The following is a 143,722-nucleotide window of genomic DNA, read 5'->3' on the forward strand; positions in this document are numbered from 1 at the left end:
GCAGAAGCGACAGTGGGCTCTGTCTTCTCACATGGGATCTGGGAACAGGGGGACAAGACCGGTTCCCCCCCCCAGAGGCTTGGACGAGAAAGAGCCCCCTCCGCAGGAGCCGAGGATGAGTGGCCGCGGAAAGCACGCCTGTGATCAGTCAGGGAGGCAGGCGAGTTATTAGCTTAGCCCTGAACCTCCTCCTTAATGCAGCCCGGTGGCCATGCTTAACAGAGCCTGGCCGCGGTGACAGGCCTGGGACCTGCGTGAGGAAATCCAATTGAAATGCAGCGGAGAGGAACAAAAGCGGCAAACAGATGCTCCAGCTCCCAGATGCACTCGTTTCACCTGAATACGAGTGTGTGTGTTGGTGGCGGGGGCGGCTGGTCTCTTAAATGTAATGATTTCCCTGCTTCTCCCCGTATAGACATTGTCAGGTTCAATGATAGCCACCCCTGCTCGTTTGGTCAAACTTTCAGTAATCTCTTTAAAATAAGAGGATGTCAAAATCATAATGGCCAATAAGGGAATTCAGAGCATTTGTTTTATCTATCGAGTTTTACTAAACTATTGCAGCTAAGTCATACACTCTGAAACTCCAGTCTCATAGCAATTGAACGTTATCTCTAAACAAAACTGCCCAGGTGAAATTCCAGCAGTTGGTGTCATTGCTAGATTATAATGTTACCACAGTGGTAAAATATTCGATTCTGTTCTGATTAGTCTGTTTTTTCAGCCGCATCTGGTTACTAACTAGGGGAGTTGGTGTTGATAGAGGTGCGATCACGGTGCAGGCTGAGACTGCCGCTGGCGTTCAAGCTTTACAAAATCAGATAATTAGATTTGAAGGAGAGTTGGGTTTTCTGAACCACGGCAACGTGTCATGTACATTAGGAAGTGTTCTCCTTTATGTCAACACGATTCTGGTTTCCTCTAATGGGCTTTATAAGAGGAGAGAGACCATCTCACTATGTTGACTCTTCTTTAAAAAAAAATCAATACTCTCAAGAGATTTTAAGTAAATCTAGTGTAGTACAGCAGTACGCTCCTAAGAAGATAAACATACGTACAAGATTTTTTAAAGTGAATTAATGCATGCCATGCTGAGACCAGATCTTATCCCAAATCCACAGTGCTGCTCTGCGTCTAAAGCAAAGAGCAGCTGCAGAGTGTTTTCTCTGGTATTTCTCTGCAGAGTATTTTCACTTCATTTTGTATTGGTGGGTTTTAATCTGGTACATTTTGGGGGTCACCGAATTCATATTTGCTTTAGAATGATCAATTATATCATCCCACAAAGGAGAAAAGGGCTTGAGCTGTCATTCTGGGCTGAAATTTTATTGAAGATATTTGTGAAGAAGGGTGATCTTGAGGAATGCAAGCTTTTAACATCTAAGAACAGCAGCAAAAATAAATTAATCAGGAATCCACCCCTAATTTACACAGGAATCACTTAAAAGGTGGGGTAAAATGGTTCAGTAAATTATGGATTTACAAATAAACTTGGTTCTGGGGCCTTGGAAAAATACCTTCATTGGAATATAGATCTATTTTTCCTAAAAACAATTTTTTTCTTCAACTTCAGAGAGACAGGACATAAAACGACCCCCCACCCCATATTAAAATCCCACTCCTGTGTGCCGTCGGGAGTCTGTGGCGGTGGTTCACGGGACTCGCCTGCTGGCCACAAACTCAGGGCTGGGGCTTGGCTAGTGTTTCTCTAAGTCGCTCCCGTGAATTCTACGCTTTCAGCACCTAAGGTTGATGATCCCCATCTTCTCGCCGTCATAAACAGTTAGGGCGGTTTAGCAAGAGGTAAATCACCCTCACGCTGGGTCGAGCTATTGTTCTTTTCAAACAAAGGACAAAGCTTATTTCTACATCAATTTTAGACATTGTCTGTTGGAAGAGAATAAACTTTGCTTTTCTTTTGGGCTCAGGCGAAATGAATCTGCAACCTATTTTCTTCATTTGAAACACCATTTTTTTTTTTAAAGTTTGTGGAGTAATAATGGAGAATTTCTATGCATGATGGGTCACTCTAATCTCAAAACATGCACCGATTTTTAAGGATCGCACAGTAGAAAAAGTCAACTATTCTTTTGATGGTTAGACCCAGCTCCTGGATCTGAAACGTCCTGCCCTGAGTTGAGGAGGATATTTTTTTGCTCCTAAATAAGCACAGTGATTTGGGGAAGGAAATGGCAACCCACTCCAGTGTTCTTGCCTGGAAAGTCCCAGGGACCGGGGAGCCTGATAGGCTGGGGTCTCTGGGGTCGCACAGGGTTGGACACGACTGAGCGACTTAGCAGCGGCAGGAGCAGGACAGTGATAACACAGTAGAGAGGCAGTAAGAACATTACAAGTTCATCCGGCAATACCTGCATCCAAACAAAACTGTCTTCTCTGGAAAAATATTTTATTAAAGAAAATACAAATTATTTTTTTGTCTCACCCATCCAAATCTCAGTTTGGTTCTTTCCTAAATATATTCCTTTTGAGATTCAAGAAGCAGGCACCTCATTTTTGAATACCGGGCCATTGATGCTGAGAGCTAAAGTTGGAGCTTTAAAAAAGTTAAAGCTTAAAGTTAAAGTTAAAGCTACTTGATACGCTGCGCCTGTGCCGTGAGGCACACCCTAAACACAGCATCAGTGCAACACTGACGTGCACTGGCTGCTTTGTTAGGTCCTTTGAAAATGGAATAAGGCCAGGAGTCTAGCAACAAAATAACAAAATGCTTAGAGATGATTTTACAGTTTTAATACAGAATGTCTGGGGCCTAGGAACAATTGTGGGAGTTGGGGGCCAGCCATCAGCCAAGTAATACAAATATGTGGCGATGGGGAATACGTTGCATCCTAAGAAAATTACCAAAAATAGCAAAGGAAAATTACCTGTGATTCAATAAACGGCTCTAACCTTCCCAGACCTCCACTGGTCTCCCCCAGCCACCTCCCACCCACACGCACACCGACTTTCTGCTGTTCCGTTTAGCATTAGCATGCCTTACGGGCACAACCAGCTCCATGAACGGGTGGGGTGCAGCCCCACCGCCCTGCCCCGGCCCCAACCACACAGACTCAGCCAGGCACACGGCCCAAATCCCGCCTTTTCACACCTTTGATTTAAGCGTCTCTATTCTTGTCAAATTGCCAACATCCACTGGATCATGGAAAAAGCAAGAGAGTTCCAGTAAAACATCTATTTCTGCTTTATTGACTATGCCAAAGCCTTTGACTGTGTGGATCACAATAAACTGTGGAAAATTCTTCAAGAGATGGGAATACCACACCACCTGATCTGCCTCTTGAGAAATCTGTATGCAGGTCAGGAAGCAACAGTTAGAACTGGACATGGAACAACAGGCTGGTTCCAAATAGGAAAAGGAGTTCATCAAGGCTGTATATTGTCACCCTGTTTATTTAACTTCTATGCAGAGTACATCATGAGAAACGCTGGGCTGGAAGAAACACAAACTGGAATCAAGATTGCCAGGAGAAATATCAATAACCTCAGATATGCAGATGACACCACCCTTATGGCAGAAAGTGAAGAGGAACTCAAAAGCCTCTTGATGAAAGTGAAAGTGGAGAGTGAAAAAGTTGGCTTTAAGCTCAACATTCACAAAATGAAGATCATGGCATCCGGTCCCATCACTTCATGGGAAGTAGATGGGGAAACAGTGGAAACAGTGTCAGACTTTATTTTCCTGGGCTCCAAAATCACTGCAGATGGTGACTGCAGCCATGAAATTAAAAGTCGCTTACTCCTTGGAAGAAAAGTTATGACCAACCTAGATAGCATATTCAAAAGCAGAGACATTACTTTGCCAACAAAGGTTCGTCTAGTCAAGGTTATGGTTTTTCCTGTGGTCATGTATGGATGTGAGAGTTGGACTGTGAAGAAGGCTGAGTGCCGAAGAATTGATGCTTTTGAACTGTGGTGTTGGAGAAGACTCTTGAGAGTCCCTTGGACAGCAAGGAGATCCAACCAGTCCATTCTGAAGGAGATCAGCCCTGGGATTTCTTTGGAAGGAATGATGCTAAAGCTGAAACTCCAGTACTTTGGCCACCTCATGCGAAGAGTTGACTCATTGGAAAAGACTCTGATGCTGGGAGGGATTGGGGGCAGGAGGAGAAGGGGACGACAGAGGATGAGATGGCTGGATGGCATCACTGACTCGATGGACGTGAGTCTGAGTGAACTCCGGGAGTTGGTGATGGACAAGGAGGCCTGGCATGCTGCGATTCATGGGGTCGCAAAGAGTCGGACACGACTGAGCGACTGATCTGATCTGATTCTTGTCAGACGGCGAGGCAGAAGGGCGTTTGCGGCCGAACCCGCCATCTCTCTGGGTGCTGCCCACACCTGTATCCCTGGACCCACGTGTCGTGGGCGTCCCCCTGCAGGGCAGCGAGCCGCGTGCCCAGCCCACTCACGCAGGGGCTGGGACACTGCATGCCCCATGCCTCCTCCCCAGCCTGCTATCCTCAAGGAGCCAGCGCGGAGGCTGGCTTGAGAGTAGCAGCAGCGCTCTGTCCTGGGGCCGCTTCCAGCCGAAGTGGGCGAGTCTGCCTTGCAAACACGCCTGGAGTGGCCCGAGCCTCCTGGGTTCTGCTGTTCCTCTCAGTCTTGGTTTCCTCGAATAAAAAGCAAACAAGAGATTGTTGCATTATACCCTGCAAGGACTCAGTAGCAACACGCGCTCACTCGTTCAGCCATCATGGATTGACTGCATCCCGGGTAGCGCTAGGAAGCCCGCCAGGTGTGGGACGAGGGTGCAGGGAGCTGCCAGCCCCAGTCACCGGCTCAGCCAGAGATGCCAACTGACTGCTCATCAGCTGCCACTGGGGTCACCTCACCCTGACTGGGGGTCCCAGCGGCTTCTGGAGGGGGTGCTACCCTAACAGATCCAAGGGGGAGCGGCCGCAGAATATCACGGTTAGCAATAGTGATTGTCTCTCATGTTCGCCACTTCATTTTGTTCTTGTAATTCTCCAGAGAGGTAAGCAGGGCAGGCATTGATTTCTCTTGAAAATAAAACAAAAAGCAGCATGAACAGAACAGGCTGGCCACTGGGGTGGTCATGAGCCTCTAGAGTGTGCCTCCCACGGGAGCCAAGTCCGGGAGGCCTGGCCCTCCAGGGGGCCCCTCCAGTTACCCCGGCCGAGTCTCCCCGGCTAGATGGTGCTCCAGCTGGAGCACAGGAGCTGTGACCTGTGACCAAGACAATCCCACCAGAGAAGGCCACCTGCTTCTGAGGGGGTCCGGGGAGGACTAGGACCTCCGTGTCCGACGGACGCCCCCAGGACCCGAGGGCCACCTCTGTAGCCTCCACCGCCCACCTCTCCCCGCCCCTCGGCCTTCCCCACCCTGAGTGCGTGTGCAGGCAAACCCTTCTCCTTCCCCATCTCCTCCACGCGTATGCACACACACACACACGCACACTGGCACACACACACTCATACACACATGTGCACACACGCACACATGTGCACACGCACACGCGTGCACACATGTACACACAGGCACACACGTGCACACATGCACACACGCATGTGCACACACACGCGCACGCACCCACATGCGCTGCTGCCGTTCACCCTCCTCCCTGCCTCTGGAGGTGACTCTCAGCCCCTTGCCGTCACCCCCCCAGCGTCCCCAGCAGTGGTCCCTGAGAGCTGCAATGTCGCCCAGAATCCCAGCCACCAGGCCTCCAGGGAACTCCCCTAGAGAGACATTTCTATCTTGTGTTTTTTTCTTTAGAGTTTCTCAACCGCTCTGACGTTTTTGTTTCCATGTATGTCGTGGTGAAATACTCTTCATCAACAAATCTTTCTATATTATGACCTACTTCCTCTCTGCTTCTTTATGGTTCTCTGCCTTTCCCAAAGTTTCTGTGATGAAGATGTCTGGCTTTCATAACCGTGAGCAAAAGTTTAAAAATTTCAAAGTATTCCCACTCAGGAAGATTAAAAAACCCTGACTCTTCTCTGAGTAGTAGAACTACGGGTGACTTTTTCTTTAGTCCATCTATTTCCAAATTATCTAGAGTTCAATATAAATCGCACTGAAAATATACGAAGGTATAATAAAGATATAAAAATGGGAAACAAAGGCTGTATTACATCAAAACATGTCTGTCTGCACGACCACCAGTTTACTTCACGCCCTGTAGACCTACCACGAGGCATGTTCCAGAGTTGAAAGGGAAGAGACAGACAGACAGACAGAAGTTATGGTCGAATCGTGGCCCCACACCATTAACCGACAGAGATTGGAACTGCTCGCGTGCGATTAGAACTTCCCAGACGCTCCTCACTTTTCATCTTCTTGTAAAAGCCTGGGAATTTACTGCTGAGCCTGTGTCCTGCGGAGAAAATTACTTCTCCGGGAGGACCTGCTTGCACAAGCGTAAAATCCCCAGCACTCCCTGGACAGTGAGGCGGCCAGCGCAGACTCAGAGGTGCTGATCTGGTCCTTTCAAGTTATCTGCTCCAGACAACTTTGGGCACAGACCTCCCAGCACGCCGCCGGCTTGAAATCTGTGTCCCTTACCAGCCTCCAGTGTGTTACCCAGGACCCCGTCCACGAAGCAGGCCTCCCTGGGGGCTGCGGGGACGCAATGATGGCCGGCATGGGCTCCCTGGGGGCGTGTCATCTCTTGGGGGGCCGCACAGAGAGGCTCCCACCCGTGGTCTGGGGGAAGGCCGGTCCGGCAGAGGGAACAGCAGGTCCAGAGCTCAGAGGAAGAGGGCAGCCCGGGGCTCGGGGCTGGGGGGTCCAGGTGAGCCATGGAGGGCTGGAAAGGCTGGAATTCAATTCTAAGTCTGATGAGAAGCTGTTTGGAAGCTGTCAGAGAAGGAATGATGGCATCTGATTTTTTTTAATCAAAAAAAATATTTTTTCATTTCTTACTTATTTTTTTTTTAGTGATCCCTCTCACTAAGAGGCCTAAGTCAAGGTGGTCCCAGGTAGGTTACCGAGGCTAGGGAGACTGAGGTGCAGAGCTCAGAGCAACAGGCCCTGGTTCTCATGAGATACTGCAAAGGGTGCATGCCAAGTCACTTCAGTGTCCGACTCTGTGTGACCCCACGGACTGCAACCCTTCAAGACCCTCTGTCCTTGGGATTCTCCAGGCAAGAATGCTGGAGCAGGTTGCCACTTCCTCCTCCAGGGGATCTTCCCCACCCAGGAATCGAACCCGCATCTTATATCTCCTGCATTGGCAGGTGGATTCTGTACCACAAGCACCACCTGGGGAGCCCGTATAAAGTCCCTGGGGAGCCTTTAAAGTACGCTTGCACGCAGGCCCAAGCCCAGGTGGGGGTATCCTGGCTTGAGGCACCGGCATCGTATTTGAAAGCTTCCCAGTGACTCTTGTGTGAGTCCAGGTGGAGAGGGCGGCCAGAAGTGAGCAGAGTCATGCTGCTCCCCGCCACCCCCCGCAAACGTGAGTCATCCCGTGAACAGGAGGCAGCTCAGCACAGGATGTCCAGTCTTCCACACGGAGCCCAGACACACGCCCCTCTTAATCAAGCACTCAAGAGAATTACTCAGAAACCTTACCATACAAACATACTGATCAGTGTCGGGCTTCGGGAGTGGGCAGCTTCCAGAAGGCAGCCCTGGTCTCTCTCCCCCTGCCTGAGTGCCCCATCTTCTTTCTCTCTTCCTCCTCCCGTACTTTCCTCCTGGCCCTGATCACCACCCTGTACCCACTGTCCTCCACGGGCCTCCTGGACACTCACCCCAGGCACCTGGGACACCTGGGCAGCCAGCCACCCTGGAGGCTTCGGGCTGCAGAGATCAGCTCCAAGGGGAAGGTCTGGATGAAAAGTAGGACCTGCTGAAAGGCTGCAGCCTGGCACCATGTCTTGCTTGCTGCAAATGTACGCACTTCACTGCCCTGAAAAGCGGTCTAGCAGTTCCATAAAGGTTCAACCTGAAGCTACTGTGCTGTGCTTAATCGCTCAACCATGTCCGACTCTTTGCGACCCCACGGACTGTGGCCCACCAGGCTCCTCTCTCCATGGGGATTCTCCAGGCAAGAATACGGAAGTGGGTTGCCCTGCCCTCCTCCAGGGGATCTTCCCAACCGAACAATGGAAGTCATGTCTCCCGCATCACAGGCGGATTCTTTACTGTCTGAGCCACCAGGGACACCCTGAAGCTATGGTCCAGGGATTCCACTCCTAGATACATACCCAAGAGAGAGAAAAACATATATTCACACAGAAACTTGGACATCAATAGCAGCATTATTCATAATCCTGATGTCCATCAACTGATGCGTGGATAAACAAAATGGGGTGTAAAAGGCTTCATCCCTAAGAAGAGTGGAATTCTGATCCAGCAACACCTTGGATGAGCCTTGAAGACACCTGCAAAGTGCAGGAAGTTGGTCACAGAAGCCCACATGCTGTAGGACCCCATTTACATGAAATGCACAGAACAGGAAAATATAGACAGAAAGGAGGGGAGAGACTGTCCTGGGGTTGGGGGTAGGGAGGAGCAGAGGGTGACTCCCCATGGGTACAGTTCTTCTGGGGGGGAAGTGTGTTCTAAAACTGACCGATCGTTCTAAAATATAACATCAAAACATAAAAGTATGTTCTAAAATTGACCACGGTGATTGGTCACCCAGCTCATCAGATACACTCAAAACTACTGAATCGTATGGTTTAAACCGGTGAACCGCATGGTGTGTGAATTTTATCTCAATAAAGCTGTTAGAAATAAGATGTGTGCTGCAACAACAGAAACCTACAAAGACTGAACAGAACATATATTTTAAAGGTCGTGAGGGCCCTAAGAAAGTGTTACCTGGAAGACTGCAGTCAGGGCAGCCCTATGTTACAGAGAGACAGGACCCGCCCCCTCCAAGCACGTCTTCCTTGCTTGCAGGAGGGTCGGAACCACAGCATGCCCTTGGATGGGCACCTTATGAATTCCTCCCCTTTCCCTGTTTAGTCTGACGGTGCCTCTTCCTTCTCAGCATGAGAATGTTTCTATCCTCGGCTGGCTCATTTCCATGCCACCACACCCAGGCACTGGCAGGAGTTCTAGTCCTTTCTGTGGAGAAGATCAGGGCTTTGGGTTTTAAAGGCCCTCCTCCAGGGTCCAGAGTCAACTCCAGTCCACTGACAGCCCAGCCACCACCTGCCCCACCCAAGAGGAACCCAGAACTGGGTGAGTCCCCTCTGTCCTAGATGAAACCCCGCAGCTTTTCAGGGTATCTCCCTCTAAATGTCACTCACCCCTCCACCCCTGCAGGCACTTTTCAAGTCCATGCCCACAGGAAAGTTTTCCCAAATTGCTCCAACAGCTTCCTGGTCTCCATCGGTGCCTCCTCTCCAAGCCCTCCTGGAGCAAGGGTTTCTGGACCTCCCACAGTGTCTTCACAGGTTCTTGACCACCAGGCCCCTCCTCAGTTCAGTTCAGTTCAGTCATGTCTCAGTCATGTCTGACTCTTTGTGACCCCATGGACCGCAGCATGCCAGGCCTCCCTGTCCAAAAGCAACTCCCGGAGTTTACTAAAACTCATGACCATTGAGTCAATGATGCCATCCAACCATCTCATCCTCTGTTGTCCCGTTCTCCTGCTTCAATCTTTCCCAGCATCAGGGCCTTTTCAAATGAGTCAACTCTTCACATCAGGTGGCTGAAGTATTGGAGTTTCAGCTTCAGCATCAGTCCTTCCAATGAACACTCAGCCCCCGCCATGGCCCTTCTGAGAGTTTTGAGGGAGCCAGAGCCCCTTCTCAGGACCTCACATCATGCCCCTGAAGAGGGGGCCGCTCAGATGGTCACCCCCTGCCCTCAAGGTCATCACTGGTCTCAGCCCAGGGATGATGGGTTTGGCCTTATACTCCAGGGCCCATCATGACCCCTGGCCAGGCCGGCCACCTTGCTCTCATGTATTTGTGGCCCCTCTTTGGTCCCCGACAAGCAACGGTGCCTCAGTGAGGCCCTTTGAAAAGCCTGACCTCCTCATGCTCAGTCTGGGGGTCTGGAAATGCTCATTTACTCCGACAGTGTTCACTCCGGGCCCCGGGCTGTGCTTGAGGTGCGGTGGGACAGCCCCCACCCACTGGGTGAGCTGACCCTGGATGCAGCACCCAGGGTCCCATGCGCCCCTGGGAAGCAAGGGGTCCTGGGTGGGGGGTGGCTGGGGCCGCAGCTTCTGGAAGCACAGGAAGGTGCCCTTGAGAAAGACTGGAGGGGCAACATCAGGGCAAGGGCCCAGTGGGTGCAGAGGTGGGGATGGAGCAGGAGCGGTTGGGAGCCGGGCCTGGGGCACGGGAGTCTGGAGAGGGCAGGCTGAGGAGTGGTGGGTGGGATGGGGGGGGTGGGATGGGAGGTGGGTCCCCGGGGTCTGCATGCAGCCTCTAGGGGGAGGGTCCCCCAGAGGACTTGACCTCCCCTCCCCACTCACACATGCATCCTCTCTCTGTCCCTGACCACCCCCTGGTGGAGGGAACTGGCTCCTCACCCAGCAGATGGCCAGAGTGGGCGCCTGCGCAGATGAGCTCCCCCCTCTTTCCTTCCTGGACCGTCTCTGGGCACCTTACGCATCCCGCTGAGCAGGTGCAGGGGCTCCGTCAGCCGCCAGCCTGTTTAGGTCGAGGGTATTGTCACGTTCTCTACTTTGGCTGCAGGGTTCTGACCCGGGGAGGTCCAATCAAATCCAGAAAGTTACAGCGCAGGGTCGGCTTCCAATACATAGAACAGCAGAGTTCATGCCTCCATCGTGACCACTGGCTGTTAAAATGAATGTAAATGTATTTCTTTTATTGCAGAAATTCAGGGAGCAGTGTTCTTAAATTAAAAATGATCCGCTCACACGAGGGTGTGAACTAGCGGTTGACACATTTCTCTGGAGCCGTCATGCACTTTATTTCTATTTAAAGTTAGCAAATGCAAACCAGGGTGGAATGACATATTCGGAAAACTGCAGAAACCCGTTTCTAGTACAGCGTCTGTATACCCCTCTCACACACACTCATCTCCAAACACACAGGGGCCCCTAGGAAATAGAAATGCATTTTGCTTGCAAATTCCTGGTTTGTTTAAAGTTCAAAGTTGATTGACACATGCTTTCAGTTAATGAAGGTAATTACAAAGAATAACAATTCCAAACAGACCTGTTCAGTGTTAACAGTCTCGTCCTGCCACGAAGATTACATCGAGGCCCGTCAGACACACAGGGTTTTTTTTGCCACCAATCTTGCGGACACATGTGTGCAAGACAAGAAACAGATTAATAAGCGTCAACACTTTCTTCTAAACACTTGCTGAAAAGAATAAAAGCTGCCGGCTCTGATGGAAATGATACCACGGTAGATGTTTCTCCATCTGGCCTCCAAACACCAGCCCCGCAGGCCTCTCAGGAAGGACAGGAGTGCTCATCAACCTCTGTGCTGCTCACCGTCAACAGGGTGGAGAAGCCACGCAGACCCACTCTCACCAGGACTGTCTTGCCTGAGACTTTGGACTTGTTGCCCTGCTTTTACTACAAATCTCTACTGGACCATTTGGAGAAGAAACAGCCCAAACAGAAGGTTTATTTCTGCTCCAAATGGTTAGTACTTGTTGAGTATCTATTATCTGGTAAAGACCCATCCGGATAAAACTCAGGGGGCCTTGGGGAGGACTGACCAGGTATTCAGAGATAAAGCATGACTCCAGCCTTTGGGAAATGTGGATACATATGGAAAAGGTCTGTGGTTACAATCACACTGCCAGGCGGCTGTAGCTCTAACTTCAAACACCAGGATTATAAAAGAAGGTTCCACTACATTTAGTTTTATCCTGCAAACATGCCGGGTAAATGAATATTACCCCTAACACACCACAGAGTGGATTTTCCACTGGACTGTTTCACTGCCTCATATAAATAGCAGGTAAAATGAAAAGGGATGGACGAAGTATTGAAACAATCACATTGTATACAGCATGAACTTTGTTACTATATCGTAATTGTGGGGCCTTTTACTCTAAAGCTGGTTAGGATTTAGGGTCATGTTTGTTATAGCAAAGGGGGCATCGCATTGTAGCCAGTCATCGGCCTGATCTCAGCGCGCTCGTGAGTGAACCGGGACTGTTTGCTTTTCTGTGACACGGGGTGTTACAAGGCCTGGCTGACGCGCCAGATGATGGCAAAATAAATAAACAGCACACGCATGACAAAAAAGGTCCCCAGTCATGTTGCTCTCAGGAACCTGCATTTTTACGTTTAAAAACAAAGACAAGCCTCTTGGTCTATATTTAGAAGTCAAAAACGGTCTATTTAAAAATGAATTTTTTTCCCAAGGAAAATACATTTCTGTGATCCCGTTTTAATGAGGGAGTGGGTTTACAGGTCTCTCAACGTCTCTTAGAAAAAAAGCACCCTCTGGTTCTGTGCGGAAGAGCCTCAGGGCCATGTGGAGGCTTGAGGTGCCTTCAGAAATGTCCTATTTCAATAGCACAAAACTCAACTGGCAAGAATTTCTTCCAAAGGGTTTTGATTCCTTGGTTTTGCCCATATTCTGCAACTGCTCTAGAAGGACTGAAGCTCTACACGTCTCTAAATGATCTGAGTACTGTTTCTATCACTCACTTGGAGATTTCTTATTAAGACATATTTAGATGCTATCATGGACCTAACATTCCAGGTTCCTATGCAATATAGTTTTTCCAGTGGTCATGTATGGATGTGAGAGCTGGACCATAAAGAAGGCTGGGACCGAAGAATTGATGCTTTTGAACTGTGGTGTTGGAGAGGACTCTTGAGAGTCCCTTGGACTGCAAGGAGATCCAACCAGTCAATTTAAAGGAAATCAACCCTGAATGTTCATTGGAAGGACCAATGCTGAAGTTCCAATACTTTGGCCAACTGATGCAAAGAGCTGACTCATTGGAAAAGATCCTAATGCTGAGAAAGATTGAAAGCAGGAGGAGAAGGAGGCAAGAGAGGATAAGATGGTTGGATGGAATCACCGACTCAATGGACATGAGTTTGCGAAAACTCTGGGAGACAGTGAAGGACAGGGAAGCCTGGCATTCTGCAGTCCACAGAGGCCCAGTGAGTCAGACACGACTTAGCAACTGAACAGCAATAAGATGTGATCATAACAAACAACATGAAATCGTCTCATTCATTTCTGACTTCAAAGTTTCAACTCATAATGAACCTGTCTGCATGACAGGCTGTAACCCTGAACCCACGCTGACCAGGGAGCTGTATTTTGTATTTCAGAAGCATGATGACCTACTCACATTTGGTATATAATGTCATTTCTGCTGGTAGCAGGCGAAAAGCTAAGTGATCACACAAACCTGTACTGTATCGATCAGTTATAAGAGGAAAGAAAACCCCGGGAGAAGTCTTGGTGTGTCTCCTCCACATGTTAACAGGACAATGGGAACTAACCGTTTTGAGAAAAGGATTGAAAAATCAGCGCAATGATGTCTCAAAACACTTGTAATGTCATCTTTCACCTTCAGGCCAGCCTTTAGTGCATGCTGATGGTCCTGAGCAGAGAGATCACTAGCTAGTAATTTGTCATTAAAACCTTACAAGCACTGTATTTCAACACGTCCAAGATGCCGCGGTAAGATGCCTCACAATTCTGTGATCCACTGAGAAAGAACAAAATCTGGTGGTTAAATTGGGTCGTGCTTCCAACTGTCTGAGACATCTGACCCCACAGATGTGAAAATGTTAAGACCTGTGCATCTTAGAACCTATGAAATGCAACACCTCTAAACGCATCATGCAAAACACGGTCAGGCCTCTGTCTCTGTCTGAAGTGAAACTATCGCCCGTGCGCTCACCTGACTGGCCATCCTTGCCTCGTGAACCTGTCTGTCCTCTGACTTTCTCGTCCTTCCGTTCAGACCCTCGGGACTTCTCACCTTCTGCTTCACAGCGGTGTCAAAGTGCTTGCTCTTTCGATCAGTGTAGACCACAAGAAAGGGGAATGCCCTGAAGGGGCCCCAGGGCAGGGTGAGCAGCACTGCAAGGAGGGGAGAGGTCAGGAGAGTCTCTGGGGGACTGGGCCTGGGCAGAGGGTGGGAGGGAGCAGGGAGCTGGGCAGACCCTAGAGTGGGGTTGCAGGAAGCAGGTGGTGGGCAGAGTCGATGACGAACCCGTCAGTCTCACGCTGGCACCATGGGCTGGAACGCTGGCTGGAGCCAGGCTGTGGCGTAGAACCCCCACAGAGCTTTGGCTTGGATTCCATGGGTGAGAGACAGGGAGACCTAATAGATGAGAAACTGGAAAATCTGGAAAGAGAACATGCAGGGGCACGAGACCTGCTCCCTGGGAGAGAGAGCTGCTCCCTGGGGGGCTGGCACATGCCCTCTGGGAGTCCTGGCTCTGCTGTCTGACCAGAGGGCCCCTAGGCGGGCAGGCACCAGTTATCTGAAAGTTACCTGGAGGAAGTGTGGGTTTATGGGTGACTTCCCAGGTCCCAGCACTTGATTCTACAAATACTTCCTCATAATCCGTGTTTTATTTCATTGCATTTAACTTAATTCTTTTCATTTTTTTGGCTGAGCCATGATGTATGCGGCATCTTCCCTGACGGGGAATTGAAGCTGTGCCCCTGCATTGGGAGCACAGAGTCTTAATCACTGGACCGCCAGCAGAGTTCATGCCCAGAACCTTAAACTCAGGATCTTGAGAAAGATAAGTGAAAGTCAAAGTCTCAGTCGTGTCTGACTCTTTGCGACCCCATGGACTATACAGTCCATGGGATTCTCCAGGCCAGAATACTGGAGTGGGTAGCCGTTCCCTTCTCCAGGGGATCTTCCCAACCCAGGGATTGAACCAGAGTCTCCCACATTGCAGGTGGATTCTTTACCAGCTGAGCCACCAGGGAAGCCCAGTTTTCTAGAAAACAGTAGAAGTGAGGATCGGTTTTCTGGAAAACAGTGTTAGAGCAAATGAGCACTGGCTGTCACAGGGCTGCCTGCTCCCTGTGGCCTCATGGCTTAAATGAGATTCCGTGAGGTCTGAACTTGAACCTTGTAGTGATTCAAGTCAATTCAAAATTTTCTAGAGTGACATCTTAATGTTTAGCTGTGCTTAGACTGCTGCTGCTACTGCTGGTAAGTCGCTTCAGTCGTGTCCAACTCTTAGCGACCCCAGGGACTGCAGCCCACCAGGCTCCTCCGTCCATGGGATCTTCCAGGCAAGAGTACTGGAGTGGGGTGCCATTGCCTTCTGCGTGCTTAGACTGACCCGAGGCAAAATGCGGGAAAGGGAAAGCTTGTCGCCATGTCCCCACCCGCAGCACTGCTTCTGGGCGGCTGAGGGTCTCCTTCTGTCTGGTGGGCGGCGTCCTCAGGGCTCGGACCTGGTCCACAGCCCCTGCACGGGAACAAGAGGGCTCGTCTTTGAAACCAGACGAGTCTCACGACATGCAGCAAAGCTCCTCAACTTCTAGAAGCTTCCATGTCCCCATCCGGCAAGGTTAACTGACATAGCCTGACACCACCTGGGTGCCTTCCAGCTCCCAAGACTCACAATAGTGAAGAAACAAGAGCCAGATAAGAACGAGAACTAGATGGGGACTTCCCTGTGGCCCAGAGGTTAGGAGTCTGCACTTCCATTGCAGGGGGTATGCAGGTTCTATCCCTGCTGGGGCAACCAAGTTTCCACCGTGTGGCCAAAAAATAAAACTAAAAAAAAAAAAAAGAAATGAATCCTGGTTAGCTAATGAAGAATACAATGCTTTGTCCACTTTAAAATGCTTATGTTTCTAAAGGGCTTTTACAAATATTGAATTATTTTATTATTATTTTTTAAATTTTATTTTATTTTTAAACTTTACAATATTGTATTGGTTTTGCCAAATATCGAAATGAATCTGCCACAGGTATACATGTGTTCCCCATCCTGAACCCTCCTCCCTCCTCCCTCCCCATACCATCCCTCTGGGTCGTCCCATTGCACCAGCCCCAAGCATCCAGTATCGTGCATCGAACCTGGAATATTGAATTATTTTAAAGACTTACCTAAGTGGTCTGCGAAAATTGGAAGCATTTCTGCCCATCTTGAAATGTATAAGATGGAAGGTGAAAACCTTCCCTCACCACCCCCACAGTCCCTGACTCTGCAGCGTAGGAAGAAAATCCATTATTATTTATGCATCATTTCTCATCCGATGTCCCACGGTGTGGTCGGCACAATAGACTCCTGCAGTCCAGTGGGCAGGCTTCCAGGCCTCTTCAGCACAGGGCAGGTGGGCTTGTCTCTCCGTATTCACAGGCTCCCAGCGCCCTTCGCACTCGCGGAGAGCTGCCTCTCCCGCTTGTGGACACGAGCAATACCTTATCCTATTCTGCTCATCCACACGCTCACTTCCTCATTGAACAGTGTATCAAGCACCTGTGACGTATATTTAGGTTGTCTGTGATGGTTACTATTATGATGAATCCTTACCTTGATATGTGTAGTCTTGTGTACTGGTGTGTGATTATTTCTAGAGACTAGATTCTCCAAAATGGAACTTCCAGCTTTAAATGTGCATGCCTTCTGAACTTTGAGAGGTACTGACAAATTGCCCCCACAAAAAGGAGACATCAGTTCATACTCCCACCAGCAGTTTCCTTATCTGATAGGTTAAAAAAAAAATTACCTAATCTGTCCTTCTGTGGTCACTAGTGGAAATGAGATTTTTTTCCCCTTCATGCTAATGATTCACTTCTATGAATTTTCAAGTCCTTGACCCATTTTCTAGAAGCTTTTTTAAAAATTTACTTCTATTTATTTATTTTAAAATTAATTTAGTTTTACTTAGTTTAAATTTTACATTTATCTATTTCTAAATTTTATTTACTTTTTTAAATTTTGGCCATGCTGGGTCTTCCTTATGTCATGAAGGCTTAGCTGCCCCACAGCATGTGGGATCTTAACCCCCCAACCAGGGGTTGAACCCGTGTCCCCTGTATCGAAAGGCAGATTCTTTAAAAAACAAAAAAACTTTTTATTTTGTATTGGAAAATAGCTGATTAACAATCTTATAATATTTTCAGGTGAACAGTGAAGGGATTCAGTCATACATATACATGGATCCATTCTCCCCCAAATTCCCCTCCCATCCGGGCTGCCACCTAACACTGAGCAGAGTTCCCTGTTGGAAGGCGAATCCTTAAGCACTGGACCGCCAGGCAGGTCCTTCTAGGAGTTTTAAGGGGCTGCCAGTCTTCTCGACAGCAAGCTGGTGCAGAAGCGGCGAGCCTCTCTGTGTCACCGTGAAGGCATTGCCCGTGCACGCTTAAGGCGACCCAGGTACAGCACGCAGCTCCAGAAAAGTGGGGAGGCATTTTACCCACCTCGGCTTCTCTCATTCGGACAGAAGTCACCTTGCAGATGTTCTGAAGTCCCAACCTGCGCACGTTGCTGCCAGCAGTCTTGGAGTCGAGGATGGAAACAGACAAAAAGTCTGGGTACGTGGGTCAGTTTCTTCTCTTGGACCTGCCCAGCGGTCACATCAGGTGGTCGTGACTCTTTATCAATGCCGTCATGATAACTAACAGTTACTGGGTCTCTGAGCCCCCAATCTGAAGCATCTTCGCCCCCTCTTGAGCACCACCCCCGCCTACCCAGTTTTTCTCCATGGCACTTCCCATCTGGACGTCTGTTCCCGCTTCCTTGCTTGTTTCTGTCTGTCTCACGGCCGTGTGAGCCCCATCGAAGATGCTTGGATCAGAATAGAACCCCATGACTGTAAAAGAGCTCCTTTGTAAATTATCTCATCTGATCTCTCCAACAACCGTATGATGGACGTATTACTATCATCTCCAGTTCGCAGAAGAGGAAAACTAATCCAGAATCGATTCAGGAACCCGGTTAAGTTTGTGTAGCTGGTACCGGGGAGGGCCTGAGAGTCCAACATGCTGCTGCTTCTAAAGAGAAGTGAAACTAAAGCTCCCCAACGCCCCCCTCAACACCCACCACAGCCCAAATGCTAATTAGTAGAAATGCAGCCATTTCCAAAGGGGCTATGAGATGGCTCTAAAGCTAGGATTTACTTGTTAAGAACTTTTTGATTTCCACGTATCTACATACTCAACCCTGCGTATTTAACTAGCTCCCAGAAGTGACGATTTAGACACTAGTCTACTGGGGAAAAGGGGGCCACTCAGTCCAGTGCTGAGAGCTTCTCTGGTGGCTCAGACGGTAAAGAGTCTGCCTGCGATGCGGGAGACCCGGGTTCAATCCCTGGGTCGGGAAGATCCCCTGGAGAAAGAAATGACACCTCACTCCAGTATTCCTGCCTGGTGATTCCCGTGGACAGAGGAGCCTGATGGGCTCCAGTCCACGGTGTTGCTAAAGAGTTGGATATGATTGAGTGGCTCACACACACACACACACAGAGTCCAGAGTTGATCTTCTTTGCTAACTCACAGGAAGCAGAGAGCAGTTTCATTCCTTTTTTTTTTTTAATCATATTGTGCTGGACTCTTTTTTTTTCTTTTTTTGGCCTCATTGTGTGGCATGTGGGATCTTAGCTCCCTGACCAAGGATCAAACCCTCACCCCCTGCATTGGAAGCATGAGACCTTAACCCCTGGGCCACTGGAGAATTCCTCATCCCTTTCTGACATACAGCTTTCAGAGCAATCAGCATTTTGTGGGCATTCAACAAATATGTGTGGAAAGGAATGTTGTTCCTGGTGGAACTGCGCATCACAATGAAAACCTTAATTTCAAACTAGCACAGGGCGAGTCTCCCTCAGTAAACTGGACTTTCACGCTAGTGCCTCCTGGGGCTCACGCTCACAGATTCTGATTTCACGGGCCTGGGGTGCCACTCGGCCCCTGGGATTTATAAAATCTCCCAGGGGTTCAGAGGACAAACAGGGAGGAGAAGCCCTGAATGACAGCCCCTCTGACGACGACTGTACACCCATTGGAAGGTAATGTTTGGGCAAAACTACGCACTGAACAGAGTTCTTCCAGAATCACCCAATCTGCAGGCCCCTGCGAAGAAACTAGACCAAACCAGCCCAGAAGGGATGATGCGAGCAGCTCTCCTCAACATGAAGGAACCCCCAGACCTAAGGGGCTTGTGAGCTCAGGAACCCTTCTGTTTTACTCTTTTCATTTTTAATTGGAGGATAACTGCTTTGCAACATTGGCTCGATGTCTCGCTCCAGGGAGACTACTTTGCCTTTTTGGAAGCCTGGGGTCTTCTGCTGTCGTGTAGAAGCTGCTCTGTAGGAGCTGCTTCATGTTTTGATGAGTTTTTGATGTGTTTGTGGGAAGGCAAGCGATCTCCCCGTCTTACTCCTCCACCACCTTCTTTTGCTCTCTGCGAGGCATCCTTTTGTTTTTCTAGAGCAGGAATCTGCAGACGTTTTACGGCCCGAGAGGGACTGTTTTCAGCTTCTCAGCAATGACATACCCACCCCAGGACAGCCCCAAATCTGCCCAGACCATGTGGACAGGAAAGTGCGGCATGTCCCAGTAGAACTCTATCCATGGACATTAAAACGTGAATTCCACGCAACTCTCACAACACAGAATACTATTTTGATTTTTTCCAACCATTTAAAAATGCAAACCCATCCTCAGCAAGGAGGTCAGACAAGAACATGCAGGGAGGCCTCACCTGGCCGCCGTTCGGAATCCCCTGCTGTAGAAGAACACAGTCAGAAACGAACACAGGAAGCATCGAAGCTGCAGATCAGGGATCATCCCACACAAGACTCAATGGGGAACAGGCTGCGCCCATCCCCTCCTCCATCCCCGCCCTCCCGGGACGTCCCAGCTACACGCCTTCCCAAACTGTAGGCAGCTGTGAGACGCTGGGGTATCTTGGGTGGGCTTGCTTTTAGTCCTGTTCTTACTGGGGAAATTTCAGGCTGCAGGAGAGGCGGGCCCTCAGGACCGGGTGGCTCAAACCGAAGCTTTAATAACTCAGTCCCAGAGCCCACAGCTGCTCTACCTGGAGGCGGGTTTTACTGTCCTTGGGTCATAAAAATACCAGCTCCAGGTCCCCACGGGAATGGTTTATAGTTGATTTACACAAAAACAGGCCTATTAAATACGAGCCCCAAAGATTTGGGGAGCTTGGAGCATGAAAACTGGAGGCAGATGAAGTGAGTCCCACTCTGGGGGGCCCTCCCCCCAGGGGGACGCCCAGAGGGGCGCTGGCCACGGAGGCTGGGAGGGGAGGCTGCGGGCAGAAACTGCGTGCTCACCTGGCTTCGGAAGCAAATCGGTCTCACTTATTCGTCGGTGCAAGGGGCCAGGCTTCATGCATAACACACAGCCCTGGGCAAGAGAAACAATGAAGTGCGAAATAACTCCCTTTGGAGAATTTTCAAAAAAAAAATAGGATTGTGGAGAAGAGAGAGGTGTTTATTGTGGACAAAACAGAGAACCACAGCTGTATGGATGGACCCAGAAATTATCCTACTAAGTGAAGTGAGTCAGACAGAGGAAGGCCAACATCGTGAGATAACACTCATATGTGGAATCTTAGAATTACACAAATGAACTTATTTACAAAACAGAGACAGACACAAACACAGAAAACAAACTTATGCTTACCAAAGGGGAAACGTATGGGGAAGGACAAGTTAGGAGCTGGGGATTAATAGATACATACTATTATATATAATGCAGAAGGAAATGGCAACCCACTCCAGTGTTCTTGCCTGGAGAATCCCAGGGACAGTGGAGCCTGGTGGGCTGCCGTCTCTGGGGTCGCACAGAGTCGGACACGACTGAAGCGACTTAGCAATAAGTATATATATAATAGATGAGCCACAAGGGCCTGCTGTGTAGCATAGGGAACTCTACTCCATATTCTGTAATAACGTAGACGGGGAAAGAACTTGAAAAAGAACAGATGTACGTACATGTATGACTAAATCACTTTGCTACACACCTGAAATTCATACAACATTGTTAATCAATTGTACTGCACTGTGAGAGAAAACTTTAAGAAATAATGATAAGAAGCATTTTCCTTAAAAAGGAAAAAGAGGGAGAGAGAATCCACTTGGACATGGATTCTTCCTGTCTTTGGGGAAGAAAAGAAGATCAAGGAGACAGAGGAGGGCGGGGTAAGGAGCCGTGAAGGAGAAAAACCCAGGAGGCGGCCTTTGCACGGAGGGTCTCTCGGGGCCTGCAGGGGCGGCCCCTGGGGTACAGCCCAGTGCGGCTTCTGCTCCCTGCAACCCCAGCCCCCAGCAGGCTCTGCCACGTGGCCATTGTAAACATGTTTTATGAGCCACGCTGCTGGCTGCAGCCTCGCCTTCCCCAGAACAAAGACCAGTGTCCAACGGCCGCGACGGCGAGCTGACCGGCCTGACCCTCACCTCGCTGATGGGCTTCGCATACGAAAGCTCAGCGGGTTGGATAGGCAGGGCCTGGAGTCCATTTCTGTAGCAACACTGATGCTTTTCCCAGGCTCATGGGAGAGTTTTCCAATTACACACACAAAAATGAAACCCGCAGACCCAACAGCACTGAAGAGAGGCCCCAGAACACTTGCTGGAACACCAAAAGCTGCTTCTCATTAAAGCAGAGCCTTAGTGGGAACGTCTAACTGGAGAACGTAGGGGAGAAGGTAGATGCCGAGAGCTCCGTAGAAATAATTCTACGTGAGAAAAAGCAGAGCTGTCTGCTGAAGCCCCTTTGCTGACCTGGTCCAAACCCCGGCTTCCCCACTGTCCTGATCACAGTGATTCAAATGTCCTCGATCGCGCTGACTTCTCAAGAGTAGTCAAAAAGGTGACCGAATATTTTTAGCATTTCATGAAAGAAAGTGAAAGTGTTAGTCACTCAGCCTCAGCTGACTCTTTGCAACCCCATGGACTGTAGCCCACCAGGCTCCTCTGTCCGTGGGGATTCTCCAGGCAAAAATACCGCAGCGGGCGACAGGTTGCCATGCCCTCCTCCGAGGGATCTTCCCAATCCAGGGATCGAACCCGGGTCTCCTAATTGCAGGCAGATTCTTCACCATCTGAGCCACCAGGGTGAGTCTAATCCCAGGTCAGGGTCTCCACTCCTTGTTTCAGGGGGAAGATGGCCCCAATTTCATTGTTTTTCTTTCTTCAGTCTGTGAATCAAGTTTTATTAGTAGTAGTATTGTTATTATTATTACTTTGGCCCCACCCTGCAGCTTGTGGGATCTTAGTTCCCCAACCAGGGATCGAACCCAGGCCCTCAGCAGTGAAAGCACCAAGTCCTAACCACTGGACCACCAGGGAATTCTCTGGATCAAAACTGTTCAAACATTAGCTAGATTCTTGGGTGAATACAGAAATCACGTTTTGTTTGGGGGAGGGGGCAGAAGGTTAACAGTGAGTCATGAGGATGGTTGAGGGGAGTGCAAACGTGCACACGAAGCCCGGAGTTTAACTTGGGGATCGGATGTGAGGCGTAAGAAAAACAAGAGCTCAAGTTGTTTTTATTTTTTTTATTTTATTTTTTTTTCTGTTTCAGTTCTCATTTTTCCCTTTTATTTTTTTTTTATAATTTTATTTTATTTTTAAACTTTACATAATTGTATTAATTTTGCCAAATATCAAAATGAATCCGCCACAGGTATACATGTGTTCCCCATCCTGAACCCTCCTCCCTCCTCCCTCCCCATTCCATCCCTCTGGGTCATCCCAGTGCACCAGCCCCAAGCATCCGGTATAGTGCATCGAACCTGGACTGGCAACTCGTTTCATACATGATATTTTACATGTTTCAATGCCATTCTCCCAAATCTGCCCACCCTCTCCCTCTCTCTCAGAGTCCATAAGACTGTTCTATACATCAGTGTCTCTTTTGCTGTCTCGTACACAGGGTTCTCATTTTTCACCATACAAATTTTTGTAATGAAAATACATACCAAGTATTCTATTTCTTCATCATATTTTCTCATCCTCCTTGTGGTTAGCCAAAGTAATGTTTCTTATTCTGGCTAGTGAGTTCTGAATGATGATATAAGTCACTTGCAGAGAGACACAGAGAAAGGTACACTCAGTTCTCGTTCTGTCTTTCCCTGTTGCAGCAACTGAGGTAGCCAACATGGTCCTGAAGTTACCATATAAGGTGCTTGAATTGCTGTCAGCTCGGATCCCTGGGTCTAAAAACAGAATCCCTTGCTGAGATCTCTGTAGATTGCTTGTCACTGATGTATGACCTATTCAACCCTAAGGCATAGTTCATACTCTTAAAACATGAAATCAACTTTTTAGAGACAGAATAAATTGTAAAGGTCCTCCTTCACTGGAAAAGAGGTTAATTCCATTGCTAAATTACTAAGCAGTGTACAATGAGAGATCCTTGATTATAGGGAGTACTATGTAGGCAGTTATGAGTAATGCAATAGGTATAGTTATTCTGTTGAAGTTTCTTCTTAAAAAATATTAACATGTTATATTTATCTAATTATCTAACAAAACTCAAAAGTACCAAGTTTGACTATACTCAGCAAACTTTATGGCTTTAAATTCTATGTACTAAAATCTGCTGATGACTGTATGCAGAATTTTCACTTACCAAATCTGTAAATTGCAGTTTTATTCAAATAAGACCTTGGACAATCTTCAGAGTAATAGATTTACTTTAAAGATGACTATATATCATCTTGCTGCTGCTGCTGCTAAGTCACTTCAGTCATGTCCGACTCTGTGCGATCCCATAGACGGCAGCCCACCAGGCTCCGCCGACCCAGGGATTCTCCAGGCAAGAACACTGGAGTGGGTTGCCATGTCCTTCTCCAGTGCATGAAAGTGAAAAGTGAAAGTGAAGTTGCTCAGTCGTCTCCGACTCTTCGCGACCCCATGGACTGCAGTCTACCAGGCTCCTCTGTCCATGGGATTTTCCAGGCAAGAGTACTGGAGTGGGTTGCCATTGCCTTCTCCAATATCAAGTTGTTTTTAATTGACTTTGAAGACAGACAGATCCACGTTCAAGTCCTGTTTCTACCACTTGGCTGTGTAGCCTGGAGCGAGTTACTCACAGTTTTCCTTGCCTGTCTCCTCACCTATGAATTCACAGTAACAGTATCTTCTGTGTGTGAGGGTGAAATGAGACCGTGCACTCGAAGCCCCGAGGACAGCACCTGACAGCTGCCCAGCTGGTGTCGCTCATTTGTTCAGTCATGTCAGACTCTTTGCGACCCCATGGACTGCAGCACGCCAGGCCTCCCTGTCCTTCACGATTTCCCAGCATGTCCATCAAGTCGGTGATGCCATCCAACCATCTCATTCTCTGTCGTCCCCTTCTCCTCTTGCCTTCAATCTTTCCCAGCATCAGGGTCTTTTCCAATGAGTTGGCTCTTTGCATCAGGTGGCCAACGTATTGGAGCTTCAGCTTCAGCACCAGTCCTTCCAATAAATATTCAGGGTTGATCTCCTTTAGGATGGACTGGTTGGCTCTCCTTGCTGTCCAAACAAGTGATGTGCAGTGGCATGGCATGGTGATGTCTCAATAAACAAGAGCTCCCAGGATTGCAGCATCATCAGGGACATTTTCTTCTCAGACTCCATCACCATCTGCGTCTCTGCATTCCCACTTATTTACTCAGTTCTCTGGAAAACCCATGCAGATGCTAAATAGCAGGAAAACATTCCCTGGCTTCCATTCCAGCTGAACAGACTCAAGGATAAAAACTTCCTGGAATTCCCCCACTGGTTTTAACATCTCTGGATGTCTCTTTCCAACTGTCTCCTTCTACTTTATTTCACCAGGAAAAAGATGAGGCTCTATCAGCATCCTCGGTGGAGACCAGCTCCCACGTGTGCACAGCAATCAGACTCAAAGGGCCCTGGGAAAGTGAGCCAGAACCCCCCACGGGGCGCGTGTGCACACACACGGCGTCCATAAAATACAGCACCTGAGTCATTTCTGCTGGCCTCGAGGTATAAAGAATGGATATAAAATGCCACAGGAGAACTTTTTGAGAGTGTTTGGAGATATTTCTTTTTACAATATTAAGAACAAAAAGATGTTGACATTTTTTACTGCTCCTTTCATCTTTAGTTATTTTGAAGTCAGAGCTTCAAGTCCAAGACCAAGGAGCCAGGAGGGCAGGTTCACCTAGGCCTGTGAGATGCTGCCATCTAGTGGCCGCTGTGAGCACTACAGCGGGAGGCTGACTGCCCTTTTGTCCATCGGTTCAGTTCAGCTCAGTTGCTCAATCGTGTCTGACTTTTTGCGACCCCATGGATCGCAGCACGCCAGGCTTCCCTGTCCATCACCACCTCCAGTTTACTCAAAGTCATGTCCATTGAGTCGGTGATGCCATCCAACCATCTCATTCTCTGTCGTCCCCTTATCCCGCCTTCAATCTTTCCCAGCACCAGGGTCTTTTCCAAGAGTCAGTTCCTTTCATCAGGTGGCCAACGTATTGGGAGTTTCAGCTTCAGCATCAGTCCTTACAATTAACATTCCAATAATATTCAGGACTGATCTTCTTTAGTATGGTCTGGTTTGGTCTCCTGCTGTCCAAGGGACTCTCAAGAGTCTTCTCCGACACCACGGTTCAAAAGCATCAATTCTTCAGCGCTCAGCTTTCTTTATAGTCCAACTCTCACATCCATCAAGGTCTAGGTTATTTGGCAAACCTGTGACCTGCGCTTCACCAGTACTGCCACTAACTGTATGGACTCCTCGGGCCTCGAGTGAATCTTCAGTTTCCTTGGTAGGGATAGGACAAATGAGCCATAATGTAACTCTGAGACTGTTTAGGTTGAGGGTGAAGGGTGAAGGGCTTTTCTAGCATGTTTGTTTTGGATGCATGTTTGAGCAGAAAGAAAATCCAGCCTTTATTTATTTATTTGCCCCACCTCATAGCATATGGCTTTTTCTTTTTTTCTTCTTTTCTTTCTTTCTTTTTCACGGCATATGGCTATCCCAGTGGCAAATAGTGGTAAAGAGACCACTTGCAATGCAGGAGACGCAGGAAATATGGGTTCGATCCCTGGAGTGGGAAGATCCCCTGGAGGAGAGCATGGCAACCCATTCCAGTATTCTTGCCGGGAAAATCTCACGGACAGAGGAGTCTGGTGGGCCACGGTCCACGGGTCACAAGGAGTCGGACACAACTGAGGTGACTGAGCACCCAGTCACGGCACATGGGGTCCATGTTCCCAGACCAGCTATTGAACCAATGAGCCCTGCATTGAACCGCTGGACCAGCAGGGAAGTCCCAGAAAACCCAGGCTTTTACTCTATAAACATTGAACGTAGAAGCACAGATCCGCTCTTCTGAGATCTGAGAGGCAGGTGCACTCTGTGAGTTCTGTGACTTTGCAGGAAGAGCCACGCAAATCCTGAAGATGCATCTATCTGTGTGATCAACAGGGCACAGATGACTGGCTCCACACCTGGACAGCCCACCGGGAGCGCTTCACCTGGTTCCCACAGCAGCCCCGCCAGCTCTGCTCCACTCTCCCAGCGGCTCGTGTGGCTGCGGTCACACGGCCACGAGGTGAGGACTCAGAACTGGGGGTCCATTCCCCCAGAGGCAGACACCCCTGCATCCCGTGGGCTGCCGGGTCTCAGCTGCAGAGAGTGCCGTCACGTCACAGCTACACAACACACGTCCGGGAACGGCAGAACGAGTGGGTGAGCGAGCCATCTAGCAGAAGACGCCCGGCTCACCAGTGTCCGTGTGACCCTTCCTCCCGAGTCACGAAACGAGATGGCATTTTTGGTCTCCTTTGCAGTGAATGCGACCAGCAACCAAATTCTGGCCAGTGGAAGCACTATGTCCGGGCCTGGCCAACGAAAACCTCCCCTCCTTTTCTCTCCCCTCTGCAGGCTGAAAGGAGGGGGCTCCGAGAACCTAAAGGAGGGTGGGGTGGGACCCCTGAGTGGCTGCGTGAAGCAGAGTCCTGCCCCCCCACTAGACTGCAAGAGGGTGAGAAATCACGGGGCCTGTAGTGTGGGCCCCACAACCCGAGGGCTGTCTGTTAGCATTGAGTCCACCAGACCAATGAGACTCCACGGCAGTCCTTTTGAAGTCATAAACCCTGCCTTTTCTGTACAAGAAAGACATCCTACGTTGCTGTCATTTTAAGTTAAGCCTCCCATGACTGAATAAAGAACTCAAGCTTTATGCTTATAATTAATTCACAGCCTCATGGGAGAGTCTTTATTAAATCAGAGAAACTTAAAGGGAGTTGATTCTCTCTTTCTTCTTCTGAGGTTTTCACTGAATGAACCCAAAGGAGAAAGTGTATTCTCTGAGGTGGCATGAACAGCTGAAGCTTCCATCCACATTTAAGGCCGCCCAAGAGCTCGGTGCGTTGCATGAACTCACCGTCCGCGTCTCCCTGCAGACCCAGGCCTCCGACTCTGACTCAGCTGCGTGAGCCACACTCGACCTCTCTGATGACACACCAACCCACAGGATGGGGGCGAGGGGACAAAGCCCAGGGCTGGGTGGCCGTGTGCACGCTGACGGAGCCCACACACACCTGCGGTGGGCGCCCTCTAGGTCACCGTGGAAACGCAGGCACGCATGGGACAGGGCGCTGGCTTACAGCACAGCCACTCCGGAACACGCCTGCACAGCGGGGCGTGCGCTTGCCCGCTCACCTCCCTGGAAGCTTTCAGGGCTTCTACTGATACGTCTTCCCCTTTCTAATTGTTCTGATAAGGAAGCAGCTCCTGCTCAATGCGGGTTACCCGCCTCTAATCTCGGGTCATCTGCCTACAGGGGCCCTCGTCTTGGATTAGAGTCAAAATGCAGCTGAGAGGAGAAACCTCGTGGAGAAAGACTATGTCCATTAACGCACGGGCTCCTGAAATTCAAATACAATACCGCCGTTTGACATTTGACAAGACTATCCTAACAGCTATCTGAGAAAACAGACAGCTGAGGATGGTTCGGCAATTTTGTGCGAAAAGAAAAGTGAAGGAGGATCTGCCTGATTAAAACCAACAGGACACTCCACTTTTGTTTCTGGTTCTTTGTTTCTCTTTTTCGCCACTGAAGACAGAGCGCTGATAGACTGTGGACTCCACGTCTGCGATGTCTGATGCTTCTTCCTGGTTCTTTAAAAACAGGAGAGGGACTTTGCTGGTGGTCCAGGATTCGGTGCTTTCACTGCTGGGGCCTGGGTTCCATCCCTGGTGGGGAACTAAGAGCCCACAGGCCAGGAGAAGCGGCCAAAGAAATAAAGAATAAGTAAAACAGGCGTACACGAAGATGGGCTGTTAAAGGGAGCGTGAAAGAGGCAGCTTTGGAGATGCGGCACCGACAGCCGGCTGCTCCTGAATTCAGCCTCCCCACTACCGCACATGCCAGACCCCTTCCTGGGCAGCTCCCTGTGTTTGCCCGTGGAAGAAGGTCTGAACCTGCTGGCTTCCTGCTCACCTTATCGGGAAACTACATTTGCCTTCCCTCAGCTAATTCCTTTCCATTTCCAGCCCACTTTGCTGTTGAGTCGCCCAGTCGTGTCTGACTGTTTTCAACCCCATGAGCTGCAGCACGCCAGGCCTCCCTGTCCTTCACCATCTCTCAAAGTTTGTCTCAGTTCATGCTCATTGCATCGGTAATGCCATCAAGTCATCTCATCCTCTAACACCCTCTTCTTCTGCCCTCAATCTTTCCCAGCATCAGGGACTTTTCCAGTGAGTCAGCTATTCACGTCAGATCACCAGTCCACTTAGATTCAAAAGCGTACATGATTCTATCAGACGTACAAAATGACTTGTTCCACCATCATCCTGACGCTTCGTTTGTGATAGCAAAAGATGGAAACAACCCAAATGTCAATTTATGAGGAATTTGTTAGCTCAATTTTGGCTCAAACAGAGGACTTCTATGCAGCCATAAAATGGAATCAGGAAGCTCTTTGCGAACTGATTTTGAGATGATTTCCAGGATCCTGTTACATGAACAAAGTTGAGTGTCAACAGAATGCACCAATTGATTTAAAAAAGAGAAAAATTAAAACATGCATGGATTTGCTTGTAAATGCATAACATATCTACAGGAGGACCCATAAGAAACTGAGAATCTGGGTGACTGGGGTATAGGGTGGGAAGAGGGCTTTTTAATCAGATGTTATTTGGTGCCTTTTGGACTTGGAACCTGGTGAGTGAGTTGCTTCATCAGAAAATAAATTAGATTTAACACCTTCATTGGTGATAGAGTAAGAGGTGTTGTCCAGGGACTGAACACAGCGATTGCACAGACACGGCCCCCACCCACCAGGAGCCTGAGACAGAATCAACTCTTAGTGACAGGAGGGGTCCCAAGAGCCCCCCACCACCAAGAGGAGGCTCAGGGCAGGTCAGGGGGGTGCCCCGGGTCACGCGGCCTCCGGGCCCGGAATGCTGACCTCTGACCTCTGTCCTGCGGTCCCTCTGGACTCATGGGTGTCCACGTGCCATGAATTAGCCCAGGTCCATTTTCTTTCCGTGACGACCCGACCTGTTCCGCTTCGTCCTCCTAAAGGAAAGCAGCCCACGGGTGTGCGTGCGAGCAGGAAGCGGGTTCCTCTCCGCGGGAGTGAGAGGAGACGAGGCTTCCCGTCCGAGACGCCGGATCTGCGCCGCCAGAGCTGAAGGCCCCGCAGCCGGGAGAGCCTGCACGAGGGCGTCCCGGGCGCCTCCCGGGGGCTCGGGGACCCCGCGGCTCGCTTCCCGCAGCGCCCCTGCCGCCCTCAGGCCTCGGGGAAGATCTAAACTAATCAGGATTTTTATTCCACCCTGCATCATCGCGGGGAGGAGCTCCTCAGAGTGAGAAATGGGCTATTAACTGTTTACAATACACGCGGCCGCGCGCTTGGGCTCTCCTGACCGGTCAGTCTCGGCCCGCGCCCCTCACATCCCCGGGCCCGAGCCGAAGAAGACCTGCTGTGTGCTCCGAACGAAGACACTTGGGTGGTGTCTTTAAAAAGCACTTAACAGGAAAGGATTCGTGAAATATAAAATAGTAAATGAGAAAGGCAGCATGCTGCCAAAACCTCGTGTGTATAAGAAGACCGGCGTTATTATTCACCACGTTTCAGAGCAGTTGTTATTTCTGTGCAGTAAGGACGACAGGTGATATTTATTTTCTTTACTGCCTCGATTTATCTTACATTTTTACAAAAGACCTTCTTATATTATCATGATCAGACCAGAAAAAACTCGATCCTTAGAAAAATGTAGGTGAGATGTGGGGGCCATAAAGTTTAGCAAGAAGTTCAGCAGCTCCAGGAGGCTGAATCCAAAATACTCCACTTGCTAGAGCCCTGCTCCCTTGCAGGTGAGGGTCCCTGTGCTGTGGGCATTCTCATGAGGACTCGGTCTGCGGCGGGGACTCCTGGGCAGCTGTGGTCAGCGGCTCCCCCACACCCTGTCCCCTGGAGGTGGGGATGGTGGCCGGCCTGGCCCTCTGGACGGACCAAGACCCGCTGGGGGGCCGGTAAGAGGACAACCCTGATGGGTGGTGAACGGCACGTCGACACAGCCTCTTATCCTGTCTTTGCTGACCACTGTCCCAATCTGCTTTTCTGTCCTCCTCTTCCTCTCCTCTGCAGATCCCAGTGCTGGGGTCGAGGGGCCTCTGCTGGTTCCCGGGACTCTCAGCAGAGCTGGGCAGCCCCGAGCCCCAGCAGCTCCTGGACATCCCACCCGCACCAGTTGGGACCCTGGAGCAAGCACCGCAGACCCCAGTGCGGGAGGAACTTCCAAGCTGGCAGCTGGGGGGAGGCCCTGTCTAGGCGCTGTGGAGGGTGGAGTGCGAGGAGGCCACCAGGAAGAAGCAGGAAGTGTGGGGAGGGAAGAGGCGGAATGGGACAAAAGTTTGAAAAGCTTAGACTTTTCTGTGGACGTTGGCCTCTGCTTATTTACCCTTCCTCCTCTGTTGTCCCCTTCTCCTCCCGCCCTCAATCTTTCCCAGCATCAGGGTCTTTTCCAATGAGTCAGTTATTCGCATCAGGTGGCCAAAGGATCGGAGTTTCTGCTTCAGCATCAGTCCTTCCAGTGAATATTCAGGACTGATTTCCTTTAGGATGGACTGGTTGGATCTCCTTGCAGTCCAAGGGACTCTCAGGAGTCTTCTCCAACACCACAGTTCAAAAGCATCAATTCTTTGGCTATAAAGCATCAATTCTTGGACTATAAAGAAAGCTGAAAGTGGAAGAATTTACCCTTCGCTTCTGTACAAAACTTGACAATTTAATAATTATTGTTGTTCTACTGTTGGGTATATGTTCATGAACTTACAAGTAGAAAACAAAATTGTTGAGACTTGAAGGACTAATCCATAGAAAACTGTGTATAGTAAAAATTAAAGTTTTTTTTTTTAATTAAAAAAAAAAAACTCGACAATTTAGAAACACCTGGATTCTATCAAATAAGCTAGAACAAAATGAAGTCCCGTGCTGGCCATCTGTCTTTTCACTCTAGTGCTTCGCCCAGTTTCTGATTTTGGGGGTGTGCCCTGCTGTGATCACACTGCCTGGGGACACAGAAGCCAGCAGCGGGCACTTCCCTGGTGCCCAGTGGCTAAGACCCCACTCTCCCGAGGCAGTTCAGGTTCGATCCCTGATCACGGAACTGGATCCTGCAGGCCCCAACCAAGACCGGAGATCCCGCGTGCCGCAACTAAGACCCAAATTAATCAATCAAATTATTGATTGAGCGGCCAAATTAATCAATATTTTAAAAAAAAGGCAGCAGCAGCCAGCGATCGCTGAGAGGCTGTCATTTCTGACCCTGGGAAGCTGGAGGGGGCACCTCCTGAAGAACAGCATCAGAGCCGGGAAGGGTCTGGCGGGCACCCCAGGCCCCACCAGGACCGGCACTGGTTCCCCAAAAGCTGCCTCATGACCTGGGGCCCTGCCTTTTCTCTACACAAATCTGTTCTGAAGTCAGCTTTATAGACCAAGAGGCGAAGGCAAACCCCGGAGTTCTCGGGTTCCCTGGTGCACGCTTTCACGGAAGGGCGTCCCTGCAAAGGCCTCTTCCCCACACGCTTCTGTGATGCTGTGCGCTCACGGCTCAGGGGACAATCCAGGAGCCAAGTCTCTTTGCATAAACCACTGCAGCTCTAAAGGAGACCATTCCTGCTGGAGGATTTAGAAAATACCCCGGGAGTCAAGCATCCATTACGTCACAGCGTGAGCATGTTCCGACGGCTATTACCGGGATTATGCTTGGGGGCCGGCAGATTAAAGGGTGTCAGCCCCAATACTTCACGTTCCGCTCAAGAGAAAGGCAAGGAAACCAGCCGCTGCGACGGCAGGCTCCTACCTGCTGAGCCAACTACAGGAGCATTACTGTGCTTAGTCTCCAGCCGTCTGTGATGAGACACAAAGCAAAACAAAACAAAGGGAATGGAAACACTCGCTGTTTCTGTTACAGAAACCAGTGAACTTTCTGATAATTGCCTGTGTACTTTGCAGGCAAAGAGACTAACCCAGAAAACGCTAAGCATATGTACAATAGACGTGAACCTTCGGAAGGGCTCATGTGTTTCTGGCCGATCACGCGACCGACAAGGTCCAAGTGTATCCAGGTGTCTCCAGACGCATGGTAACTTCGCTCCCTGACAGTGTTTCTTGGAAATGTCACGTGAACTTTAATTAGACTTGACATTTTGTATGTATTTTCCCGCAGTATTTTCTGAGTCTTGGTATATAAATATGTGAATCCTCGACCACTCTTCATGCCAAAGGAGCAGTGTGTTTGCAAGGGCCATGTGACCAAGCTTTTAGACCCAGGTGGGAATAATTGCTATAAACCTGAAAACGCCCTTACAATGATCTAAAGCAAATGTGTGGGATAGCATTGCTCCTAGCGCTGGGACAAGGAAAAAGGGCCGGGGACAGGTTCGCGCCTCAAGAGACAGTGGGGTGGGGGGTCAGGGCGACTCCTGCAACACACGGGGCGGTGGAGGCTCCCCCGGCCGCCCAGAGCCGGGAGCTCAGCTCGTCCCCACCAGCCGAGTGCCGGCCACTCAGTCACCTGCCAGGAGCTGGTGGAAGCCGTGCTCATGTGAATCAGCCTGGGAGTGCCACTCGGGAGGCCTGCACCCCCACAGCGCTGGGCCCCAGCACCTCTGCTCTGACCTGGAGTTCTTGAAGCCAGGCCTGGAGCGGTCACGGCCTGCTGCGTGGCCCTGGGTCACAGCCCCTGGGTCTGGTCTGGAACTGGATTCAGAACCGTCCGCGGCCCCACAGGCTGGGTCTAGAGACTCACAGGGCAGGCCTTCCACAGCCCATGTTTACAGACATAAATCCCACTCCTCCCTCCATGCACCCATGAGACAGGCTGCTCTAGGAGCCACGGAGGTGGGGATCTGGGGGTGACGCTGGGCAATGCTGATTCCCCACGGCCCACAGCCCTCGGTGGGAACCCACCTGGAAAGTAGCAATGCGGTGGGGGCTGAAGTCTGGCACCTGCAGTGAAATCTGCATGTGTCTATGTGTGAGTGTCTCTGTGTGTGCATGTGTGTGTGCTCGTGTGTGCACGTGTGTGTGCGTGTGCACCCATGTGTGCATGCATGTGTGCGCGCTCGTGTGTGCACGTGTGTGTGCGCTCGTGTGTGTGCCTGCATGTGTGCGTGGGCAGGATGCGGCGGTAAGACTCATCTCCCGGTCTGACGGCCTGGGCCCCGAGACTCCCCTCATCCCTGCGCCTCCTGCAAGCAGACGTGAGGGCCTCTGCACCCCCCAGGGCTGCGTGGTGGGGGTCTCTCCCCAACCCCACGCCCCTCCTTCCTCTGCAGATTGCCCTTCCTCTTACTGACCACACTTACCTCTCCCACCCACCCTGGGCTCACCCCCATCCCAAGTCCCCAGGCCCCTCGCTGCCCTGGGACTTGCTCAGCCTCAGCACTTCCTGGGTTCTCTGCTCACAGCTCCCCCCAAGCGAGGCCTCCCTTACCCACCTGGCATGGAACACAAGCCCACCCTCACCACCCTGGCACCTTCCACCCTCGTCAGTCGACTTGATTTTCTCCCCAGCACTGTCATTATCTGACACAACACATACAGGTCTGTGACATTAAATGTGCAACCCTTTATACAAAACAGCTGCCTGGGACGAAGTTAAGAGCTCACATACATTTTACATGTATTCAATCATATTTTAAAAAGCTTATCAGTTTCAGCTTCTAAAATTACACATATGTATTTTATAATCCCATTCAGTATTTAAATGTTAATAGGGTCAAAAGTGGAGAAGGCAATGGCACCCCACTCCAGTACTCTCGCCTGGAAAATCCCATGGACGGAGGAGCCTGGTGGGCTGCAGTCCATGGGGTCACTAAGAGTCGGACATGACTGAGCAACTTCACTTTGACTTTTCACTTTCATGCATTGGAGAAGGAAATGGCACCCCACTCCAGTGTTCTTGCCTGGAGAATCCCAGGGACGGCGGAGCCTGGTGGGCTGCCGTCTATGGGGTCACACAGAGTCGGACACGACTGAAGTGACTTAGCAGCAGTAGCAGTAGGGTCAAAAGCTTTGGGCTAAAATCAAGTGTTATTCAGAATGATCTATGATCTATGATCTATATTAGCACTGAGAATGGAATGGTCAGTTTCAGACGGTTTCTGGTGCTTCAACTACATTAGAAATATTAATATACTCAAAAGGATGTACACCGCTGGTGTGTTGATTTATACTCTTGTTCTGTGCTAGTGAAATAGAAAACCCACAAAGGAATGGCTGCCTCCTGACTCTGTGAACCAGGAGTGGACGTGTGAAGGAGCTGATCAGGTGCCACCCCGCATTTGGCCTTCGTGTGGATTTGCGCCCTCAGCCAGGGAGATCCAGGCTGGGTGGCATCAAGAGTCCCTGGGCGGGGACCAGAGGGGGGTCCCGGCCAACTTGCTGGAAGAGACCCTGACGCTGGGAAAGACTGAAGGCGGGAGAAGGGGATGACGGAGGATGAGATGGTTGGATGGCATCACTGACTTGATGGACATGAGTTTGAGTAAGCTCTGGGAGTTGGTGATGGACAGGGAAGCCTGGTGTGCTGTAGTTCACGGGGTCGCAGAGAGTCGGACATGACTGAGTGACCGAGAAATGACAATGGACATTCCCACCCCGTGCCTCTGGGCATCAGGGCTCAGGGGTTAATAGTTTTTAAAATCTCCCCGGGTGGTGCTGCCATGTTTCAGCCCCCCTCGGTGGTCCAGAGCAGAATGTCTGGATCCAGACCACTTGTGTTCATCATTTTCCAGCTCTGTGACTTTGGGCAAGTCACTCAACCTTTCCGTGCTTCACTTTTCTCAACTTTGAGAGACAGATGACAATAGCTAACTTGCAAGGCTGTTGTGAGGATTCAGTGAGATAATGGATGAGTAGTAAGCGCTGAGCATCGCTTTTCCATTTATGAAGTCGGGCACAACTCTCGAGTCACCAGAACATTGTGTCCACATCTAGCGGGAGCTGCTCGGGAACATCCGTGCCAGAGAACAAAGCCTCTTCTCTCCTGAACAACAAAAAAACATGCCCCCTGACTTGGGTCCTGATTTATTCCAGCCACCTCTTGGCTCCGGGCCATCGGACATCCCTGTTCCTCCTCTGCCCAAACACGATGGGTCTCCTTAGGTCCAAAGTCTTGTGGAAGCTGTTAACGCTTTATGCATCGTGACTGCCACTCTGTTATCTAAACATGAGGTCAAGAGCAAGGCCGTCGGAGGACACAGCTCCAGCCACCGAAACAGAGGGGCAGAGCCAGCGCTCAGCTCTCATTGATCTCCATGGTGGTAGCAGAACCAGCCCGTTCTGCTCATGTGCAACACTCTGCTTGGAGGCCAGTTTTGTAGAGCCCCCAATGGCATACTGGGAAATGAAATGGAAGTATCAAGAACAGTAATACATCTTCCGAGAGTTACGGACGTCTACCCTGTCTACCTCTCTTAGCCTGAACCCGAGCTGTCGCCCACATGAAATTCCTTTCTAAATCAGAGGTAAACTTTGTATCATCAAATACCACTCACAGCCACATCAGTCCAACCTGAGCCCACCTTTCTCTCTTGATCCGAGCTCCCGGACCCCACAGCTCACACAGGGACCAGCATGGCCCTCCCGTATTCTCGCCCCAGTGGCGTCTCACAGGAAGAGGTGACGGGGCCGCAGCTCGCTCTGCAGATCTGTAGGGGCCATGCTTCAGGGAGGCCCTGCTCCCAGGGTGGCAGGGAGCTGGGGGCCGCTGGGGGTGCACAGGGGGCAGATGGTCCCCACGAGTGCACCCACCGGGAGCACTAGTCCAGGTGGGCTTGGTGCAGCCTGTAGGGGCAGAGAGAAGCCCCACGCAGATCCCTGGGACCCCGCTCCCACCAGCCCCTCCTGTCTGCGGGCCAGTGAGCAGCCGCACAGAGTGCTTAACCAGCGACCTCTGCCCTTAGGGCTGTCTGTCTGCAATTAACATGCATCTTCCTGGAAGTTTGGATGAAACCAAGGGCCTAACTTTTACTTTGGAGAATACAGTATATTTTTATAATAAAATTATTAAAGGAAATTGCATTCTATCTCTTTCTTCTATTCAATATTAAAATGTTGAGCCATTTGGGGAGCTGTAGATATGTGCACCAGCAGACAGGTTCAAGAAAGTCCGTGTCGTCATTACCATAATAACCAAAGCTGGGGAATAAGCCGTCTGCCCCGGGGACAGGCTGCGGGGCGTGGTGGAATGCGGAGCCAGCTGTGCACAGGCTCTGCAGCAGCGGGGCACTTGTTTTAGGTCATGAATCGGTAATACTCTGCCAGGTGGTCTGGACTGGCGGGGTCAGAGCCTCTGTCAAGCCCCTCTCATCCTCCTCCTACAAGCAGCCTGTACGTGCGGGTCCCCGGGGGGCAGCGGTGGTACAAGAGCTAAACAGCCCACCTTCACAGCACTTTCCCGAGGCTGTACATCACTTCTGCTATTGTCCTCTTGGCCTAAGTCAGCCAGACGACCACAGCCGTGGCAGGAAATTCACCCAGCCTCAGGGGGAAGGCATTGAAAGGTTACAGGCCCAAGGGTATGGGACCCAGGGTGGGAGTGGGGTGGTCAATTCACCCACACACGTATAAGCTGTGATATGGGCACATGGTGGAATACTATACAGCAGTGAAAAGGAGTGACCAGCTGCTGGTCACAAACATAACCATGAGCAGAAGCCAGACTCTCAAGAGCTCACAGGTGCAGCTCCATCCGCGTGAGGTCAAACCGTCATCATGAAGGGCAGTGTCACAAGTCGGGTGGTGCTCACCTCTTGGGGGCAATGACAGGAGGTCTCTGGTATTCTGTTTATCTAGGTCATGGCTACACTGATGTCTTCCCATGGTGAAAATCCTTGCAGGACACATGACCTGTGCATTTTATGTATTTGTCATGCTTCAATTAAAAAGTCCATTTGAAGAAAACTGAGCTTGCCAGGGAGTATGTCTCACCAAGTGCGGATAGAAAATGAGAAGACATTTAAACCTGACGGTACCCAGAATGGGCTGAGACCGTGAGACGCTAACTTCCCTCTGTTTCAGCCATGAGGTGTGGGGAAACTGCCACGGCAGCCAGGACGAGCAAGCCCACCTTCCTGCACTGTCTCCTCTGTTTCCTACTCCAGGAAGCGGTACCCACCCCACCTGCTGCCTGGGCCCAACACCTGGACTCCAGTCTTCTCCCTCTGTTCCCTACGTCCTCCCTTCACAAGGTCACCACATCTGGTCCATTTGCCCCCCTGAACATTTCTAGGACCCACTCACTGTCCAGCTGACAGTGAGTGACCCTGGCCCAGGCGTCCTGCCGACCACCCCCCCGGCCATCCCACCCCACGCCCTGTCCCCCACACGGAGGGATGCTCCTAGAGCCCACGTTTGAGATCCTTTCCCGGCTTAACCGCGCAAGGGCCAGGCGGTGGGGCCAGGTCTCTCCTGATGTCCTGATGGCCCGTGAGCCGCCCACCCCAGGCCTCGCCCGTCCCGCCTGGCCACGCCCCAGGCCCCTCCTCCCGTCCCGCCTGGCCACGCCCCCAGGCCACGCCTCCTGCAGTCGCCCTCGCGCAGTTCCTGCAGCTGCTTTCGCTCCGCCCAGACTGGCCCAACAGCCCGCCGTATTCCAGGTCAGACCTCGCACGTCTCAACCTGTGGGTGGGGGGCCTGCGGGCCGGCCCGTCCGGGCACCGGCCACTGCGCCTCACCGCTGCAGTGACCCACCGTCCCCTCCCAAAGGCCCAAGGCCGCTGTCTCCCGACGTCTCGAGGCCCGGCCCGCCCGTCACCAGCGCTCAGGGAACAAGATGGAGAGACTTCCACATCTGAGGGCCGGGCAGGACCGGACGAGCTGCAGAGGAGGAGGGAGGTTCCCGTGTCACCAACCCGAGGCCAGGCGCACGGCCCCGCGCGCCCTGCGCAGACTGAGCTCCGTGAGGCTGGCGGCGGGGGTGAGCCACATGTGACTGGGCGTCATTCTGGAGGCAGCTCTTGAGTGGAGGAGCCAGGAGATAAGCTCAGAGATTAGGAGAGTCTCTTGGAGGCTGATGTGGGGCAGAGCAGGCAGGAGCCCGGGAGTGATGGGGACCCAGGAGTGAAGGGGATTGATGGGGGCCCAGGAGTGACACAGACCCGGGAGTGATGAGGGCCCGGGATCGACAGGCACCCAGGAGTGACGCAGACCCGGGAGTGACACGGACCTGGGAGTGACGGGGAACCGGGAGTGACAGGGAGTGATGGGGGCCTGAGAGTGACAGGGACCCAGGAGTGACGGGGACCTGGGAGTGATGGGGAGTGACGGGGGACCCCGGAGTGACAAGGGCCCTGGAATGACAGGGGCCTGGGAGTGACGGGGACCCCGAGGGAGCACAGCGGAGGGGCAGGTGGGGTCTCTGTGGAGAACGGGCGGTGGGACTAGTGTCTGGCCCGTGGGGCCAGGATAAGCAGGGCGGCAGAGCGGGGCTGGCTCTGACACTGGACAGTGACTGTCCACACGAGGCAGGGCCTTCCCGAGGGCAACCTGGTGGGCACAGGACGGGGTCTCATGACTGGTGATGGGAAAGTTGGACACTGACATTATGGACAGGAGCGAGACCACAGACCCAGAAGTGACTTTTCACAGGCATCCATTTATTATAACACATCTCATCAGCGTACATGATTCCAACAGAAAATATACTTACCAAAGTTGGTTTAAATATTGTGTAACAATCCCGAGTATAAATATATGTACATACAAAATTTTACAAAGACACTAAAAGGTTTCTGACCAATGAAGTCCTGAGTTTAGAAAGCAGAAAGTAAGGATTAAATACTGAACATCAAGATTAAAAACTACCACATTAATACTGTAGGATGTTCCTCCAAGAGGAACAACCTTCAGGAGAGGTCCTTGTCTGTACACCTGCTCTTCCTAAAACCTGACAGCAAAGAGCCACTTGGCAGAGCACTATGACAAATGCATATGGACCCTCAGAGTGAAAACAAGCTCAAATGCCAAAAAGAAAAGAAAAAAGAAAACAAAAGCACATTTTTTACACTGCACCGTTTTAAAGCACCTGAAAACACATGGTTCATTAGCGTCATAAATAAGAACCAGTCACTGTGAGAATAAGTCTGCCCCTGCACCAACTCCCACAGCCGTACCGGGCACACAGCACGTCTGCACGTGTGGGGGACAAGGGGGAAATCTGGTTACTCAAAATAATTCTTGCCCAAGACCTGCTCGACCTCACTCCCGCCAGGTCACTGGGTATCTCTTCAACTTACACACATTTCTGCAGCCGAAAATGTCAAAAGATCTCCTTGAGGGACGAGCCCCAAACTGCAATATTACCTCTATTTCCTGATTGTAAATAAAGGTTTTTTTAAGTTCAGAGATATAATAAAGGTCTTAAATCTTCATCAAATCATGTACAAACTCCCTATGCCTTCATCAGACAAGAGTTATCAAGGGAAGACCTGGCCTCTGATTCCCCAACCCCATCCAATAGTTGAATTAATATTCAATGGGTTTGAAGTTACATTCACACAGCCCCTAACACGAAACCCCTGGCAGATAGAAGTGAGCCGGCATGCCAGCAAACCAGGTTATTAATATAAATTATACTATATTAGGAAGCTGCTCATAATTTGCAAAGAAACAGGAAACTGTGTCCTGAACACACCGTTCAAAATGGCAACCAGTTAATCTTCCAAGAAAAGGGCTGTCGATTCAAGAAGGCAGGTTAAGCTTGCCCTGGTTAGACTTGCTATGGCAGCTTCACCATAAAACTCATCGTAGTTATCTATTTGCAAGGGAGTGAAGATACAGGCATGAAGGTGTCTACTTACAGGAAATAACTTCTCAGTCACCACAGTCCCCATAAGAACCATTACACATAGACTAGTGAGCCAGCCCGAGACCGCACACTCCTGTTAAAGATGAACATCGACATTTCCAGGCAACGGACAAGGACCACTCACTTGGTTTTGAATTCCAATTCTATCCGATTGCCACGAAACTCTGACATGGTCAGTACCTGTCTTACATCGTCTGCAGGGAATTGCGGCTGCACACTCAGGCATCTGAAATCAGCGTCCACACCCAACAGGAGGCCGCCCACAGACTGGCCGGCTCTGGAGCAGGCTTACTGCTCTCTGGCAGGAGGAGATCCCTCCCCGGTGCCCTCCCGGGTGGGAAACACACCCTGCTCTGAGCCCCCCGGGGCCGGGCCCGGGAGCTCGTACACCCGCTTGGGCACTCCTCGGGTCCTCTGGGGGCCGGGCCTGTCTGACCCGGGCTGCTCTTGTCCTGCTGCTCTGGGACCCTGATCACAAGTTTCCCAGGGCCCCCACAAACCAGGTCCTTCTTCAAATTCAAAACCCAAGAGCAGTGAGGTGGCGCAGGACTCCAGCTCCCGGTGGCTGGCTTGGGCTCTGCTGTCCTCAGGGCACCCGCCCCGGTTGCCGTGGAGACCCCGGGCAGAGCTGCAGAGACGCTGCACACAGTCCTGGAGGAGGGCCATGTCCCCGCAGTGCCCTGTGCAAGGAGAGGGGAGAGGTGGTCACCTCGCCATCCCTCCCCAGGGGGTGTGACCCGAGACGTCTACGCCAAAGTGACCCCTTGGGACAACTCCAGACAACGTAAGGGCATTCAGTGCATCTGTCAGATAAGCAACTTGTTCTTCAGGATCTCATAGTGTAGGCAGAGGAACTCACAGATGGTAAGTGGGAATTCAATCATACCAGTTCCTACAGGTCATTAATGCCAACAAGGGGCACTGATGAGGCCTCAGTGAGAGAATCAAACCAGAAATGAGAAGATGCCTGAGATTCCTCCAACTGTCAAGTCCTGATTAACTGCAAATTCCATTTGCTCTACATACCTCTCAGTGCAGAAATAATAATTTGAATAGTTTGCTCTAAGTCACATTTTAACTTGAAGAATTCTTGGGCAAGATTGATCATCTTCTTCAAATCTTCATATTCAGGATTTTCTTCTTGTACTTGAGTTCTGAAGCTTTTCTGCATAAAAAAGTTCATAGTTTAAAAAATATATAATAGGTTACATGGAGGAAAGGCTCAGTCAAAATAATTTTAATTGCCAGAATTTTACCTTCAAAATGACAGTGAGTTTAAATTTCAAGGCCAAAATATGATATGAACAATTACAATATTCAAAAGAAACAAAAAGTTTTAAATAATTTAAAAATAAAGTCCAATTTCCTATTTTATGAAAATGAAATAAAACAACAGTACCTACCATTTACTACCCAATATCATAAAAGATAAATTTGTTTAATTTTTAAGAGCTCAACTTTATATCTCCTGCTTATTTTAACAGACATTTTCAAGCTATAGAAATTCTGATTCCATACTTAGTTCATATTTTTCTATTTACCTGTGACATGAGTAAAATGACTTGTCTCATTTGCCTGTATCTTAAAATCTTTGTGCATACTGATTAAACATAATTTTTTAGCCTACAGTGATTATTCAAGCAAAAGCTGACAGCAGCAGAAAGAAACAGGCACGACACATCAATACGCTCAGTTTCTACACACGATTCCATCCATCATTAAGCCTAACAAGTTAGACACCAAGAAGATGCCTGAGAGCTCCTGCACCTGATTCCAGTAAACGAGAGGAGTCACCGGCGAGTGACAGAAACCAAAGCACATCCGTGCCAGAGCCCAGTGAGATGAAAGATACACTCCACAAAACCAAACACAAAGACAATTAAGAGCTTCTCTTACTGTTTTCCATTCAGCGAAGAGGTTTCCGAGGGATTCGATCAGTCCCAGGGCATTAGCTTTCATCTGTTTGGTAACCTACAGAGAATGTTAAAATATTTTATTATACAAATAACTGTTTAGAAGTATAAAAATCCTGGCATTCTATGGGATCTGCCAGGGAGAAGAGTTTTCGTCCAGTAGTCACGAGGTTGGGGCTCAGTTACTGAGACTACAAGTAAGTAGCCAGAGTGTCCAAGTCACAGAAGTGGATTTTCTTTCTAAATAAGTTGCACTCTGGTCCCACATTAAATGTGGATAGCTGAGTCTTCCTGGTCCAGTGGTTAAGCGTCCACCTTGCCATGCAGGGGACACTGGTTCGATCCCTGGTCCGGGAGGATCCCACATGCTGCGGAGCAACTAGGCTTGTGTACCGCAACTGCTGAGCCCCGGCTCTAGCACCTGGGAGCCGCAGCTGCTGAAGCCACTCACCTAGACCCTGTGCTCTGCAACCAGAAGCCACGCGCGGCAACGAAGAGTAGCCCCCATTCTTTGCAACTAGAGAAAGCCCACGCGGCAACAAAGACCCAAAAATAAATAAAACTATATATAAAAAAAGAAATTATAAAAACAAAACTAAACAAACAGTAGTTCCCATTCTCAAGTGGAAAAGCAGAGCCCTAATTGAAGGAGGAAAAAGAGAGGCAGCAAGTGGCCACTAGGGGTCACTGACACACTCCATCCTCGCGGATTCATCTGCAGGCTGAATCTCTCTGGCAACCACCACGGCCCGGGCAGGACCCAAAGTGTTACCCTCGAGAGGGGCTGCCGTGACTCAGGTGTAAAATTGCGAAAATCACCAGGAGAGATGATGCCAACAGCCTTTTCAATAAAAAATAACCCAACTAAAATACATAAATTTATAAAGACCTCATTCACTGAGTTAAACTATTTTTAGAAACCAACTTTACCTACTCTCTGGTACTATACAGGACATTCCTCTTTTTGTCTTACCTCAGCTTGGGGACTCTGTCTTAAGAGTTCATGCTCAAGCTCTTTTGCTTTTTCTATCCCAGAATCGAGGAGACTCTTTATTCCCAAGTCCACACCATCACAAACGGCACTCACAAAATCATCCTAGAAAAAGTTTTTAAGCATTAACTGGCAAATTCAATTTCTATATATATTTTAAGTTACCAAATAATTAAGTTAAATATTCTGCTTATTTTAGGACTGTAGACAGGGAGGCCTGGAGATTCATGGGGTCGCAGAGTCAGACACGACTGAGCAACTGAACTGAACACATTCCTAGTTTATTAATTCAACTAAAGCTAGAATAAGAACTAACAGTATGTAAAGAAAAAAAAAAACACTTTTGTATTCTATATATACTGCAGAGGGTGTTTGTCATCTTAGATAGGATACCATGTAGCCAGAACAAACATTTTAATATAACACTGTGTTTTCAGTAGCATGAATAATTAAAGCAAACACACATTTTCTAGAATCACACGCCAATGTAGTTATGAATACACTCTCCGTGTTGGCTGGCTGAGCACCCACCCTTCAGAGCAGACGGGTACCATCAAGCCAAAGACCCAGAAGGTACGGGCAGCATCCCAAATCAACGGGTACATTTATCCACTCAGACTGTAACAGCTTTCATCTTCTGCTAAACTAGTAAGGTATGAGCAGCTCTGAAAAGTAAACATTTCTCCTGCTTCGTGGCCCCTTGACAGGAAATGCTGCTGCTCCCTGAGACGAAGGCTGTCCGCACGAGGGGGCACGGCCCATTACCTGCAGGCCAGTGGCCCCGTGAGCACCGCTCTCCAGGAAGTGCAGCCGGTCCCCGGTAAGAGCCACTGACCGCCCCACGCACGCGACGGCTCGGTGTACGGTTTGGATCACTTGCTTTTGAGCCTCTTTGACCATCGGTGAAATATCCGAAGAGCATCCCTGTAAGACAAAAATGGCCCAAGGTGTCAGGTACCTGAGATGACCAGGGGAGGGAAGGACAAGAAGAAGTGGTTCTGCGCCCACTCCTACAGCGGCCGTGCTTCACAAGAGTCTGATCAGAGCCAGATAGCGTGCAGCCCAGTAGCCTCTGACAGTGAGGGCATGAGGAGGACACAGGGCGCCCTCAAACAGCTTTTGCACCAACAGACGAGCAGGCCGCAGCGAGGTGTACGGATTCCAGATCAGTGAAGGAAAGTTACATGGCTCAAAATAGCCTGGAGTTAAAACTCCCCTCCAGGTCCTCCCCACCATTCTATGGAAAACAAAGAACTCTGTCACCCGAAGAAAAAAAAAAAGGACATTTACGCCCAGCTCCCAGCTGGTCCAGCCTCTGGCCGATCTCCAAAATTCCTTACCCCAGCCATTTAAGAGGTAACTATTCTGAACAACCTTGGAGAGGAACAAGCCTCCTTAAGACAGTAGCTTTCCACATATACGCCTATATATACCTACTCTCCTTGGGTTAATGCAGCAGCTCACTAATCTGACTGCTGCCCCTTCTCGCCTCATTAAAGGTGATCTGTTCCTGTACAGTGCTGGTCTCGTTCTTTTTCTGAATCTTGCCTTCTCTAACTCCATACCCTACAGTGAGTGCAGTAGAGTCCCTCCCAGGAGGCGCCTGACGTGACAAAGTGTCCACTAGATGAGAGGACTGGGAAGGCCTGGGAGGCACCAGAGGATCTGGCCAACATCTAGAAGCTTCGCTGTCTCTCGGGGTTTCCGCTTTGGCCCCTGGGATGTGCGGGCCTCTATCGGTGGAGGTCTGGGCATCGGCAGATTCAGGGCCTCTGCTCCCACTTGCCCTCCTCCATCCTCACTGGGAACGTGTCTGCTGGAATTGTGATGACGCTCTGGCCAAAGATGTGTGAATAGAAATGTCACGTGACCATTTCCAGAAACCTCCTTGAATGAAGACCCCCAAGGCCCCGACCTTCTTTGTCCCGTCTCCCATCCCATGCACTGACCTCCCCTGGGGCCCTGCCATGGGGTGGACACAGAGCCCAGGGCCCTGCCACAGGGTGGACATGCAGCTCAGGCCAGCCACAGGCTGCACTGAAGGAAGTCGGGCCCCAAGGCAGCCAAGCCCACCTCCAGATGTTATGAGAGAAAAGAAGCTTCTACCTTACATCTTCCTACAGCCAAACCTCATCTAAGGGAAGAGGCAACAAAGAAATACTCTTTGCCCTGGGTCAGGTCAGCAGGCTTGTGACTAACTCACCACCTTTGACCAGAGCGAGGCCCACCCCTCCCCCAGTCCCAGAGTGAGCCCCGCCCCCTCCCCCAGCCCCAGAGCGAGGCCCCGCCCCTCCCCAGGCCCAGAGTCAGGCCCCGCCCCTCCCCAGCCCCAGAGCCAGGCCCCGCCCCTCCCCAGCCCCAGAGCCAGGCCCCGCCCCTCCCCAGCCCCAGAGCCAGGCCCCGCCCCTCCCGAGCCAGGCCCCGCCCCTCCCCAGAGCCAGGCCCCGCCCCTCCCCAGCCCCAGAGCCAGGCCCCACCCCTCCCCAGCCCCAGAGCCAGGCCCCGCCCCTCCCCAGCCCCAGAGCCAGGCCCCGCCCCCTTTCCCGGCCCCGCCCCTTTCCCGCCCCGCTGCGGCCTGGGGGTCAGGAGCACTCTGCACTCAAGGCTATGGCCTACCAGTGGTGAACAGTGGACACATGCTGCCTGGCCTTCCCCTCCTTATAGAGGAGACAAACCAGCGCGCACGTCTGGGGCTGCAGCGAAAACTAGACGAGTTAATATTCATAAACCACACAGCACTGCCACAGCCTGGCCCACAGAAACCCCTGGAAGTCCTGGTTCGTTAAGTCAATTATTAAACACCCAGTCTCGTGATTTCACACAGAAAGCGCTTCTGAAAACCCTAGCGGTCTGGGCTGGGCGAGGCACAAACAGGAGGAAGTCAACCAACACTTGCTGAGCAGAGGAGTCCTAAGGGGGACCCACGGCCCTGTTACCTGCAGGAACAGCTGCAAGCGGCCCCCCAGCGTCCTCACTTCTCGCCGCAGCTCGGCCAGCAGGGCCGCCCGGCCAGCCTCCAGGACACCGCTCACCCGGGGTGCCGTCAGCACCGCGAGCTGCTGGAATGCGCTTGTCACCTGGACTGCGAGCGACTGGTTTGCTCGGTCAGCGAACACTTAGAAAGAAGAAGAAAAGTGATGAGCAGAAACGACCTCCCAGTAAAAGAGCTCACAGACGCTCGCCACGCAAACACGAGCGTCAGACAACGCACAGCAGAGGTGACCATGCCACCGAGGATGCGCAGGACACAGCAGTCCCCGCGGGCAGGTCGGTGCGGACGCTTACGGTTACACGGACTGTCCTCGTCCTGCTCTTCGTGGGCTCTGGACACGGCCAGTACCCCGTCGTGGATTCTGAGGAAATTACTCATCAGGCTGTCTGCCACGGTGCCTTCTTCATCATCACTCTGTCCAAGAAGCTCTAACGACGAGCTGATCAACTCTTTGCAAATGCCAGGAAGGAAGGGTTCCACTGAGTCCACGTAAACAGGGCTGGATTTCCCCACTAAGCCTGTGTCGACAGAAAACAGCCATCATAAGGCTCGTTTCCAGGGACAACGCTTGCAAACAACGCATCAGTGCAGCCGCCGCACAACGCCGGGCACACACGCCACGCAGGCCGCTCCCATGTCCAGACACCCTCCTTTCTCTACGCAAGGGGAAGACAGCCCCGCAGAGGGACTCCACCAGCTTCTCAACAGCATCCATCCGCCCACAGCCCAGCAGCTACGGAACCAGATAACAGGGAAACCACAGATTGCACGTAACCACTGACTGCATCTCCTTCTTAATTTACTTATTGGCAACACCTAAGGAAGTGGGAATTGGTGAAAACAATGGTAGCTGCATAAAGTAAAATAATATGAACACAATAAACGTAAGGAATAAACCACACGCTGGAAAAGCAGGCAGTTGTAGAGCAAACAACGGAAGGAGGGTCCTGGTAGCTCCTCCTGTAACACCTCCTGCTTCAGCTGTCCTACAACCGGAAGAGGAGAAAGCCCAACGACTATCCAGAGTGTGTCACATCGTAGGGAGACAGCCTCTCAGAACAACTTTCTAAGCACCATCCAAGCCAGAGGCAGACAGAAAGCGTGAAAGAGCCCATCGGCACCTCTGGAAATAACTGCACCCAGAACACCAGCCCCTGAGCAGGGCTCTCATTTAATGTACACGGTTAGTCTTCTGGTCCAATCCACAGGCGACTAGAAACAGCAAACTACAAAAGAAAGTATATACAAGCCCTGGGCGGGGACTACTGAGTGGAGAGCCAAAACAAGAGCTCGATTTGGGCGGAGAAACCAGAAGCACTGCCGTGCCTAAAGCTGTCACTGCGGGTGACGACAATCAACCTCGCGACGACGACAGGGACCTCCCGCCACCTGCTTCATGAGACGCCTGTCTGAATGCAGCAAGTCCAGCTGCAGCCTGTCACAAGGATCTGTGCAAGTCTAGTTTCAGAACACAGCCCCTCAGGTGAGACGTTCAGACACGTGCTGACTCTCTACAGTCAGGAGGTGCCGCCCCCACTAGCCCCGGCAGGCCTGGTCCTGCTCCCACCGCGCGACCACCCAGGCGGGGTCACACTAAACACACAGGTGGGCTTCTATCTCCCTCTCGGAAAACTGCAAACAGGCAAAGACCTCTTACGTCTGACTTCCCCTTACATCTTAATTTTTTTAAAGGGCACTTAAAAATGACCCTTGAGTGGCTGAAACTAACGCAACACTGTAAATCAACTATTCTTCAATTTAAAAAAAAAGACCCTAGAAGAGATATGTTCAGTTATCTGGAAAAGGTACGCTTATAAAACATCTTCCTCTTAAGTAGTACTGGATAAATAAGTTGCTACCACAGATACACAGCCTTTTATTTTGCTGGTAAACAAAAAGTCTATGGCCTATTTTGCTTTGACTTACATTAAACAAGCAGTAGGATAATAAATGTCTTCCTAAAAGATAAGTTTATGATTAAAAAAAAAAACCCTCTAGTCTCTTTTATAGTCAAGATGAGATAATTTCTTTCATGGCTAATCATATCCCACTGATATCGTTATAGATTATTACATTACGTAGCAGTTTTTAAATTCAGTTTACTAAGGTACAAGTAACACTCTGTAGTGTTCACATCTTGAGTGTACAGTTTTACACACGTGCACACCACATAACTGCCACTGAGGGGAACACACACCGCCAGCCCATCGCTCCCTCTGACAGGCTCCCTTGTGACCCACTCCTCTATCTTGTCACTGCAGCTCAATTTTCCCTATTTTTGAACTTTCCATAAACAGAATCATATGGGATGTACTCTTTATTATATAGTTTCTTATACTTCACATGGAGCTTCCCTTATGGCTCAGCTGGTGAATAATCTGCCTGCAACACGGGAGACCTGGGTTGGATCCCTGGGTTGGGAAGATTCCCCTGGAGAAGGGAAAGGCTACCCACTCCAGTATTCTGGCCTGGACACGACTGAGCGACTTTCGCTCCCACACTTCACGTGGTGCTTTCGGGGCTCGCCTGGGTGGAGTTACGTATCGGTGGTTCTCTTCTGTCTCTATGTAGTAGTTTGTTGCTACCAAGTAGTGACTTTAATTATTACAGGTACTTACACATATAAAGTGTATCCTCCTCTTCTTATGGAAACTAATATTATAGTCAATATTGGCATAAAATAATTATTCAGGGGAAAGAGTTCTATAACTTTTTCTTTTAAACCATTAAAACTGGAAGTAATTTTGTGACAGATGATATGTGTATGTGTTACATGAAATCCCGAAGGACACAAGGGAGTGTTGTGCCGAGGACGCCCCGGCCCTGTCCTGCGTCACCCCATGCGCCCCGGACGAGCAGTGCTTTCTGGCCAAGGGCAGCTCTCCCGGAGACCTTGTTCACGAGCAAGCACGTGTGTGCAGCTCTCCCCCTCCTCACACAAGTGACATCCTGTAACACACCATCTTCCACACTTGGCCTCTTTCCACTTGGAAGAAAACAGTATCCTCATACGTTTGTGAACACACACACACGTCTTCCCCAACTGATCCAGGCACTCAATTAACACTTAGAAATACACCACAGAGCGCAGAACTTCAGGAGCCGGAGGGCCTCCGGCACGCCCTCCTGTTTACAGAGGCGGCGGGAGCTCACAGGAGACGAGAGGATTCGCACAAGGACAGGAAGCGGGACGGTGGCAGAGACAAGCCCTGGAGCTGCTCTTGGTAAACGATAGAACCCGACAGAAGAAGGACCTGCGGAGCCTGAAGAACGCAGGTCCTGGCCCGCGTGGGCCTCGATGTCGTGCAGACAGCCGGAAACCCTCCTGTTGTTCATCAGACTCCTGCTCCTGCAACAACAGACCCAGGCAGGTTAGCAGCTACATTCATACGCCACATGCAATAACGCTAGAACGCTTGCTGTCAAATATCCTAAAGAAAACGGATATCCACGAGTGTGCTTCCCGTGGAGACATTTTCATCAAGGGCTAAGTGAATTTGGTCCACTGAATAAGAATTTGACTATCTCTAGGTAGCATTCTAACCCCCACTTCACTGAGCAGAATAAACATCTATAGAATGCAGCTGACCCTTGAACAAGACAGGGGTCACACCCCCTGGGCACGGTCGAAAGCCCGCGTGTACCTCACAGTCAGCCCTGGTGTGTGAGGTTCCTCCACATCTGTGGGCCCAACCAAGCCCAGGCCTGTAGGGTTTCCTGTTGGAAACCCATGTCGTTCAAGGTCAACCGTCCCGTTAGTCTCGGGCTCTGGACACTGTGGTTGAAGCACATTGGTGAGCTTCTGAGCTCACTGAGCTTAAGGGCCATAGGAAGAGCGAGAAGTTAGGCAAGTAACTACACTCAGCTGTGAAAGTACTGAGGGGTGGGGGGCGGCCTGCGGAGACTCTGGGAAAGGACGCGGCCCCAGAGCCCAAGGCCCCCGACACCCAGAGCGGGGGTCAGCCGCATGGGGAAGCAGGCGGGTTGCGGGGAGAGAGGGAGGCTCACGAGGAGGCTGGGCCCAGATGGATTCTGAGCTGCGGCTGAAGGCGACTAAGTTAAAAAGAATGTTACCCAGAAAGACACTGCTCTCTGCGACAGAGAGGCTGTGATACAGTCGCAGTCGGGGGCTAGGGCGTCGCTCAGACCTGGGCTTGAGGACCAGCCCTTCCCTTAGCAGCTGAGGAGCTCTGGATAAGGTTCTCATCTCTTTAAATCCTCGGCGACTTCATCTGTGAACTGGGGGTAAGGAGGGCCTTTGCTGCTCAGCAGACATTCGACACATGCTCCCCGGTGACCATGCTTCCAGGGGATGAACCGCTGTGACCTCCACATCCTGAAAGCTCCCCATCTCCTCCTTGAAGCCTTAGACCGCAGGAGCCCCCCATCCGGGAACCCCAGCCTCACCGCGTCCACACCAGCCTCACCTCAGGGCACCCTGCTCCCCTGCCTGTCCCCTGGCCGCATCCTCGTCACCCATGCCCAGGCCTGGGGTCCGGCCTCTAGGATGCGTGTGAAGCCTGCCCTCCCTCGGGTCCAGGCTGGGCCCTTGTCACCGGCCCTGCCCCTGCTCTCCTCCCGCCAGCCCTGGAGGACAGGGAGCACTGGGCCTTTCTCTGGCACCCCCAGACCCGGCAGCCGCAGTCCTGGTTCCAACCACACTGGGGGCTGGGCCCTGGGGCGAAGGCCCCTCCAGGGCACGTTCGCCTCTGTAGCCCAAGGGTCGGGGAAAGAGGGGCAGCCGTGCGTCTTGTCTGCCTCAGTTAATAAGCGGCATTTGTCACACGCGGAGGTCCTCGGTCACCACGACTGAGTGCAGAGGTGCTCATACTGACTGCATCTCACACTCCGCAAACTACGAAAAAATAGCACAGAGTACGCCAGGCTTCTGAGAAAGGGTGATTTAAAGTAATAAACACTGCTCGTTTTTATAGGAAATTGGATTTATGCTAGTCCAAGTTGCTCTTAAAACTTCTATGGTGAAATACTGAGGACTTTTCCTTCATATACCAACTGAACATAAGCAATCTAACGCCCTAACGGCTGTAATCTCATCACGGACACACGGGCTTCCCTCCACAGATACCGCCGTGACAGCAGACAGCTCCTGTGGACGGGGGTGACGCACGTCTACACCCAGAGCAAGAGAGCCAGCAGCGCCCGCACCCTCACCTCCTCCTGGAAAAGGAAGAAACAGGAACATCGGTGATGTCGGGTTCCCACTCATCTTCAGGGTCACAAAAGACATCTTCACCCGGGCTACTCCCATGGCTCTAAGGAAATAAATACAGAATTTCCAGTTCCAAAGGGGGAAAAGGTTTAAATACTTCACTGCATTTATCAAAGCAAAAATGCAGAGAAGTGAATGCTGTTTCAGTAAGATCTGCAAATTAATAGGTTCAAATGAGCCAAATTAAAAATGCCTGCACAACAAAATGAAACCCTGGAGATGTCAACATAGCCAGGGGGGAAATGTATATGATAAATATAAAATAAAGGTTATTTTTTTTAAAATCAAGGTTTATTATCAAAATATGTCAAGAAAGCTTACAGATGTTAGCTCACTACTCACACTTCACTTGACAAAAAATTCAGAGGACACGAACACAGCCTTTACCAATAAGCAAACAAATCCTCAGTCACTAGTTATGAAAATGTAAGTTAAACCAGGGACACTGGTAAATGGCAATATTTCTGGCGGGCAATTTGTTGGTGAGAAAAACAGAATAAAAAGTTTGTATTTTTTGGTATAGTGTCAGAAAATGGAAGACGAGGAAATAAGACATTAGAAACCAACGTGCAGAGCTGTGAGTTTTCAAGCAGCAAACCGCCGAAGCCCCCGCGGGCACAGCAGTCGGCTGGGAACACAGGCGTCACCCGCGCCAAGAGGGCCCAGCGGCTGACCTGCGCCACGTCCGTCACACCCTCCTCCCCTTCGACTCACGCGTAAAATTTAAAGATCACGCTACTATACCTGAACAGATTTAGTACTAAACTTCTCCATACAGCTATGAAAGTGAAAGTGTTAGTCACTACGTCCTGTCTGATTCTTTTTGAGACCCCATGGACTGCAGCCCACCAGGCTCCTCTGTCCATGGGACTTTTCAGCCAAGAATACTGGAGAGGGTTGCCGTTTCCTTCTCCAGGGGATCTTCCCAACCCAGGGGTCAAACCCAGGTCTCCTGAATTGTAGGCAGGTTCTTTATCGTCTGAGCCACCAGGGAAGCGCACCTCACACAGCTATAAATATATTAAAACCCCCAAAATCCCTTCTACAGGCAAAAGTAAACATACACAATTGTTAATACTGGTTGGTTTGGCTAATGTGGACAGCCTTCTATTAATATTTGTCAAATTTTCCTTAATGAGAACATGTCACTTTTGTATTTTTCATTTCGAAAGTTTATAGAGATTTTGATGATACTGCAAACCTCATAAAGTTCCTTCATTGCCGCAAGCTTAGACTCAAACTTTTCCAGACTCCAGACGGTTGAGACCCCGAGCTGCAGATTACGGACCCGAATACAAGTGTCAGAACTGCTTCCTTTATCTGACACCACATGTCTGAAAGAGAAACCAAAGGAAAAAATGCTTCTCCTAAAATACACATAACAAATACACGTAACCAAGAGATTCTGGAAACAGAACAACTCCCATAAAACTCAGTCCACCAATTAAGTCTCTCCAGAGTTAAGTACTTCTGTTCTAGTTATAATCAGGTCTAGGATATACTACATACTAAAATAACTTCTTACATAATAACTTTTTAAATTAAAAATTCAATATTGCACATTTCTTTTAAAATGTGGAATACTAATAAATTCTCAACTCAAAAGAAAATTAGTAAATTCCTAAACCAGCTAAAATTAATCTGTTTATAAAATTTTTTTTAAAGCCTTATTCACTCCAGAATGACCTCTGAAAGGGGAGTCTGGAAGTGCCCCCTGGGGATTCTGACACCTGCTCACTCCTAGGCGGGCACGTAGAGCACTAAAGAAACTCAACAACAACAACAAAATCACACAAAGGGCAACTAGTTCAAAACAAAGAATGAGTTTACTAATAAGATAACTGCTCACCTGCCAAAAACATAATTCCTGTTTAACCTGCTGCTGATGGCATTGGCTTCCTGAATCATGACGGACAGCTTCATGGAGCTCCAACTGGGCTGCACTGGCAGGAGGCAAGAGAGGAGGCTGAGAACAGGGCTGTGAGCACCGACACACCCCCAGGCACAGATCCTGAAAGCCCGGCTCCGCACGAACGGCGTTAACTGTGCATCACAGACGGGCAGGGCGCTAACTCAGGGACTTTTCTACAACCCTCACGACGAGATAAAACACTCTTCCCCCAAAATGAGGTCTTTCACCTGAGGAGGCAGGGAAGAAAAGTAGAGTTCACAGAGACAGGAAATGCCAAAGATGCTGCTTTTCCTCCTACCATTTCTACAGATCTTCTCTTTTTCCTAATGACTAAGTTAAAGCATTAGATGAAGGATACTACAGCTTTAACTTACATAGAACCACAATCCTTTTATATTTTGCCTGAAATTTTTAAAGTATATAGATAGATATAGACAGAGATAGAAATACATCAGGAAACAAAAACAATTTTAGTCCACAATTCCATGTTCCTACTTCAGATTTACGATTTTATCACAGACACGTTCTATGTTGTTCAGTCAAACTTATAACCAGTATTCCATTAGAAGCATTTTTTTGAAAGAATAAAGTTCATTATTCAGGTGAATTAAAAAAAAAAATCAAGTATTCGTGGCAAGGTACTATTTTACGACCTAAGAGCAACAAAAAGATGAATTAACAAAATGTTCTTATCTCTTGTAAGAAACATAAGGAGCATCCCTGCAGAGTAATTTGACATAAACGCTGTGGGGAGTGCCTGGCACAGGTACCAGGTCTGCTTGCTGAAAGACAGAGCCTGGCCGACGCCCTGCGGGAACCCACCGCGCGGCAGCCTGGGGGCCGCCACAGGCCCGGAAGCGAGGCCCTCCAGGAACACCCCCTGGCCACTCCCGGCCACAAGTCACAAGGGGCGGAGCGAGCGAGCAAGGCACGGACCACGTTTGTACGCGGATCCAAACAACGCAAACAAATGTATCTTAAAAATTATGAAATAATCCAGGAAAGTTGAATATGGACTAGATCTCTAGTGAGTATAAGAAACTAATACTAATATTTTAGTCGTGAGAACAATGTCAGAGTTAAGCTTCAGAGAGTGACAGAGAAAAGGTTCCTTATCTCACTTGGAGACACGTGGGGACGTATTTGCACATCAAGTGATAGGTTGTTTGGGCTTTTGCTTCAGAACACTCCAAGGAGGCAGCGGCCTGAGCAGGGGCTGGAACAGAACTGAACTTGTGTGGGGAGCTGCTGAAGATGGCGAAAAGTGTGTAAGGGTTTACTGAAGCAATCTCTGGGCTTTCACAGTTTAGTTGAGATTTTCTGTAATTAAAAAAAACCTATTTACATTGAAAACATGCTGTGTTCTACAGAGGAATGTAGAAGTGTACAAAAAAATACTTCCAAGTAAGAAAGAAAGTGATGTGTGCAATGATTACACACAACTTAGATAATTCTTATAAAATAAGAATTCAGAATTAGATTAAGACATTTTATAAAACATGATACACATGAAAATAATACTTGGAATTCTGTTTACTATTTGATCCTGTAACTAAATATTCTAAAAATAACAGCTCATACAAATTTATCTATATCCAGAGAAGTCCATTAACACGTAGAATAAAACATTTTGAATATACAAGGATAGCTAACATCTTAGTAGCTGTATGAAATAGTGCACGTTTAGAGTGCCTGCTAAGGTCTCCACTCACCTGTGAAGGCTTTGCCTCTGTGGCTCTGACTCTGCTGTAGACTCTGCACTTCCTGAGCAATCCTCTGCTTCTCTGTTTCTAGAGCTTCCAAAATTTTTGCGTGGCGAATCCTGTGGTCTTCTAAAGCCTAGGTGACATTCATTCACGTGGAGCCACACACGAGAGCATGCAAAGAGAGGAGTTATGAACCAGATTGATAATGCCAGCACATGACATAATTCTCGTTCCACAGGACACATTTTATTAAGCAGGAAAGGCTTTAAAAAACAACTTATACAGTATCTTTAGAAAACAATTTTTTCTCTTCCACAAAATCAGGAGGAATTTCTGATGACATAACCTTTTTCTTCCCATTGATAGGAGTATAAAAACCTTCAGGGAAAAAACTACTCAAAAAAGCCCACACTCAAGAACATCTGTTGACTAAATTAAACAGTTAAATGAAAACAACACCTAAAAACCTCGTTTGACACCAATAAGCTATCTAATAGTCTACTAGTAATTGTTTTCAAGATGTAAACTGTTCTTAAAACTCTCTGCGGTGGTTCACTGGCCACTCTGGTTCTAGATCTGCTAATACACACGTTCTCACCAAGCTCTGGTAGGGGTGTTTTTAGGTTACTGACGGTATCCCTCTCTACCCCCACTTCCACATAAACTCAGAAAGAAAACAAATAAAGCTGCTGCTTGAGAATCAAACTTGAAGGCACAAGAAGTCAAAGCGGGAGATGAGAGCAGGGGCTTTCCCTCCAGGATCAGCGGTGCCTGCTCCGGGGCTGCTCACGAGGGATTCAGGGCCCCCCTCGGAGCTCTGACCCCGCAGTGCTGGAGGCACTGGAATCTCACGTCCCCCAGTCGAGGCTGGGCCCCTGGTCCAGCACCTGGAGAGCACCGCCCGGAAGATGCCTCTGCCCTCAGAGAGACAAGGGACGCTGGTGCCCCAGGGCCTGCCTGCTGCTCCTCCCGTCCTGGTGCCGGGACGCAACCGGTACAGGAGTGAGCCGCGCCTTCTGCCCTGTGCCTTAGCGTCCCTCGGCATCCGTGTGATGGTGTGATGCTGGGGGAGGAGGGACACTTCGAGGGAGAGCCCGCTCACCCTCAGACCTGGAGCTGGCCATAGCCCTCAACAGAGCGTAAGTTCTTTAAAACAAAATCCAGGGACTTCCGTGGTGGTCCACGGGTTAGCAATCCGCCGGCCAGTGCAGGGGACACGGGTTCCATCCCTGGTCTGGGAAGACCCTACGTGCTGTGGGGCAGCTGGGCCCAACGCCACCACTACTGAGCCCGCGCTCCTAGAGCCCACACTCTGCAACGAGAAGCCCCTGCAACAAGGAGCCCCTGCAACGAGGAGCCCGCACTCTGCACCCAGAGATTAGCCCCTCTCGCTGCAGTGGAGATGCAGCACAGCCAAAAATAAACAAATGGATAAATAAATACTTTTTTAAAAATCCAGCTTTCCCTCCAGACAGTCACACTAGCTGCATGATGAAGTCACCTGCTTTGTCGCCAGGGCCTCCATTTCCAGCCGCTTTCTGTTGACATGAATTTCCTGCTCAAAGCGCTGCTTCACCTTTTCCAGTTCCTCAATTTTGTGATTTGCCTTTTGGTTATTTATTTCCTGGATCTTCTTCCTTTGAGATTCTTCTTTCTTTAAGCAACAATAGTAAAAAGCGAATAGGGCAAAAATACAGAGCAATTCTTCAAAAACAACATCAGTCAGTAAAGAGTCTGCCTGCAATGCAGGAGACCAGGGTTCAATCCCCAGGTCAGGAAGAGCCCCTGGAGAAGGAAATGGAAACCCACTCCAGTATTCTTGCCTGGAGAATTCCATGGACAGAGGAGCCTGGTGGACTAAAGTCCACGGGGTCGCAAAGAGTCGGACACAACTGAGCTACTAACACACAAATACGGCAAAAATGCAGAACAATTCTTGAAAAACAACATCAAAAAAGTACAAAAGTTCCATTTTTAAAATCAATGCACAAGAAATTGACTCAGGGATGGAAAAGGGGCCCTGGAGCGTCTCCACCTCGTCTAGGTTGACTGACCGACTGGAAAGAACCACACCACTCGCCCACCCTCCAGAGCGCTGGCCCATGGACGGTGCGGGGAAGCTGATGTCCAGCAGACAGGAGAGCCGAGGCCTGAGGAGGGGATGGAGCCCCTCGGTATCTCCCCTTCCCCGAAGGCCACGTTTCCCCCGGGACGCCCCGGGCCCACCTAGAATCCTAAGTTCACTGGGGACGCCCTGATGGGGAAGGAAGACAGCTCGGCCTCCTACCAGCTCCGCCTCCAGCACTTTGATCTTGCTCTCGTACGCAGCTTTTTGAGAGGAGAGCTCTTGCTGGGCCATCTCTTTCACGATCTGGATTCCTTGCATCATTTCTTCCTTGGCTCTCACCTGCGCCTCCTTTATTTCTGCCTCGAGCCTGCAAGGCAGCAAACAGTCACAGCGTGTGCCGTCAGCCTTCACACCAGAGGAGCTCTCAACTGATTAAGATGTTTTCAGTTAAACCAAAGTTCAAACCTCAGAACTTAAATTTCTGACTTTCTCTCAAAAGCGTTCTTAAATGTTTATTAGCTCGAGAACTGTTTACACAAAATATAAAAGAGAAAAGAGAAAAGGATGAAAATTCGCCTATTTCTAGGCCACTCCGCTCTACACACACGAGTACTCACTGTAACCTCTGGGCCGTCAGCAAGTCGTTCTTGGCCGACTCAAAGTCTTCTGGGCGCTTGCTCGCAGGATTCTCTCTGCTGGGTGGCTGCTCCCCTTTCTGGACTTCCATTGGGTGATTAAATCTAAAATAATGATCGCCACCAAGAATCACCCGATCACCCTAAGGCACACAAAAAATTGACCACTGGAGGTGAGTCCAAACCAAAAATCACCATGGGACAAATAGTCGTGCTCAACAATTCAATACAGTCTAGTATCACTAACGATAAACACAAGAATCACAGCAGCTAATGTTTATGAAATACCTGAGAGAGTCAATTCCTAGGCAGGCTGATAAGAAGTCCAGGGTCCCCGAGGAGGAGAAAGGGGTCTGGGGGTCTCGAAGAGGAAATAGGGGTCTGGAATTCTCAAGGAGGAGGAAAGGACAAACATCTTTTTTTCCTCTACATTCCTTACGCTTAGTCATATAAAATGTTTTTTCTTTAAGCCCAGAACTGGGCTTCCTAGGTGGCACTATTGGTAAAGAACCCATCTGCCAATGCAGGAGACACCAGAGAAGTGGGTTCAATCCCTGGGTTAGGAAGATCCCCTGGAGGAGGAAACAGCAACCCACTCCAGTGTTCTTGCCTGGAAAATCCTATGGACAGAGGCTACAGTCCAAGAGGCTACAAAGAGTCGGAGGAGACTGAACACACAGGATGATACAGAACTGATGATTACACAACAAACAACTCAGTTTAAACTCGGTCCTGAGGATTGTGTAACAACAATGCACCCTGCTGAGGACAGTTTCTCCTTCCCGAAAACCTTCTGGCTAATCCCGTTATCTTAAAATGTAAACTATGGGAGTGGGTCTAGTAAGATCTTTACAACCCTGAGACACTCTTTTGATTTACTGTAATAACCAGTTAAAAAAGCATATAACTCCCTTGCTAACACTAGCGAGGGGCGCTCTCCACCCCCCTTCTGAGTCTGTGTGAGAAGCTTCCTCTGTCCCTTTTTCACCTTAATAAAACTCTGCTTCACAAAAGCTCTTGAGTGATCAAGCCTGGTCCCTGGTCCTGAAGCTCAATCTTCTTCGGAGATCACGAATTCGACATCATTCACCGTAAGCTACCGCACCGTCCATAAGCCAAGAACTGGGGCAGACACGCTGCCTACGTGCCTATTATTAACCCGACTCTAGGACTGAGGACGCTAATAGAGCACAGGGGCCGACAGTCGCGGTGCTAAGCACCGGCTGAGCTCAGTCTGCAGACGCTGCCCTAAGAACCGGGCACAAGCCAATGCTTCCAGCAGCCCCGTCTCCACCCTCCCTGGGAGACAGACACACAGACACCACGTGGCCACAGGCCTCGCCTCGCCTGCAGCAGCGTTCGTGCCTGTTCCCCTAATGTCGTCGTTAAAGGCCTGGGGAGGGTAACACACAGTCACCTGGGCTGAATAACGTCTCAAAGGTCAAACAGCAGCTGGCAGGGCTGAGGCTTTGACCAAAGCCCAGCTCTGCCCCGGACATGTAAGGTGCTGCCGGGGCAGCTCCTGGGGGCTGGTCTCTGCACAAAGGCAGGCGATTTGTGAAACGCCAGGAGAGAGAGTGTGAGAGCCAGAGAGTCCTCCCCCTTGCTCTCTGCTGATCTCACAGACGAGAGAACCAGGCTCAGCAAAACTGAATCCCGTGCTCAAAGCGGAACAGCGTCTCGCGTTTCAGCAGCGGCCAACTTACGTGGTGCAACACTGTCGGGTCCGAAATCAGCTTTCCGTTTACGTATGTCTTTGCTTCCCCAGCCGGGACGATGCTCACTGTCCCACTGGAATTGGTGATGGTGCTGTGAAGACAGGGAGCCCGTGGTTACGGTGATGGACAGACTGACGAGGAAGGAAAAGCAGGACACGTAAGGCTCCCTGGGGTGCTCCTTCGGTGAGAAGGTTCCTGTCAATTTATGACAATAGTAACGTAGAAGAATCCCCTTATTTTCCTTCCATTAGATTTTGAACCTTTGCTGAAAAAAGCCTGGCTTCTCTAACAATTCTATCCAGCGGTGGTGGGAAAATTTTTCATTGTATGTATTATGATTAAAACTACTTAAAAAAACACTAACTCCTCTCCTCCCAAAATGAAAAAAGAATACACAAACATTAAGGGAAAATACATTAAAATACTTACAAGTACTGACCCATGTACTCTAACCAAGGGCCAGGCGAGTCGGGGACTTCCTGGCCCCCTTCTGGACTCTTCACTCTTTGGGGGCATGTTCTGTATCTTTGCCACAAGGGTAAATAATACTGGACTTATCTGGTACAGAAAACAGTTAAGAGAAGACCAAGAGGAACTGAAGATCAAGGAGCTGAACCACACCAGGTACAAAGACATTGTGGAGCTCAGATGACTAAGACCATGCGATATTAGTGAGAACACTCACTCTGTATCTTTAGAAACTTTTTGTGTGAACACCACATTAAAAAAAAAAAAAAAGTCACATCTTATTTAAGATATGGTACTGGTAGAATTGGTTATTCACAAGGAAAATAAATGAATTTAGATCCGTACTTCACACCAAACAAAAAATTCCAGACTACTTAAGGACTTAAATGTGAAAGCAAAATTTCAAAACATTTAAAAGAAAATTTGGGAGACTGTCTCTATAACCTCAATACAGAAAGGGTTTTTTTTAACAAGACACAGAAACTGACAACCATAAAGGAAAAGATTCACTTGTGTGATATACTAGGAACTTTGATCCATTGAAAGGTACCATAAGAGAGAGAGATGAGCCACACGCTGGAAAAGCTATTTACAACGCATGAAACTCACAAAAACCTGCCAACCAAGACATAGAAAGGTCTGCTACAAATTATGAAGGAAAAAAAACACAGTACAATTGAAAAATGGACAAAAGACATGACCAAGTTACAAAAGAGCAAGCAAAAATGGCCAAAATATGTGAGGATTACTAGTCAAGGAAATGCAAACAAATGCCCACCAAGCCGCCAGTCTGCACCCACCCAGTAGTGCTAAGTGTCGGCAAGGATCTGAGGGTAACAGGAACTCGGAGCGCCAACTGTGCCAGAACTGACGGTCATTCTGGAGAGCAATCCGAAATCACCTCATAAAGCTGAGGCGCACACATCCTAAAGGCTGCTCGCTCCCCTCCTGGACACACGCTTAGGGCTGCTTCCCAAACTTGGGCATCATCGTGACACGGTAACTGCAAAGTCGCCAGGCCCACACGGCACGCGGGGCGAGCAGAAGGGCCCAGGCGCCAGGCTGCCCCGAGGGCCCTGTCTCGCGTGTTGACACTTACTCCAGGGACACGCTACCTGTTTGTACCAGGAGACATGTCACACGCACTCACAGCCGCGCTGTGGGAGTGGAATGTGAGAAACCACCGAACGTCTACCGACAAAATAGACCAGTAACTGCACACCACATGACACTCTGCAGCCAGGAAAACGCAAGTGTGTCGACAGAGACGAATCATGAAAACACACTATGGAGCTAACACAGTTCACACGAACCATCACCCCAGCAACACACGCAGCATCGCTCCACTCACAGGAGCAGAAGTTTAAATTCATCATCCAACCAAAACTCCGGCCTTAATGATGGACAGAAGTGTCAGGCCTGAGACTGTAACTCCAGGAAATGGCCCCGTGGCCACATCACATGCACAAAACAGAAACGCAGCAACACCACCCCCAGGTCACTCCTCATAGGAGAGCAGCGGACCTGCCGTCCTCATGGAACGCCCCCATCGTCAGCTTTCCTGGCCAGCAGAGGCCCTCTCAGAGTTACACCAGCGCCTCAGCGTGAATGGAGACGTGTGGGAAGGGAGCTGCAGGGGGCAGATCTAAGGGACGCACCAGTGGTCGTCGGCGATCAGCACGCCCGACAACTGAATGTCGTGGCTGGAGCTTGGTCTGTACTTTCCGACTGTGGTTGTCCCCTCTTTTATCATGTATAACAGGATCTCCGACAGCTGAGGGTCTTCGTTGAGATTGACCAGGTTTGGCAAATGGTTGTCCATTTGAAAGGTAATTCCTGCTTTCTAGTAGAAGTCAGAAAAATAGTTAACCTTGATCAGGAGCATGAAACTGTTAAACCCACCTAAAATGAAAGGTCTGTGTTAAACGTGAAAAGTCACAGGATGTGTGACTTGGTAATTGACAGTCTCTTAGACCCTCTCCTCCTGACTGCCCCTTAAATGTGGCCGGCATACTTCTTAGAAGCCTCGCAGGGTGACGCTGACCCTGTGTCCCTCACCACCCTCGGCCCGCTCAGGGCTCAGCCTGGTGTCTCCATGCACCTGTCCTCACCCGCAACCGTCCACAGCGGGTTGGGTCCTGCGACCACGTCTCTGCAGCCACCACCAGGTCCCCACACCGTGACAATAACCTCCTGATCGCACGATGCAGGACGCACCTTTCAGGCACCATTCCCCACTTCCCTGTCTACACACACCTCAGGAAAACCCTCTTGAGCCTGTCAGCTTCCCTCCTTTCTGGCCCCTGCACCCAGCACCCCCACCAGCCAGCCCACCCACTGCCTGCCCTGAGCTCTCGTCACCTCCTGCCGTAACCCCAGCCATAGCTCCGAGATGGCTCCCTTTCCCGGCCTCCCTCTTCCCTCCCTTGAACCCTCTCTCACACCCTCACCAGGAGAACCTGTCCAGACCCAGGCGGATGGTCCCTCTCCTTCCACCTAAAACCCGCCGTGGCCCGCCCACCGGTCCTTACTGCATCATGGCCCAGCTGTGCCCTCCTCTCCAGTCTGACCCATCCCAGCAGCCACGCATCTGTTCCTAAGTCTCAGGGCATCAGGCTGCATCTTTGCTTAGACATTTAGACTTTGGAAACCAACAAGCTCCTGCTCATTGTACAAGATTTTGCTTAGTTGTCCCTTCTCTTTGAAGTCCTCCCAGTGACCGCCCTCATCACGGAGAATTACTGCCGCTCCTCTGCCACTGTATTAGGGTGACTCACAGCCAGTGCCCACCACTGTGTACCTAATAGATGGCACGTGCGTGGTTTCACCCTCCAATCACACGACACTTCAGTAAACCTCCCTCTGGGTCACACGTTCTCTGGATTCACCTCGGCCTCCCCAGGCCTGGCACAGCAGCAACATGTGACATCTGTTAAACCGACTGAACCGACGTGAAGAGAACTAGATTGTTTGTATTTTAACTTTCCAACCAGCTCACAGGCTCTAAGCCATCACAATCCTGATCTTAAAGCTCCTCACAAGATTCCCTCTAAGATTTTGCTCTGTACAGTCGGTATACAATGAGCATTTGAGAAATTACATCTGCATATTTACTGGCATATCTCTTTGCAAATTTTCAATCAGTTTAGAGAGCTGAAATGATACCTGTAACTCCTTTGTTACTTGAAGTTTTCTTTTTTCAGCTTGTTCAAGTTTTTCTTTCCACATTCTTTTCAAAGAAAAACAAAAGAGTTTAAAAATATCTAGATATATAAATGATTAAGAATCAAGAGATAATCAACAAAACTTAGAAAACCACTCAGGAGTATTCAAACATCATGGTGTGGGGATGAGCTGCTCCACTCATATGGGAGGGAGGGGTGCCTCCCCGCCGGCCCCCCGCCCACCCCCACCAGCCCAGGGAGTCGGGCAGCACAGGGTCTGACTGCCTGGAGCCCAGAGCCCCACCTCTGCATGTTTGCCATGTCTCTCTCCTGCTGATGCAGCTTCATTCTCAAGGCTGCTATTTCTTGCCGGCAGAGCCTGTACCGTTCAGGGTCAATGTTCTGACTGCTTCTTTGGGCAGCTTTTAACTTTTCAATTTCTGCTTTCAATTCTAAACATTTGTAAAAAAAAAAAAAAAAAAAAGGGCCTGATTAATAACATTTGATATACAGTCCACTAGACATGAACATCTGCTCTTCTATTTGAAATCTTAAGAACTACTAAGTGAAATTTTACTTTAATTACTTACAAATCCCTACCTAGCCTTAACCTGAAAAACCGCTCCCCTGTTAATGAATCCCTCCCTCTTAGCAGGACGGCCACGAAATGTATTCTCCAACACAGGGCACCTGAGGGGACCGGGCACCCATCTGGGACGACAGGTGCGAACCAGCCCTGCCCCGGCACACCGTACCCGACAGAGATCAAAGGTTTTTCAAGCTGGAATTCAGAAGACCTATGTTTAATGGAAATGGCCCCACTGGTAGAAGAGAGCAGATGCAAAGGGGGAAAGACTGAGCGGGAGCCAGCCCGCATCCGAGGGCGCCGTGCACCATCGAGTCGCGGTGGGAGGGACGCAGGGCCGGGGAAGCGCGGCGCTGAGCGGCGCTGAGCGGTGGGGCGGCCACGGCTCCCAGAGGCCCCGCCGGCCCCGCCCCATCCCCGGCTCCTCCTGCCCGCTCCCTGCGGCCTTCCCGTCAGCGCGGGAAGGCGACGAGGCGCTGCTGCAGCCAGCGTGAGAGCAAAACCCTCGACTCTAAAACCGCTTATGTTCACGACTGGAGTGAGTGAGTGAGACGAAACTCCCGCCCAGCGCCCTTCACGTCTGAGCCGCTCACCGCGGATGAGCCCGGCGCTCAGGTCCTCGTTGACCCTGGCGGCGGTGACGATGCTGCGGGCCTGCGCCGCGTACCTCAGCGTGCTCAGCGTCTCCTCCACGCTGCTGCCCGCCGGGCTGACCGTGGCGACCATGGCGGTTTTCGAGTTTCCGCTCAGACTCTCCTTCAGCAGCCTGCGCGGAGAACAGCCCCCGTCAGACTTCGCGTCCGCCGCGACCTAACAACACCGGGTGCCGGAGGCGCAGCGCCCACTGCGGGACAGCGGGGCACGGCGTCCCCCCACTCAAGGGCCGCGGGGAAGGCTTCTGGACTTGCAGCTCTGCTTGGGTCTCCGAGCACTTTATTTCCTCCCACGCTTTCTATATTGTTTTGTGAAACAAGAGTCTGTGCAGAGATTTTAAAATGTGGGTAACTATCCTATCCTTAGTGAAATTCCTCTCCCCGCACTAGACTGGCAACTGCTTCAGGGAGGGACCGTGCTGGCCGTCTTTGGGTTTCTGGAGCCACCATGATGGTTCAAAGCACCTGCTTGGAAGTGCAGAAAATGATGGATGAACATTATAAACACAAATTTTGTTCTCTGTTACTAACATATGCAAAACCCTTATTTGAGAGGGGAAAAACAAGCATGAGACCATAAAGCCTGTCTTTACGAATACAGAATGAATCAGTCTCAACTTTCAAAAGTTATTCTTAATTTTCAAGAGGCATTAAAGAAAATCAGACTGTTCTCTGACAGGTTTTGAGGTGGCGATTACAACATAATAAAGTATATAAAGATACGCTGCTGTCAAGGAGAGAGACATCCTTCTCAGCACTGAATATTAAATCTACACAGATGTAATCTGCACGTAACATATCTGAAGTTACACATGCACTCATTCATGAATACTTTCTGAACCAGCCAGTGTGTGCTGAGCTTCACTTTACACACACAGTCGTGTGTCTGGTGACACCATGCGTGCTCAAACATCAGGCACGAATAACAGCAAACACAGAACAGAGGCTGACATGACGCAGCACACACCGTGCATCAAGAGCTTCTGTGTGTGCGTGCTTAGTTACTCAGCTATGCCTGACTCTCTGCAACCCCACGAAGGGACTGCAGCCCAGGTTCCTCAGTCCATGGGATTTTCCGGCAAGAATACTGGAATGGGGAGAAGGAAATGGCAACCCACTCCAGTGTTCTTGCCTGGAGAATCCCAGGGACGGGGGAGCCTGGTGGGCTGCCGTCTATGGTGTCGCACAGAGTCGGACACGACTGAAGCAACTTAGCAGCAGTAGCAGCAGTTATTGATTATAATGCTCATTGGTCCACAAGTGACATTCTGTGTAAATAGCATTGTGCTAGAGATTGCAATTTGGGGAAGTCATGTGATAGCACAATAAACAAGGGGAAGACACCAAAAGGCCCAGAAGCAAGTGTATATCGTTCCCTTTCACTACTGCATCCAAATTGTCTTGAATCGTAAGAGGTGCTCTCTAAATATTTTTGTAAAATTAAATGATGAATGAACAAGTGAAAAAAAAAAGAATACTGGAATGGGTTGCCATTTCCTTATCTAGGGGATCTTCTCAATCCAGGGATGGAACCTGTGTGTCTCCTGTCTCCTGACGGGCAGGTGGGCTCTTTACCACTGCACTACCTGGGAAGTCTCCACGAGTTTTTACATCCATCATTCACCCTCACTATCCCAGGTGACTCAGTGGTAAAGAATCTGCTGGCCAACGCAGGAGACTTGGGTTCAGTCCCCGGGTCAGGAGGATACCCTGGAGGAGGAAATGGCAACCCGCTCCAGTATTCTTGCCTGAGAATCCCATGGACAGAGGAGCCTGGTGGGCTACAGTCCACCAGCAGACTGCAGAGTCAGATATGACTGAGCGACTGAGCACACACACACACACAACCCTAGAAGACAGGTCTGGATATCCCGTTATTATAGGCGAGGAGACAGGCAGGGGGACTAGCAAGGTCAAGTCCAGGTAGCCTGGCTCTTGAATCCATATGAGAGTTACATGACTCGGTCTATGCCCCTTTCCCACACTACTCTCTGTATCTTGTACAGTTCTTTACTCTTCAAGAGCTACTTGCCATGTGAGGACAGACTCGCGGTAAGGAATGAACACGCTCCGCCCGCCAGCCTGCTCGGACAGTGCAGAGATGACCTTGCCCAGGGTCAGCAGCGACTTGTTAATGCTCACGCCTTCCTGGGGACAAGATCAAACATTTTAATCAAACATAACTGCTCCAGAATAAATTTGTTTCACAAAATATATTTCTTCCCTAATTGCTCCTTGGAAGAAAAGCTATGACCAACCTAGACATCATATTAAAAAGCAGAGACATTACTTTGCCGACAAAGGTCCATCTAGTCAAAGCTGTGGTTTTTCCAGTAGTCATGTATGCATGTGAGAGAAGGACTATAAAGAAAGCTGAGCGCAGAAGAATTGATGCTTTTGAACTGTGGTGTTGGAGAAGACTCTTGAGAGTCTTCTTGGACTGCAAGGAGATCCAACCAGTCCATCCTAAAGGAAATCAATCCTGAATATTCATTGGAAAGACTGATGCTGAAACTGAAGCTCCAATACTTTGGCCACCTGATGTGAAGAGCTGACTAATTGGAAAAGACCCTGATGCTGGGAAGGACTGATGGCAGGAGGAGAAGGGGAGGACAGAGGATGAGATGGTTGGATGGCACCACCAACTTGATGGACATGAGTTTCAGTAAGCTCTGGGAGTTGGTGAAAGACAGGGAAGCCTGGAATGCTGCAGTCCATAGGGTCACAAAGAGTCGGACCTGACTGAGTTACTGAACTGAACTGATAATCACTGAGTAAATACTTTCTTTCAGAATCTACCAACTTCCTTTGGATTCAAAGTCTACTGTTTCTGAAAGCAATCATAACCAAGAACTATGGGTTCCTTTTTGAGCCTCAGACCACAGTCTATTAAGTGCAGGTTCAGAGAGGGGTTTTTTTTGGTTAAGTATGCTGAGCTTGTAATCTCCTAAAAACAAGGCACAGGACTGAGCTTCCCAACACGAGGCGACACTTTACCTTCAGCCGCTCCCCGCTGGTCCCGGTCGCTGAGCACCGCTCACTGCCAGCCAGGTCCACGAGGTTTATGCGGCTCCGAATTCTGTGGTCCAGCTCCTCCCCCTCCACAAATTCTTTCTGGAGCAAGAGGGCATTAAAATAATACATCATAAGTTCTATCATGACTTGCCATCACCATAAGTCTGCAAAACAGAAAGTTACGCAAGATTGCAAACACAAGGGATAAAGACCCTGTGTTTCCTTGACTCCATGACAGTTTATCAGAACACACCGAGCAGTGCTTAGACTATGCCAGAATAGAAGAGATGACTTTAAAGGGCTAAAAACCTGTAACTACTCAATTACATGAAGGAAACAACAATAAATAGAGTAAAAGTTTAATTTATAAAAGTGTTGTTTATCCCAGCACTGAAGTAGCAAAATGTTTAAAAGCAACATAAATGTCCAACATCAGAGAAAAACCTGAGGACTTTTGATAGTCAAAGGAATACTATGTAGCTATGAAAAACAATATTTTGCAAATAATTTTAAAGGCATGAAATTGTTACAGATTTTGTAAATTTGTGATGTGTAACTGTAAAACAATGGAAAGATTATATACCAAACTGTTGAGGGGGTTTATCTGAGCAGTGGAACCTATGGCTAAATTTATTTTGGCTGTGCTGGGTCTTCACCGTGACTCATGGGCTTCTCAAGTTGCAGCATGCAGGCTCTAGAGTGAGACAGCTCAGTAGTTTTGGTGTGCTGGGTCTTAGCTGCAATATATGGAATCAAACCCAGTCCCCTGCATTGGGAACACAGTCTTATCTATTGGAACACCAAGGGAGTCCCTACATGATTTAAAATCCTTTACTTTCTGAGATGTCTTTTCAAATACAAGTATTATGTACTATTGATAATATATTACCATATACTGATATGACGGGAGTCATTGTGTGTATGTGCTAAAACCCAATTATGTTACATACTTATGTGACTATGCTTTTACCTTTAATTTAAAGGAGGAAATAAGAACAACATACAACTTAAATACAGCAAGCATCTTTCCTAAGAAAGCCCTCAGCGACATGGTACCTTGGCCTGGGTCATCACCAGCGTAAGCACGGAGTGAGAGCGCGAGCTCTTGTCGTTCATGCCGGTGGCAGCCGTGGCCTTCTGCTTGTTCCCCAGCTGCAGCCAGACCTGGCGAGGAAGGCGGGCCAGAGCTCAGACGGTGCCAACCAGGGCCAAGTGTGAAGCAAGCACATATACACACACCAATAATCACTTTGCAAAATAAAAGTATCAATACATATTTATTTACTCATTTGTATTACCATTTTCTAGCTGTTCATTTTCTCTGTCTCAGAAACCTGAATCAGAAGATGATACCTTGAAAAGGTTATTTCTACAACTCTAAACTGACATGATTATCAATTTAAGATTTTAGTTTAGAAAAGTAATTCTTTTTATTAAAGTTTACACAAACAAAATCAATTGATTAGAAATTAACAAGATTAACCTTTTATTTATGAGAACAGCAAGTAAGATGAAATATTCTCATAAGTATTTATGACTCTGATCTTTCTATCTAGTGGAGAGAAGACAAAATACAATCAACCTTACCTGGATATCAGAATAAGAACTGACAACATTCCTATTTTAAAAAAGCAAAAAGACGAAATCCATTTTACTGATGATCAATCACACCCCTGCTCTTATAAAACAACCACCTTTCAATTACATAATTACTCCATGGCTATCACAATGGAATAGATATTATTATATTGATTGTGACAGTCATTTTCCCCATTCTAAAAGGTAGGAAATAAAATATAATGCTTTAATTTTATCAAATTTTTAAAAATATGATTTTTCTTCATATAATAAAGAACCTTAGCATTTGAACATTGGAATATCCACGTCATGAGACCAAAAGATAAACTTTAACCCCCATGTTGGCATAGGTACCCGTATACACACAAAGGGTGTGGTTGGGCAAAGGTGTATGTACAAGTTCAGGCACGCATGGGTGTGGGTTTGCGGGTGTCGTGGGTCTCAGCACAATTCCAGATTTACTAAATGGAGTTAAATCTTCTCTCACCACTTTTCTGTTCCCTTAAAAAAGCATTTGGAGTTGAAAGCCAAACACATGACTGTCAGCATAGTTCCAACTCTAAGCACTGAACTCGGCACCTTCTCCCCTCCGCGGCTTACAGGGACACATAAAACAAGCGGCTTGAGAGGCAGGCTGAACTCAGTGGGTAAGCGGGGGAAAGAGAGAGAAGTTAAAAAAGGTAACTTCCACTCGGTGTGATCAGTCCTCTATGAGAGCGCTTGACAGGCGCCCAGAGAGAGAAACACGAGAAGCAGCTAACTCTCCCCTTAGAAAGAGGAAGAATGTCTAACTGGAGAGCATTGAGGCCACAAGACAACGGTGAGGCAGCGCCTCCCGGCTTGGAGGGGGACGCTCAGGAATACAACAGGCCGTGCCCACCAGCCGCACTCACGTGGACAGGCCCCGCCCACCGCCCGCGCTCACATGGACAGGCCCCGCCCACCCGCCGCCCGTGCTCACGAGGACAGGCCCCGCCCACCCGCCGCCCGTGCTCACGAGGACAGGCCCCGCCCACCCACCACCCAGGTTCACGAGGACAGGCCCCGCCCACCCACCACACCCGCCCACCACACCCGCCCACATGCCGCACTCACGTGGACAGGCCCTCGACGTACGGGCCCGAGGCCGGGTGCTCCCGCACTCGCAGCTGTCGGCAAACACAAGCCGGTTAGCACAACACAAATATTCTATATAAAATGGACTTCCAATCATCTTCTTTTCTATATTTTGAGTCTACAGTAAAAAGACTTGTCTCCACTTTGCCCAGAAATAAACATAAGGTTCTCACAGAAACACAGCTAAGCTGCAAGGCACCAGGAAACTGCCTCAGGATTACAAACCAGTCGCATTCGCCACATCTGACAGTAGATTTACTATGCCACCAAATACCTTACAGGTTTGTTTCTCTCAAGTCCTGCCACGGCTGCTGCTCATGTGCTTGTAAATCGCTTTCCACAAAACAATTTCAGTTAACATCTTTTTCAGTTTTACATTATACATTTTACACTTTATGAGCAGAAATTTTAAAACACATAGAAGTCTTAGAAGGAAATGCCAAATTTTGCTTAAGTCTCTCCTGCTGCTGCTAAGTCTCTTCAGTCGTGTCCGACGCTGTGCAACCACATGAACTGCAGCCTACCAGGCTCCTCCATCCATGGGATTTTCTGGGCAACAGTACTGGAGTGGGGTTGCCTTCTCCCACTTAAGTCTCTAGATGCTGCCAAAGGCAGACTGAGTGACTTAGAGCAATCGACCTCTTCAGATTATAGCTTCTCAATCTTCAGAGTCCTTTTCACAACTAAAAATTTTTTCATTATAATAACAGGTTTTTAAAAAGTTTATGCCTTGTGAAACTTTCTATTGCATAGAAAATATTATCTATAAGACATCAGCTTGCTAAATAATCCAGTGAAATACATATTCTTCAAACAAAAACAGTTTTTTTAAACTACTTTATTGGCTTCACAGACTTTTAGGCATTTGATATTTGACATGTGTGATCCAACTAAATCTTGGAATATATGATCTTTAATATTGACACAATACTTAAGTGAAATGAGGTTACAGTTAATAACTCATTTACTGTCCACTAACAATAAGGTTCATCAGATGATCACGATGGTGTGATCACTGACCTAGAGCCAGACATCCTAGAATGTGAAGTCAAGTGGGCCTTAGAAAGCATTACTACAAATAAAGCTAGTGGAGGTGATGGAATTCCAGTTGAGCTATTCCAAATCCTGAAAGATGATGCTGTGAAAGTGCTGCACTCAATATGCCAGCAAATTTGGAAAACTCAGCAGTGGCCACAGGACTGGAAAAGGTCAGTTTTCATTCCAATCCCAAAGAAAGGCAATGCCAAAGAATGCTCAAACTACCACACAATTGCACTCATCTCACACGCTAGTAAGATCAGATCAGATCAGTCGCTCAGTCATGTCCGACTCTTTGTGACCCCATGAATCACAGCATGCCAGGCCTCCCTGTCCATCACCAACTCCTGGAGTTCACTCAGACTCACGCCCATCGAGTCAGTGATGCCATCCCTCCATCTCATCCTCTGTTGTCCCCTTCTCCTCCTGACCCCCATCCCTCCCAGCATCAGAGTCTTTTCCAATGAGTCAACTCTTCGCATGAGGTGGCCAAAGTACTGGAGTTTCAGCTTTAGCATCAGTCCTTCCAAAGAAATCCCAGGGCTGATCTCCTTCGGAATGGACTGATTGGATCTCCTTGCAGTCCAAGGGACTCTCAAGAGTCTTCTCCAACACCACAGTTCAAAAGCATCAATTCTTCGGCACTCAGCCTTCTTCACAGTCCAACTCTCACATCCATACATGACCACAGGAAAAACCATAGCCTTGACTAGACGGACCTTTGTTGGCAAAGTGATGTCTCTGCTTTTGAATATGCTATCTAGGTTGGTCATAACTTTCCTTCCAAGGAGTAAGCGTCTTTTAATTTCATGGCTGCAGTCACCATCTGTAGTGATTTTGGAGCCCAGGAAAATAAAGTCTGACACTTTTTCCACTGTTTCCCCATCTATTTCCCATGAAGTGATGGGACCGGATGCCATGATCTTCGTTTTCTGAATGTTGAGCTTTAAGCCAACTTTTTCCCTCTCCACTTTCACTTTCATCAAGAGGCTTTTTAGTTCCTCTTCACTTTCTGCCATAAGGGTGGTATCATCTGCATATCTGAGGTTATTGATATTTCTCCCGGCAATCTTGATTCCAGCTTGTGTTTCTTCCAGTCCAGCGTTTCTCATGATGTACTCTGCATATAAGTTAAATAAGCAGGGTGACAATATACAGCCTTGACGTACTCCTTTTCCTATTTGGAACCAGTCTGTTGTTCCATGTCCAGTTCTAACTGTTGCTTCCTGACCTGCATACAGATTTCTCAAGAGGCAGATCAGGTGGTCTGGTATTCCCATCTCTTTCAGGTTTTCCACAGTTTATTGTGATCCACACAGTCAAAGGCTTGGGCATAGTCAGTAAAGCAGAAATAGATGTTTTTCTGGAACTCTCCTGCTTTTTCCATGATCCAGAGGATGTTGGCAATTTGGTCTCTGGTTCCTCTGCCTTTTCTAAAACTAGCTTGAACATCTGGAAGTTCACGGTTCAAGTACTGCTGAAGCCTGGCTTGGAGAATTTTGAGCATTACTTTACTAGCATGTGAGATGAGTGCAATTGTGTGGTAGTTTCAGCATTCTTTGGCATTGCCTTTCTTTGGGATTGGAATGAAAACTGACCTTTTCCAGTAAAGTAAAGTAGTAAAGTATTTACACACTTACACACTAGTAAAGTAATGCTCAAAATGCTCCAAGCCAGGCTTCAGCAATACGTGAACCGTGAACTTCCTGATGTTCAAGCTGGTTTTAGAAAAGGCAGAGGAACCAGAGACCAAATTGCCAACATCCGCTGGATCATCAAAAAAGCAAGAGAGTTCCAGAAAAACATCTATTTCTGCTTTATTGACTATGCCAAAGCCTTTGACTGTGTGGATCACAATAAACTGTGGAAAATCCTGAAAGAGATGGGAATACCGGACCACCTGACCTGCCTCTTGAGAAATCTGTATGCAGGTCAGGAAGCAACAGTTAGAACTGGACATGGAACAACAGACTGGTTCCAAATAGGAAAAGGAGTACATCAAGGCTGTATATTGTCACCCTGCTTATTTAACTTATATGCAGAGTACATCATGAGAAACGCTGGACTGGAAGAAACACAAGCTGGAATCAAGATTGCCGGGAGAAATATCAATAACCTCAGATATGCAGATGACACCACCCTTATGGCAGAAAGTGAAGAGGAACTCAAGAGCCTCTTGATGAAAGTGAAAGTGGAGAGGGAAAAAGTTGGCTTAAAGCTCAGCATTCAGAAAATGAAGATCATGGCATCCGGTCCCACCACTTCATGGGAAATAGATGTGGAAACAGTGTCAGACTTTATTTTCCTGGGCTCCAAAATCACTACAGATGGTGACTGCAGCCATGAAATTAAAAGACGCTTACTCCTTGGAAGGAAAGTTATGACCAACCTAGATGGCATATTCAAAAGCAGAGACATCACTTTGCCAACAAAGGTCCGTCTAGTCAAGGCTATGGTTTTTCCTGTGGTCATGTATGGATGTGAGAGTTGGACTGTGAAGAAGGCTGAGTGCCGAAGAATTGATGCTTTTGAACTGTGGTGTTGGAGAAGACTCTTGAGAGTCCCTTGGACTGCAAGGAGATCCAGTCAGTCCATTCTGAAGGAGATCAGCCCTGGGATTTCTTTGGAAGGACTGATGCTAAAGCTGAAACTCCAGTACTTTGGCCACCTCATGCGAAGAGTTGACTCACTGGAAAAGACTCTGATGCTGGGAGGGATGGGGGTCAGGAGGAGAAGGGGACGACAGAGGATGAGATGGAGGGATGGCATCACTGACTCGATGGGCGTGAGTCTGAGTGAACTCCAGGAGTTGGTGTTGGACAGGGAGGCCTTGCGTGCTGCTATTCATGGGGTTGCAAAGAGACGGACACGACTCAGCGACTGATCTGATCTGAACAATAATGTTCGGCTTATTCAGTAAGTGGCAACGCAGTTAGACTGCACATGGAAGCATTTGCTATCATGTAAAAGCACTGCAGTAATTAAGCCATGTATCATCTTGAGAACTAATATCATTCTATACATCAATAAAAACAAATTAAAAACACTAAGTTTTTAAATCTTACCGTTTGCTTTCTCTGCCAATTTTCACCTTTACAAACAAGAAGGTCATGAATCCTCTCATTGTAGACTTCAAAGAAGCTCATCTCAAGGTGGTAGCTGACCTAGCAGAGACAGAAACAAAGCAAGCAATTTACCTGAAAGTCCTTGCGCTTCTTACACCTCAGATCTCTTAAGGCTGTAGGATCCCCATACAAGGCCTTCCCAGGTGGCTCAGGGTAAAGAACCCGCCTGCCCAAGCAGGAGACAAGAGACCCGGGTTTGATCCCTGGGTGGGGAAGATCCCCTGGAGGAGGAAACGGCAACTCCACTCCAGTACTCTTGCCTGGAGAACCCCACGGACAGAGGAGCCTGGTGGGCTACAGTCCGTGGGGTCGCAAAGAGTCGGACACGACTGAGCAACTTAGCAGGCAGCACACACGCACACCTCTCCATATAAAGAACTCTTACAATTCAAAAACAGAAAGACAAACAATCAATTAAAAAACAGGCATGTCTCCAAAGCAGATGCAGAGTCAACAGGCACAAGAAAAGGTGCCCAACACTGCAGGTCAGCAGGGAAAGCAGGTCAGAGCCACGGCGAGAAACCACTCACGCCCACGAGGACGGCTGCAATCAAGGAAACGGAAAACAGCGAAGCTGCTCAGAGTTGGAATCGGAACCTCCGGGGCTGCGGGTGGGAATGTAAAATGGTCCAGGTGTCGCAGAAAACAGCTGGCAGTTCGTCAAAAGGTTCAGCATAGACTTGCTATATAACCCAGCAATTTCATATCTACCCAAAATAATTACAAATAAATTCAAATAAAAATTGTTCACCAATATTCATAGCAGCACTAGATAGTGGGTTGGCCAAAAAGTTCCTTTGGGTTTTCCATCAGATGGTATAAATGAACTTTTTGGCCAACCCAATAACCAAAAGATAAAGACAGCTAAGTGTCCATCAGTAAGTGTCCAACAGCTAAGTGTCCAACAGATGAAGTGCCATCAACAGATGAATGGATAAAGAACACGCAGTGCATACATACAATGGAATACTACTGAGCCACAAGGAGGAACAAAGAGTCAGTACCTGCTGTACCCTCATGAAACTCAGGCTGCAGATACTCCATTTACAGGAAATGTCCAGAACTGTAGGAAAATTACAAACTCCCAGACTACCCTCCCAACCAACCGAATCAGGATCTCCAGCAGCTTTTCAGCAAGTAAACACACACACACGTGCTCACATGCACACGACCACCTCCTAACACATTCCAGGGGGCTCTTATCATCAAGCAAACGTGGGAAAGACTGGTCTTGCAGGCTGCCTGCAGACAGCTGACTGCAGGCGGGACTGGGTGAGGGCGTGGGTCCCCGGTGCCTGGACAGGGCGGGCGCAAGCAGCTGGGGCCGCAACCCTGGGCTGAGTGTGCAGGCCGCTCCCCAGCCTCCTGCTGCTGCTGGCCTAACACTGACCCTGCTGTCCTCAGGGAGGGCCGTGGCCCCCGACTGCAGACACGCACGACCGGGCGGGGCCACCCGCACAGGTGGTAGAGCCGAGGAAGCAGAGAAGCCCGAGGGGCCCCTCCGTCTCTGCCCACCGGGAGGAACCGCCCCGCGTCTGAACCCACTCCCCATCCCCGTCCCAGGGCCCAGGGGCCAGAGCGCGCACCGTCTGCAGAGTTGGCCTCAGTGGCCACGGCTCTGACTTTAACTCGGTCCTCCTGTTCTCTACTCAGATACAAAGGCTTACAGAGACCATCAGAACATACCTCTTGGGTTTGTTTTCTGGCTATTTCAGCAAAAAGATCTTCACAAAATCTTGGAATTATTCCTGGTTCTTCACTAAAGCCCATCATCCTAGAAAATACATTTATGAGTTGGGGGGAGTAAAACTAATTAGGTTTTAAAATTCTTTGAGGGGAAAGTAAACCTAAATTTCCTCTTCTATAAAGTGGGGAAAGTAAGAACTATCTAATTCAGAGCCTTCTAGCACAGGGCCTGGAATAGAGTAAGAACTTGATAAATGTTAGCTACTATTAAAACTCAAGTATTTCCTCCCAGGATGGGTAGTAGAGCCAGACCACTGATGAGATGACTTGCTTGTGATTCTCACAACACGGCTTCCAAAATAACCTCTCTGAGCTTCAGTTTACACAAAAGAGAATTTACAGTAAAACGGGGCCAATGATACTGACAAGGTAAACAGTATCTCAAGCATAAACAGAAGCCCAGAGATAAAGCAACTTGCAGAACTGCAGTGTAAAATGGATGAGACTTGAGCCCAGAGTGGTACAGTTTCAAAAAGATATTCTATCAAATTGTGCTCTTCTAACAAAAGACATAAATGCCTCAGGACGGTCAGATTCACAACACAACTTACGTGTATGACTTTCCAGAGCCCGTCTGACCGTACGCGAACAGACAGGTGTTGAAGCCTTGGAAGGCCTGGCCCAGCAGCGGGGCCGCCAGCGCCTGGTACACGGCCATCTGGCTCGCGAAGCGCGGGTGGCGCTCGTCCACGGACCAAAAGGAAAGATCGTAGGCAAAGCTGTACACCTGTCGCGTGCCGGGGTGCTCCACAGCGATTTCCTCCCCGTCCAGGAAGACCGCCTGATGTGCTCCTTCTCTCTTCTCCCTTTCAAAAGAAGCACAGAGACAAGTATCATCCTTGCAATCATTCTGAGTATTATTTCCACAGAATATAATAAGGACTTCAGACTACAGTAGAAGGTTCCTCCAGAGCAAGACGGCGCTTTAGTTTTATGTGGAACGTGCAGAGCAGCACACATCATAACAGCGGGTTTCCAAAACCTACTTCCGCAGCTCCAGTGCCACTGCTCAAAGGAAAAATGGAATTCCAGGTTTCTTGTCCGGAAAATTCCCCTACTTGTATAGGATTTTCCATCTTCTTCCTTTTCCTCTTAAGTTCTCCCTTTTCTCATCCTGTCCGCTGAAATCTACCTGTACCTGTAGTTCTAACTGGAAATGTATTCGAAAACATCATAAAGAATTTCTGGAGGTACGAATCTATACAAAGCTGGCAAGAAACAAAAGCACAGTTTCAACAAACTCAGTTAGACAGAAGTTTGAATTGAAGTACAAGGTACGTTTCTGTGACTCCAAAGGTCCTTCCTGCTTTAAATCATCTCCCTTAAAACTTTGACTCTTCACATCCACCCCGCTTCTATCTCAGACTCAGGAGGAAATTTTTTTGACCTACCGCTGCAGAAAAACACGAGTTCTTGTCTGGCCACACAATTCTTTTTGCCCCCAACTCTGCTTAGATGCGGGGAAGGCAATGGCAACCTACTCCAATACTCTTGCCTGAAAAATCCCACAGACGGAGGAGCCTGATGGGCTGCAGTCCATGGGGTCGCGAAGAGTCGGGCACAACTGAGCGACTTCACTTTCACACTTTCATGCACTGGAGAAGGAAATGGCAACCCACTCCAGTGTTCTCGCCTGCAGAATCCCAGGGATGGGGGAGCCTGGTGGGCTGCCATCTATGGGGTCGCACAGAGTTGGACACAACTGAAATCAGATTGATTATATTCTTTGCAGCCAGAGATGGAGAAGCTCTATACAGTCAGCAAAAACAAGACCAGGAGCTGACTGTGGCTCAGATCATGAATTCCTTATTGCCAAATTCAGACTGAAATTGAAGAAAGTAGGGAAAACCACTAGACCATTCAGGTATGACCTAAATCAAATCCCTTATGATTATACAGTGGAAGTGAGAAATAGATTTAAGGGCCTAGATCTGATAGATAGAGTGCCTGATGAACTATGGAATGAGGTTCGTGACATTGTACAGGAGACAGGGATCAAGACTATCCCCATAGAAAAGAAATGAAAAAAAGCAAAATGGCTGTCTGGGGAGGCCTTACAAATAGCTGTGAAAAGAAGACAAGTGAAAAGCAAAGGAGAAAAGGAAAGATATAAACATCTGAATGCAGAGTTCCAAATAGCAAGAAGAGATAAGAAAGCCTTCCTCAGTGATCAATGCAAAGAAATAGAGGAAAACAACAGAATGGGAAAGACTAGGGATCTCTTCAAGAAAATTAGAGATACCAAAGGAACATTTCATGCAAAGATGGGCTCGATAAAGGACAGAAATGGTATGGGCCTAACAGAAGCAGAAGATATTAAGAAGAGGTGGCAAGAATACACAGAAGAACTGTACAAAAAAGATCTTCACGACCCAGATAATCACAATGGTGTGATCACTGACCTAGAGCCAGACATCCTGGAATGTGAAGTCAAGTGGGCCTTAGAAAGCATCACTACGAACAAAGCTAGTGGAGGTGATGGAATTCCAGTTGAACTATTCCAAATCCTGAAAGATGATGCTGTGAAAGTGCTGCACTCAACATGCCAGCAAATTTGGAAAACTCAGCAGTGGCCACAGGACTGGAAAAGGTCAGTTTTCATTCCAATCCCTAAGAAAGGCAATGCCAAAGAATGCTCAAACTACCACACAATTGCACTCATCTCACACGCTAGTAAAGTAATGCTCAAAATTCTCCAAGCCAGGCTTCAGCAATATGTGAACCCTGAACTTCCTGATGTTCAAGCTGGTTTTAGAAAAGGCAGAGGAACCAGAGACCAAATTGCCAACATCCGCTGGATCATCAAAAAAGCAAGAGAGTTCCAGAAAAACATCTATTTCTGCTTTATTGACTATACCAAAGCCTTTGACTGTGTAGATCACAATAAACTGTGGAAAATCCTGAAAGAGATGGAAATACCAGACCACCTGACCTGCCTCTTGAGAAATCTGTATGCAGGTCAGGAAGCAACAGTTAGAACTGGACATGGAACAACAGACTGGTTCCAAATAGGAAAAGGAGTACGTCAAGGCTGTATATTGTCACCCTGCTTATTTAACTTATATGCAGAGTACATCATGAGAAACGCTGGACTGGAAGAAACACAAGCTGGAATCAAGATTGCCGGGAGAAATATCAATAACCTCAGATATGCAGATGACACCACCCTTATGGCAGAAAGTGAAGAGGAACTAAAAAGCCTCTTGATGAAAGTGAAAGAGAAGAGTGAAAAAGTTGGCTTAAAGCTCAACATTCAGAAAACAAAGATCATGGCATCCGGTCCCATCACTTCATGGGAAATAGATGGGGAAACAGTGGAAACAGTGTCAGACTTTATTTTTCTGGGCTCTAAAATCACTACAGATGGTGACTGCAGCCATGAAATTAAAAGACGCTTACTCCTTGGAAGGAAGGTTATGACCAACCTAGATAGCATATTCAAAAGCAGAGACATCACTTTGCCAACAAAGGTTCGTCTAGTCAAGGCTATGGTTTTTCCTGTGGTCATGTATGGATGTGAGAGTTGAACTGTGAAGAAGGCTGAGCGCTGAAGAATTGATGCTTTTGAACTGTGGTGTTGGAGAAGACTCTTGAGAGTCCCTTGGACTGCAAGGAGATCCAACCAGTCCATTCTGAAGGAGATCAGCCCTGGGATTTCTTTGGAAGGAATGATGCTAAAGCTGAAACGCCAGTACTTTGGCCACCTCATGCGAAGAGTTGACTCATTGGAAAAGACTCTGATGCTGGGAGGGATTGGGGTCAGGAGGAGAAGGGGACGACAGAGGATGAGATGGCTGGATGGCATCACTGACTCCATGGACATGAATCTGAGTGAACTCCAGGAGTTGGTGATGGACAGGGAGGCCTGGCGTGCTGCGATGCATGGGGTCGTAAAGAGTCGGACACGACTGAGCGACTGATCTGATCTGATCTGAAGCAACTTAGCAGCAGCAGCAGCAGCTGCTTAGATGAGAATTCACTGTGGAATCCACCCTTCTCGTCCTCCCGGTGGCCCTGCTGCAGGCTGCTCTGGGGTCCACGCTCTGTCCCTCTAGGGCCGCAATCCGTGCGGGCTGTCCCACTGCTTCTCTGCCCTGAGCAGTCCTGAGGCTCTCCCTGAGTTCTCATCCCTTATCACTACCTCACATTCTCACTAAAAGGCTCCCAGCCCTATGGAACCTGCCTTAACCGCTGGCCATTCAGTTGATTGCCCACACTGCAGTCGCCACGCATGTGTGAAGCGTCGGCTCAGTCACACTGGACTCTTCGCTGCAGCCCGCCAGGCCCCTCCATCCATGGGATTCTCCAGGCAAGAATACTGGAGTGGGTTGCCTTGCCCCGCTCCAGGGGACCTTGCCGATCTAGGAATCGAAACTGCTTCTTCTGTGTGTCCTGCGTTGACAGGTGGATTCTTTACTGCTGAGCCACCTGGGAAGCCGCAGGGTCACCATACCCTCCTCCAACACACTTAGATCCACAACAGAGTTAAAAAAAAAACTACTGACTCTGTAAAGTCTTCACAGTTGTCCTCAAAGCATTTAAAGATAATCAGATGCTACAGTCACACCAGGAGGGCCCGTCTTTTTCTCGCCCACAGGCACTCATGGGGAGAGATTTTTTTACCGTCAAAGTCAAACCTCACAGATCAGTGTGTGTACAACCACGACATATCACAGACAATAAGGCGATGACTACCACCCTGGAAAGGGTTTTGGAAGGACCTGTTTGGGGAATGAGTGACCAGCTGTTGCTCTTTTTAAGGGAAAGGTAGAAGACACCACCATATATGACAGATTTGAAAGCAGACTGCCTTAGAGACGGAAGTCAGTCAGACTTTTAAAACACAGATATATCTGGAGAGACTTACATTTGCAAAATATGGTGGTTCCGACTTTTTTGCTTTATAGCCAATCATCGAAAATAACCACATACTACCACTGAACCGGGAAGTTCCGTCTATAAAAAGGCAGTGCCAGCTGGCATGAAGACGCACCAACAAGCTCAGCAGGTTGGCCTCAGATAAAACTCGGGTTACCTACCGGTTGCTGAAAGGCCTGACCCTGACCGCCACGGCCACTTGGCTGCTCTCCACCTTCAGGGGCTCTGTGTCTGCAGAGGTTTTCTGAAGTGTGGTTTCTTCCTTGAGAAGGAATGTATTTTCACACGACCTTTCCCTTTGACTTGTGAGAAGAGAGCTCTGGGGAGTCTGTTTAACTTGCAGGGTGGGCCTCCTGCTTCTCAGAACGAAGGCAGCGGGGCTCCGAGGCTGCAGGACGCCACGCCTGGGTGTCGACCTGGGCTCTGAAATACACTTTGAGGGTGTCCTTTTCTCTAAGCTTTCAAATCTACGTGGAAGTTTCGCGGCTTCCTTCTCAGCACCCCTGGGATGCAAGGCCCTTGCTCCTGACACTTTGATCTCTAACCTGCTCTCAGTGGGCCTAACTGCCATGCACCCTGTGCGAACGGCTTCAGTCTGACTCTGGGAACCGGCGGGCGTTCGCTCACGCAGGGACTCAAGGGCAACGTTCTCAACCGCCCCATTGAGGGCAGAAGGCGTCGCTGCGCATTTTCCATCAGCCTTCATTTCAAGGTCTTTTGGGTCTGGAGTTAAAGGTACTGAAGGCAAGTTTTTATCACTGTTTACAGTTTGTACATTTATACCAGTTTCTGGTGAAGGCCGACTATTTTCTGTTCTGCCGCCCACATTCTGCGTTCCTTTCCACTTTTCCACGCAATCTGTCTTAGTCCGACGCTGTAACGCAAGGCGTGTTCCTGCCGTTCTCGCACCAGCGTCTCCTGACTCACGACCAAGCAAAGAGGGTTCCTTGCTCCTGGTTGCTCTCCTCTGAAGTGTCAGCCTGCCCACAGGGTTAGGAAGGAGGGGTGTGTCTCCTGTTTTCTTACAGGCAGAAATAACGTAAGTGCTGTTGATGTCTCTGACTTTACTTGCAGATCTCAGTAACGGATCATCATTTTCACACTCTGACGAGTCCGACCTCGGATGCAGCTTCAGCTTGCTGCCCTGGGGGACGACACTCAGGGATGACGTCTTTGTGGAGGAAGGAACGCCAAGGAGATCTATGTCATTTCTGCTGTGTGTGGTGGAGGCTGACATGGTGGCATAAAGTTATTTTTAAAAAGAATGTTGCTGAAGAAATGTTAAGCTCTTCTTTAGACATTCATTTGACTTCCGGCCATTTCTTATGCAACAGTTTCCAAAATTATCTGCTAAAATAAAATAAATAAATAAAATTTAGACTGCACAGATTACAAACAGGCTTTCAAAACACGAGGACCTTCCATGGGAAAGTGACTTTTCAGGGGCATACATTAGGTCATGATCTCCACTGAGATATCGTTCCCAAGCAGCTTTGGACAAATCTCTGACCTCAAAGATCGTACAGTCATTGCTCAACAAATATGTGCTAAGATCCCATGAGGTGCCAGGCCCTCTGGTGGATGCTATGAATTTCAAAGACAAAACTCTATTTTCATTTCCTTCATCTAGAAAGAAATGTACAGATAAAGACTGTATTAGGTCAAATGTGCGAGGTGACTTAAAAAAATGTAAAAAGCACATGTCAAAGAAGATATAAGAGTAGTTAATAAGCACATAAGATGATTCTCAACATCATGGGTCATTAGGGAAAAGCAAGTCAAAACTATAATGAGATATCACATCATACCCATTAGGATGGAAAGTATCCAAAAAAAAAAAAAAGCAGACAACAAGTATGGACAAGGACATGAAGAAATCGATAGGCTTGTTAACTGCTGCTGGGAATGTAAAATGGTACAACTGCTATGAAAAACAGTATCAGTTCAGTTCAGTTGCTCAGTCGTGTCCGACTCTTTGCAACCCCATGAATCTCAGCACGCCAGGCCTCCCTGTCCATCACCAACTCCCGGAGTTCACTCAGACTCACGTCCATCGAGTCAGTGATGCCATCCAGCCATCTCATCCTCTGTCGTCCCCTTCTCCTCCTGCCCCCAATCCCTCCCAGCATCAGAGTCTTTTCCACTGAGTCAGCTCTTCCCATGAGGTGGCCAAAGTACTGGAGTTTCAGCTTTAGCATCAGTCCTTCCAAAGAAATCCCAGGGCTGATCTCCTTCAGAATGGACTGGTTGGATCTCCTTGCAGTCCAAGGGACTCTCAAGAGTCTTCTCCAACACCACAGTTCAAAAGCATCAATTCTTTGGCGCTCAGCTTTCTTCATAGTCCAACTCTCACATCCATACATAACCACTGGAAAAACCATAGCCTTGACTAGACGAAACTTTGTTGGCAAAGTAATGTCTCTGCTTTTGAATATGCTATCTAGGTTGGTCCTAACTTTCCTTCCAAGGAGTAAGCGTCTTTTAATTTCATGGCTGCAATCACCATCTGCAGTTATTTTGGAGCCAAGGAAAATAAAGTCTGACACTGTTTCCACTGTTTTCCCATCTATTTCCCATGAAGTGATGGGACCAGATGCCATGATCTTCATTTTCCGAATGCTGAGTTTTAAGCCAACTTTTCCACTCTCCTCTTTCACCTTCATCAAGAGGCTTTTTAGTTCCTCTTCACTTTCTGCCATAAGGGCGGTGTCATCTGCATATCTGAGGTTATTGATATTTCTCCCGGCAATCTTGATTCCAGCTTGTGCTTCTTCCAGCCCAGCATTTCTCATGATGTACTCTGCATATAAGTTAAATAAACAGGGTGACAATATACAGCCTTGACGTACTCCTTTTCCTATTTGGAACCAGTCTGTTGTTCCATGTCCAGTTTTAACTGTTGCTTCCTGACCTGCATACAGATTTCTCAAGAGGCAGGTCAGGTGGTCTGGTATTTCCATCTCTTTCAGAATTTTCAGTTTATTGTGATCCACACATTCAAAGGCTTTGGCATAGTCAATAAAGCAGAAATAGATGTTTTTCTGGAACTCTCTTGCTTTTTTGATGATCCAGCGGATGTTGGCAATTTGGTCTCTGGTTCCTCTGCCTTTTCTAAAACCAGCCTGAACATCTGGAAGTTCACGGTTCATGTACTGCTGAAGCCTGGCTTGGAGAATTTTGAGCATTACTTTACTAGCATGTGAGATGAGTGCAATTGTGCGGTAGTTTGAGCATTCTTTGGCATTGCGTTTCTTTGGGATTGGAATGAAAACTGACCTTTTCCAGTCCTGTGGCCACTGCTGAGTTTTCCAAATTTGCTGGCATATTGAGTGCAGCACTTTCACAGCATCATCTTTCAGGATTTGGAATAGTTCAACTGGAATTCCATCACCTCCACTAGCTTTGTTCGTAGTGATGCTTTCTAAGGCCCACTTGACTTCACATTCCAGGATGTCTGCTCTAGGTGAGTGATCACATCATCATGATTATCTGGGTCATGAAGATCTTTTTTGTACAGTTCTTCTGTGTATTCTTGCCATCTCTTCTTAATATCTTCTGCTTCTGTTAGGTCCATACCATTTCTGTCCTTTATCGAGCCCATCTTTGCATGAAATGTTCCCTTGGTATCTCTAATTTTCTTGAAGAGATCTCTAGTCTTTCCCATTCTGTTGTTTTCCTCTATTTCTTTGCATTGATCACTGAGGAAGGCTTTTTTATCTCTTCTTGCTATTCTTTGGAACTCTGCATTCAGATACTTATATCTTTCCTTTTCTCCTTTGCTTTTCGCTTCTCTTCTTTTCACAGCTATTTGTAAGGCCTCCCCAGACAGCCATTTTGCTTTTTTGCATTTCTTTTCCATGGGGATGGTCTTGATCCCTGTCTCCTGTACAATGTCACGAATCTCTGTCCATAGTTCATCAGGCACTCTATCAGATCTAGGCCCTTAAATCTATTTCTCACTTCCACTGTATAATCATAAGGGATTTGATTTAGGTCATACCTGAATGGTCTAGTGGTTTTCCCTACTTTCTTCAATTTCAGTCTGAATTTGGCAATAAGGAATTCATGATCTGAGCCACAGTCAGCTCCTGGTCTTGTTTTTGCTGACTGTATAGAGCTTCTCCATCTTTGGCTGCAAAGAATATAATCAATCTGATTTCGGTGTTGACCATCTGGTGATGTCCATGTGTAGAGTCTTCTCTTGTGTTGTTGGAAGAGGGTGTTTGTTATGACCAGTGCATTTTCTTGGCAAAACTCTATTAGTCTTTGCCCTGCTTCATTCCGTATTCCAAGGCCTAATTTGCCTGTTACTCCAGGTGTTTCTTGACTTCCTACTTTTGCATTCCAGTCCCCTATAATGAAAAGGACATCTTATTTGGGTGTTAGTTCTAAAAGGTCTTGGAGGTCTTCATAGAACCGTTCAACTTCAGCTTCTTCAGCATTACTGGTTGGGGCATAGACTTGGATTACTGTGAAAAACAGTATGGATGGCCTCAAAAAATTAAAATTAGCATATACTAAGTCGCTTCAGTTGTGTCCGACTCTTTGCGACCCCAGGGACTGTAGTCCACCAGATTCCGCTGTCTGTGGGATTGTCCAGGCAAGAATACTAGAGTGGGTTGCCATGCCGTCTTCCAGGGGATCTTCCCAACCCAAGGATCAAGCCCACCTCTCTTATGTCTCCTGCATTGGCAGGCAGGTTCTTTACTAGTGCCACCAAATTAGCATATGATCTAGCAATTCCACTTCTGGGTATACACCAAAAAGGACTGAGAGCAGGGCCTCAAATGAAGAGATATTGGCATAGCCATGTTCACAGCAGCATTAGTCATGATAGAGAAAAGGGGGAAGCAACTCGAATGTCCACTGACAAATGAATGGCTTACCAAAACGTGGTATATTCATACAATGGAAAATTATTCAGCCTTAAAAAGGAAAGAAATTCTGCAATATGCTACAATATGGTGAACCTTGAGGACATTATATTAAGTGAAATAAGCCAGTCCCAAAAAGACAAATAATATATGATACCACTTATATCAAGTACTTATAGCACTTAAAATCATCAGCAGAAAGTATAATGGCGGTGGCTAGGGAAGCGAGAGCGGAGAGTTATTATTTACTAGATGTAGAATTTCAGACTAAGCGGATAAGCAGAGTTATGGGGTGGACGGCAGTGGTGGCCATCTAGTTAAGGATGCACATTTAAAACGGTTAAAATGGTAAATGCTAGAAAAGAGAACGTCAGCAGGGACTTTTTTTAAGTGCCCCCCAGTTTGGGGAGGAGCGAGGGGGACTAACAGACACCCCAGCACCAAAGTTCAAGACTGGAGCGAAGCATTTCTGCACGTGCTGAATGCACACGACATGCAAGAACGCCTCAGGGCAATGAGTTCGCGAGTGCCGCAAGGCAGACCGCGCCCAAATAAGCGCCAGAGCCAAAAGTACAAGTGCTGCAAAGTGATTGCTTGTGTTGGGAAAACTTGTGCAAGATCAGCTAAGTATTCAGCCTGCCCTCTAGCAGTTAGACAACACAGTTGACAGGTATGTAAGCAAATATATGTTAACAATATCTATCCAGGAGTTACGGAGAAGGCAATGGCACCCCACTCCAGTACTCTTGCCTGGAAAAGCCCATGGATGGAGGAGCCTGGTGGGCTGCAGTCCATGGGGTCTCTAAGAGTCGGACACGACTGAGCGACTTCACTTTCACTTTTCACTTACATCCATTGGAGAAGGAAATGGCAACCCACTCCAGTGTTCTTGCCTGGAGAATCCCAGGGACAGCGGAGCCTGGTGGGCTGCCGTCTATGGGGTCGCACAGAGTCGGACACGACTGAAGCGACTTAGCAGCAGCAGCAGCAACAGTCATGTTGAGAAGAAAAGAGAACAACAGAGACAGTGAAGAGGTCTGGCTTCCCGTCAACGCTGCATCCAACTGGTTATACTGATGTAAACAAGTCTTTAAATTTGCATGTCTGATTCTAACTTGCAAAATGACATCTGATGAAACTATTTCATTGTGAAGGCAAATAAAGGAACCCTCATTTAAAACAGAGTGAGGGGCGGGGGTGAGGGGTATCTGAACAGGAGCTCTCATGTTTTATCCCTTGCTATATTCACAGACTCTACAGGAAGAAGCTACTTCACATCCCAGGGCAAAGAGGAAGAAAGGTTTCGTCCTCACCTAGCAACGGCCCAGTCAATGAAAAACTAGCAGTTCAGCCACTAGGAGGTCATCACCACCCAGGCTGTCCCTCTCCTCCGATGGACTGTCATTGAATTCTCTCCTTTTCTCCACAGGCAGGACTCATCTGGCTTAGGGGCTTCGCTTTGTTGCCCCTTCTGCATTTTTTTTTACAAAGTGGATGTTTGTAGCAACCGTGTGTCAACAAATCAGTGCCATTTTCCCAAGCGAGCATCTGCTCACTTCAGGTCTGTGTCACGCTCTGGAAATTCTCACAACACTTTAAACGTTTCCATTAGATGCTACTGGTAAGGTGATCTGTGGCCAGTGGTCTTTGATGTTAGTAGGAGGACTCCCTGAAGGTTCTGATGATGGTTACCATTTTTACCAACCAAGTATTCTAAATGAAGGTATATACATTGTTCTTTAGACGTAATACTATTGCACACATAACGGGCTACAATATAGCACATGTATAACTCTTCAATGAAACAAAACATTCAGGAGACTGGCTGCGTGGTCTCCCTGAGCCCACACAATCTGGGAGGCGGGACCAGCTGCCCCTCTCCTAGGCTGGTCCCCACCTGAAGCTCGCCCGGAGCTGCAGCTCTCTGCTGCTCCCACATAGACTCTTCCTGCTAATACAGCAACTAACCGTCGTATTTTTAAATTCAACCCCAGAGATCATGACTCTGGAGGTACAAAACAACAGAGGTTCATTTTTAAGTAACCCGTCTAAGTTCTAAATCATTAACAATCATGCCAGGATCGAAGCATCTCCCATCACCTTCTAACTAAAAGCAGGCACTTTTAGTTAAAGATTTCCTGATGCGGAAGTAAATACAGAAGCAAGAAGAGACTGAGGACTTGACCCGCAGCTGAAAACCGGCTGGTATTTACAAGGAGCACGACAGCTCTGGGTCTGGGGAGGGGCGGGGGTGTGCCCTGGGACACTGGAGGGAAGGGGTGCCCAGACCCCGGGGTGGGTTCTCAGAGGCCACCCCGCCGCCCGGCGGCCACGCGCCCCGAAGACGCCCTTCGAGGAGTCCGCGGCGGGGAGGGCGCGGCCCGATCCCGCCCCCGGCCCTCCCGGGAGAACCCCGGCCTGCCCCCCTTGGGGACCCTCGCACCCGTCCCCGGGGACCCTCGGCCCTCCCGGACTCCCGAGCTGTCCACCCACCCCACCCTCGCCCACACCGACGCGCCGCCCCCAGACCGCAGCCCCCACCTCGCAGGCTCCCGGCCTCCTCGCGCGGCTCACGCCTCCGCGGCCGCTCCGCATTTGAATGCGCGCCCCGCCCTCTGATTGGCTGCCGGGAGCCGCGCACGCACGTCTTCCAGGAAACGCGCGCGCATCTCCTAGGCAACGGTCCCGCCCCCCGGGCTGCGCGCGCCGCGCGGGGAGCTGCCGTCCTGGAGCAGGGACGCGGGCGGCGGGGGCGCGCTCGGTAGGGAACGGAGGTGCGCTCGGGGTACTTGGCGGAGGACCCGGACGTTGATGCGCTTGTCCAGCCCCGGAGCAAAATGAGCACCGTCCGTCCGCGTCGCCCCAGGACTTCTCTATGCAGAAATAACTGCTAGCCACAGCCACTCACGGTTTTCTAGGATTTCCTGTGCAAAGCCTGGTGATGGGAAGTGCGCTGAATGTCTTAGAAGGAAGTTTTTCATTTAATCCTGAATCCCTTACCAGGTGAATATTAACATGATCCCCCAGTTTACCAAGTAGGGGCTGAGGTTTACAGTTAAACTTGTGAAAAATTAGACAACTAGCTGGCGGTGCAACTAGAATTACAAGCCCACCTCGTGAGATATAACTCAGTTTCTAGAAATATCCTAATAAGGTTTCGAAGCACGAAAAAACAAGAATACTTTCTGAAAACTAAGCAGATGAACGAGACGAACTCTAGTCGAAAAGATATTTTTAAGTAACTTTTAAATAACGAAAAGTGCAGATAAAGAAACTGGATTCAGTGGGATAGAAAGAGAAATTAGAATGGACTCTGAATGTATAGAAAAATTGAATGTATAATAAAATGCTCATTCTAAAACTCTCTCTAAAAATCATTCTAAAATTTATTGACATTAAGTTATAGAGCAACCATCAGAAAAAAAGAAAGTAGTATTTATCAGGTCTATGGGAAAATAATCAAGTTTAGAGAGCAAAGGAAGATACGGCAAAGGAGAAGACTGACAAACACATACATAAAAATTCTAAACTCATATATAGTTCAAAACAATGAAAATAAAATGTAGTAAGCTAGAAAAATACATTAAATATGACAAGATATAAAGATACCTTTCAATATTACAAGTAAGAGAAGTTTATAAGTAGAAACAGATAGTTCAGTCGCTCAGTCATGTCTGACTCTTTGTGACCCATGAACCACAACATGCCAGGCCTCCCTGTCCATCACCAACTCCTGGAGCTTGCTCAAACTCATGTCCATTGAGTCGGTGATGCCATCCAACCATCTCATCCTCTGTCATCCCCTTCTCCTCCTGCCCTCAAACTTGCCCAGCATCAGGGTCTTTTCCAATGAGTCAGCTCTTTACAGCAGGTGGCCAAAGTATTGGAGTTTCAGCTTCAGCATCAGTCCTTCCAGTGAACACCCAGGAGTGATCTCCTTTAGAATGGACTGGTTGGATCTCCTTGCAGTCCAAGGGACTCTCAAGAGTCTTCTCCAACACCACAGTTCAAAAGCATCAATTCTTCAGCGCTCAGCTTTCTTTATAGTCCAACTCTCACATCCATGCATGACCACTGGAAAAACCATAGCCTTGACTAGACGGACCTTTGTTGACTATGTAATGTCTCTGCTTTTTAATATGCTGTCTAGGTTGGTCACAACTTTCCTTCCAAGGAGTAAGCGTCTTTTAATTTCGTGGCTGCAATTGCCACCTGTAATGATTTTGGAGCCCCGAAAAATAAAGTCAGCCACTGTTTCCATTGTTTCCCCCCCTATTTGCCATGAAGTGACCGGATCGGATCCCATGATCTTAGTTTTCTGAATGTTGAGCTTTAAGCCAACTTTTTCACTCTCCTCTTTCACTATTTACTCAACAAGTATTTATTAAGCTTCTTTTACATGTCAGACCGTGAGTGGTTGTGGACCCTCCTCTCAAGCAGCTTACCGATTTCTGTCGCTAGAAATGTGCACTTTTAATTCTGATGCAAAAATCACTGGTACTGAAATTTTAAAACTTTTTTTTTTTACACTTATACCTAAACTTTTTTTTTTTACAGTTGCATTTAACGGCTGGGCTTTACAGTTTATTTTTATCTGAATTATCTTTGTGTGTACACCCACTCACTTCTATCCCTACTGCTTAGTGTAAGGTCTGACATGTAAAAGAAGCTTAATAAATACTTGCTGAGTAAATACCCAGAGAAGGCAATGGCACCCCACTCCAGTACTTTTGCCTAGAAAATCCCATGGATGGAGGAGTCTGGCAGGCTGCAGTCCATGGGGTCGCTAGAGTCGGATACGACTGAGCGACTTCACTTTCACGTTTCACTTCCATGCATTGGAGAAGGAAATGGCAAGAACACTCCAGTGTTCTTGCCTGGAGAATCCCAGGGACGGGGAAGCCTGGTGGGCTGCCGTCTATGGGGTCGCACAGAGTCCGACACGACTGAAGTGACTTAGCAGTGAGTAAATACCAGACCCCTCTAGAAAGCAATATGATCATTTATAGAAGGAAACAAAAAGAGATTCATATTCTTTTCCCTAGTTACTGAACTACAAAAATTTATTCTTAGAAAATGTTTCAGTAGAAACCAAATAGTTTGTGGGCCCCAAACAGAAAAACTCTCCATATGTTACCATGAGAGCGTGCATTAAATGGTTAAAAATAAGGCGGAAAGATAATAAATCTATTACAACAATTAAAGTCATTACAATTACAAATTAACTGGCAGACAGTGCCCGGCCTAAGGACCCGCTTCCACCCCAGACTGTGAGCTCAAGACGGAGCAGGGCTTTGTCTGTGTCCCCCTGGGCCCCATGCCTGGCACAGAGCACCTTCACAGGACACGCTTCCTGGACACACTTCCCTCTTCTCCTTCTTGCTCTGCATGAAGCTCCTGATTTAATTCCAACTATGGGAACAATCCTCAACAGAATCAAGGGCCCCCTGTGAGCCGGCTCCAGGTTGCGCAAGAGGGATTTCGGTCTTTTATTTATTACACTGAGATGGTGCTCCTCTCTTCAGATCCTGCCCACAGCTCCCCAGCAGGGAAAGTCACTTCTGGGGACCTCCGCTTCTGCATCTGGGAATTGCAGATGCAAATGCCACCTACCTTAGAGAGTCATGTGAGGATTAAATTAGATTATGCATGCAAAGTGCTTAGTGCGGAGCTGGGTACAGGATTATGCTCTACAAATGTAAGCTACTAAATTGCATCACCTAAAAACATTCTCCAAAATGCTGCAGAGCCCTGGCCAGCGCTGGCGAGCTGCGGTCACGCGTGCACAGGCCGTCTGCTGCAATGATGACACATTTTTCTTGCCGAAGGTTAAGGGTTCTGACTTAATCCCTAAAATAACCGCAAGATGGAATAGCTCGTTCTTTTGTACTGGACTCGCTGGACCCTATTAAAAATCAGGAGAGAGCAATGAAAAACCATCTCCAAGGGGAAGCAGAACTAATCTCCATTCTGCTCTGATATGATTAACATTTTTTAGAACTTCAGATCTTCTATGCTTTTTGATGGAAGACAAGAAAAAGGAATCTATACACCTGAAACTAACATGGTATTGTAAATCAACTATACTTCATTAAAAAAAAAAAATTGAACTAAAAATAAAAAGGAGTCTAGAAAATGCAGATGTGACCACAACAGGTTCAAGGGTGAGAGCCCGCAGGCACTGCCCTTCATCTCAAGCCCTGGGGCCTCTAGCCTAGACTCTGGGGACACGTCATCCCCTCCAACATCCATACATGTGGGCTCAGAGCACCTCCCCTCCCCCCGGTTCAGGCAGACGGAGTACTTCCTCGCTATGACACAGCTGCTGGTTAAAACGCCCTGTAGTTCAAACCTGTCTTCAGATTTGACTCATTAAAATAACAGCTCCTCCAGGAATCTGAAGTCATACAATCTGCTTGCCACTCGGATCACTTTACCTCTCTATGCCTTGGCTTCTTAGCCTGTAAAAGGAAGAGATGTCAATAATAACTAGAAAAACCAAACCAGACAATGTAAGAGAAATTATTAGAAACAGACGGCACATGACTGTAAATCTTAATTGATGCATTTTGCTTTATTGACGACGCCAAAGCCTTTGACAGCGTGGATCACAACAGACTGGAAAACTCTTAAAAAATTCTTAAGAAGATGGCAGTACCAGATGATCTGACCTGCCTCCTGAGAAATCTGTATGCAGGTCAAGAAGCAACAACTAGAACTGGACATAGAACAACAGACTGGTTCCAAATAGGGAAAGGAGTACGTCAAGGCTGTATATTGTCACCCTGCTTACTTAACTTATATGCAGAGTACATTATGAGAAACGCTGGACTGGAAGAAGCACAAGCTGGAATCAAGATTGCTGGGAGAAATATCAATAACCTCAGATATGTACATGACACCACCCTTATGGCAGAAAGCGAAGAACTAAAGAGCCTCTTGATGAAAGTCAAAGAGGAGAGTGAAAAAGTTGGCTTAAAACTTGACATTCAGAAAACTAAGATCATAGCATCTGCTCCCATCACTTCATGGCAAATAGATGGGGAAACAGTGGAAAGAGTGGCTGACTTTATTTTTCTGGGCTCCAAAATCACTGCAGATGGTGACTGCAGCCATGAAATTAAAAGACGCTTACTCCCTGGAAGAAAAGCTACGACCAACCTAGATAGCATATTAAAAATCAGAGACATTACTTTGCCAACAAAGGTCATAGTTAAAGCTATGGTTTTTCCAGTAGTCATGTGTGGATGTGAGAGAAGGACTATAAAAAAAGCTGAGCGCCGAAGAATTGATGCTTTTGAACTGTGGTGTTGGAGAAGACTCTTGAGAGTCCCTTGGACTGCAAGGAGATCCAACTAATCCATCCTAAAGGAGATTAGTCCTGAATATTCATTGGAAGGACTGATGCTGAAGCTGAAACTCCAGTACTTTGGCCAGATGTGAAGAACCGACTCATTGGAAAAGACCCTGATGCTGAGAGGGATTGGGGGCAGGAGGAGAAGGGGATGACAGAGGATGAGATGGTTGGATGGCATCACCGACTCGATAGACATGAGTTTGAGCAAACTCCGGGAGTTGGTGATGGACAGGGAGGCCTGGCCTGCTGCAGTCCATGGGGTCGCAGTCGGACGTGGCTGAGAGACTGAACTGAACTTCTTTAATCCACCAGAGGGAGACAAACCAAAAGAAAACGTGTAGAGTGTGTTCAGAAGAAAAGCGAGCACATTCAAAGACTCCAATTATGTTAAGATAAAGAAAACTGATGAACTTTTTCACTCTCCTCCTATGGTCATAGCACACAAATCTATCACAATTTATCCAAATTCATGATTTTTAAATTATTAAAATAAGGGTATGTTATCTGGCTGTACAAAAAAAAGAAAAAAACAACATCTACAGGTGTTTGTATTTGGTTGCATTTTAGGCTCCGTGATAAACAAAAAAAAAAAAAAAAAAAAAGGAAAAAGTGCAACAGGACTATGGGAATTAATTTTAAAGCCCAGAATAGCAGTGGAGGAAAAGTGATCAGAGCTGAGCTCCATCACCGCTCCGTGGAGGGACCCAAGGCGGGTCTCCCTGTATAGTTCCCTCACCTCTGAAACCAATTTCTGGATTAAATTATCCAGTGAGACTGAAAGTTGCTCAGTCATGTCAGACTCTCTGCGACCCCGTGGACTGTGGCCCTCCAGGTTCCTCTGTCCATGGAATTCTCCAGGCAAGAGTACTGGAATGGGTAGCCGTCCCCTTCTCCAGGGAACCTTCCCAACCCAGGGATTGAACCCAGGTCTCCTGTGTTGCAGAGAGATTCTTTACCATCTGAGCCACCAGGGAAGTCTCTAAATTATCCAATAAGCCAGCAATTCCTAAATCCCTCTTTATTAAAAAAAAAAAAATATCCCTCTTTATTTAAGGTGTGCCCATTATCTCATTTAATCTCCACAACCCTATACGGGTGGTGTGATGATCACATTACTGCTGTTTTGCATATGAGGAGACTGAGTTTCCAGGCAGTCAGATCATCTGCCTGGTAGTATTGGCCTGTTTAAGTCACAGAGCCAAGTTCAGAACTCCGAGAATGGGGCTTCCTCCCTGGTGCCCTGCAGGGCTGCCCTGAACTGCTGTTTTTACAAGGATTCTTTCTGGGTCTCACATTTCTGTGACACTGTGATAAGCACAGGAGTTAAACATAAGGGTGGTTTGAATCCCATGGATGGAGGAGCCTGGCAGGTCACGAAGAGTCACACACGACTGAACGATTTCACTTTCAAGGGTGGTTTTAAATCTGTAGTATTTTGTATTTTCTCTCTAAATTCTGATACACGTTAGACCGAGAGTCTTAGAAGCAGGCACATCACAGGCTTGCATTTGGATGCGGCTGATGAAATCTTTATTATCACTCAGCGACATCAGCGAAATACATTTAGCAACACTGCCAGGAATTTTAAAAAGAAACAATTACATTAAGCAAGTAATCCTTTTTTTAATAGAAAAAGAAAAGGACTCAGGGATTAGTCAATGTTCCAGACACTCTTTTCTCTTTGAATGGTTTGCTGGTTTCATTCCAGAGAAGATTAGTAAGATTTAGAACCATCGGCAACCCCAAAGCCTACCGGGTAACCTATTTCTACATAAAGGGAGCTCTGGGACGGACTCACGAAGAACGTTTCTGTTTTTTTAAAAAAAGGCTGAGCTTGACCTTCGATCAGGTGTCTTCTCCCCACAGTGGTTTGCCAACCCAAGGTCATTTCTGACATCTTGTTAAAAACGCTGCTGACGCTTCCAAGTACAAGTGGAGCTGTTTTTCTAAAGTGGGGAATGAAAGAGCTGGGTGTCACTTAACTTTCAACAACTTTAAAAACATGGTCTCGGTAAGAATGTTGAATTTGTATAAATATTCATCTCTCCATCTTAAGCCCCAAGTAGTTTATATTCACATAGCATTTACTGGTAAATTGTAATTTACCAGCATTCACTGGTAAATTGAGGATACAGAACTGTCTAAACTGATACAAAGTTAGTTTGTTCACATTAATCAGTCTTCTCACTTAAAAAACAGCATAAAAAAGATTGTGCCAAGTGACTGCTTGCCTTACTTGTGGCTTTCAGAGGGCAGCTGCCAAATAAGAGGCCACCTGGACAGCAAGAATTATCCATCACAGCCTTGCAGTGGGAGAAGGGTGTGCTCACCAATCTTGCAGCTTCATGAATAATTCCACACCCGTCCACAGGCCTTTGCTTGTTTGCAGAAGGCTTGATTTTTTTTTTCTCTTAGACCACAGTCTGTTCTCTGACTCACTCAGGGCAGGAAAAAAAGAAATCCAGCATCAGAAAGAGCTGTGTGTTTCTTTTTCAGATCCAACGGTCTGGATGCAACAGAGAGTGCAGTGTTCCGTTTGGATTAATGTTTCTCAGTTCAGGCAGCACGGGAATGAATAAGGGTGGTCTTCTCTGTTCTCTGCGCTGACAGTGTTTGCCCACGCTGTGATGGGGTTTGTGTGCACTTTATGGGTTTAATTCATATGAAACGATATGAAACAATGCCCAAAGAACTAGTCTTCTCCACTGTCCTTTATTTCTCCCAGCTGCGTGTCTCCAATATTATTAATTAAATCACCACCATTCACTGGCCCCAAATGTCCACTCCAGAGGACAACAATATCAGGCCTGAGCAGTCTGACTTTATCTTCCTGAGAAAAGAAAGCGAAAACAGACTTCTGACTGATGGGTTTGCTCCGTCTCCTGAGTTTAACAAGGGGAATGAAGTCTGCGGGCCTAGAAATCTGTCCCACTGTATGAGTGCTGAAATCAGGGCTATGCAGTATAATGAGAACTGTGAACCGTAAAGCAGAGACGTGCCTGCTGTCCAGAGGCTAAGACTCTCTGCTGCTAATACAGAGGTCCTGCCTTCGACCCCTGGTCGGGGCACTAAGACTCCCCATGCTACAGGGCATGGCCCAAAGAAATTTAAATCTCAGAGCAGCCATAGGAAGAAAAGGAAAAGAAAAGGGTAATTCTTTTTAATACTATATTTTATTTAACCCAACATATCAGAAATGCCATTTCAATACATAATTAACCTAAAATTTTTAATTGAGGTATCGCTGATTTACAGTATTATATAATTGTGTACAACGTAATTCACATGCAGTGTGCAACACAGTGATTCACACTTTTGAAAGACCACACTCCATTTATAGCTACTATAAAATATTGGTTACATCCCCTGTGTGTAATACATCCTTGTAGCTTATTTATTTTATGCATGATAGTCTGACCTCTTAATCCCCCACCCCTATTATGCCCTGCCCCCTCCCTCCCTCTACTGCTAACCATTGGTTTGTTCTCTGTATCTGTGGGTCTGTTTCTTTTTTGTTATATTCGCTAGTTGGTTGTACTGTTTAGATTCTACATGTACATGATACCATATGGCATTTGTCTTTTTTCCGTCTGACTTAGCACAGTGCCTTACAAGTCCATCTGTGCTGAAAATGGCAGAATTTCATTCTTTTTTATGGCTGAGTAATATTCCATTGTGTATACACATATATATACATCGTGGGCTTCTTTACCCATTTATCCATTGACAGACAATATCAAAATGATTAGTGAGAGATTCTATGTTCTCAGACATCCAAGTGTGTATCCTGCACTCACAGGACCGGCCACATCCTCAGTGCCCGAGAGCCACCGTATTGGACAGGGCAGGGGGAGAAGCACCCTCTCTCTCACTGCACGTAGAGACAAGAGAGCAGGACCTTATGACGTGGGTTCAGAATCAGTCATGGGATAACGGCATTCTAGCTGGACGAAGGGGGCACAGTCCTGCAGCTCCGATCTCTGGCCACACACTCCGTGGCCTCTCTTCTCGTGTGTCTGGGCTTTAATTGGTCCTGCTGATGACAGGTCTGTAGTTTGAGGCTGTTTCTGATTTCACGAAGTTGTAGCCTGCTCGCAGCTCATATGTACCTGACTCTGCTCAGTCAATGCTAATTTCAAAATTCATTCCATATGCTTTTTCTCGGTTCAAATCCCTGGCTTTCTCCCTGCAATTAATTTAGGAACTCTGTTGCAAAAGAAGAACCGAGTCAGCAAAAGAGGGAGGGAACCAGTGGGAGGAATCGCAGGGACGTCTTCGAAACTCGCGACACATGAGCCAAAGGGGAGAGATTCTCTCTGTGCCCAGTTGGGGAAGAGGGTGGAATGCCTTTGAGAAATACTACACCAGGTTCAGAGCTGCGGGCCAACTGCCCCGCTCATTTCTTCTGTTGCTCTGTAACATAAGACTCCGTTTCTGAGTAGCTGCAAGCCCAGCATTATACCCCGGATTCTCAATGAGACGTGAGAGGCGACCGTACCTCAAGGACCCAGGACCCCTCTGGCCTGGAGGGAAGCCCCGTGGGCAGCTAGACTCTGGATGACGTTATGATCTTGCCCCCAGGTTCCTGCCTCACCAAGCTCAGCGGTCTCCCTGTTAAAGCTCCATTTAAACGTATTAAGGATTCTGCCCCAACGCCTGACCTTCCAGCGTTGAGACTGAATTCCATTAGCCTGGTTTCTGCTGTTTCCCTGAGCTGGTGGCGTCTTTAGTAATCTGGCCCTTTCCTGGAACGTGGCACCTGATAATCCTTCCTCACCTTCCTCCCCGAGGGCACAATGGGCTCAGGGCGCTGTCTGTGTGACAGGTGCCAGGGCGGGGTCGTCAGGATGGCAAGGGTCCGCCTGCAGGGTGGTGGGAGCGGCTGAGGGCGGTGCTCCTGCCTGCCCCCCACCCTGCTCCCTGGAGGTGCGGGGAGGGGAGGTGGAGTCCACACGGACAGACCAGCGTTCTCTCAACGCCAGGCTTCCATTCCTGCTGTCGCCCTCCGCCCTGCGAAAGTCTCCTTTCTGCTTCCCCTTCTAGCAGGGGAGAGGTTTTCCCTGAGAAATAAGGCAGTGAGGGGGCTTCCCTTTCTCTGCTCCCCACCCCTGCTCTCCGCAGGCGCCTCCCTCACCCCCACCACTGGCCATCCGTCAGTGCAGCTTTGATCCCTGCGGGTCTGGGGCCCTGGGCTGATGCCTGTGTCCTGGGCTCCGCCTTACCGGCTCCTGGCACCCCCAACCTTACAAACACACTTACTCCACACTCCCCCTCCACCCCCAAATCTAACAGAATTACAAGGAAATTTAGTCATCATTTATCCATAAATAAATATGAAGTCTGCATTATTTTTTTGAACACTATTTTTTTTAATTCAATATAGTTAATCTACAGTATTATGTTAGTTTCAAGTGTACAACATAGCGATTCAGTATTTTACAGATTATGCTCTATGTAAAGCTATTATAAAATATTGGCTATATTCCATATGCTATAACATTACTTCCTTGTATTAATAAATTTTTTATTTTGTATCTAGTAGTTTGTATTTCTTTTTAAAAATTTTTATTTGGGGAGTGTAGTTGATTTACAGTGTTGTGTTACTTTTTGCCGTGCAGCAAAGTCAGTTATACGTGTACATGTGTTTGTCGGATTCCTCTCCCGTGTTGTGCATTATTTTAAAAGGGCGTGTAGTGGAAATCTTGCAGCTCTCTCCTTATAGGCTGCATGTTTGCCTTATTACTATTCTTCCAAACATACTTCCTCTTTTTTTACACATCAGTTCAGTTCAGTTCAGTCGCTCAGTCCTGTCCGACTCTTTGTGACCCCATGAATCGCAGCACGCCAGGCCTCCCTTTCCATCACCAGCTCACGGAGTTTACCCAAACTCATGTCTGAGTCGGTGATGCCACCCAGCCATCTCATCCTCTGTCATGCATATATGTGAAACGTTATTTTCAGTTAGGAATTTTCTGCATCTTTTATATTTTTGCATTTGTAAAAGTCATAAACTACTCTGTGGGAAACGTCTTAAAAACCCTGACATCGTAATTTCCTTCCCAAAGCACCACATTTAATTAAATGCACCCTGTTGCCTAACTCACATGGCAGCAGCTTTGTCAACTCTAAAGATGCTGCCTGGTTTCAGAATCACTTTGTCATTATTTCCCAATTCCAACCGTTTACCATCCTCTATGATCCCAAAGTAAATATCACCAGGCATGAAAACAGAAAAAAAAAAACAAAATGTGAAACCGTCCTTCCGTTAGCAGATTCTTGGCTCTCCTCTAGCTGTGCTGGGCGGTGAGAGCACCACCCACGACACACGCATTCCTGACGGCTGGCTGCCGTTTTGGGGGGCTGAGCCGTGTCCCTGGATGCGACAAGGCACGTCTCCTCTCATAGCAGCGGTGGGCAGTGCGGTCCTGGTCGGGGCTGGGGGCAGTGCGGTTACCGCTGTCCCATGGATTCAGTTGGAGAAGGGATGCCAGACAAGCCTCAGGTCTGCCGTCAGCAGGGAGCTGTGAGTTCCTGTACAAGGAAGCATCAGGGAAGTCATGCAGTTATCCTCTGAAAACCTCCTCCTGCTCCCAACTGCACAGCTCCAGAGAGACAGGGTTCCTAGAATGAGCTCATCTGGTTCAGAAGCAGCTAGGAGAATTAGACTTGAGGTGATGGCTTCCCCTGGCTTCCAGGCAGCACGTGAATGTAGACATTTTGAATGAAAAAATAGAAGGACTTGGTGACTGAGCTGATTCAGAGACTAGAGAGAGAAAGGAGCTGATGACGACTCCCTGATTTTTTTAAAATTGAAGTATAGCTGATTTACAATGTTGTGTTAATTACTGCTGTGCCGCAAAGTGCCTCAATTATGCATATGTGTACAATCTTTTGCACATGTACACAATACACATGCATGCACTTTTTTCCAATATGCTTTATCACTGGACGTTGAATACAGTTCCCTGTGCTGTGCAGGAGGACCTTGTTTATCCACTCTCTCTACGTACAGGTTACTTTGCAGCAGCTAATCCCAAACTCCCCTAGGCAGCCACAGTTCTGTCTGGATGACTCTCCCTGGACCTGGAGCATAGGAAGCAGCCACACCACAGGCGACAGGCAAATTGGAAAGACGATTTCATAAGAAAGGTTGTCAGTTTGGCCCTGTGTGTGCTAAATCGCTTCAGTTGTGTCTGACTCTTTGTGACCCCATGGACTGTAGCCCGATAGGCTCCTCTGTCCATGGGATTCTCTAGGCAAAAATGCTGGAGTGGATTGCTATTTCCTCCTCCAGGGGATCTTCCCGACCCAGGGATCAAACCCGAATCTTTGTGTTGGCAGGTGGGTTCTTTACCACGAGCACCACCTGGGAAGCCCCAGTTTGGCTCTAGACAAGTCAAATTTGAGCCAAGACTCAGTGGAGAATTACAGATCTATAACTATGACACAGATCTGTCCCAAAGAGTTGGACACAACTGGGCGACTGAACAACAAAGGCAACTACTGCAGAAATCGAAGGGCAGGATCGGAGGGTTTATGCATTCACATAGTTTTATTATAGAATACAGTATTTCAAACTCATGAAATACAGACCAAACCACAGTGAACTTCATGTCCCCAGCACCAGGCTTCAATAGTGATCAACTTCTGGCCAATCAAGTTTCCTCCAGACTCCCCCGCCCTATAGGATCCTGAAGTATATTCCAGGCAAGGGGTGATATAAAAGCAGGAAGCATAGAACACATAGGTTAGGTAAGACCTCAGGGAAATTTAAAGCAAAACTTCTTATCTCACAGCTGAGTAAAGCTCAAGATCAGAGTTAGTTATTCATTTTCTCTAATGGAAAAAATATTTGCAAAAGGCTTTGCCAAGTTTTTATCTTTCTAAGACGAAGTATGAAAAAGAAGGATATGCAAATTTTTCAGAAAGCTACATTCCGCTTAAAATCATTGTTTGCAAACATTTTATAAACGACCGTCAACACTCAAGAAGTAAACATTCGCCTGATCCTGACTTTATTGGTGATTCTGTCCAATAACAAACAGCACATGTGCTGTTATAAAATAGGTCCCCACACCCGCAGAACAGGAGAGTGTGCTTCCTTAACTGTCACTGGCGGGGCCCCCAGAGCCTCTGGGGTCACTCTGGGAGAGAAGAGGCCCGTCTCTGCGGAGTCAGCTTACCTGCGGCCGCCAGCAGTCACCTCGAATGTCCTGCTGCCTCCGGTTTCACACCTACCCAGATTATGGAGCCACTTTTGTGCTTTTCGTGGGGAGCAGAAAATACAGCAAGGCAATAAGGACTGCTGATATTAATTACACAGAAGGGCACAACCTGGATAATATTCAGCCTGCCGACAGAGAACTGTACTGTTTGATCGGAAAATATGACAGTTCATGGAGTCCAGTTAGATTTATTAAATTCATCAGTGTGAGTCATAGTTTAAGTATGTGGTGATGTTCTTCATAAAGATGTTATGAAAACCACACACACACATACAAGCTTGGGTTTTTGGGGGAAAGAAATTCTGATTTTAAAAATGTGGTCTATTACTAGAAAAAAGTTTTGATTTAAAAATATTCTTGGTATTAGAAATATGAATAGAATGGCATTGAAAGTATCTTATGAAAAACAGCACTGCATACCGCAGAGTCTAAAAGACACTTAGATTTCATTAAGGTGTCTAAACACAAGAGGTGTTTGCTTCCCATCTGGCAATAAAGCAATTGAGAAGTGAATTTGGTATCCCGGTCATAGATCACAATTAGCGGAAGGGCAAAACAAACATCTGAGACCACATATGACCAGTTATCCCAGTTCATTAACATTTCAAGCTGTATAATAATTTGTCACAAACATCTATGACTTAAAGTTTGATCACACGGCTCTGCGGTGTAAGGTTGCCATCCGCCCCTTCTTGGGGGCGCCAGCTCTCATTCAGAGTGTATATGTCCTTTCTTCTTCTATAGTTCATCTTCTTTCTTCCATGAAATGAGAGATGGTAGCCTTTTAAGAAAAATAACATCTTTAATTAGGAAAAATTACGATCACCCCTGGGACCGTTGAAAACAATGGTCTGGAAGGACTGCCTCGCAGCCGCCTGCCCCCAACAGGAGGGAGGAAGGTGCGAGGAGGGGGTAAGCTGATATCTCAAGGAGTGAGAGGCTGAGATTCGGGGAATCCGGTGAACTGAAGGAGGATCAGAGGTGGTGCGGGGGGGCGGGAGGTGGCCGGGGCCTCCCTCCGCCCCCTCCTCAGCCCCCTACTCCCAGCTCTGCACAGGCGAGCCTGTGAGTCAGGGCTCCTCCTCTCCACTGTATCCTCCACCTGCCGCCTTCAAAAAAGGAGTTCCACGTGCCCCACGCGATATGGAAGCTGAACCTGAGAAAGCGGACAGGGCACGTGGCTGCAGGAAGCTTAACAGAGGCGTTGCAGAAGCCACGCGCCCACGTGCTAGGCTGCCCAGCGAGGTGGTGGTGTGGCCCAGCGGGCCTCCTGCAGAGAAGGTTTGCAAAGCTGCCTTGCTTTTCTGACCACACTGCTTCCCTCTGCCAACAAGTCTGAGCCTCGTGAAAAGCTGCCCTTCCTTTTGCGATCATCATCGAAGCGTGGACGTGGCCTCCTAGGAGTGCACACTCGTGCTCACTGCCCCTCTGCGTGGAGCCTGGAGACGGGCCGTGCTCCCTTAAGTGGGCAGACACAGAGGGCTGGGGCGAGGGGGCATCCTGAGGGCTGGCACACTCTGGGGAGACTGTGACCCCACTGCTCGCCTTGGGTGGAGACGACAGATACTAGGCTTTCTACTCGTCACTCTCACGCCCAGGAGGATGCGGAGGATACAAAGCCTAAACGCCAGCCTTTCCGTAACACACCGTCTCACTGACCCAACTATGCAGATATAACGGTTCTCAAAGCAACGAAGTGCTGATGGATCAGAGCAAAACTCCATCCTTCCTCCTGGAGTTTAAAATCATCAGCTGAGGGATTTGAACGCCTGGCCCTAGATGGGCCAACCCTGGAGGCCTCGTGTTCAACAGGGTGCCACCAAGAGGTGGAAGAGCTCAGCCCCGGAGGAGGGCCGCCACGCCTTGGCTTCCTTCAATTACCCAGACTCTAAGGCTGGTTTATGATGCAGCCTGCACACTGAGGGCAGGGACAATGCCCCTGTGTCCTGAGTACTGAACACGTGTCCAGAACAGAGTGTGAGCTCAGGGAATGTGTGTGGAGTACACTGATACATTTTTAAATTTTTTAAATAAGTCAACTAAACTAGCAAAATAGCATTAACATAAAACTAAACATTGCAAAGCAGCATTCACGTAACTCATTATTTCAATAAGCGTGCATGCCTTCCAAGTCCCTTTGGTCGTGTCCTACTGTTTGTGACCCCATGGACTGTAGACCTCTATCCACAGATTCTCCAGGGAAGAATACTGGAGTGGGTTGCCGTTTCCTCCTCCAGGGGATCTTTCCAACCCAGGGATTGCACCCGCGTGTCCTATGTCTCCTGCACTGGCAGGCAGGTTCTTTACCCCTAGTGCCACCTGGGAAGCCCATTTTGCTAAGCAGCCCACGTTAAATGAAAGCTTGTTTACCCAGCCGAAAGGAAAACTGAGAGATATCTTACGTTTCTTTTAAGGAGTGCTGACCAGTTTTTCCATTTTTTTGTCATTTACTTTTCCCTAACATGCATTGATTCAACAATAATCCAGGTGCCAACACGCACGCACACAATGGATACGAAACAGAAGAATCACCATCTGAGTCAGGCCATGCAGGTTTCTGCTTCTAACGATAGCTAGGAGCAATACTGATTGGAAAAAAAAAAAGGACTTTTCCCAGAGAGAAAAAAATTTTATTTAGTAATTCACTTTCTGATGTTTTTAATTTAGGAAAATTAAAAAGGTAAATAAATACAATATGGCTGTATAAACTTAATTATTAAAACTTTTTACATCGTGTTAATTTTTTGTTTCATGTCCATGTTTTTACCAACCAACACAGTAACAGTGTACAGGAGTTTCACTGATGATACACAATAAAATGATTCAAGGTGGCATAACAAGTCACTTCTGAGCATTACTTCTATCGTGCTTTCTAATAATGTCCATAAGATTGGCCCCCGTAACCAGATCGTCCTGTGTCTGTCTGTCTTTCTGCTGTTCCTTTCTCTTCTGGTCGTGAAGGTAAGGGGAATTTAACAGCTGTGGGGGGAGAAGGGACCCTGTGGGTTTCACACGTTTTGCAATGTCCCAGAAGAGTCTTTTCGAGTTGTTATTGATGAACGTGATCGCTGTTCCATGTTGACCTAATCGCCCCACTCTTCCAATCTGAAATGAAATGCAAAGGACATTTTCAAAATGCTCACACGAAATCCTCACGTCTCTTGAAAGAAACTGAAGAGCAGCGTTTGAAGAGGCTTCACTATGATGGGTATTTGTGCGGGTGGCATCTGCTGGGTCGGCCCTCCCGGTGCACCTGCGACATCGATTTAGGGGCCGCCACTGGCGCAGCCCACACAGAAGAGAGAACCAGGAGGAGGACTGTCCGTGAAACGTGTGCTTCAGTCACGCGTGCGTGTGTGTGTGTGTGTGTATGTACATGCAGGAGTAAGGACACAAAGATGCTTCTCACTGCGAATGAGTTATGGTAAAAACTTTTCGAAAGCTACTACGATGAGGGGTGAAAGGACTACCTTCTTCACGGCACTTAGATGCCTTGAGGTCTGAGGTTGAAGCAAATCCACTTTTGCATGAAGTTATTTCTCCTTCTGACAGAACTAAACACACACAAATTTGTGGAGACCTATGATAAGGAAGAAAACTGACATGTCTCCAAATACACTGAGAAACTCTTCAAAAGGGAGAGAAAGACACAATCCTTGTCCATTTCTGCTCCTTAATTGAAAATGAAGTATATTCAGATTATTTAAATGAATCGATTGTTCCTCCCACTAGGAATTTCTCTTACAGATGTATTTGCAGGAGAGGCCCCGGCAGCTGAGTGCCTGGGTGTTTACCACCACCGCGCTGGAAACATCTGGTCATCCAGCAGCAAGGGATTTGTTAAACAAACGACAGGACATCCATGTAATACACTCCCATGCAACCACAAAAAAACAGAACGAGCCAGATTCAACAAGAAAAGCCTTTAAAGTGCTCAGAACAGTGCCTGGCCTTAGGCTAGGCACTCAGTACATATTAACACTAGATGAAGGCACCTCGGGTGAGCGGTGAGAAGGCAAGACGGCAAAGACTCCTTCACTAACAAAGGGAGGAGGCCTGGTGCAGACGCGGCACACGCGCATGCTGCCGTTCAGTCGCTCAGTCATGTCCGACTCTCTGCAGCCCCGTGGACGGCAGCCCGCCAGGCTCCTCTGTCCATGGGGTTCTCCAGGCAAGAATACTGGAGTGGGTTGCCATGCCTCCTCCAGGGATCTTCCCGACCCAGGGATTGAACCCACATCTCCTGCATTGGCAGCTGGATTCTTTACCACTGAGCCACCGGGGAAGCCCCATGGAATACTCCTCAGCCATGAAAGAGAATCAAACAATGCCATCTGTAACAACATGGACCCAACTAGAAATGATCACACTAAGTGAGGAGAGTCAGAGGAAGACAAACACCTTGTGAGATCACTCATGTGTGGAACCTAAAAAAAAGATACAAATGAATTTAAGTCCAAAACAGAAAGAAACTAACAGAAAACAAGCGTGTGGTTACTAAAGGGGAAGGGGAGTGGGATGACGGATAAATTAGCAGATTGGGATTAACAGATACACACTAATGCCCATAAAACAGGAAAACAAGGACCCACTGCACAGCACAGGGACTGCTACTCAACATCGTGTGATAACCTACGAGGGAGAAGAGCCTGAAAACGCGCACGCGCACACACACACACACACACACACACATACACACACACACACACACATACACATACACACACACACACACACGCACACACACACACAGCGTCACAGCGGTGCCCACGGTAACTGCCAGCCACGAGGCTGACCTGGATGAGGGAGAGAAGAGTACGTAGTTACAACCAGCACACTTGTTTAAGAAGCTTCTCGAGTATTTTAACATTCCAGACACATTTCTATCCACAAAATTATCAAACTGAAAGTCTGGAAGAACATGAGCTTCAGTCACTTGAACAGTCAGCCCTGTGGAATAACCAAGTCTCTGAGGCACAGGGAAATGAGGCGGTGTGGACAAAACAGGGAGGGAGGGCGGGCAGACGGCCAGATGATTAAGTCTTGGGGGAATAAAGCGGCGGCGCAGTGAAGGCGCTCGGGCGTTTCAGTGGGTGAGCCCCGCAAACGCGACACTCAGAGGTGGTTCTAAGAACAGCAGCGAAAGACTTCACTCCAAGAGGCTGCAAGTGACGCCGGGAAGGAAGGAGGCAGCGGCCAGTGAGATAACACAGCGCTGAGAGAGGCTCTGTTCCTGCCGGAAAGAGGAGAGGCGCTTATCTCTGGAGCAAAGGGAGGGGACAGACCCCGAGAGGGGAAGGTCTAGAGCAAACAGGGACATGGAGAGGCGACGGAAGACACGATTCCTGAAACACAGACACTTCAACAGATCAACTTTGTTTTGGCCACATGTAGCAACTTAAAACAACCTTTTAAATAAAGCCCTCTTTTTCTCCTTATAAAGGCCATTTAATACGCTCATTGAAGAAAACAAAAAACACAAAGAAAAAACTAAACCAAAAGTTAACCACTTAAATTTTTCTAACAAACATTTCAGGTTGTTTTTTCCCACTAATTTTTAAAATTTTTATTTATTTATTTCACCGCTGCACCGGCTTTTCTCTAGTTGTGGCGAGCAGGGCTGCTCTAGCTGCAATGGTGTCTCCTGTTGGTGCCCCTCTAGGGCGCCACGGCTCAGCAGCTGCAGCTCCCGGCTCCAGAGCACAGGCTCAACAGCTGTGGCGCGTGGGCTTGGCTGCTCCGAGGTGGCTGGGACCTCCCCACACCAGGGACCAAGCCCATGTCTCTTGCATTGGCAGGCAGATTCTTAACCACTGAGCCACCAGGGGAGCCCCCAACTAAATTTTAGTGCATTCCAGGCATCCACATAGTTCTTCTGAAAAAACATACTTAGTTTATATACATTTATCGTTTTACCCTTTGGCCGCACGGTAAAGCAGGTGGGATCTTGGTTCCCCACACCAGGCAGGGATCAGACCGGAGTCCCCTGCAGTGGAAGCGTGGAGTCTTAACTACTAGACCACCAGGGAAGTCCTTAAATACATATATTTTAAAAGCAAAAATATATGCAGTTTTATGTTCTGCTTAAAAAAACAACTCATGACTGTATCAACAATGCCTTGCATAAGAAAATGCACGAGTAGGGTCTTCCCTGCTGATTTGGTGGTAAAAAATCTGCTGCCACTGCAGGAGACACAGGTTCGATCCCTGCTCCGAGAAGATCCTATGCACCATGGGGCAGCTAAGCCCTGCACCCCAACCACTGCGCCCGTCTGTGCTCTGAGCCTGGGCTCTGCAGCGAGACAAGCCCCTGCAACGAGGAGGCTGCACGCTGCAACTAGGGAGCAGTCCCCACTCCCCCCAACCACTGCGCCTGTCTGTGCTCTGAGCCTGGGCTCTGCAACGAGACAAGCCCCTGCAACGAGGAGCCTGCACGCTGCAACTAGGGAGCAGTCCCTACTCCCCACTACTAGAGAGGAGCCCCCGCTCACCACAACTAGGGAGAGGTCCCCGCTCACCACAATATGCAAGAAGCCCGAACAGCAACGAAGACCCAGCACAGCCAAAAATAAACATCTTTTTTAAAAAACAAAATTCATGAGCAAAACCGTGGTGGTGAGTAAACCTTTTACCTGATGCACGTACTCGTCCATGCTGGAGGGCATGTCGAAATTGACAACCAGCTTGACACTGACCAAGTCCAGGCCTCTTCCCAGGACCCCTGTGCTCACCACAACGTCATAGTCTCCTTCGAGCAGCCCCTTTCCAAAACAGCAACACAACTCATTATGCAGAGCGTATCGTGAGTGGTTTTCTGTCATTCAGGCCCTTTCTTCTCACACCTTCTTCCATACTGTGGCTGCACCACCTCTGCAGGAAGTAAAGGTCTTGGAACACCTAGGTGATGCAGGTAGCCTCCACTCCTTCCGACCCCCACCCCAAATTTTTTCTATTAATTGATTCAGGCAAACCTTTTCCAAAAGTGAACTACTCTCTGCCCCAGTCCAAAGTGACCTGATTTCACAGATGGCAGATTCTGAATGATTAATCTGTTTAGGGGACAATTCCAAGTGAACAGGTTTATTGCTCCCAAAACACAGAAGCCTTAGCAAGAGGGACAACTAACGTCACACCACTCCTTGCCTGAAGTTCTCAGAGTCATTAAAAAAAAGGATCAGCTTTAAAAACAGCTGGAAAAAAATTTTAGTAAGTAAATAAAAATAAAAAAACAGCTGATAATATGGTACCTCTTGAAAATGAGGCAAAGCAGATTTATGGGCAAGAGAACAAAGCAGAATGCTGGGTGTCACCTTCAGTACGTCCTTCCTCTCCATCTGAGTCTTATCCGAGTGTACAGAGGTGCTCTTCAGACCCGTGATTTTCTGCACGGCCTCGCTCAGCAGATCTGCTCCCAGCTTGCAGTCCACAAAAACTAACACTGGAGGCTTAAAGAGTTTCTTATCCTAAAACAGTAACAGCACATATTGAAGGTTATTCCTATAATTTACAACAGGATGCTTTTCTGAAAGCACTCGTGTGAGCTGGTTATCCACTGGTTTATCAACACTGTCAGGGAGGGAAAAGGACATTCTGTTCAAATGACTGCTTTCTTTAAAATACGCACAAACAGAAGCCAAACGGTGTATGTCCTTCAGATTTCTCCATCACCGCGTTAATACTACGAAGAGTTTTACAACTTAAAGAACAATTTAAAATTTCCAATACTGTTCATAAGTCAGTACAAACCATATTTAACACTGTATCTTTAGGTAACTAGGCCAGTACACACCACTCCCTTAAGCTGCTGCTGCTGCTGCTAAGTCGCTTCAGTCATGTCTGACTCTGTGCGACCCCACAGACGGCAGCCCACCAGGCTCCACCATGCCCGGGATTCTACAGGCAAGAACACTGGAGTGGGTTGCCATTTCCTTCTCCCTTAAGCTAGTTACTGTCAAAAATTTCTATTTCTCAAGGACAGAACAAGAACAGCCAAAAAAGCACTTGTCTTTAAGTTTGTTTGTTTTTTTAGCCACTCAGTGTGGCACGTGGATCCTACTTCCCCAGGCAGGGCCCGAACTCAGGTCCCCCGCATTGGGAGTGACGAGTCCTAAGCCCTGGACTGCCAGGGAAGCACTGCAATAACCTTGATCTTTAAATACTGTTCTATAAAACAGAAAAGAAAACCAACCTTGTGTCTACACTGCATGTTTTCACAAAAATGTATCTGAACCCCACAGAATTCTGAAGGAAGCAAAGCAGTTTATGATGAAATTCCCAGAGCAGGTTCCCCCAGAGCCATGTCCAAACAGCACCGTCTCCAGAGCTGTGAAGGGTGCCAACACCGCACATAACGCGGGGCTGACCGCTCTCCCACTCACGTTCAAGATTTCAAACAGTTTTTTCTTTTTGGCTGGCTCTTCCACCCACAGGACGATCTGGCGCACGCTGGGGCAGGGCAGGTTCCTCTCCCCGGCGGTGATCGCCACGGGGTCTCGCAGGAGCTGGCAGGCGAGCTGCTCTACACTGGCCGGGATCGTGGCCGATGCCAGGACGGTCTGACAGTCGTGAGGCAGCTGCTCCAGAACGTCAAGCACTTGCTGCTGAAAGCCCATCTTCAACATGGTGTCAGCCTGGAATAAAACCACTGCAAGTCAGTCTTACACGGAAACCCAGAGCACCCTGGAGGAAAACGGACACAGTTAAGAACGTAAAACATTAAATACTCTTTACACGGAAAAATACACCACAACGTCAAAAGACACAGGATTAACTGGGGAAAACACACATTTATTTCAAACTTATATAACTATGTTTACAGTGATATACAAAGATTTCCAAAATTTACTTATTTTGGGCTGCATCAGGTTTTAATTGTGACCCTTAGGTTCTCTAGTTGAGACACGCGGGCTCAACTCCCTCAGCGGGTGGGATCTTATCTCCCTGACCAGGGATGGGAGCTGAGACCCCACAATGGGAGGCAGACTCCCAACCACTCGACTCCCAGAGAAATCCCAGTAAGATTTTTATTATGGTGTCATTAACAGTGGCCAAAAAAGGCACAGAGTTTAAACATACATCAGTAGAGGATTTGTTAAATAAATTATGGTAAATCCATACAATACAATGCTATGCTACCATGAAAAATGACCAGAGAGCTCTTTATTAAATGATAATGCGTCACTGCTAGAAGGAAAGAAGGAAAATACAGACAGAACACTGTACACCATGAGCCCATTTGTATATGTACTCGGGAAACTTAACTGCTAACTCTGGGGAGAAGATTTATGAGCTGGGGTGTGAAACTGAAAGTCACTCAGTCGTGTCCGACTCTTTGTGACCCCATGGAATACAGTCCATGGAGTTCTCCAGGCCTGAATACTGGAGTGGGTCGCCTTTCCCTTCTCCAGGGCCTCTTCCCAACCCAGAGATCGAACCCAGGTCTCCCACATTGCAGGCGAATTCTTTACCAGCTGAGCCACAAGGAAAGCCCAAGAATACTGGAGTGGGTAGCCTATCCCTTCTCCAGAGGATCTTCCCGACCCAAGAATCAAACCGGGGTTTCCTGCATTGCAGGTAGATTCTTTACCAACTGAGCTATCAGGGAAGCCTGAGCAGGGGTTAGGGGTACAATTTAATTCATTTTATGGCTTTTTTTTTTTTTTTGCAAAGTTTGACTTTTTTTTTTTTTTTTTTTTTACCACGAACATGTATTTATAATAAAATATGATTTTAAATAAATTAAAACATTTAATTTGGAGGCTTTCACTTCTGTATAAACCTTTGCATTGCTGGTTTTTCAATAACAATGAATGTACTGCTGAAAAAATAGAAAAAAATGTTTAGGTTTTTAATTTTAAAATAACAAAAGATTAAAGCTACCTTGATTTTCAAATATAACCTTGGTATCTATATACTTTTGGAAAATAAGATATTTAATCATTTTGGTGTCCACTAATGTGCTGTCAGTTAGACTGAAGCTTGATGACTTGTTTTAATCTCTCTCACTCTGTAACATTTAAAAAATCTGAAGTAATCATGATGGTCTGGGTTTGATCCTGGCTCTGCATGACCTCAAGCAAGTTAATTAACAGCTTAAAGCTTTTAAATTCAGTTTTTCCTCTTACAGATGAAATTATAACAGTAACTACCTCCAAGAAATGTGATGAGAATCAATGAGTTAAAGTATATAGCGTGTGTGTGTGCACTCAGCCATGTCCGACTCTTTTGTGACCCTACGGACTGCAGCCTGGCAGACTCCTCTGTCATGGGATCTCCCAGGCAAGAATATGGAGTGCGCTGCCATTTCCTACTGCAGGGGATCTTCCCGACCCACGGATGGCACTCAGGTCTCTTGTGTCTCCTGCACTGGCAGGCGGATTCTTTACCTGCGCCACCTGGGAAGCCCGTATAAAGTACCAGCATGGTCCTTCTCGGCTCTATTAACTGTGAGACAGAGAGAAAATGCACCCGCAGGGCATGTGTAAACATTCCCCCGCTCCTCAGCAATCCCGCTGAGCCCCACTCATCTCAGCATCTGCCTTGCTTCTCCTGGTGCAGAAAAAATTAAGACCACAAGAAACAGACTCCTTCCATTTCTCTTCTGGCCTAAGCTTCCTGGAGGGGTTGCCCAGCCCCCGTCACCTTTCCTCTGCCTCCTCCCCTCCCACCGCTGTCCAGTCCAGCGCTCACCTCCCTCCCCCACACCAGCTCCTCTGGGTCATCAATCACTCCCGGGGTGCCAAATTCTACAGCTAATCATTAGTCTTCATCTGACTCTGTAAGATGCAATTATTACCATTATTATTATTTTTTAAATACTAACAAGTGCACTGCAGAAAATCTGGTAAACAAAGTATAAAAAAATAACACCCATCAGCCCTGACCTGACACCCACCGCCTCCCTCACCTCCCATCTCCTCCCCCCACTACAGCCACCGCCCGGCCTCAACAACCCCCAACGCCTGGGAACCAGCCTTCTTGCTTAAAGGCTATTCTGCACGTTGAGAATATGAGCCTGATTATAACACATGCAGGCTTAGAATCCTTTAAAGTTTCCCAATGTCTACAGAATAAAGTCTGAATTCTCAAGGCCAGGAGGAAATGAAAAAGAAATAAAATCTCCATGGTTATATTTGGTAATTTCAAGGGGAATATGGGTGTTTTTCCTATTTCCAACTTGTCTTTAATGCATTTAATACATGGATTACTCACAGAATACAGATGCTTTTCAAACTGTAGAATGGACCATGAATAGCACTTTTCCAAAGCCATTAAAATAGAACAGAATAAAAAATATAGGAATAGGAAAATCGTATGTTGCAAGGCTAAACATTGTTTCATGAAAGTTCTGTTTCATTTACACACACACCCACACATACACAATATTCATGACCGGTTCCCACCTACACTGCATTTTTTGGAAACCATTATCAACCAGAACTTCGGAAAATCTTATTCTTTCCACACCTCAGTTTCCACTTACGAGTCTATTTCCTACATACCCTGAAGGGGTGTTAACAGAGTGCAAAGTGTGGGAAAACGTACTTTTAAAAGCTCTTAGAATTAAAAGCACTACCTACATTTAAGGTGCTTCGAATACTAGAACCGCTCACGATGAACACAAGGCTACTCTAAACGCGGCAGAGCCCCGGGGCAGACAGAGCTCGGGTCCAGATAAGTGGGGGGCGCAGATCGAGGAAGAGGTGGACGCAGGCATCCCCGAATCAAGACCAAACCTGGCCTCATCTTCTGGGAGCCGTCCTTGGCATCACCTGCATGGACACCCTCACTCCCAGACAATCTGACTTCACTCCTGAGAGTTCCCCGGGTGAAACGCTCACCCACCCACTCAGCGAGCCTTAACTCGTCACCAAGGGTGACCGACTGTCCCTGTGTGCTGGGCATTCCCTAGACGCCAGGCGTGTCTCAGGGGACAATCTAGGGAGACGGGCACTGGTAGGTCCCGTTTTATAGACGTAAAACCTGAGGCGCGTGACGCAGGGCCCCACAGTGCTGAGGAGCTGGGGTGTGGGCCGGGGACACGGGTTCCAAACCCACGTCTGCTGTGCTAATTACTGGGGCCACGGAGGCAGGCAGGCTGCTGTCACGGGTCCGCACCCAGCACCCCATTTTCTGATCACATAGAAAAAATTTTAAAAGCCCCTCCTACTAAACATCATTAGCTACTTCCAAAATTCCTGCTAATCATGACTTGCACCAATTCTTTTTTTGCAGATAAATGACAGACAGCATGTTTTAAAAACTTATCACTGAGAATATAGTACACCTCATCAGTTTATGAGCAAGCCCAATTAAGAAAAGACAGCTGTGGTTTAATTTCAGTTTAGCTGCAGTCTATGCAAGAACTCCAGGAGTTAGTGATGGACAGGGAAGCCTGGCGTGCTGCAGTCCACGGGGTCACAAAGAGTCAGACACGACTGAGTGACTGAACCAAACCGACACAAGAACTAGCTTAAGAACCACTACCGCCAATTAAAAAAAAAAAAAAATCCCTGAACTGTTTTCCTTTGGGGGAGAAATTGGTTGAATACACAACAGAATTACATAACTATAATGTGCTTTTCATAAGTTCTATAAGATTATGTTTTTAAACACCACCACTTACTTCATCCACTACTACAATTTTTATACTGCCGAGTTCTACAGATCTCTGCTTTATTATATCCAGAAGTCGCCCAGGAGTTGCTATGATAACCTGAATAAAAGAAAAAAGGCAAATTAGAGTCGGATGACATCTGTTTATTCATTTACTCCTTCATTCTACACTTAAGAGTGGCTGAGGCATGCCAGACCCTGTGCAAGTAGTCAGAACTCAACGATGAGTGAATCAGACTTCGCCCCTGCTCTCATCAAAGCCGCAACACAAAGGGAGAGACAGAACAAACACGTGCTCACGTGATCAGGACAGGCTGCAAACGGAGGGACATATCGGCCCCTGCTCAGACACAAGCTGACACCCACAGGAGTAGCGGGCATGGGCACACCGGGACGACCAGGGAGAGGGGAGGGCGTCGTGGTGGTGAGGCTGGGGGCAGGGAGGTGACGGCAGAGAGGAGAACACGTGGCTGAGGCCAAGGTGTGGCAGGGGCCAGACTGGGGGCGACCTCAGACATGCTGACCCTGATCTGGCTCCATGAACAAGGGCACCCTCCTTGCCCTCTCTAGGCCTGCCACTTCACTTCCAAATTACGAGGCTGTGGATAGTGAATTCAAGGTCGCTCAAGGTTCTTGCTGCTGCTGCTGCTAAGTCGCTTCAGTCGTGTCCGAGTCTGTGCGACCCCATAGACGGAAGCCCACCAGGCTCCCTCATCCCAGGGATTCTCCAGGCAAGAACACTGGAGTGGGTTGCCATTTCCTTCTCCAATGCATGAAAGTGAAAAGTGAAAGTGAAGTCGCTCAGCTGTGTCCAACTCTTAGCGACCCCATGGACTACAGCCCACCAGGTTCCTCCATCCATGGGATTTTCCAGGCAAGAGTACTGGAGTGGGGTGCCATTGCCTTCTCCATCAAGGCTCTTAGCAGTTTGGTATATTAGCTGAAGTTGTGGTCCACATAGGGGCTTTCTGGAATTCCCTGATGGTCTGGTGGCTAAGACTCCATGCTCCCAAGTGCAGGGAACCGAAGTTCAATCTGTCATCAGGAAGCCAGACCCCACATGGTGAACTAAGGGTCCACATGCTGCGACTCAAGAGCCACGTGTCACAACTAACGCCCAGCACGGCCAAATAAGCTCACAAACGCTACACGTAAATATTAAAGGCAGCAGGGGCTCTTCAGCCAAACTTGGGCAGGAGTGGTGGCTCGGGCACGTCGTCACGGCCTGAGTCTGTCCTCCCATCCATCCTAAGGCGCAAACACTAACAGCCACGGTCAGGACTAAACGAGGAAGCCGGGGTGCCCTGCTGGGGCTGCACACAACCCCACATACTCAGCTGTACCCGCTTTTCCGGTCCACACCGCCCAGTGCTAACCCTGCTGTGCGTGATAAAAGGCCTGTAACCCCAGCGCACAGGGCTTGGCTTGGCTTGTGTGTCCGTCACACACCCACAAACATCAAGTCGATTTTAATTATGTTGACGTGACTTCACTCCTTTTCTTCCATTTTCCCCTCTGATGATTTGGAAGTTATGAACTTTTTTTTTCACTCTTTGAGTGCTTCCTCTAGAATGCCAGTACATCTATCAGTTCAGTTTATTTCAGTTCAGTCGCTCAGTCGTGTCCGACTCTTTGCGACCCCATGAATCGCAGCACGCCAGGCCTCCCTGTCCATCACCAACTCCCAGAGTTCACTCAAACTCGTGTCCATCGAGTCAGTGATGCCATCCAGCCATCTCATCCTCTGTCGTCCCCTTCTCTTCCTGACCCCCATCCCTCCCAGCATCAGAGTCTTTTCCAATGAGTCAACTCTTCGCATGAGGTGGCCAAAGTACTGGAGTTTCAGCTTTAGCATCAGTCCTTCCAAAGAAATCCCAGGGCTGATCTCCTTCAGAATGGACTCGTTGGATCTCCTTGCAGTCCAAGGGACTCTCAAGAGTCTTCTCCAACACCACAGTTCAAAAGCATCAATTCTTCGGCACTCAGCCTTCTTCACAGTCCAACTCTCACATCCATACATGACCACAGGAAAAACCATAGCCTTGACTAGATGGACCTTTGTTGGCAAAGTAACGTCTCTGCTTTTGAATATGCTATCTGGGTTGGTCATAACTTTTCTTCCAAGGAGTAAGCATCTTAACATAAAGTTAATGCACACTCTTAGCTTGTTCTTGAAGCGTGGAGGGCGATGCTTTAACCGCGATCCCATCTCGCCTGCACTTCACGCTGCTGCTGGACAGTGTCCACCCTGTTTTGCAGATACCACGCTTGCTCCTGGTCACTGATCATCAGCCTGTCCATTTACTTTGCCCGCACGCCCACTGCCGCCTCTGCACCAGCTTCCTTCTGGCCCCGCCGTCCTCTCTGGAATCTTTATCTGCAGGATGGCTTCCTCTGCAAGTTTCTGCAGACGGTCCCCTGGGAATACCCTCCCAGTTTTGTTTATCTGAGTAGGTCTTCGCCTCGTCCTTACTCTTGAAAGAGTTTGCTGAGCAGACAGACAGTTGTTACTTTTCCTTCCAGAGGGTGCATGTCCACGAGGTCTGACATGGTGTGGGCAGGGAGGAGGAGGCCGGATGGAGGGGGTGCTGAGGCTGTGCGGCGCCCAGGGAGGAAGGCCCTGCTCGGAGTGGGGGGGGGGGGCGCTGGGGACATACAGGGGGGCCAGGCAGAGGGATAACATGTAATGGATAAGGGCAGCAGGTTTCTCATGGTCAGAGCGATAAACATGGAAACACAGAGCATAAAAGGAGCCTGGTGACGAATGAGAACTGTAACTATTAACAGGAACTCATGGTCTCGAGGTTCCCGAGCAATGACAGCTCAAGAGCAAGGAGCCCAAGGAGAGCCCAGGTCTCAGTTTCCAAACACTGCTCTCTACACAAAGGAGCCAGGGCTCCATGAGGAGTTCAGGGCAGAGGCAAAGAAAGGATGAGCTCAGTGCATGCCACACTTTTCAGATAGAAAAGAAAGAAAAGACTCAAACAAGGACAAGGATATGATCAAAGGACACAGAAACCGACTTGAAGGTGTCTCCGTGAGCCACCCAAGTAATAATCCTATAAATAAAAAGGAACCATCCGTCCATGTAAAAAAATAAATAAGCGGGGAGTCTGGTGAAGCTTAAAAAATTTGCCAACTGAAAGTACTCCTCCTGAAGCACTTACTCAATACGAAAGGTACAAACTTCACTGTGACTTGACAGACAAAAGCATCAGTGAAAAGGACAAATTGAAGCTGTGTGCCACATAAAAGGATGTAATGAGAAGAACACGGCACCTCTCCCGTGATGTTCCCATCAAAGACACAAAACACCAATCTCATCAGTTGAGAGCTGTTCTTCAAAGGCCTTGTAATCCTTAAAAATATCAAGATCAGAAGAAAAAAAGAATGGTAGTTTCCAAACTGAAGATGCTGAGAGAGGCACGACAGCTACGGGCAACAAATGGCTGAACGTGATGAAAAGAAGTCGATGGGACAGCCACCGAGACCTGGGGGGGGCTGGGGGTGGGGTTCAGGCGCTGGCAGCAACATTCACGCCCGATGCATTCCAGCCAGGAGGCGGGAATCTCCTGAGTCTGTCACCGGACTGTGATTATGAAGCATGATGTCCTTGTTCGTAGGATTCACTCTCTGATGTGTACCAGCCACGATCGTGAGACGAAGCCCACCTTTCAGAGATGCATCTTCGCAACTGGGAGAGAGGGGATACGCCCACCCACATCCAAGAGCAAGTTCAGGGACTGAAGGAGATAAATGGATGTGAGACCATCGGACAGCGGTCAACTGTGCTCCTGTCCTTTGTCACACACAGCCCAACTTGAAAATTAAGGCTCACGGAACAGGAGTTTCAAGGCTACCTAAAGCCACACTCTAAAGCTCCTCCTGGGGAGAAAAGCCTTGGTTCCTGCACTGTTTCGGTCCTCTGCAAAGGCGCCCTGTCCAGCAGGCCCACCTGAATGCGCTGGCGCAGGCGGTGCCGCTGGGGGGGCGCGGGCAGGCCTCCCACCAGGAGCGCGGTCCTCAGGCAGGGCAGGCCACTCATCAGCTTCTTGGCTTGCCGCTCGATCTGGATGGCCAGCTCCCGCGTGGGCGTGAGGACCAGCCCTGACGGCGATTTGCTCTGCAAAGATGGAAACACACCCGCGATGAGCTGCCGCTGCTGCGGACTCCAGTCTGCAAGGCAATCCCAGGAGCACCTCCCCTCGGAAAGAGATCCCACCAGCCCAACTGCCTCCTGCTCCCTGCAGAGTGCTCCTCCAAAACCCTCAGAAACTACACCCATCTCCCACGGAACACGGGTAAACAAAGAAACATCAAAACGGGGACCAGCGGGAGGCGCCTGCGAAAACCAAGGCGGCAACCTGGACACTTGGCTCCCGTCAGCGGGACTGTGTGATCTCGGGCCATCCTCTCCAAGGAAGAGAGGCCTGCTGGTCTCCATGAAGAGCCGGGTCAGGCCCGGCATCGCCTGCTGGTTTCCCCTTAGTGTAGATTCACTTCTGTCTTTGTCCAAAAACCTCATAGTGTACAAATATTCTATCGGGTTGGCCAAAAAATTCATCTGTGTTTTTCCATAAGATTACAGAAAAACTCAAACTTTTTGGCCAACCCAAAGTTCTGGGTTGATTTTCATCTATATCTTGACCATCTAGTCCTTCCTTTTATTTTTTTCTCACATTATCTTCTACTATGGTTTAGTTTTCCGAAATTCCCTTTCTCTCTTCTTCCTTCACCTGTTATTTCTCACTCCTTTCCCTCTTGCCATACTTCAAACCTCACAAACTCACCAGTACTTGGTGAATAATCACTCAGAATGTCTTTTAGTCTCATTATGTGCGGGAATGCTTATAAATGAGCAAGAAAGGCAAGGTGGTATCATTTTTAAGATGAAACAGAGATCACCCTTAATGATACATGCTAAAACTCCACAATAGTCTTGTGACTTTGGTATCAGGTATTTCAAGACACAAACTCAAAGGACTCTAGACTGACACCAAAATCACAGCCCATCTGGTCAGCAGGACTTTCCCCCCAAAGCCAAAGCATGCAAGCTCCTTAAATAGAAAATTCGTTAAGAAGAAACCATTTGGGAAGTGATTTTTTTTTTCAGACCTTCAGTAAAGACATTGGTTCAACATAATACAGTTGAGTCCCAGTTACTAACGACCTAGGTATTCAGTTCCAGTTCCAGTTTTTTAACAAGCTTGAGGCTGACGCTGGATAAATCCCTAGCCTGTTAGAGCTCACACAGGTGAGCTCTAACTCACCTGAGACAGAGCTCGCACGATGACTGGAAGTAGGAAGGCGGCCGTTTTTCCGGAGCCGGTGTCCGCGCTGGCCAGCACGTCTCTGCCCAGAAGGCCCACCGGAATCATCTGCATCTGGATGGGGGTGGGCACCTCGTAACCGGAGGCCTTGAGGTTGCGGTTTAGGGCCTCGGGGAAGCCGCAGTGCTCAAAGTCAACAATGGGCCTGGGGACGCCTCGGCCTCGGACCGTGATCCCCAGCTGCCGCCTGAGGTTCTCAATCTGGTCCTCCCGAAGGTGCGCGACGAAGGCGTGCTCGGTGTAGACGTAGGGGGCAAGGCCCGGCGCTGCCGGCTCAGAGCCCGCTTTCTGGGGGCGGCTCGGCTCGGACACCGCCTCCGCGCCCCTCACCTGCAGCAGGTGCTTGGCTTTACACTCCAGGCTGCACACGTCTTCGTCCGTCTCGTCGCACACGTACTCGCCGTACCGCCCGCACACCACGCATATCGGCTCCCCGGGCTCGGCCTGCCGCTGGGTTTTGGAGAAGGACTTCACCGGCTCTTCGGGGAGATCGCCAGCCTGTGTCCCTGGCTCGGAGTCAGGCAGAGTCCCTTCAGACACCGGGCCAGTAGGCCCGGGGAGAAGGTGCGGCTGGGCCCCTTGGTGGGCCGCTGCGGCAGCCTCTTTGGTACCCGAGGCATCGGCAAGACCGTCCCCACCTGCATCCAGCCCCCGGTCTTCTGCCTCGGCTTTGACTTTCTTGGCTACACAATTTCCACTGTCATCGTTAGCGTTCCGCTTGATTTTCAGGGATCTTGGAACGAACATCCTTCAATACTCTGCGGAGAAAATTATACCCTGATTTACTTTACCCTCATTAAAGTCACGGATAAAGTACCCTAAAGTCATCACGTGCCTGGGCTATGCCTCCAAAGAACAGAGAAGACAGTGCTGACCTCAGGCTTTCCTCCCACCCGCCAAGTCCCCGTGGTGAAGACGGTCCTGGCTGCACGCTGCACACGGATTCGCACCACTGACCTGTCTGTGGACTGCCTTGCACTCTGACGTAACCAGACATCACAGAAATTCTGGAGTAGCCCTTTCTGTTACACGCCCACACAGAAAATACAAGAGGGCTACTTCGCAACTGGAATCTTTACAACAAAAGTGCAAGCACCAGCAGTAACACGTGCCCGGAGGTTACTAGGTCCCAGGGTCGCCCCAAGGGCACACGCACGTTCTTCTGTTGTGACCTGTGCTACAAGCTCAGGTCTCACCGGGCACTCAGCACCTGGGGGCCGAGGGACTCGGAGCGCACACCTTCTCGGTGCGTGCAAGCTCCCAACCACAGCTCTTCCTATTTACAGCAGAAACTGGGTTTTACAAAATGACAGAAATTGGGAACAGGCATTTAACCTAATTTGGGGGCTGTTAAATATGCTGAGAAACAATTTTCAAAAAAAAAAAAAAAATTCTTAGGATACATTGCCAGGTTCCATTTTTCCGGAAAAATTCCAACAGAAAAGCAAGTGACGGTCTAGTCACAACCTCAAGTCTCCGAAAAGGTCGAGGGGGCGGGTAAGGAAGGCGCGGCTGCACGCGAGCGGGGAGAGCTCGGAACTGCCGTCCTGCAGGCGGAACCGATGCGGCGCGAGCGCGGCCGCCAAGCCGCGGCCCAGGTCCGCGCCCCTCTCCTCCCCCCACCGACGTCGCCGCTCTCCTCCTCCGACGTCGGCCCCCAGCGGCCACGCACGCAAAGGCGCGTGACGTCACGGCGCCGCCCGCACGCGGGGTTGGGGCAGGGACAACGGTGCAGGGGAAGGGGACCGCGCAAGGCCCAGCCCGCCGCCGCGGCCCGGTGCCCGCGGTCCGCACGAAAGGAGTAGGACGGGAGGCAGGCCGAAGCCGCGGGGCCGGGGCCACGCTCACCCGCATGGACTGCGGCCGTGTCAGCTCCGGCTCGGGGCGGCTCCGCTTGAGGCCCTGGGCCGGGCTTCCGGCCGACGAGCCGGCAGCGTGCAGCCTCCCTGCTGCGTGGGGACGGCGTGGAGGGTGGGATCCACGTCTCCGGGTTTGGGGAGGCGCCGCGGCGCGCGCGGGGGCGGGGCCAACGCGGGGGGCGGGGCCCGGCTGGGAGAGGCGGCCGGGAGGGGCGGGGCCCGGCTGGGAGCGGCCGGGGAGGGGCGGGGCCGGGCAGCTTCCCGGCCGGCGGTAAGTCCCTGAGCCGCTCTGGAACGGGCAGGTTCCGAGGAGAAGGGCAGGCACGGGCATCGTGGAAGAATTCGCGTCATCGGGTGGGCGGGGCGGGAGGGAAAGAGTCCGGGCGCCAGGAGTGGGGCGGGGACAGGGAGCCCGCACTCTGGGAGGCCGGGTTGGGGGGTGCCGGGGAGGGCGGCGCCCGGCGGGCCCAGTGCTGCGATCTGTTTCCAGCTGGCGAATAACGGGAATTAACGGAGCACCTTTAGTCTGCGTGTGGATACGCTGGGCCTTTCCACACACGCCTCCGGCCCCGACGCCGAGTACAGGCGCGCGGTCCGGTGCTGGGTTGGTCCCCGGGGGTCGCACTTCTCTGCAGCTGGTCCCCGAGCCGCTGGCAGTAAATTAAGGGCAAAGGTAGGGGGCAGGGAGGAGGGCGCAGAACTCCAGGATTTGAACTCTTGCAGGCTGATACCCGATGCAGTGAAATCACACTAAGTCTGAAAGCACACCAACGAAACAGAAGTCCGTTACTTCGTGAGGTTATCCGTACTAAGTACGTAAGCCTGTACCTCCCGAATCCTACCCCTGCTTCTTCGCTCGTCCACCACTGCCCTGAACTTGGTCTCCTCCATTCTTAGTCGGTTTATCATGGTTGGAGGCGTTCCCAAACGCTCTGTTTTCATTTTTCTCTTTTTGAGCTTAATAAAGATAACACGTAGCCTTGTGGGATTTGCTTTTATCATGGAACGTTTCTCTGATTCTTCCAAGTTGTTAAGTGTAAGGAAGCAGATCATTTATTTTCGCTGCTGTAATGTTGACTCTGTGAAGTAGTTTATGTCCTGTTTATGCATTTTTCTGTGGACACTTCACTTGTCTTCACTATTTTGTTACTGGAGGCAGACTGACCATGAAGCTAATGAAATTTGCGTGTAAGGGCCCCTCACTCCCATGGGTCTCTTCCATAGTCCTGAAAGGGAAGCATTGGTAATGTGTTCCCATGGTCATGTTGTTCAGTAGCTAAGTCTGTCTGACTCTTTGTGACCCCATGGACTGTAGCACGCTAGGCTTTCCTGCCCTTCACTATCTCCCAGAGTTTGCTCAAACTCATGTCCATGGAGTTGGTGATGCCATCCAACCACCTCATCCTCTGTCACCCCCTTCTCCTGCCCTCAATCTTTCCCAGCATCAGGGTCTTTCCCAAAGAGTTGGCTCTTCGCATCAGCATTAGTCCTTCCAGTGAACATTCAGGGTTGATTTCCTTTAGGACTGAGATGGTTTGATCTCCTTACTGTCCAAGGGGCTCTCAAGAGTCTTCTCCAACACCACGGTTCAAAAGCATCAATTCTTTGGTGCTCAGCTTTCCTTATGGTGCAATTCTCACATCCATACATGACTACTGGAAAAACCATAGCTTTGACTAGATGGATCTTGGTTGGCAAACTGATGTCTCTGCTTTTTACTACACTGTCTAGGTTTGTCTTAGCTATTCTTCCAAGAAGCAAGTGTCTTTAAATTTTGTGGCTGCAGTCACCATCCACATTGATTTTGGAGCCCAAGGAAATGCAGTCTGACACTGTTTTCCACATTTTCCCCGTCTATTTGCCATGAAGTGATGGGACCAGATGCCATGATCTTATTTTTCTGAATGTTGAGTTTTAAGCCAGCTTTTTCACTCTCCTCTTTCACCTTCATCAAGAGACTAGTTCCTCTTCACTTTCTACCATTAAAGTGGTATTACCTGTATATCTGAGGTTGTTGGTGTTTCTCCTGGCAATCTTGATTCCAGCTTGTGATTCATCCCTGCATTTCACATGATGTACTCTGCATATAAGTTAAACAGAGTTTTCTATTTAGAGGGTCACATTTTTTAAAGCTTTTATTTTGTATTGGAGTATAGCCCAATACAATGTTAACACTGGGATGGTTCCAGGCAGAGGCGCAGGAACGCAGGCACGTGTGTGCACGTCCCATTCTCCCTCAAGCCCGCCCCTGTCCAGGCTGCCACGTGACGCTGAGCAGAGTTCCCTGTGCTGTGCAGGAGGTAGAGGGTCCCATGTTAGGTGATGACAGCTTTGTATTTCATTTGCTTTTCTTTCTCTTACCTTATCACGGTAGCTACAGTCTCCAGTACAGAGTTGAACGTTTGTGATGATAGCAGACATTCTTGTCTAGTTCCTGATTTTAAAATACCTTAGTTCACATGTTGCCCTGTTAGAAATCATGTATTTTTCAGGCTTTTTCAAATACCCTTTACCAAGTTAAAAAAGTTCTCTTTCATTCTGAATTTTCTAAAAATGTACTCATGAGTGAGTATTAGATTTTATCACATGCTTTGCTTTCTCTCTTAATCTGTTGAAGTCAGCAAAAACACTGCCCCCCTTATCTGTCAGTATTAAGAATATATTTATAGGTTTTTCCAATGTTAAATACCTTTGGGTTTTTGTAATAAACCTAATTTGGCCATAATACACATAGTATCTTTTAGCTGATATCTTATTTAGGATGTTTATGTTTATGAGTAAGATTGATTTATAATTTTTCTTTCTTACACTATCCCTGGTTTTACAGGCACCAAAGAATACGTTGGGGAATATTTCCTTTTTTCCCTCCTTTTTTCTCTGGAATAATGTATACAGTTCTGAGATAACCTGTCTCGTCAAAGTTTGGCAAAACTCCCTATAAAACTGTCTGGTGTGGAGTTTCTTTGTATGAGTAGAAGATTTTTACCTTTAGTTTATTGTTTTTAATAGTCACAGATCTTTTCAACATTTCTTAGGAATTCTTGAGTCAGTTTTTCTGTTATTTTTTTTAATGTTCTTTTCAACTGTTTAATTTTTACTTTTAAAAAGTTTTTCATTTTATCTTTTTAAAATGTTTTATATATAATATTATGTCTCTTTTTTATTGATACTAACTTGATCTTTCATTTTTTTTCCTACTAGATCTCACTAGAAAGTTTGTTTCATTATATGCTTTTCAAGAATCAACTTTTGACCTTGTTAATACATATTGCAAATTTGTTTTCTGTTTCATTGATATATGTAATTTCTCTCTCTCTTACTACTGTCTTCAGATTATTCTGTTTTTCAGTTAAATGAGGTTAGTATATTCATCTTTAATCTTTCTGTTTTTCTAATATAAGCATCTAAGGTTATAAGTTTTCCTCAAATTACTACTTTTTCTGCATCCCACAAGTTTTGATACACAGTGTTTTTACTCAGTTCTGGTATTTTTTAGTATGAATTATTATTTCTTCTTTAAACTGTCAGTTATTTAAAGACTTTTTAATTGAAAATGTAGTTACGTGTTTTATGCATATATTTGTTACACTATGGATGGAGTCAAGGAACCTTGAGACGTGCTCTATTAGGTAGTCCATGGTCAGTTTCTAGAACTATTCTAAGCCAAAGAAGAGTCCTGATCTCACCAATAGGTAGATAGGTGCAGTGATGTATATCAAGCAAATCAAGCTTGGTAGTTCAGATGTTCTACATTTTTACTAACCTCATGTTGAGATTTACCTTATCAGTATGCCTCTCACCCACTAACACATAATAAAGTAGATCAGTCACTCATCAATGATGAATTTGTCCATTTCTCCCTATAGTTCCAGCAGTTTTAGTTTTGTGTATTTGGGAGCCATTTTACTTTAGAATCAGTATGTGCAAAGCAATTTCAGCATTGCTATGTCCTAGAGTCTTAAATCTGGATGCATTCGCTGGAGTCCAGTCTTGGTCCCTGTCGCTCTCCATGCCCAGGCAGGAGGAACTCTTCCACAGCACATGGCCAATTGACTCTAAAGGACCTTCAGAGGCAGTGAACTCCTTCCCTCACAAGGAAGTCCAGTTCTTCGTTGGCAATCTCTGCTTGATGATACTTGCCATTTGATTAGACTCTAAAGCCAGCCTTATGCAAAGCGCTTTACAGACATTATCATGTTTAATTCTCAGCTGTTGTTTTGTCTCTGTTTTGTCTGACTCTTTGCGACCCCATGGACTACAGCCCACCAGGCTCCTCAGTCCATGGGATTCTCCAGGCGAGAACACTGGAGTGGGTTGTCATGCCCTCCTGCAGGGGATCTTCCCGACCCAGGAATCGAACCCGAATCTCTTGCACTGGCAGGCAGGTTCTTTACCATTCACACTACCTGATCTTTACGTTGAGTCTAAAACCATGCCCCTTTCACTTCCAACCATGGGACCTGGCTCTAACCATCATTTCAAGCATTCTCAGCACTGTAATCCCTTGGAAACCTCAGAAGTAGTTGAAGCTAATATGTGTTACATAGCTCTGCCCAACTCTCATCAGTTTCCTCATAGAAGCTTTGGACCCTTGCCATAGACATGCCTGTCCTTACCATGACTTTTGGAAAAGTAGTCAGTCTTTTTATTGTTTTTTCTTTTGTAAAAACAAGTCAATCTTTACATGCTTCATTCTTAATGTGCAGCCTGGTGAGTTAAACCATTTCTGCATGTGAGGGCATGGTAGAGGAAGCCCAGTATTTTAACATGAAGTTCTTCATCTCAGGGTTAAAAAGTCAACCTCAGGACCACTCAGGTCTCACATGTGGCTCTCCCCCACCGCACACTCTTCGATAGAGCTCAGATTCAGATTTCCTCTCTGGTGTCACCAGAGCACAGTCTAATCAACCTAAACTGAGACTCTTCTTTCTGAGTTGGCACCAGCATGGCTCTGGGGTGGTCTTTTAATTGTAGGGCCGTGGAAAGCCTTACCTGTGGTAGTTCACGAGGGAATCAGAGGGCATGACGCACGCAGGGCTGTTACGCATTATGCTTTATGGCAGGGAGGGGCAGGAAAATATCCAGGGTGACTCGGTTAGACCGGAGTTGTGGAATGTGCACACCCTGCACAGCCATGCCCAGAGCTTGTCTGAGAACCGGAAATGCTTCAAGACTCTGAGCTGACCTGTATGGCATTCTCGTGCACTGTTGAGACACGTACCAGAATAAGAGTGCCTGTCATTCTCTCCTGCCAAGGAGCTTCAGTCTCACTCCTATTGTTTATAACTACTCCTCACTCTTTTAATGTGGGAGGCTTGGAAAACCCGTAGAACTTCCATCAAGGTGAAGACAGGGAAGCATTTGGCAGCCATGGATATGTTTCTTTGCTTGTGTCATCATGATGAGTCAGACCACAGCTTGGACTCAACTACTTTCTGCCTTCAGTGACTTCCCCTGAGAAGTAGTGTGACAAAGTTTTCAAGTTCTAAAGATTGATTCACTCACACAAGGGATTTATGGCGTCTACCACATGGCCAGCCTGGGCATCCGATGGTGAACGAGGAAGTTGTAGCGTCTGTCTCACAGTAGACGAGGGGGACGATTCTGTGCTGTGATGGGGGAAGTACAGACTGTCCGAGGAGTGTGTAAGATGGACACACAAACCAGTCGGGAGAAAGAGAAGGCCTCGCAGAGAAAATGACATCTAAACTGAGACCTGAAGGCCAGGAGAAGCCGACCTGGGTCGGCTCAAACAGGGAAAGGAAGGGAGAGGCCCAAAGTCAGAGTATGGCACATCCAAGGAGCTGAAAGAAGTTAGGTGTCATCTACTTAGGCCAAGTTATGCCGCAGTAACAAGTGACCCCAAGTCTCCATGGCACTTGACAACCATACAGCAATAGTTTATTTCCCACTCCCACTGTAATGTGGAGAGAAGATTGGGAGGGATGAAACTGAGAGAGGAAGCGAGGCAGTAATTCAGACTGGAGAAGATGGTGGCCTGAACTCAGGCAGTGGCCACGGGGGCAGAGAACAGTGGATGGGACCACAGTGCATAGAGGGGCTGCCCTGGTGGCCCAGTGGTTACGACTCCGAGCTCCCAACACAGCGGCCAATTCCTGGCTGGGGAACTAAGATTCTGCATGCTGCAGGGCATGGCCAAAAAAATAGAAATGCATAGGAAGTAGAGTTGCTAGCTCTTTTTGGTTGACGAGACTTGGAGGGTGGAAGAAAGGAGCCATGGTCGACACCCAAGTTGCTTTATTCCAACCACAGAAAAGGGCAGAAAGATTAAAGCTTCTAGAGAGATTAATTGAATATGCACAACAGCATGATAAATATGCTATTGTTAATAATTTTAGAACCATTTCCCACCAATCTTGAACACATCATAGAGTTGATGGTCTCATTGATCCATGTTATTTCTCTGCCCAAACTCCTGGCACAGGCATAGTCACGGAACTACATAATTCTTGACAGTGAATTTCTGGGACACCAAATGAGGAGGTGTCTACTTAAAACTAGGTCTGTGTTACAAATCTAAAATTTCATCCTAAAACTTGAACGTATGAAGATGCCACTAGATGGTTAGAAAAATCAGACTGGTACTGAGCTGTTGTCGAGGATAAAGAAAATTTTCTCTACCCTTCTAAGTCCCCTGGGTGGTCTAAGAATTAAATTGACATGATCCTGGGGCCTGTGGCTAAAACTCCGCACTCCCAACGCAGGGATCGCAGGTTTGATCACTGGTGGAGGATCTAAGATCCCACATGCCACACAATGTGGCCAAAAGTGTATTTAAAAAATAATAACAAGTGTTCTTGTTGCTCAGGTGGTAAAGAATCTGCTTGCAATGCGGGAGACCTGGGTTCGATCCCTGGGTTGGGAAGATCCCCTGGAGAAGGGAAAGGCTACCCACTCCGGTATTTATTGGACTTCCCTGGTGGCTCAGACGGTAAAGCGTCTGCCTGCAATGCGGGAGGCCCGGATTCGATCCCTAGGTCAGGAAGATCCCCTGGAGAAGGAAATGGCAACCCACTCCAGTACTCTTGCCTGGAAAATCCCATGGATGGAGGAGCCTGGTAGGCTACAGTCCATGGGGTCGCAAAGAGTCGGACACGACTGAGCGACTTCACTTTCACTTTCACTGTGGAGAAACTGGAACCTTCCCAGATTGCTGGTGGGAATGTAAAGTTCCCAGATTGCCGGTGGGAATGTAAAGTGGTGCACGCCATTCTGGCAAATAATGTGGCAGTTCCTCAAAATGTTAAGCACAGAGTTACCGCGTAACCCAGAAACCCCACTCCTAGATGCCAAGAGACTCCACAACAGGTGTTCAAACAAAAACTTGCACAGAAATATTCAGAGGAGCAGTATTTCCAACAGAACATGGAGACCAGTGTCCATTATAAATGGATAAATAAAATGTGGCCTATCCTTACAGTGGAATATTATTCAGCAATAAAAAAACTAAGTACTGATACGTGCTACAATTTGGGAGAGCCTGGGAAACACTGAGCTAAGTGAAAGACGTCAATCAGAGAAGTCCCCATATTATGACTCCGCTTAACTGAGAGGTCTGGACTAAGCAGATGCTCAGAGACAGGAAGCCAGTCAGTGGTTGCCCAGGGCCGAGGAGCGGGGGATGTGTGGTGGGAAGAAATGGGAAGTGACTGCTAGTGGTTTCTTTCTGGGGTAATGGAATGTTCTAACATTAGATTGTGGCAATGGTGATGTACAGCCCAGTGCATATATCTTAAAATACTTAATTATACACTTAAAATGGGTGCATCGTACGGTATGTGAATCTCCAGAAGGGTTTTAAAGTGAGCGTAGCGGCTCTCCCTGGATGCTGAGCATTTTTGCTTTTTATCTTTTTGCTCATCTGTGTCTTCTACAGTGAGCAAGTGTTTCTAGTTGTCAGAAAAAGGGAAGTTATGAGCTTAAATGGCTTGTCACTGCGAGGTAACCTCTTAGAATTAAGGAGAGAAGTTCATGGGTTTAAGACCAGTAACTGCAGAGGAAACTGCTCCTTTCTCCCAGACCATTTCCTGCATCTCATTGTCCTCTACTGGAGAGGATGGTTTTTCTTTTTATCCATCAAATAATGAAATCTGGTGGGTGTTCTTGCTTTTTTCATGTTGTGTGGTGATTCATTCCAGCTGAACACCTTTCCATTTTTGACTTTTCATTGTTTGCTGCTCTGAGAACCTCGTGCTTTCAGATCTTGGTTTGGATGGTAAAGCATTGAGTGTGCTTTCACAAATTGGGTTTAAGACTTTAATCCACTTCAGCACATCCTCCCCTCACTCCATGACCAGTTAGCATTTGGGGTGAATCCTTCCCTCACTCCATGACCAGCTAGCCTTTGGGGTAATCCCTTCACAGTGATAAATACAAGCAACGGGGAATGTGTTTTGCCAAAAAAAAAAAATCTTAAATTTCAATTTGACAGTATAATAATATACTGTGGGAATTAAAATGACTGTGTTAAAATGGATTATAAATAGTCTGAAAGATTATATAAAAGTATTTTGAAGAATTGGAGATTTTCTCTTTATTGTAGCATAAGTTAATATGTTGATTATTTCTTTTTGGCAGGTAGGTGAATCAGTCAGTATCACTGGGCTTAAGGAAAATAACTGTGGAGTCATACTTGCTTAAAAGAGATATACTTAGTCGAAAGGTTACATTGCTTAAACAGAAAAATCCATGAAGAAGTAATAATATCAGATTTTCTTCTTAGAAACCATGAAACTAGAAAGGACTACATTAACAGTGGTGGGGGGGACACACGTCACCAAATCTGATACAGTTCATTGAAAGGCAATTCCAAAAGCTGAGAGCATTATAAAATATAATTACTAAAAGCATTAGAAAATAGTAGTATTATGTGAGGCACCAAGATATATTTGCATGAAATTTTGCAAAAAGCTTCAAGTCTAAGGTTTTTGCTCATGTTTGAATTTGTATCCTTGAAGTCAATGTTGTGAAAAACAGCAGGAGTTCTGCAGAGGCTCCTGGAAATGGGGAATGTGGGTGGCAGCTGTCAATTTTCTACCAAGGGGTGATTTCATTTCAGTCCTGGGTCAGGAGTTTTAAAAAAAAGTGGGAAAAAAACTTAGAAACCAGTGCTGGTTTTCAGTGGCCACTTATGTAAACGTCTACATCTTTGCAGTATTAATTGGTCAGTGGCGACCCCCTCTGAATTCTGAGGTGGAAAAGGGAAGGCCCTTATATGGCGAAGGAAATGACAACCCACTCCAGTACTCTTGCCTGGAGAATCCCATGGACGGAGGACCCTGGTAGGCTACAGTCCATGGGGTCGCAAAGAGTTGGACACGACTGAGCGACTTCACTTTCACTTTCACTTCACTTTATATGGCGATGCAGGCAGACCACGGCTGGGCTCGAACCCAGGGTCAGAAGTGTTCGCGACAGGACAGCCCAGACACTTGTGGAGAGCCCAGACTGTAGCCGTGTGTGGGCCCTGGAGACTTGGCTTAAGCCAGGACCAGAGGACGGGGCGTGGGGGAAATGCCATCAGAGTCAACACATGTCACACGTTTCCACTCAGGACTACTAGGTAATAGTTATATCGGAGGAAAAAATTACATAGGCTTTATCAGAGCCCTTTGCTAAGATTGCCCGCCTGTGTCCCGTCTGCCTCACCTACTCTGCTCAGATTCCTTGAGGGCAAAGACCCTGGAGTTTTCCCTTCATGTCACCAATACCTTTGCAGTCCAAAAATATTTGAATGATTTGCAAGGGTTTAATCATCTACCAAGGTACTGCCTAAAGCATAGGAATCTATTTTCCAGTTGCAGGTAGTCGTCGGGCCTTAGTAGAGAGAGCTGCTCACAGGAGCTGTTTGCAGATCCTCTCTGGGGAAGAAAACCACCAAGGGGTGCTCCTGGCACCTAATATTCTCCGCCTTCACACTCTTGTCCCTGTGCTGAGAGTTGCTGTTGTTCAGCCCCTCAGTCGTGTCTGACTCTTTGCGACCCCGTGGCCTGCAGCCCGCCAGGATCCTCTGTCCATGGAATTTCCCAGGTAGGAATACTGGAGTAGGTTGCCTTTCCCTTCTCCAGTGTCTGTGCTTTTTGCGAGAGTGGGTCTTACGAAAGATGGCACCACAAGTCTGGCCAACCTGTTTCTCTGGAAGGCACTAGATTTAGATCAATGTGGACTTATGGGATTATTCCCAAAAAAAGCATTACAGATATTTGTGGATTAGGATTGAATTTTGAGAACCGTGAAGATGCTACTAATACATTTCCTAAGTCAAATAAAATTTTAGTATGAATATGGCCGATGCATCTTAGCTCACTTGCTTTTTATAAATAGGCAAGTATCAGTTTGTATGTCTATAATCTCTTTAATTACAATTTTCATCTTGTTAGTGAAAAATCAGTATTTAGTTTATCTTTCTATTACTTTTAAAAAGTTACCATATGCTGGCATCTGAATGTTTGTGTCCTCCCCAAATTCATCTGTTGAAGTCTTAACACCTGACATGACAATACTAGGAGGTAAGACTTTGGGGAGGCGCTGGGGTCGTGAGGGGGGCCCTCGTGGGTGGGATTAGAGCCCTCGTCGAAGAGAGCCCACAGAACTGCCTCACCCCTTCCAGCCCGTGAGGACACGGTGAGAAGGCACCATCTGTGATCCAGGAACGCGACCTCCCCAGACACTGGATTGCGGCTCTGTGACGGTCTTAGGCTTGCCGGCCTCCAGAACCATGAGATCTGAATTTCTGTTTGCAGAACAAGTCTGTGGGTTTTGTTAGAGCACCCAGAGATGGCTAAGACGCAGTAGTAGCTGAAATGTGTCCTACGTAGGATGTAGACTCGATCCCCTTTTATGATGTAAAAAAATGAAAACTGAGTGTGATAAATAATCTTACTTAGCCTCTCTTGTGTTTAACTTTTATGTAGATAGGTCTCATGATGACAAAAAAGAAAAGAAACACTCGTGGGTCAACCACGGAGGATGCTAGGGAACCATGACATAGTGAGAAACGGGTATTTGGTCCCTGCCCCGGCTTCTGGGCACAGAGCTCCTAAAACACTTGGAATTTCTGGAGTGTTAGGGTTAAACAAGGTATCTTTGCTTGTTTATAACTAGCCTCTTTCAGCCACATCTGAGTTTATGTCAATGCAATGACTTAGAAAAGACCCTAAGGGTGGGACTGAACGGGCTGGTTGTCAGGGAAACCAGCCTTGGATGGGATGAGAGGGTCATACCTCTCAGCCCCAGCCACTGACCTAAGGGGAGGGGCGAGGGGCTGGAGCTGGACTTCATCACCAACAGGCAGTGATTTAATCAGTTGTGCCCAAGGAAAGAAGTCTCCGTAAAGCCCCCTCACAGCAGGTTTCTGAGGGCGTCTGAGCTCTCTGTGCGGTGGCGTGGATGCTCCGCCTCGCCCCCATGCCTGGCCTGTGCGCCTTCTTCCTGTCGGCTTTTCCCAAGTTGTGTCCTTTATGACAAACAACTCGCGCGCTCAGTCGTGTCCAACTGTGACCCTATTCACTGTAGCTCTCCAAGCTCCTCTGTCCACAGGATTCTCCAGGAGAGAATACTGCAGTGGGTTGCCATTTCCTTCTCCAGGGAATTGTCCTGATCCAGGGATCAAACCTGAGTCTCCTGCATTATTAGGTGAATTCTTTACCACTGCACTACCTGGGAAGCCCCCTTATAATAAAGGGGTGATACTAAGTGGTTCCCTGAGTTCTGTGAGCAAATGATCAAGCTGAGGAAAGGGTTGTAGGGTCCCCGATTTATAGCTGGTTCCTCAGATGTACAGGCAGCTGGGATTTGCAGCTAGCATCTCAGGTTGGGCACCGTCTTCTGGGACTGAGCCCCTAACCAGTCTGCACTAACTCTAGGCGGTTAGGGTCAGAATTGCATAATAAGACAAAAAATCCCATACATCTGGCCTCAGAAGTATTGTGAGCAGAGAGAAATAGGCATACTTTCCTTTTAGGAACCAATTCATCATTCTGTCAATGATAAATAAAAAGAAAGAATTGAACACTCTCTGTATTTCCTGTACAAACTGTCCCTGAGGGGAACCACTCGTTGACGGGCTGATTTCCCTTTGCAGAGACGGCCCAGCTGAGAGTGAAGGGGCCCTGCAGACTCAGAGCATCACAGGGCTGCAGCCTCCAGTGAAGTCATGGGTGTGAGCGAAGATCACCAATTGCTGCAAAAGGCATCAGGTGAAGACACGGACAGCACTTCGTCACACATGAGTCAGCCTGCAGGGCCTGAAGCCTCTGAACAATCCCAGCGTCGCAGAGTCGTACGTCCCGTGCTTCCCAGCGGAAGTACATGAGACCACTGACTGACACGGTGTCCGTGCCGGATAAAGGAGCCTGAAGGCCTGAGCCTCTGGATGTATCATTTCCAGAAGATATAACGAGACAGAGGAGGAGGCTTTTAAACAGCCCCAGCCGGTGGTGTGCAATTACCAAAATTCAGACTGTGGAAAAACTTACAGGAAAAAAATGACAAATACATTTCGGGGGAAAGAAAGTGAGACCGGCAGAAACAGAGGAGGAAGCCATGCTCTAGAAGAGGCGAATAAATTAAATGTAAAGTGTGACCCTTTCTTGACTCTTGACTTAAACAAACTGGTCTTAAAAAAAAATTCAAGAACTGCCAAGAAGACTCTCTTCTACAGGCAAAAACAGGCTCACAAGCCCCACCCATTCTCTCTGACTTTTTTTTTGCGTAAATCATGTAATTAAAGAGCTGCACCTTTTAGTTAAACCTTCTTGCCCAGAGTCAACACCCTTTAAACCTCATCAATCACTGATTCTCAGATGGCTGGGATTATGAGCTTGTTTCCCAAGGGCGGGTATCAGTGAGGCATTTAAAGCTTGAAGATGATTTTTTAAAAGTCCCTGGAAAGGGGGCAATAATACCAAAACAAAAGGAGAGAGAAAACTCAGAAATCAAGTATCACTGATTTCAGGAGTGTCCTGAGCTCCCTGGTCTTCTCCCTCTAGGTTCTTCAGAGCAGACAGCAGAAGACTCGATAGGGGAGGGGGATGGAGCCGGCCTGGTGAAGATGCTGAGGGTCTGGATTTTTGTTTTGTCTTTAGAATTTTTTTTTTTTTTTCTGTTTGTCTCAATAGGAATGAACACAAATTCAAAAGACCAAACATTTCAAACCAAACAGCGAAGCCGTTTGAAGGCAGCCTCCTGGTGGCCAGCGCCTTGTGCCCTGGGGTCACTTCTCAAATTAAGGTGAAAGTTGAAGTCTAAGTGGAGACGGAAGGAAGGAGAAAGGCCCTTCGCCAGCATCCGCGGTAGGTGACCATCTGCTCCCTCTCTGTGGGAGCGCCTCCAGTAGTTGGAAATCTCTGACGCATCCCACGCTCAGCACGTGGGTATGAAGTTTCACCGTGGCGTCTCCCAGGACAGTGTTCTCACCCTCCAGAGGACCTGACTCCTACCTGGGGTCCGGGGGGGGCTGAGGGGACAGCCCTCCGGTCAGACCATATCAGCAGCTGGGGGCAGGCAAGGCGAGTAGTTGGGGCTTTTCCCGAGATGCCTTGGTGCCTTGTTGAGCAAAAATGTGATTTCAGTGGTTAGAGAGTGAGAGCATATGCTAATATATTTAAAAACTGTTCTGAAACCACTCTCTTAAGGATGAACTTAAGCTTGCTGGGGGAAGGGATATTTAGGGAGTTTGGGATGAGCATGTGCACACTGCCATATTTAAAGTGGATAACCAGTAAGGACCTAGTGTACAGCACAGGGAACTCGCTCAGTGTTATGTGGCAGCCTGGATGGGAGGGGAGTCTGGGGGAGAATGGATACTTGTATATGTAAGGCTGAATCTCTTCACTGTTCAGCTGAAGCTATTGCAACATTGTTAATCAGCTATGACCCAATACAAAATAAAAAGGGCTTTAAAAAATAAATAAATAAAATCACTCTCTTAAGTTTTGTCTTCCTCGGGGTAAAAGAAATAATGATAATACATGCTTATCTATATAAATATAATAAATAATAAGTATAGATATTTAAAAATATGTGTATATTATTAGTAAAGAGTACCTAACCCACGCTCACATATGGTGAAACTATACGCATCACTTCTCACATCTCATGGGCTGGAACATTGCCACGTGGCCGCCCCTGCCAGCAGGGGGCTGGGAGAGATAGTGTCCGGGGACCCAGGGGGTCAAGCCTGCCCTGGTCTGGAATGAGGGGCGGCAGGGTGGGCCTGGACATCTCTGCCGCGACAGCTCTGAACGGAAGCTGTGTGACCCCATAGCACAACGACAGTGTGTCCTGGTATCGTCCCCAGGCCCAGCGGCCCGGCCCAGGAGGGGTCACAGGGTTGGAGACACACGGGACGGAGCCAGTCCTGACTCCAGGGTTCAGGGCCCACGGTGAGCGCCCAGCACAGTTCAGTCAGAGCAGCGGGAACAGAAGGGGCCCCCTCTGTGCCGAGAAGGAGGCGTCTCAGCCCTGGCTGGGTCCCTGGTAGGTGATGGTCTCAGGACACTTGTGAGCTCAGACAGGGCCTCAGGCCACATCTGGACCACTCAGCAACGGGGGCACGGGTCCTCCAGCCGTGAGCCCTTGGTGTCCGACTCGGGGGGAGTCCGCCCGGGGCGGGGCTGGGGCTGCCCCGAGACCTCACATGTCCGTAGGTTCCTCTGTGCCGGTGAAGGTTTCCGTGATGTTACAAGACCAGGTCCTAAAGCTCGCTCTTTAAGTCCACGAGTCTGTTTTGTGAGCCAGTTTGTCTGCATCACTTTTTTAGATTCCACACATATCAGCAATATCATATGATATTTGTCTTACACTATAATGTCATATGATCCAATATAAAATAAAAATTTTAAGAATAAATAAAAATTTAAAAATAAAAATAAAAACAAAACGAAAACCAAAGTCCTCCTGTGAAGGGATACTCTTAGTTCAGCACACAGAGGCCCTCGAAGGCGTGACTGCACTTTTCAGAACAACTAGCCTGGTGGTTGACATCGGTGGTCACTATGACTCCACGCTGACGGCTGAACAAAGCTTGAATCCGAGGAGCTGCACACCAGGTGTGTAGGAACCAGAGCGCACACCCCAGCGCAACCGGCCTCAACCCCGAGTTTCGCTGAAACACTCAAATGCACACCCCGGGTGTGGAGGACACGTGTTCCTGCGGCCTGACGCCCTTCGTGGCACCTGCAGTCAGTTCTGTTTGTTTGTTTTTGAATCTAGTCTTCCTCTCTGTGTGGTTGGGGGCCGGGGCGGCTCCGGTTTCGAGTCCAGGGGTGACTCGTGACCTGTGGAGCCTCTCAGAGCCCCGTCGTCCCTGGACAGCAGGCCCTGGATCAGGACTGGCGCCTGACTCATCCCGGGGGCTGGGAAAGCAGGTTCCTGTCATTGTCCTGCCATCTTGGCATGTGGAGCATGACAATAAAATAATTTATTTCTTCAGCCCAGGATCCAGCCACATTTGGTGTCTGCCGTACACTGGGGCTTCTTAGCCAAGAAACCTGGCAAATCCTCTTCCCATCCCTGTCTTGTTTTTCTCCTTATACCGGCTCATAGTGGGTTTTCTGTAACATGCAATAGAAAAAAATCCTAACCAATACATTTGAAATTATTCCTGAGTCTCCTGAATGGAAAATTACACAATAAACAGTTAAATAATTAATTAAATAAGATAATTAAAAGCCAAGTAAAATATCTGACTAGTTCATATAATTAAATGAATGAGCTATTATCATATAGCAGAATAGACAAAGCACCATTGTTCTCTACTGTACTGCCAGAATTTGAAGCCCCAGTCTGATCACAGGCTGGAAGATTTCTTTGTCACACATTGCTGTGTAACGATCTGTATTACTGCAGATTTGAGAGCTTAAAAATTAGGTCATTATCAAGAATTCAGCCTTAAATCTTTCTGGAATGAGGTGGGAATATAAATAAGTTTTAAAAGGCATCACGCCATCCCTTCCTCTTTCTAACAGCTTCTTTTCTAAGAAGTCAGAGTCCTTTCACACAGACTCCTTGTCCTCATCCTGTGGTTCTTAAAAAGCAGCAACAATAGTTCTTCTTACCACTTAGAGTGAATAAATAATTCAGAGTAAGATAATACCCAGTGGAACTTCAAACTGATAAACCTCTCCCAAGTCCTTGAAGACAGATCTTCAAAAGAGAACACTGAAGGGCAATTTTTTGGGTTCCTGTGTTGTTTCTAAGTGATATCAAAATAATACAGAACAGTCTTCACGGTGTCTGTCTGGCAAACTCCCGTTTGATCGACAGGGTGGTACTGGTGGGTGCACACGAGCCCCGGGTGGCACCTGACTTGAGCTGGGTGCCAGGACGACAGCAGAGGGGAGCTGAAAGTTCTCTGTCCCAGCTTCTCTGCTCATGCATGACCACGACAGAGTTACTGTAGAAACACGGGGCTTGCCTCCTCTCACAGACGGGGCGGAACTCCATTCCTCGTTAGTAACCCATGGAGGTACATAACCCGCCTCACAAGAAATTAATCAACCACATTTTATCCAAATCCTTCGGGTTGAAATTCCACTGTCCTCAGTGGAAAGGGAAAGCTATCGACAGTCATCAGTGTGAGGGTCCTTCATGCATTTGGACCCTACCATTAAACGCTCTGCTTTGGGCTAAATATCTCTTTTTAATGATTAAAAAAAAATTTGTATATATTTTGATGTGAGCTATTTTTAAAGTTTTTATTGAATTTGTTACAATATCGCTTCTGTTTAATATTTTGGGTTTTTTTTGGCCACAAGGCATAGGGGATATCAGCTCCCCCACCAGGGATCAGACCCGCAGCCCCTTAATTGGAAGACGATGTCTTAACCACTGGACCTCCAGGGAAGGCCCTAAAGCCATTTTTTAAATGGAAGTATGTGACTCAGATGGTAAAGGATCGGCCTGCAATGCAGGAGACCTGGGTTTGATCCCTGGGTTGGGAAGATCCTCTGGAGGAGGGCATGGCAACCTACTCCAGTACTCTTGCCTGGAAAATCCCATGGACAGAGGAGCCTGGAGGGCTACAGTCCCTGAGATCGCAAAGAGTTGGACACGACTGAGTGACTAAGCAGAGCATATAGTTAATTTACAACTTGTGTTGGTTTCAAGTGTACAGCACAGTGACTCAATATATCCAATTGTATATATACACATATATCGAGTCTTTTTCAGAATCTTCTCCATTATTGATTATCACAGGGTATTGAATATAGTTCCTTGTGCTATATACTAGGTCCTTGTTTATCTCTCCTGTATGCACATGTTAATCCCAAAGAGACTAATTTGTCTCTTCCCCCGAGGGGACTATCTTAACCCCTCTCATCTAGTCATTCTCAACCGGGTGATGGGACATTTGGCAAAGTCTGCAGACTTTTTTTGGCTGTCACAGCTGGAGGGCAAATGCAACTGGCATCCAGGGTAGAGGCCAGGGGTGCTGCCGCAGCACACAGATGGTGCGCGCACACACACGCACGCACGCACACACACACGCACGCACACACACACGCACGCACGCACGCACACACGCACGCACACACACACACGCACAGCCCCCTGCAACGAATCACCCCCACGGTCAACAGTGCCCATGTGAGGAACTCTGCTGCCTCTCTTATTATAGTCGTATTTTCCAGACCTTGAGTAATCCTCTGACTTTGCTTTGCGCCTCTTCTCCAGCTGACACTACCCCAGCTGGATTTGGAGCTGTGACCTCACACGTGAGCCTGATTGTTACTGAAAACTAAGGACACTTCCTAATTCCCTCCGTCTGTGGTAGTTGTTACGGAATAAGCTAACGTGACGTGTCCTGCATGAAGGTTACAGACACAGAGCTTCTCTGGGGATATAAATGACCCGCTTCAAATGCATGTGGGCATTTGGGTGAATTAGTAGGGGGGCCCAAATTCTGCTCCAATAAGATCATCAGGATATCACAGCCTGATAGCCAAGAAGAGAGGCTTGGGGTGGGGGCAGGAAAGGCAATCTCCCGGAGCTGTAGCCGGGGGACTAGGGTGACAGAAACAGAAGGGGGAGCCCCCAAGGCTGGTGCTGAAGACGCTCTACATGACAGCCAGAGAAAGGCGCTGGGACAGGCCGCCCAGCCTCAGCTGCCTTTCACTGCAGCCGAGGGACACAGGTTTAAGATAAATTTGGGCAAGTTCTTAAACTTCTGTAACTTTTCCAACATTTGTTTACTTTTAGTTCCCTGTTTCTCAAAAACACAGACCACTGAAACCTTTAAAATGAAAAGACTTGTGCCTGCCTTCAAAAATGGCAGAAGTAAGGCCCTTTGAGGGTAATCTCGGAAAAAAAAAGATTTCTGGAAGAAGAGGCAGACTGGTCATGGCCAAGAAGGGGAGCCACCTGGGGAGATCCCTGGGACAGCAAGAGGAGGCCTGGGATGGACAGAGTGCTTCGAGTCTTCAAGACAGAGCCGTTTTCCCTCCACATAATGCTTCACTCGTGAGAGGCTATAATGCACCAGTTTCTGACTTGATTGGCATTTTGCTCCTAACTACTGCTCTTAAAGTCAAATTATAGCTTTCTAGAAGATAAAAAAAGAGAGAGAGAGAGAGAGAAGTATGCTGAGGTTTGCACAGAGATCAAATAACCATTATGTTCTAAAAACCATACATTCTGCCGCTTGTGCCGATTTTGTGCCAGGTCCGACGTTTCTCATGATTGCTGTCTGCGTAGAAACCTTGGCCTTGGGGAGCCTGAACAAAAGTTGTCTGGTTGGCTGGGCCTCTCTACGAAGTCGATAGCGCATTCTTTGGGGTTTGAGTTCCAAGTATGTTTTTATATGTGGATGACTCATGGAGACCTTATTTGCACACTGTCCATTTGGCATGAAAGAATATCTGGATGAATGTGAAAAAAATCATCAATTTCACATTTATGCAAGGGGAAAGTGGCACCTTACTGTCTGTCACATTCCCTCCACTTCCAACTCCAAATGAATTCTGACTCCATCTGCCAGGGCCCCTCAGTTGGCAGGAGGGGTAGGACCACAGGCCTCTGTGAGCCCTTCTTCACTGGGGGCAGGGCCGGGCCAGGGAGCAGCTTTATGGTCATAAGGTTGACAGCTTAAGAGAAATGGATCAATTTCTTTAAAATCTCCAATTACCAAAATTCAGTCAAGATGAAACAGTCAACCTAAGTCATTCTATGTGTGCATGTGCTGAGTTGCTTCAGTTGTGTTCAACTCTGTGTGACAGATTGTAGCCCACCGGGCTCCTCTGTCCACGGGATTCTCCAGGCAAGAATGCTGGAGTCGGTTGTCATTGTCTTCTCCAGGGGCTCTTCCCGACCCAGGGATTGAGCCCGCTTCTTTCATGTCTCCTGCACTGGCAGGCGCATTCTTCACCGCTGCTGCCACCTGCAAGCCCCCTAATCATTCTATAACCGTTAAAAAATTGAATTTCTGATTTAAAAGTCCCCTAAAAGAAATCATCAGTCTCAGATAGCTTCACTGGAGAGTTTCATCAAACATTTAACAAGAATTAATAACACGGTCTTTTCCAGAAGATAGAAGCAGAAGGAATACTTCCTAACTCATGTGTTATGAAGCCAGTATTACTTTAATATGAAGTCAGACAAAGACAGTAAAACAAACGAAAACTGCAAACAAATATCTCTCATGAACTTAGATACAAAAATTCCAACAAAATATCAGCAAATTGTTTGCAGCATAGTATTTTAAAAAATGATCCACCATGACCAAGTGGGATTTACTCTGGGTCTGCAAGACTGGTTCAGCATTTGAAAATCCACAATGTAATCAGCACAGCAACAGACTAAAGAAGAAAAATCATATAATCATAATGATCAATTAACAAATAAGAGGCATTTGACAAAATCCAACACCCATTCATGATTAAAAAACAAAGAAACAAACAAAAAGACAAAAAAAAAATCTCATCAAGATAGGAATGACCTCAACTTCACAAAGACTCTGCAAACGCCTACCGCTGAAACGATACCAATGGTGAAGGACCAAATGCTTTTTCCTTAAGACTGGGAACTAGACAAGGATGTCCACTTATTATTATATTATTATTTAACCTAGTGCTGCAAAGTCTAATCGCTGCTCTATGGCAAGAATAAAATAAAAGCATACCATCTAGAAAAGAAGAAATAAAATTATCCCTGTTTGCAGATAGGGCTTCCCCAGTGACTCAGTGGTAAGGAATCTGCCTGCCAGTGCAGGAAACTCAGATTTGATCCCTGGGTCAGGAAGATCCCCTGGAGGAGAAAATGGCACCCACTCCAGTATTCTTGCCTGGAGAATCCCAAGGACAGGGAGCCCGGTGGGCTACAGTCCATGGGGTTGCAAACAGTCAGACGTGAGTGAGTACACACACCGTTTGCAACAGCGTGATTGTCTACATAGAAAATCCCAAGGACACTACAACAAACAAACCCTAGAACTAATTTCAGCAGAATCATAAGAAGCAAGATCAACACATGGAACCCTGGGTATCTTTATATACTAACAATGAACACGTGGAAAAGAAATTCAAAGTGAAATACCATTTACAATCACCGCAAGGAAAATGGAATACCTAGGAATATATTTAACAAAATGTGTTCATGATCTCTACACTGAAAATTATAAAATGTTGATGAAATAAATCAAAGGCCTAAACAAGTGTGTGACACCCTGTGTTCATGGGCTGGAGGAGCAAACAGGAAAGACGCCAGCGCCCCCAATCCATCTATAGCTTCAATGCAGTGCCTATGAAAATCCAGCAATTTTGTCAGACATCAGTTCAGTTCAGTTCAGCTCAGTCGCTCAGTCGTGTCTGACTCTCTGCGACCCCATGAATCGCAGCACACCAGGCCTCCCTGTCCATCACCAACTCCCGGAGTTCACTCAGACTCACATCCATCGAGTCAGTGAGGTCATCCAGCCATCTCATCCTCTGTCGTCCCCTTCTCCTCCTGCCCCCAATCCCTCCCAGCATCAGAGTCTTTTCCAATGAGTCAACTCTTCGCATGAGGTGGCCAAAGTACTGGAGTTTCAGCTTTAGCATCATTCCTTCCAAAGAAATCCCAGGGCTGATCTCCTTCAGAATGGACTGGTTGGATCTCCTTGCAGTCCAAGGGACTCTCAAGAGTCTTCTCCAACACCACAGTTCAAAAGCATCAATTCTTCGGCACTCAGCCTTCTTCACAGTCCAACTCTCACATCCATACATAACCACAGGAAAAACCATAGCCTTGACTAGACAAACCTTTGTTGGCAAAGTAATGTCTCTGCTTTTGAATATGTTATCTAGGTTGGACATAACTTTCCTTCCAAGGAGTAAGCGTCTTTTAATTTCATGGCTGCAGTCACCATCTGCAGTGATTTGGGAGCCCAGAAAAATAAAGTCTGACACTTTTCCATTGTTTCCCCATCTATTTCCCATGGAGTGGTGGGACCGGATGCCATGATCTTCGTTTTGTGAATGTTGAGCTTTAAGCCAACTTTTTCACTCTCCGCTTTCACTTTCATCAAGAGGCTTTTTAGTTCCTCTTCACTTTCTGCCATAAGGATGGTGTCATCTGCATATCTAAGGTTATTGATATTTCTCCCGGCAATCTTGATTCCAGCTTGTGTTTCTTCCAGTCCAGAGTTTCTCATGATGTACTCTGCATTTAAGTTAAATAAGCAGGATGACAATATACAACCTTGACGTACTCCTTTTCCTATTTGGAACCAGTCTGTTGTTCCATGTCCAGTTCTAACTGTTGCTTCCTGACCTGCATACAGATTCCTCAAGAGGTAGGTCAGGTAGACATAGACAAACTTATTCTAAAATTTATATGGAACAGGTTCTAGAATAGCTAAACAATATTGACAAAGAAGAATAAAAGGGGAGGAATTACCCTGCCTGATGGGAAGGCCTGTAATCTAGCTACAATGGCCAAGAGACTGTGGGACTTGTAGAGGGAAATATATGTAGTTGGGTGGGTTAGAATGGAGAACCCAGAAACAGGCCCATACACATATGCCCAGGTAGGCTTGACAAAAACGAAAGGCAGTTGCATGGAGGAAGAAAAATCTTTTCAATGAATGCTGCTAGGACAAATGGACAAGTATAAAAAAAAAATAATCAGACCTAAATTCACATCTTACACAAGAATTACTACAAGCAGGCATCAGACATAAACGTAAAGCATAAAATTATGAAACATTTTGGAAGAAAACAGAAAAAAAAATCTTTGCGACTTAGGGCTAGGCAGGATGTATGACAACTGAAGTGGTGTATAAATCATAAAAGGAAAAATGAATAACCGGATTGCAACAAAATTCAAAGACTTTTACTCTCCCAAAGCCCATGTGAAGAGGATGAAAAGATAAACTATCGGCTAGGGGAAACTATTTTAAAACCACATATCTGACAAAGGACTAGCAGCTAGAGTGTATAAAAATCCTCTTGAACTCAACAGTTAAAAACAAAATCGAACAAACCAATTAGAAAATGAGCAGAGACATGAACAAGCATTTTACTAAAGAGGATATATTTATATCAAACAAGCGCATGAAAAGGTGTTCAACGTCATTAGTCCTCAGGGAAATGCAGATTAAAGCTGTGATGAAATTTCACTGCACACCCAACATCGTTGTGAAAATAAATATCCGTGACAACAGCAGATGCTGATGGGGATGCAGAGAAGCTGGACCACTGCTGCACTGCTGATGGGAATGTAAG

The 143,722-nt window shown here is 48.0% G+C and overlaps 2 protein-coding genes and 1 non-coding gene across 9 annotated transcripts; all 3 read right to left on the bottom strand.

The window, feature by feature from the left end:
- Nucleotides 1-22,138: 22,138 nt before the first annotated feature.
- TRNAE-UUC (transfer RNA glutamic acid (anticodon UUC)) lies at nt 22,139-22,211 on the bottom strand. Its single transcript has one exon. It is a non-coding gene; the product is annotated as a tRNA-Glu (tRNA).
- A 16,571-nt stretch (nt 22,212-38,782) lies between these two features.
- Nucleotides 38,783-88,187, bottom strand: KIF14 (kinesin family member 14). Its single transcript, XM_055583818.1, has 32 exons — nt 88,157-88,187; nt 80,903-82,091; nt 76,415-76,669; nt 75,804-75,891; nt 74,058-74,156; nt 69,934-69,986; nt 68,848-68,878; nt 68,317-68,424; nt 67,243-67,359; nt 66,278-66,393; nt 64,186-64,358; nt 63,311-63,458; nt 63,008-63,071; nt 61,501-61,685; nt 59,363-59,465; nt 57,639-57,799; nt 57,241-57,388; nt 56,455-56,607; nt 54,960-55,086; nt 53,185-53,278; nt 52,537-52,669; nt 51,278-51,378; nt 49,360-49,454; nt 46,399-46,623; nt 46,050-46,228; nt 43,879-44,037; nt 43,096-43,218; nt 42,106-42,180; nt 41,236-41,374; nt 40,502-40,889; nt 40,334-40,435; nt 38,783-38,888 (listed from the first exon to the last, which is right to left on the bottom strand). The coding sequence occupies exons 2-32, from the start codon at nt 81,976-81,978 to the stop codon at nt 38,783-38,785; spliced, it is 5,124 nt and encodes a 1,707-aa protein (XP_055439793.1). The 5' UTR covers nt 81,979-82,091; nt 88,157-88,187.
- Nucleotides 88,188-103,805: 15,618 nt separating this feature from the next.
- DDX59 (DEAD-box helicase 59) lies at nt 103,806-121,134 on the bottom strand. 7 transcript variants are annotated; one of them, XM_055583170.1, is made up of 8 exons: nt 120,991-121,134; nt 119,083-119,900; nt 117,768-117,935; nt 113,823-113,912; nt 109,576-109,827; nt 108,508-108,660; nt 107,830-107,958; nt 103,806-104,302 (listed from the first exon to the last, which is right to left on the bottom strand). In XM_055583170.1, exons 2-8 carry the CDS (start codon nt 119,887-119,889, stop codon nt 104,039-104,041), a joined length of 1,863 nt encoding a protein of 620 aa, XP_055439145.1. In that variant the 5' UTR covers nt 119,890-119,900; nt 120,991-121,134; the 3' UTR covers nt 103,806-104,038. The 7 variants fall into 7 exon arrangements, with proteins under 7 accessions (XP_055439145.1, XP_055439146.1, XP_055439149.1 ...); XM_055583171.1 differs by lacking the exon at nt 120,991-121,134 and adding an exon at nt 120,610-120,755; XM_055583174.1 differs by lacking the exon at nt 117,768-117,935.
- Nucleotides 121,135-143,722: the final 22,588 nt, after the last annotated feature.

Source organism: Bubalus kerabau, chromosome 5 (assembly GCF_029407905.1).
Source record: "Bubalus kerabau isolate K-KA32 ecotype Philippines breed swamp buffalo chromosome 5, PCC_UOA_SB_1v2, whole genome shotgun sequence".
NCBI lineage: Eukaryota > Metazoa > Chordata > Mammalia > Artiodactyla > Bovidae > Bubalus > Bubalus kerabau.

Bases quoted from the DNA above. Each gene is read 5' to 3' on its own strand.
- KIF14 (XM_055583818.1), bottom strand. From the start codon at position 81,978: ATGTCAGCCTCCACCACACACAGCAGAAATGACATAGATCTCCTTGGC. The intron at 56,608-57,240 runs GTAGGAGGCCGA...TGTTGCTTAAAG, and splicing joins AAGTGCTGGAGGCGGAGCTG to AAAGAAGAATCTCAAAGGAA. The intron at 40,890-41,235 runs GTATGTAGAGCA...CTCCTTGCACAG, and splicing joins TATTATTTCTGCACTGAGAG to GGCACTGCGGGGACATGGCC.
- DDX59 (XM_055583170.1), bottom strand. From the start codon at position 119,889: ATGTTCGTTCCAAGATCCCTGAAAATCAAGCGGAACGCTAACGATGAC. The intron at 108,661-109,575 runs GTGAGTGGGAGA...TTACTGTTTTAG, and splicing joins AACTGTTTGAAATCTTGAAC to GATAAGAAACTCTTTAAGCC. The intron at 104,303-107,829 runs GTAAAAGGTTTA...ATTTCATTTCAG, and splicing joins TGGACGAGTACGTGCATCAG to ATTGGAAGAGTGGGGCGATT.